Source organism: Dermacentor albipictus, chromosome 1 (assembly GCF_038994185.2).
Source record: "Dermacentor albipictus isolate Rhodes 1998 colony chromosome 1, USDA_Dalb.pri_finalv2, whole genome shotgun sequence".
NCBI classification, from domain to species: domain Eukaryota; kingdom Metazoa; phylum Arthropoda; class Arachnida; order Ixodida; family Ixodidae; genus Dermacentor; species Dermacentor albipictus.
The window spans coordinates 237,941,849-238,086,027 of record NC_091821.1 but is presented as its reverse complement, the minus strand read 5'-3'; the positions used below and the strand labels follow the sequence as shown (position 1 = coordinate 238,086,027).

The following is a 144,179-nucleotide window of genomic DNA, read 5'->3' as shown; positions in this document are numbered from 1 at the left end:
TACGAGACTAAAGCTACTAAGCATTCAACAAAAATGGCGGTGATTGTAGCGGCCTTATGGTGGCTAGAGGGCCTAGAGACTAGAGACTATGGCTAGAGACTATGGTGGCCCTCTAGCCACCATAGCGGCGTCGTGCAGGAAGGAAATGGTAGGAGCAGCGGTCATTGCAGCCTGATAACTGCTGAAGGTGCCGCATGATAAGGCTCTTTTTTGTTACGGAAGCAATTGCTATGCTCTAAACACTAGCCGTTTGCGAGACGGCTCATCATGCCCAATGGGGCAATCTTTCCTTGCTCGAGGACGTCAATAGCGTAGCAAGATGATAACACAGTGTCGATCAGGAGCGCGTCGCGTTTGTCTACTGCAAATACGGTTCAATAAAAGTGGCGGGTTTTCCTGGCGATATTTTTCTTTTTTGGCAACTCGATCACACAGCGCAGTTTCGATTGCAATGGATCCCGATCGGGCCCGATGGCGAGCAAAGGTACCTTGAGTGACGATCATTTCCAGGCGGTTCGTGCAATGAATTGCAATTGTTGTCACAACCCAAACGAAGAAAAAAAAGTTTTTTTTGCTTCTGCTGCAAGAGTTTTAAAAGCTCTTCGTTCTGATAAAAACGCCAACTATGGCTAAATATCGGCATGTTGCAGATATAAAAAAAATGTCGAAATGAAAATGGGAAGCTTCCGCTATTATACGCCTCCTACTTTCCAGTCAGTTGATTCTACTTACGGCTGGAAAATGCTGTATCCAGTTGTTTCCAGCTGGAGCTGGAAGTGCTGCTTCCAGCTGGAAGACCAGCTGAGGTGAATCCCACTTCCAGCTGGAAAGTGCCTTTTCCATCTGGAAGGGCTAATTCCAGTTGGAAACCTGGCTGGGAAGACCATTTCCAGCTGGAAATTCAGAGCCCATTTTCATGTGGGGGGTAGGTGCAAAGGTGTAATGGTTCCAGGACTTACTCTTCGAAATGCGATTCTTTGCTTGAAATCAAGGGCACAATCAGGACTCGATCGCAACCAAACGTCAATGGGACGCCTCGCATTGGGCGCTCACAGTAAAAGTACAAATGAAGCTGTGCAGGGTGATATGAACTGGATAAGGTTTCAGGTGAGAGAAGCCTACAGTAAAATTGATTATGAAGTGTGGCTAAGGAATATGTAAGAAAGCTGGGAGAGTTTTCAAGTATTTGTACAGGAATAACATTGATTCACAGTAGAGGAAAAGAACTCGCAAGCTTACCAGCAAGTGTGCGGCCTGTAGGACGAGCAACAAAGCAACAAATAACGTCAAGCGGAAAGTCAGACAGGCTGAAATAATCTCGTGGGTGGCGGTTATGGAAAAGAAACCTGCCATGAGTAACTACTTAAGAGGAAAAACTAAACCATGAAAGAAATAATTCATAATTCAAAGAGAATCTCATTATTTTCGAAGCGAGATCAGGATGCCTTGAACACGCAACTATAAAGCGAGATATAAGAATGAAGAAGAAACATGTGCTTGGCTGCGTTAAAGCTAGGGAAACCATGGAGCATGTTTTATTAGAAAATGAATTGCCATTGCCCAGCGGTCCATTTAGGCACCACTGGCCTCCTTGGAACCCTTGGGTTCAGCGAGAGCAGGGGCAAAGGGACGCCGAAGAAGTCGTCTCTTTCTTCAAAGAACATCAGCTGATGCTTCTACAGGCGGACAAGGAGGGAGGATTTGCCGTGCTACCAAAGGGGATGTTTCATGACAAAGCCGTTGAGGCCGTCGGAAGGAACTTTGTCACCAAAAACCTGAAGACTTCCAAGGTAAAGGCTCAAGCCATAGAACTGTGCAAGGACTTGGCTTTAGATAGACTTTCAAGAGCTATTAACAACTGTAAGCGCAATAGCCTAGAACTGTTTTTTACCGTGAAGACGCACAAAGATGACAAGCCGTTCCAGTGTATTGTGAGTGAAAGGGATACGTGGCAACGAGAGATTAGCTCTTTTCTCCAAAAGTGTTTAAGGAATTTAGTTATACAAGACCCTTTTGTAGTGAAGAATTCAGGTGATGTGGTTTCTTTCCTACAGGGTTCCTCATCTTTAGGCTACGCTGTCTCTTTTGACATAGAAAACCTGTTCTTTTCTATACCGCATGATGACCTATTTTGTCCAGTTAGGTCTTGCATCGACGAAAATGGTGTAGTAGAATTTCAGAATACTAGCGGCCTAACCGTGGACAATTTCATGAAGCTACTAGAATTTTATCTTGAGTCCACTTTTGTAACTTTTGACAACCATTTTCATGTTCAACGTCAGGGCATTTGCATCGGGTCTTGTGTGGCGCCGGTACTGGCTAATATTTTCCTGGCCAGCATTGATCGTGATCTGGTGTGTTATTTGGACGACAAGATGGTTCTTAAAGTTTTTAGATACGTGGACGATTATTTGGTGATTTTTAAGAAGAAACCCGGTTTGACACACACGGTTACTGTGCAAGAGACCTTATCTGTCTTTAAACGACACGGGAGGGGTCTAACCTTCACCCACGAATTACCTGAACAAGATAGATTGCAGTTTTTAGATATTAACATCACTTTAACACCAGATCACACGTGTTGGATGTACTCACCACGAGCCCGGAAAGACCTGTTGCCTTTTGAGTCCGCTCATTCTAAGACGGTAAAACGCGCCATTGTTATGCTGTGCCTGAAGGAAGCCCTGCAGAAATCATGTGTTCACCTGGTAAATGACAGCCTCAACAATCAGATTGGCAGGTTGCAGAAGGCTGGTTTTCCCGTTTCCGTCGTGGCTGCTGTGGCAGAGAAGCTTCTGCAAAGCTTGAAACCTAGAACACCTCAAGATGGTGGCGGTCAACCGAAGACCAGACCGGCGGTTCTCCCCTATATTCATAGGGTCTCCCACAACCTGAAGAATGTAGCCAATCGCTACGGTGTGCCGGTGGTATTTTCTGCCCCGCGCAAGTTGGCCTCTTTGTGCCCCCGGATTGTCTCCGGCGAGGAATGCGTGCGAGACTGCACCAAACGTCACGCCACCCAGTTTGTCAGGTGTTCGGTCGGGGTTGTCTAGGAAATTCCCCTGACATGCGGAAAAGTTTACATTGGCCAGACCGGCCGTTGTATAAATCAAAGACTAAGGGAACACAAGCTCTCTATGATTAACGAAAAAGGGTCAAATTTGCCCTTACATTGCGGCGCATGCCCTCTGGCTACGCCTGATAAAGCATGCCAGCCTTTGCTGGCTAGAACCAAAATCTTAAGGCGCAGTCGTAACCAGGTCGCACGTGAACTCGCAGAGGCTTTTTACATTGATAAGTCAGGTGATGATTGTGTAAGTGATTCCAGTATAAATTTGTATAAAAAAGAAAAAACGTTCTTGGCATGTGCGCTTAGGCAATGATTAAGCAATAAGGATCTAGGTATATATATTTGTGTTTTTTCTGAATAAAATCAGTCGCGAGTTTGCGCCCGTCCATGTCCTTACTCGTCCGTGTCTTTTTTTAGCGCAATTCCCTTCTTTAAGCAAAGTTAACATATCCGCAATAGAGATTAGTAAGAGGCAATTGGAAGATTGGATGTACAAAAACAAAGCTCACTAGAGGGAATAAAAAAATTTGGTTATGGAGATTCATCGTGTTTTTTTTTCTTTTATAACCAATATGTAGGACATTATGCATTACAATAGCAAGAGCTCGGTGGCGCGAATTAACCAGCAGCCCCGTACCAAAGGGGACGCTCATAACATCCATCCATCCATGGAGTAGGCTCCCGTATGCTCCCGCAGGGTGCTGCAGGATTATATATACAGGAACACTAGCACATCGCTGACGTGGCGCTGCAGCGCCTTACGACGGCCGCCCGATGCACATAGCCTGGCAAAGGAACGAGCGTTCAGGATCGCCAGTCATTCTCTAGAGTCTGTAAAGGAGTACGGCTATCGAGGTCAATTACTCACAGGGGACGCTGATGATGAGAACGAAATTCACAGAAGAATAAAAATGGCTTGAAGTGCATTCCGCAGGCATTGCCAGATCGTGACTGGGAGCTTACCCATATTATTGAAAAGTGTACAATCATTGCATTCTACCAGTGCTAGCATATCTGCATGGGACAGAAACTTGGAGGTTAACAAGGAAGTTCAACAACATGTTAAGGACCACGCAAAGAGCGACGGAACGAAAAACGTAAGGCGTAGCTCTAAGAGGCAGAAATAGAGCAGTGTGGATCAGGGAGCAAACGGGGATAACCGATATTTTAATTGACATTAAGAGAAAAAAAATGGAGCTATGCAGGCCATGTTATGCGTAGGATGAATAAACAGTGGACCATTAGAGTTACAGAATGGGTGGCAAGAGAAGGGAAGCGCAGTCGAGGACGGTAGAAAACTAGATGCGGTGATGAAATTAGAAATTTTGCAGGCGCAAGTTGCAATCAGTTGGCGCAGGGAAGGGGGAATTGTAGATCACAAGGAGAGGCCTTCGTCCTGCAGTGGGCATAAAGATAGGCTGATGATGAATCTGCAGTTGCCGGGTAGCGGAAATTGTAGCATACGAAGCGTGGAGTGACGTAATTACCACTTCCGTATGTAAAAGAAAAAAACACCTATCAACTGATTTGTGTTGTGACAGCGCTATGGGAAGGCCACGTACAGTGAGGACTCCTGAAGAACAGCGTTCATATGAGACGCGGCGAAGGCGTGGCTAACTGTATTTCCCTTCTCTCTGGTCCACCCTTTGTAGGTAGTTGTTGAACGTCTTCGGCTGATAATTAAGGAAAGTGCATGTGAATGTCGGCTTGTGAGTAATTTCACGCTACGTCGCCATGAGTCATCGTTCCACTGGTTGTTTACAGCTTCGCTGTCCAACCACATTCAACGCGTGAAATTGGAGACCATTTTTATGCGAAGCATATTACGAGAGCTCAACCCAGCTCCTCAGGCGCGGCGGTGTCGCCTTCAATGCCACGTGACACCGTGACGTCACGACAGAGGAGAAACGGGGCTCCAACTCGCGCCGTCGCTCACGGCGTCGCCTTCAAGGCTGACCATGTGACACCGTGACGTCACTACAGAAGAGAAACGGGGCTCCAACTCGCGCCGTCGATCGCGGCGTCGCTGCGCTTGCCTCTGCTAGACACTCACGAGCTGAGATGCCTCCTGGAGACAGAGCTGCTCGTTGGAATGAGAAGCGAAGGTTGCGGCGTGCTACAGAGACTGTTTCTAAGTGGCTTTGCTACGGCGCAGCGACTACGCGCCCCGCATCGGACGCGGTGAGCGTCGAGCAACGCAGCGTTCGGCGCGACAACGAAATGTGCGCCTGAGCAAGCGCCGCACGCCTGAGCCGACGCCGACGACACCGGCTTTTCTGCGACACGAGCTCCTTAACGCTGTCGCGTTAAAATAAAGGCTAGTATGCTTCGCATCCTGGGCTTAACCTTAGCTAAGCCACAGCCATTTTTTTTCGTCCACTGCTCTGTCTGCACCACTCTATATGTAGAGTTACTTGCACTTTCGCCTCCAATGCCAAGGCTCTCAAAGTCCAGCGCTGCTTCCAGGGTTACCCCTTCAACAACCGATGTACCAATGCCCTCACACAGGAAGTCCACATGCTTAAAAGTTGCGTTCTCTTTGCCACACGCCAGACAGAGCACGACAGTCACAGCAACGTTACCAACGAGCGAGCGCGTTTACGAAGCCCACCGGCCCCTGCCTCGAAAGAGCAGCCCCAAGGTACTGTCATATTTGCAATACTCGTGCTGCCATCTCGCAGATCTATGCAAAACTATAAGGGTATAGCATCGCCAGCCTCTGAGATTAGCATACGCGTGGTCGATTGTTTGAAATGAGCGCTAATTTCAAAGCCCTTGCGAACTCTCCAACATAGGTCGAAAAAATGAGCGGATACTCACTCACTAATATTTTTGTAAACTATGCACTAACTCATTCTTATGCGCAATCACTCGTCGGCACTCATTTGCGTTCCTACTCATGCAGGAAGGATTTTTCCTTCCTCTATGCTCCTCCTACTCATGTTCTCCACACCCTCTCACGTTCATAGTGGCCTACATGCGCACTTACCGGCACCAACTCGGTCACTCACTCGCTCACTCATTCGCATACTAACGTCCCTTCAAACTTGCCGGCAATCACTCCCGTTCATACCCACGTACATCCACACGCTTCGTCACTCGCTAACGCTCTGGTATATCGCGCCTGTGTAGTGAGTGTGGGGCGAGTATGAGACCACTCGGTCACCGCACTCGTGAGCGAGTGTGGTGACCTATGCTCTCGAACTCTTGGTTATTTGTAAGAAGGAGCAGAGGATAAATTCAGTGAAATATTAGACGGTGACTGAGGCACACAAATTCTGAATGGTGAGGCAAAAATAATACTTTCGCATTAAACGCTGAAGAAGTGACGGTGCAAGATTCAATTATAACACATACGGCGTTACGGTCCGAACGCTATAGCTTTTGGAATTGTATCTTGCTTCATGATTATTTAAACTTTTCTGATGAACAGCCTGGCTAACGCTAGCTGTGACACGCGATAGCTAGGCTTGCTAAGCCATCCTGGATGCCAAAGCGAAACGCAGGTGGCGACGGCGCCCTCACCTTCCTCCAGAAACTAGCCGTGACGTCACGGATTTTGATCGCGTTTACTCGCGGTCTAGTCACTGTTTATCGGAAAGAAGGAATACGCACTGCATTCCACAGAAACTAATTCTACTGAAAATGGCCAGTTTCTATAACTTTTTCTGCGCTCATGCAGCTCTAGTAGTACAAAATACTTTGAAATTTGTGACGTCGCGGTGACGTATGCACGTGCGCTAGCGAGACCCGCACTTTGGTTTCGGCACTAAATAAACATAGGGATGTTTGCCATTAATTTTCCCCCAAGAATAGCCGATTATTTCCTGCTAAATGAATGAAAATAGATTCGTAAAATAAATGTTTACTGATTCATCGGATCAAAAAATGCAGTAGATCGAATTGATTTGGAGTCTATAGACAGCGAAGCTTTGTGTGAGTGCATAGAGTCGACACTCGAGTACACGTACGGTGTTGCAGAAGTTCTGATTGGCTGGGCCGGTGTGTACGTGAGAAGGAGACAGGCGCCCCGAGACATTCAGGACTTGAACATTAGACGAAATTAACATACCACTATAGGTGGACCCTCAAGGCTCATTCACGCTAGGCCAAGCCGACGGCCGGCGACAGCGTTTTTTACCTTCGCGTCGGTGCCTCTGTCACACTGTACCGACGCCGACGTATCCGCCGACCGTCGGCAGATTGTCGGCGTCGGTACAGTGTGACAGAGGCGCCGACGCGAAGGTAAAAAACGCTGTAGCCGACAGTAGGCAGAACGAAATCGGTGTCGTGTTGGCATCGTGTGAATGAGCCCTTACACAATACCCTTCCCTGGCGTCAGTTCCGCCGCCAAAGAATGCATCGTTGCCCTATCATTTTCTCATCGGCAGCGCGATTTTGACTGTTCATGCGCGCTGTTTCGCGCCGGTCGATCTTGCAAGCGATCACGCTATCTTGGGAGGAGCCTCACCTGCATTCTTGTCACCGAGAAACATAATAAATCCACAAATCATGCAAAACTCTATTTACGCTAGTCAAACCAGTAAAATGGTGGTCATCAAAATAGACGTTGATTGAAAATTGAGTTCGTCCAGTCACAGATAACTGAGACGGAAAAAAATATTCGTCTTGGCTTAACACTTACTGTTTTTGGTAAGTTCAGCGCATTAGCCGGACGGCGGATGCCGGCACCAAGCACAGAATTTCCACTGAAGCGCCATAGTGAGCACAGAAATGCCGACGACCGGCCGTGGTTGCTTAGCGGCTCTTGTGTTGCGCTGCTAAGCACGCGGTCGCGGGTTCAAATCCGGGCCATGGTGGCCGCATTTCGATGGGGGCACAACTCAACAACACCCGATTTAGGTACAAGTTAATGAAGCCCAGGTGGTCAAAATTATTCCGGAGTCCCCCCCTCCCCACCATACTGCGTGCCTCATAATCAGATTGTGGCTTTGGCGCGTAAAACCCCATAATTTATTATAAATGCTGAGGGATAAGACATTGCTGCAGACGGCGCGCGTCTTTGTTGCAGAGCAGCTAAGACACATTATACACGTGTGGCTTTCCGGCGCCGTCATTGTGAAACTAGCCTTCCGAGGCCTGGGCGTTTATCAAGCGCGGCGCTCGTTGTGAGATCGCTAGGATGATGGAGTTCCCAAGATTTCTACAAAAGTTTCTACCAGAAGCGTGTAAAACGGTATCGCTCGACATCTGCAAGCAGCCCATGCAAACCGACCGCCACGAAGAGCCAGCTAGGTATACTTGCGCAGAGAAGATTGGTGCAAAGGAGGAGCCGCTCCTCCTGGCGAATCTGAATTGTGCCGCTACCCCCCTTCATTCGCACCACTGGGACACTCAGTTTTGTGTTCCCGCTGTATCTATTTCCACTTTGCGAGCATGCATGCACCAAGGTGCGTGTGTTGTTGCACTGTTTCGCCATGAAGGTGGAGCCAACGGCGTAGGCGGACCACCTACTTGAACGCAGATAACGTCATTGGCTTTGTTGCTATCGGCATCTGGGGAAAACAGATTATTTTTAAGCAGGAATCTTGTGGTAGAGGTGTGCACAGATAATCACGTGGATGTGTACTCCAATATCAGGGGCAGGGGGTATATTTGCCAAGGTTGACGACTGGACGTGTTGGTATAGCATATTAGAGGTTGGATTGCGCAACATTTTGACGAGACACACAGAAGAGACACACACCACAGAGCGCTACTTGCAACTATCGTTTTATTCCCTTGTCAGTGGAATAAATACAGGAAGATACTCAGGTGGGAAGGCGGTAGCGACAAAAAAACAAACAAAAACAAAAATAGTTTTGACAAACATTGCCATCTACCAATATTGGTAGAAAACAATCACATGATAAAGCCGGCTTGGCCAAGCCGGCTTTGTCATGTGATCGTTTTTGCTGCACTCGACATCACAAAAAAAAAAAACCCAGGACACGAAATTTCCGATTAGCGCGTGAGGAAATCTAATTCCTTTCCACTAAGGTATACTGAGGGCGTGCTCACGCACATACTTCCCAAACGCGCAATCTCAGCGGCTTCGATTATCTCCCGCGTTATTTGGCTGCCATCTTTGCTCACAATCTTACAATTCTTGAATAATGGCAGACATCCGCTATCTCTACAATGTATCCCAAGGTGTCCGGCGACTGTTCTTGTAACGTTATAATCATGTTCCTTTAATCTTTCGTTTAAACATCGTCCAGTCTGTCCGATGTACTTTCTGCCGCACTGAAGTGGAATGGAATATACCACTTCCTCAGTGCAGTCGACGAACTTCTTTCTGTGTTGTGTTTCACAGCCTCGTTTCTGCGTGGCACCTGGGTTAACCTTTGCACACATGCTCAGCAATTTCTTCGGTGCGGAAAACACCACTTTTACCTCGCATCTTTTACCAATTTTGTTTACTCGGTGCGCGATCGAATGAATGTACGGCATCACCACTATTTTTTGTCGTGTGCTTGGACCGCACGGCTCCTTCCCAGATAACGGTGCCCTGGTTCCGATTTCCTTGAACAAACATTGTGCCACAGATACTAATAGATGTAAAGGATAACTTGCCTCCGTGAGCCTGCGCGTTTGCTCCCCAAAGCTGTCAGCAATGCTATGACGTGAAGAGCCAGACGGTGGAGCAATTAGGTTTCTTCACTTAAAACTAAGTCTGGGCTCCAGTCATTGTTGTTGGCAATACGAACCACGTGCAAATAAGCCTCTTTTGCCCTTCGAATCTGTGCATTCCAAAATCGTAAAACGAGGCATAGTTAAGTCATGGTACAGAAACGCGTTGCAAAAATCGTGCCATATATATATATATATATATATATATATATATATATATATATACACACACACACACACACACACACACACACACACACACACACAGTTACAAGGTTCTAGCTCAGCAGTGAGGGTAACACATCTACCGATGGTCCCGACACCTAGACCTCTTCACCTCCCAACGTCCTTTTGTCCACAGCGGCACAGACTCATACGTGACAATATGCAATAGAGTTTTACGACGAGATCATGTTTTTTTTATGATGGGACAGAGCGGATATTGGCATTTGATTGTGTGCTATCTCCATTTAGGTTACGTATGTTGTGCATCTATCGACCTGCGCAACCCACTAAATCCCATTATTTTTTCGTTACCTGGACGTCTACATCCTGGCCGGTCATCACGCGGTGCTTGTTGGGGATTTTAATTGCGTTTTAGACACGCGAGCACATGTGCAAGGTCCGGGCTGGGGTCGCTCTGATTGGAATGCGCGGGAGTAGCGTCGCCTCGTCCAGCACTTTTCGTTGCTGGATACATATCGACTTTTTCATGGTTCTTCATATGTCTGGACATGGCGATGCGGTGCGTCGTCAAGCAGGTTACGTTACGTTGGTTAGGCTATGTGCCAAGCAATTTAGCTCAGTATGGCTCCCAATCTGATGTGATAAATTTACTTTCATCTCCTGTTTATATTTCCGATCAAGGCCAGCTTTGCTTAAAGTTTGCTTCCCCCCTTCGTCATCAGCAAAACCTTGGCGTCTCGACTTTTGCGTTCTCACGACGCGCACTCGCGCTCTTGTTTGCAAGAGTCTTGCAGGCCTCTCTTTCTAGATCTGACCCGGAGTCATGGGACGCGCTCAAGGTGCAGTGGCGTCTGCATTGTTCAATTGAAGGTCATGCACTCGGATGACGCACGTCAGACGAACTGGCGTATACTGCCACGAAACCCCGTATTGCCCTTCGGGTCAATCAACTGGCTCCGCTGATGCGGTAATGGTAGTGTGTGATACGGAGGCGCTTCCAACGCTTTCTCGCAGCGTCGTTTTTGTCAGAGGCTCCTTGTCGATGCAGACGTAATCCGAGTGCACACCCTGAAGTTCTGCGCTTTTCAAGAAACTCTCTTTTTAGAGAGCCAAAAGCATTCGGTTCTGCGAACACAAGGGTACTTCCTGTTATGTCGCCTGCCACGCCTGATTATTTGCTCTTTTTATTGCACTTGGAAAACGTGGCGCGTACGGATATGCGAATAAATCATGATAATGTCGAAATGCTTAGTGAGCTGCCTCAGGTTCCACCTGAGGTCGCTGAACGTCTATGTGCACGACCGTCAGCTGACGAGCTGAAAGCAGCATTATCTTCCATGAAGCGTGGGGCGGCTCCAGAGTCGGATGGACCCGTAGACGTTGTGGGGTTCTCCTCCCGTGCTCTTGGGACAAAAGAACGACAAAACCGTAGTGCAAGCAATCACTAGGGCATTTATTGCACCTTTCACAGATCAGTGCCTGCTAACGGACTTGCTATCCACAAACCATGCTGATGGGCGCGCGACAAATCTAGAAGTCCGACTCACTGCGACCGGATAGCGAGCGACTATGTTCGCCCCGTGCTGGAGTCCAACGCCTGGTCGTTCGCGCGTACGGTCACGCGAACGGTGGCTCGTTCGTAGAGGCCCCGCGAGACGGTCTCGCAGAAGTATGGATCGGCGCACGCGCGGCACGCCCGCGCTGCTTGCCGTCCCCGACCTAAAGAGGAAGCGCCCTGTCTTTCCCGCACCCAAGTAACCCCGCCGTAAGGCGGCGCTAGCAGCGCAACACTCGCGCCTACTCTCGCACTGCGCTTCAACCACTCCGACCGCCGCGGGCGCCAGGCCGCGCGGCGAAGCCGCACTGCAGGTGACGGAAGCTAGGCGGGAAAACAAGATATCAGGGCACGCGTGAGAGTCACGCATCCCTACAACTTTTATCTAACATTAAGGGAAGATATTAGTGCCACTTCCGCCTCTGCTAATGATCATGCCGCTGCTTTGAGAACTTCGAATTCCCGTCGAGTTTTGGCGACTATCGTATTGTGCTGATACCTAAGCGCTATCCATCATCAGTTAGTCCAGAGGAATTGAGGGGAATTACGCCTCTGAACGTTGACTACAATACCTTCACAGCTGTTCTCACCCGATGCTTGGGAAGCTTGATGCCTTCCTTAATAGGACACCATCAGACATACTCACCATCAGACATACTCATCATACATACAGCTCTCTCCTACGTTACGCGTGACATAATGACACACACGCTGACCTGGTCAGCACGTGGTCCCTTAGTTTCACTAGATCAAGAAAAGGCATTCGATCACCTTGAACATAACTGCACATTTAATGTACTGATCTCGTTTGGCTTTTCGTCAAATTTTGTTGACCTTACTAGGACTATAGTGCCTATTTAAATATCCCAAGTACATTATTTCTTGGCGGTCGTGAAGGTGACCCATTTCCCGTTACTGGTGGTGTTTGTCAAGGGTTCCCTCTATCCCCAGTACTCTTTGTGCTCATCATTGAGCCATTTCTGCGCTCAGTACTGAGAGACCCTTACGTGCGCAGTCTCCTACTGCCTGGTAGCGGTGTTGATAAAGTGGCAGCCTTCGCCGATGACATCAAATTGTATGTCAGGAATGAAGGCAGCTTATTCCGTAGCCTTCGAATTTTCACTGAGTACCGAAATATTTCAGGTGCTGCGCTAAATTTTTGAAAATGTCGTTTTGTTCATTGGTTCACCACAGACACGCCTAAGACCCCTTTTCCATCTTCAGAAGAGCGATTCTCTTCGTATTTCAGGCCTAGATTACACCTATGATGGCATCATAGGGGTTGGAGTACTCGTGCGTTATTTGGGACCCGTTTACCAAAATCAACATTTACGCGAAAGGATACAGAGAAGAGCCATACGTTTTATTTTTTCCAAATACGGCCGAGAAGAGTCTGTTTCTGAATTACTGCGGTCAAATGGCTTTCACACCCTTCAAACGAGGCGAAAAATAATACGCCTGCAGTTCCTTTACTCCTTGATAAACCGTAAGCTTTCTTTAGATCCTAGTCCATACATAACACTTTCCGCATCCAGGAAAACCCGTCACTCCCACCCCCTCGCTCTCTCCCCTTACTTTACCAGGACAAACCTTTTTAAATTTTCATTCTTTCCTCGAACCATAGCAGAATGGAACCTCATCCCTTTTCATCATCTGAACTCACCTGAATCAATTCAAACTCATATTAGCATTTCGTAACTAACATTGCTGTTTAGTGTTATATTGTTTCATTTCTTGAATTTCATATTTTGCAATTCTGCCTTTTATACATGTACTCTTATTTGTTACCATGCCCCTCCTGCTTAGGCCACACGGCCTGCAGTATGCTGTAAATAAATAAACAAATAAATAAATAAATAAATAAATAAATAAATAAATACCAGACTCGCTGTGGCTCTCAGTTCTTGAAAATATATGAAAAGCGAAATACTTGAGACGCTCAAGGGTATGACTTATCCCTATTAGAAAGAATGTTCTCAGCACAGTCTCTATTTTTAGCCCGAGTGTGATACGTTTGTCACGTTGTACTGCCACCATTACGGGTTACTAGGTCCTTGCAGTCCCTTCTTGGTTCCTTTTCTTTGCTGGTCGGGCAGCACAGAACTGGTCCGTCGCGCGGCGCTTGGGCAACCACGCTTTCGCAGTGGATTCGCGTTCCTGTCCGTGTCTGTGCGCTGCCGGCTGCTTGCTCTGCGATTTCGGCTTCGTCTGTTGCAGGGTGATCAGTGTCCTGCGCGTGAACTGGACTGCTATTTCCTTGGCACAAAAATTCGTTACATGTTACCGGGCGCGCAAAAATCGCCGACCACAAGTGTTAAATTAACATTTAATCTATTCTACAGCGGCGGCATTTTATCGTCATATACAACAGGTATGTCCTCATGTAGACGTCCTCGAAAACCGTGTTGTAGATACTATGTCACCGTTACTGCTCCCTCCAGTTTCCCCAGCGCGCCGCGCACGTTCTCATAATGTGTCGTGGGATGCGATAGCAGCGTCATTTCTGCCTGACCACCTGCGTGACTTCATCTGCCGTCTAGGGTGGCAAGTGCTTCCAACTCGTGACTGGTTAATAGAGCGGTGGAGCGTAGTCCCATCTTCGCTTTGTCCCAATTGCCCCCTTTAAGAATCCAATAAGCATGGGCTGCTGCAATGCGTCGTCACCAGAGCATTTTGGAGGGTCGTGCGTGCTGGATTCCGAGGCTTTGGAGTTAACCGTTGTATTACATCTGGTCGCTGCTCACGTGGCCCCTTTGCGGCACTTTCAATTGCTGAGGGGGCTTTTTGTCCATGGCGCAACTGGTGCGAGGCAGTTACCGCAGGACATCGTCGCCGCGCTCTGTTTCCACCTGTGGAGAGGCTCTACATTCAGCTACAGCTGTCGTTTCTGTCAGAGGAGTTGTTCTTTCTCGGGGAAGAAGACTTCCTTCGACAGCGGTAATGCCGTTTCCTGTCGGCGCTTGATCGACCCGTATGGTTTAATTTTTTGGCCAGCCTGGTTCTTGTAGCCAGGCCACAAAAAGTGTTAATTGAATTTGCATAGAATGTAGACGCCCGTGATTTCTGCGTGTGCGTGCTCTCTTATACATGATCATTTGTGTGTATCTTGTAGCATCACTTCAAAATTATGTAAGGTGTCTCTGTCACATCATCATTGTACATAACCATTGTGTACACTGTATATATTTAACATCATTTTATACATATGATAATTAGTTTATGTGTAACTGTGCCTTTCCATGGGTCTCTGTGGTTATATTTTAGTGAGTGAGGACTCGAACACTACTTTGTAAACGTGCTGGGTGTACAATGCTTCGTGCTTTGTATGTGTTATCGTCCTGATGGAATTGTGCCACGATTCTAACTCAGTGTTCGTATTTCCCCTTGTTGAAATAAACTTTTTCTAAACACATAGAACCCCTGACACCACCGGCACAGCAGCGCGACTGTTTAAACCACACGCATGCTTCTCTAATGCCGACGCCAACTACAGTTCAGCACCTTTACGACGAAAGCCACTAGAACGGCATTCTTGGTTATACAGGTCACTTCATTGTAAAGGTCGCGCAGCGCACAGTTCACACAAGAGGGAGAGACATATTCTATCGTTATATAGGTCATTCCTTTTTTGTCGCGTTTGTTGTAGAGGTGCTGAACTGTAGTCGTCGGCATGCAAGCATGCTTGCGGTTTTAACAGTCGCACTGCTGTGCCTGTGGCTCGATGTGTTTAGAAGTTGATTTCAACAAGAGACGATACGAACACGTAGTCACAATCACGCCACAATTCTACCAGCACGATCACATATACAAATTACGAAGTATTGTACGCCTGGCACGTTTTGAAAGAAGTGTTCTAGTCTACACTCACCAACATACAACCACATACACCCACGGAAACGCACAGTTACACATGAACTAATCGTCACAGTAGACAAAAAGATGTTCGATATATGCAGTGTACACAATGGACACGTACAATGAGGTGATTTCCCATAGCTGTGTAGTGATGCTATGAGAAGCGTATATAGAGTTTTTAGAAAAAGTTTATTTCGACAAGAGACGATACGAACACCGAGTCATAATCATGGCACAAATCCACCAGGACAATAACATGTAAGAAACGAAACACAGCATGTTTTCAACGTAACTAGTCTCCGAGTCCTCACGCACCAACATATTAACACGTATATCCACGGAAAGGCACAGTTATTAAACGCCAACGTCAATCCAAGCGTTCTTAATTCAAGCCGAAAAACAAGCGGGCAGGCCTACGTGTTACCACTCACAACCACACCAGTCACTCTGGCAAGTTTTACGGTCTGCTGACAAATCATTCGTCTTCGTATGACTACCGTGAAACAAGCAAACAGTTTTCGAGAACAACTTCGGTAGCAGCGAAAGCCTTTTAGCTTAACAGCTCTCAATGATAGCTCACAAAGAGCAAAGACGCGATGTTTATGGTCATATTTGGCAAGAACGCGTTTTTTGAGAGGTGAAAAAAAAAACACGTTGACGTCGACTCTCATTCGCAGAAAAATCGCGTTACGTGAATGTCGCCACGTAGGTGTGATGCTGCTCTGATACTTGCAGTGATCCAAGAATTTACGTCCAAAAGGGTTCATTAAAGGGTGGCAGGTGCCCGCTTGCCCCTGGTGCATATACCCAGTGGCGCAACACTGTGCGGCCCCACGGGTACATACCAGTGGTACGTCTTTTAGACATCTTTTATATATCGCCGGTGTTTTTTTTTTTTGCTGTTCCCCTCTTTACATGATTAGGTACGCGACAATGTTAACGTGCACAGCTATAGATAACATCTGGAATATAAATACTGGAGCTCCACGTCTTAGTTTACCGCGTTGAGCTCTGTTGGCGGGGTGCATTTGTATCACATTTTGCCCTAGTTTTCTACTTTATATATTACCTGGTGCCATAAATGGCGCCTGCCTCGCACAAGTGGAGACACACGAGAATGCGTTTCCCGGTAAGTCAGGCTTTAAAACCCGCAATGCGAAGTCACTGGAAGCATCATGATCGCCCTCGTCCCGTCCTCTGCTTCTCATGCCAGCACTAGAAGCACATATATGGAAATGCAGGAAAAAACTAACAGTAAAGGGGAAAAGAAATGCAGTCATAATAAAACACAGAGCGCTATTGGGATACAACAGGTACGAGGTGCTCCGGGGTATGTGCAAAGGTATAATGGTTGCAGGACTTACTTTTAGAAATGGGATATTTTGCTTGAAATCAGGGGTACAATCAGGCCTCCATGGCAACGAAAGGTCAGTGGGACGCCTCGCATTGGACGTTCACGGGAAGACAACAAATGAAGCTGTGCAAGGTGATATGGCCTCGACAAGTTTTCAAGTGAGAGAAGCGCACAGTAAAATTGATTATGAGGTGCGCCTAAGGGATATGGAAGAAAGTAAATGGGCTGGGAGAGTTTTCAAGTATTTGTGCAGGAATAACACTGATTCACAGTGGAGGAAAAGAACTAGCAAGCTTACGAGCAAGCGTACGGCCTGTAGGGTGAGCAACACAGCAACAAAGAACGTCAAGCGGAAAGTCAGAGAGGCTGAAGTAATCTCATGGGTTGCGGCAATGGAAAAGAAACCTGCGATTAGTAACTACCTAAGAGGAAAAAACGAAATCACGAAAGAAATGATCCATAATTCAAAGGGAGTCTCATCATTTTCGAATCGAGATCAGGATGCCTAGAACACGGAAGTGTAAAGCGAGATATGAGAGGGAAGAATGAGCATGTGCTTGGCTGCGGTAGAGGTAGGGAAACCGTGGAGCATGTTTTATTAGAATGTGAATATGTATGCCCAGCGGTCGATTTAGGCACCACCGACCTCCTTGAAGCCCTTGGGTTCAGCGAGAGCAGGGAGAAAGTAAACATGTCCGAAACAGAGATTAGTAAGAGGCGATTGGAAGATTGGTGGAAGAAACGTAGGGAAATATAAAAAAACGGAGACGTGCATAAACAAAGTTCACTATCGGGAGTCAGAAAATGTGGTTAACGGAATTCATCGTGATTTCCTCTTCTTTTTTAACCTTATAAGTAGTAAATTAGGCAAATAATAGCAAGAGCTTGATGGCGCAACGCATAGCCCCGTTCCAAAGGGGACGCTCATAACATCCATCCATACATGGAGTATGCTGCCGTATACTCCCGCAAGGAGCTGCAGGATTATATATACAGGAACAGCAGCACGTCGCTGACGTGCGCTTTACGACGGCCGCCCGATGCACAAAGCCTGGCAAAGGAATGAAAGTTCAGGATCGCCAGTCATCCTCTAGAGTCTGTAAAGGAGTATGGCTATCGAGGGCAATTACTTACAGGAGACGCTGATGATGAGAAGGAAATTCACAGAAGAAAAAAGTGCTTAAAGTGCATACGGCAGGCATTGCCAGATCCTGAGCTGGAGCTTACCACTATCATTGAAAAGAAAAGTGTACAATCATTGCATTCTACCAGTGCTAACATATCTGGGATATAATTATACTTGGAGGTTACCAAAGAAGCTCAAGAACAAGTTAAGGACTACGCAAAGAGCGATGGAACGAAAAATGTTAGGCGTACCGCTAAGAGACAGGAATAGAGCAGTGTAGATCAGGGAGCAAACAGGGATAACGGATGTTCTAATTGACATGAAGAGGAAAAAATAGAGCTACGCAGGCCATGTAATGCGTAGGATGGATAAATAGTGGACCATTAGAATTACAGAATGGGTGCCAAGAAAAGGGAAGCGCAGTCGACGACGGTAGAAAACTAGATGGAGTGATGAAATTAGAATATTTGCAGGCACAAGTGGGAATCAGTTGGCGCAGGACAGGGGTAACTGTAGATCACAAGGAGAGGCCTTCGTCCTGCAGTGGGCATAAAGATAGGCTGATGATGAATCTGCAGTTGCCGGGAAGCGGCAAATGTAGCATACGAAGCTGTGAATTACGTAAGTACACTTCCGTATGTAAAAAAAAAACACCTAGCAACTGATTTGTGTTGTGACAGCGCTATGGGAAGGCCACGTACAGTGAGGACTCCTGAAGAGCAGCGTGCATATGAGGCGCGGCGAAAGTGTGGCTAACTGTATTTCTCTCCTCTCTGGTCCACCCTTTGTAGGTAGTTGTTGAATGTCTTCGTCTTATAATTAGGGAAAGTGCATGTGAGTGTCGGCTTGTGAGTAATTTCACGCTACGTCGCAACGAATAATCGTTCTAGTTGTCGGTCACAGCTTCGCTGTCCAACCACATTGAAAGCGTGAAATCGGAGACCATTTTTTCGTCCACTGCTCTGTCTGCACCGGACTTACTTGCACTTTCACCTCCAATGTCAAGGCTCTCAAAGCCCAGCGCTGCTTCCGGGGTTTTCCTTCAACAACCGGTGTACCAATCTTCTCACACCGGAGGACAACATGCTTAACAGCTGCGTCCTCTTTGCCGCACGCCTGGCAGCTCGTCAGCTACACAGTACCGTTAAGCCACGCGAGCGAGCGCGTGGACGAAACCAACCAGCTCCACGAGATGTTCATTTGAGGGATCGCCAGCCGTTTGTGCGCAGGCGCGAGTAAGAACATACTCGAGAGGGAAAATCGGGGCGCTTTTGCTCCTTGAGTATATGACTCTGCTTAGGCACTACGGAGGGGGTTTCTCAGCGCGTGTATACACCAGAACACCGTGAATTCAAAGGGCGCCGCCATAATGATGAGCGCCGGTCGCGCCATCTATCCCAAGCGCCGCGAAGTAGCAGGCCTGGGCTGCCACGCCGGGAGATGCGACCCGGCGCGAAAGCGAAACTTGGGCTTTTTAGCTGGGCGGAAGGCGTGTTTCGCGTTTTTTCTAACCTGTCATTTCCGCTGTCTGGATTCAATCAAACTTCAAGACCTCATGCAAGTCCGCAATGGCCACACTGAGTGCTGTGCAGACTGCAGAAGCGAATACATCGGGTAGGTACGCTATTACGTTTGTACAAACCGCGCGCTATATGCTAGAACACGTGTGAGCTTTTTGGCACGTAACCTGTGAAGGAATTTACAGCACTGTGTTGGTGCCATATATTATCATAGCACGCAGAACACTGTCATCTGCATTTTCAGTTTGGTCTTGTTTGTCATGGTCTCTACTGGGTTGGCCGCGTTTGGCAACCAACTGGTGAGGTCGTTTGACTGCCTGGTTAGCAGACGCCTGCCCTTCACCACCTGCACATTGAAAACAAAATAGATGTTATAGTAAGAGGGGCTGTAGTTCTTTCCCATGCCATCACTGTTGCGAAGATATAAAGTCCTCTCAAAATGAAATAGAAAATACACCAGGCCAATTGTATCGTGCCACCACTTAAGAGTACAACATTCAGAACAAAAGCCTACAGCACTCGAACAAGCAGCATATTCTAAACCTGCACTCATTGGAAAATGAGGTACTAGAGTAGTTATAATGTTAAACTACATGTGCAGTCAAAGCCCGTATAAGAGGGCGACCATGACAGATGCAGGTGTTGTACAGTTGCACAAACCATGACAGGGCACGTAAAAATACCATCCCTACTTAAAGCTGCATCACCAGGACCCCTTTGGTACAAGACAACAACCGCACCTGCATTCCAAGAAATTAGCCCCACCATCTGCAGCTACCTGGTACCAGACCTGTTTCGCTTGTGCGAGGCCATCGGATTGTTGGCGCTCCCTTAGAAAAGAAGGCAGTAAAGAAAAAACTAGTGAGAACGATCAAAATTTTGTTACAAAATACAAGAATAATTAAGCACCTTATTTTCCTCGCCATATGAACGGAAATATTTTGCGCTTTGCCCCGCATAACAAACAGCCCGCACGCAGTTTAGAGCTCAGGAGGCTCAAATGAATTCGTTACGAATGACACCTGCAACACCAGCTCGTAAAGGTAGGTGCGCTGCAAGAACACCTTCGGCGACGAGTAGTCGTCCTTGACGTTTTTGTGGACGCATGCTACGTGACGAGCAGACTTCGGTTTACTTTCATTAGCAATAACGCTCACCAGCAAGGCCTACAACTTGTCGTTCACGCTTAATGGTCATTCCGTGCACCAGCTGCAAGTATCGCTAACCGCAAACTCAACTGTTCCGCTTAACCGTCGGGAGTTCTGCCTGAATGAAAACACGAAAAGGCTTGCCTTTTTGTTATAGCCAAGGCGAAGCACCGGCGCGGGATTCTGCTCTGTAGGCTTGTTGCCCAGCAAGTGAGCGGAGCAAACCTGCGTGTTACACGTATTACGTTTGTAGGGCGCAAAGTTGAACGTGGCACCAAAATATACACAGATCGAATACTCACTCGTGCATTTTCACTGGGTTGGTCGTTCTTCCTATTCACTGCAGCTATCCACCGGTGGCGCAGCTTGGCATTCTTCGTTGCGGATGGAAATCGGCGCAGGCTGAAAACACCGCACCGGCACGATTCCCTACGTGTGTTGTGCTCTTCGCAAACAGCGCTAAGCAACCTGCTCCTTTTCCGCTGGTTGTTTTGGCATCCAAACACGACGCAATGATGCCCAGATGACTTCTTCTACTTTGGATCCGTGTGAACGGGCACATTTCCGCACTTTGGAGCCCTATAGCTGGCGCTTGCCATGTCTACTGGTCGCCGGCGAACACACTTTGGCAGCCCAGTACAAAATGGCGCCGGTCGACCGGGCAACCCGGGTGCGAGAGTATGCGTTCGGTTAGTCTGGGTGGGAGACTAGCGTGTTCTGGTCTATAGACGTTTGTCCCAAGGCGTGCCGTATTGCGGAGTGGGGTCGAGTTTGTTTACATTCGGACGCTGGCTGCTGGCGCGTTGAAATAGGTGAAGCAGTTTGCACTGGGACGCCAGATTTGGCGACTGCTATGTCGGACAGACTGTCTCGCACTTGCAGCGCTCGTGCTAAGCCAGTCGTGGCAGATCATAGCTTTCTCGCGCCTTACGGCGATGTAACCTTGTAAATACATCACAGATGTTTCTGTGCGAGCAGTAGCGACCGTAGTAGAGCCCGGGGCGCTTATATTGAAAATCTAGAAGGCAGAGTGCCTTAGCAGCCGCGGTTGAACGCAGGTGGCTGAAAGGCTGCCGGTGACGATGACTGACTCAGCACCAGCGCCGCAAGCGCGAAAAAGTGTTTCCGACGTACCTTCAGAGGCAAAGTTCTTACTGGCGTTGCAGAAGTCGCGGGCCGTGGTAAAGCTAGAACCCGGACTGCTTTGTGGGTTAGGGCTAGCCGAGGCCTGCGCGTGCCAGGGATGTATAACATAGGCTGTGCCAATTTTTTATGCGAGGACCCCCTGGCACGCTTCGGCCTCTGCGGCCCCAACCCACGGGCCGCCCTGCTTCCAGCTTTGATCCCCCCGCTCCCCTTTGGGTGTCCTTGAGATCCTGGGCCACCTGCTGTATTTATTAGGACCTCAGGTGCTCTCCTGAGGTCTCCGTTTGCCGGTTACATGTGCCCTCCTGGAGCAGTGCTTGCTAAAATCCAATCTATCGTCGCGAAGAAAAAGCAACCCGCAACTTATACAACATCATTCAGAATCTTGCCCCTTCAGACCCACTGCCCCCTGCCTCACCGCGCGGGCAGCCAGCGGCGGAGCGTAAACAAACTCGACTGCGCATGTCTAGGGGACAAACGCATGCAACACGCGCTAAGAAACCTTCTCTGTAGTGCCTAGGCAGAGTCATATATTGAAGGAGCAAAAGCCTCCAGATTTTCTTTCTCACGCCCGCTCTTACTCGCGCCCGCGCACAAACGGCTGGAGTACCGTCAAATGAACGTCTCGTACCAGCCCCTGCCTCAAAAGAGCAGTCGCAGGGTACTGTCACATTCGCAATACGTCCTGCCATCTCGCTGACGCATGCAAACTACAAGGGTATAGTCATGCCGGCATCTGAGAATACCGTACGCGCAGTCCAATGATAGAAAGCGCTATTTTCAAAACCCTTGCGAACTCTCGAACATAGGTCGAAAAAATGAGCGGATACTCGCTTATACTCATTCTCATAAGCAATCACTCCTAGGCACTCACTTGCACTCCTACTCCTGCAGGATAGAATTTTACCTTCATCTGTGCTCCTCCTACTCATGTTCTCCACACTCTCTCGCTTTCATAGTGGCTTACATTGGCAATTACCGGCACCAAATTACTCCCTCACTCACATACTAACGTCCATTCAAACTCGCCGGCACTAACTACCTTTCATACCCACGTACACCCACAGGTTTCGTCACTCACTAACACTCTTGTATATCACGCTTGTGGTGAGTGCGGGATCGAGTATGAGATGGTGTGCTACTGAGTGAGTATGCCGAACTATGTTCTCGAACTCTTGGTTATTCGTAAGAAGTAGCAGTGAACACATTTAGTAAAATATTAGACGATGACTGAGGTACACAAATTCTGAGTGATGAGGCATAAATAATGCTTTCGCATTAAACGCTTAAGTGACGGTGCAAACATTCAATAGAGAGTTTTAGTTCAGGGGGCGCAAGCAGCTTGCGTACGCAAGAACTAGGGGCGACGGTACTGCAAATGCGCAGACACCGACGTATGGGTGTGCGCATGCGCAGTACCGTGTACTCTAGTTCTTGCGTACGCAAGCCGCTTGCGTCCCCTAAGCTAAAACTCTCTAATTATAACACCTACGGCGTTAGGTAGTCCGAATGCCGTAGCTTTTGTAATTGTACCTTGCTTCATGATTATTTAATCTTTTCTGATGAAAAGCCTGGCTAACGCTAGCTGTGACACGCGATAGCTAGGCTTGCTAAGCGTTCCTGGATGCAAAAGCGAAACGCAGGTGGCGACGGCGCCCTCACCTTCCTCCAGAAACTAGCCGTGACGTCATGGATTTTGACTGCGTTTACTCGCGGGTCTAGTCACTGTTCATCGGAAAGAAGGAATACGCACTGCGTTAATTCCACAGAAACTGATTCTAGTGAAAATGGCCAGTTTCTGTAACTATTTCTATGCTCATGCAGCTCAAGTAGTACAAAATACTTGGAAATTTGTGACGTCGCGGTGACGTATGCACCGGCGCTATCGAGACCCACACGTTGGTTTTGGCGCTAAATAAACATAGGGATGTTCGCCATTAATATTCCCCCAAGAGTAGCCGACTCTTATTTCCTGCTAAATGAATGAAAATAGATTCCTGAAATAAATGTTTACGGATTCATCGGATCAAAAAATGCAGCAGATCGAACTGATTTGGAGTCTATACACAGCGAACTTTTGTGTGAGTGCATAGAGTCGACACTCGAGTACACGTACAGTGTTGCAGAAATTCTGATTGGCTGGGCCGGTGTGTACGTGAGGACACAGACGCCCCGAGACCATCAAGCACTTGAGCCTCAGACGAAATTGACATACCACTATAGATGGACACTCAAGGCTCACTCACATTATGCCAAGCCGACAGTCGGCAGACCCAAATCGGTGTCGTGTGTGCCTCGTGTGAATGAGCCCTTACAGAATACCCCACACTGCCGCCAGTTTCGCCCCCAAAGAATGAATCGTTGCCCTATCATTTTCTCATCGGCAGCGTGATTTTGACTGTTCTTCGCGCCGGTCGATCTTGGAAGCGATCACGCTTCTTGGGAGGATCCTCTCTTGCATTCTAGTCGCCGACTAACATCATAAATCCACAAATCATGCAAAACTCTATTTACGCTAGTCCAACCTGTAGAATGGTGGTGATCAAAATAAACGTTGATTGAAAATTAAGTTAATCCAATAACAGATAACTGAGCCGGAATAAATATTCATCTTAGCCTAACATTTACTGTTTTAGGAAAGTTCTACGCATTAGCCATATGGCGGATGCCGGCATTCCACTGAAGCGCCATAGTGAGCACAGAATAGCTGACGACCGGCCGTGGTTGCTTAGCGCTGCTAAGCACGAGGTCACGGGATCAAATCCGGGCCACGGCGGCCGCAATTGGATGGGGGCACAACGCAACAACACCCGATTTAGGTACACGTTAATGAAGCCCAGGGGGTCAAAATTAATCCGAAGTCTTCCCCTACGGCGTGCCTCATCATCAAATCGTGGCTTTGGTACGTAAAACCCCATAATTGATTATAAATGCTGACACTGCTGCAGTGGGTGCGAGTCTTTGTTGCAGAGCAGTTAAGACACATTACACACAAGCGGCTCTTCCGCACCATCATTGCGAAAATTGTCTTCCGAGGCCTACGCGTTTATCAAGCTCTGGTTAACTTGCGGCGCTCGTTGTGAGATCACAACAATGATGGAGTTCCCACGAGTTCCACGAAAGCTCCCCCCAAAGGCGTGTAAAAGAAGGATCGCTCGAAATCTGCAAGCAGCCCATGCGAACCCACCGCCACGAAGAGCCAGCTAGGTATAATTGCCGCCAAGAAGTTTGGTGCAAAGGAGGAGCCGCTCCTCCTGGCGAATCTGCCCCCCCTTTATTCGCATCACTGGGACACTCAGTTTTGTGTTCCCGCTGTATCTATTTCCACTTTGCGAGTATGCATGCACCAAGGTGCGTGTGTTGTTGCTCTGTTTCGCCATGAAGGTGGAGCCAACGGCTTATTCGGACCACCTATACTTGAACGCACATAATGTCATTCGTTTTCTTGCTATCGGCATCTGGGGAAAACACATTATATTTAAGCAGGAATGTTGTGGTAGAGGTGTGCACAGATAATCACGTGGATGTGTACTCGAATATCAGGGGCAGGGGGTATACATTGGGCACGTGCCCCCGCCTCCCCTTCCCCCTCCCGAAATTTCTTCGTTAAGTTTCTGCGAAATTTTTGCGCCAACGAGGCAGCTACGGGAGAAGGCGCCGACGAACGCGCGCAGTGGCACGAGCGCGTTTGCGCGGTTACGCCGAGGGACGGCGACGCTCAATGCAGGAACGGATGCCTAAGCGCTGCGCTGTAAAATGAAAATCTCGGGCCGAACTATTAGAATGGTGGCGGATTGGCCAGCGAAGCTGTCGGTCGCAGAGTGAGCAAATATGGCCCAATTCCGCGTCCAGAAACATTATCGTGAATTTGAAATTCTTCCCACTTTTCTCATTTTTGCTGGAGTTGCAGCTGCTGTAATGGTCTACCTCTGTAATGCACAATCTGGTTCTTACACACCCCCGTGTTTTCCCGCAAAAACTGACGCGTCGTTGTATTGAGGCCGGACGACAGCGGAAGCAGCCGGCGGCAACGGCGACCAGCGTGGTTGCATTCCCCCACTACGCAGGTGCGGCGCGTGGTGAAATCACGCGTCTTACTTTCTTCTGCGCCCTACTGTCGTTTCTTATCTTTTTGTTTACTTTACGTACGTTAGCCAGCCCAGGTAGTACGAGTCCACTGATGCATGTCTTGCATACTTGCTCCATGCACACTGTCAATTTTTCCGCGTAAGCCCGTTGTTTTGATGATGGTTATATGTGATGCGCCCAACCCTTTGTTGTGTGTCTTTTCGTATCGCATGGTGTTACGTCTCAATGCCGCGAAGGGTGTAAAATGAGCGCTTGCCAAGTGTAAAACCACCTCACATCCTAGCCAGATGTTAGCCTGACGTGGACAACGACTCAAATCAAATCAAATGAGTGTTTATTTCAAATACATTTTGACAGATGATATTTGCTGGTCAATCTAAGCACATGGTGCTTAGATTGCGCTCACCCCACTATTATCTAGAAACCGGAGAAAAGGATGAACGGGAGGAAACCACAACAACGAATGGATAAGCGCAGTTAATTAGACGAGTCCAGCCACCACAAGAAACGACCCCACGCCTCACCTTGCAGGCTGAGCGAAGAAAGACAGATTGTAAATGGGCTGTCGCAGGATTCCACGAAAGGCCCTCATTCCGCGCCTCAAACTACACGACTGAGCGAAGGAACCAGCTGTCGTGACGAAGGAACTAGCTGCCGCCGGATGATTTCTTTTTGCCACAAATTCCAAACCAATTTCTTCGAGGCGGAGTTACTGCGGGTTATGGGTAGCATGGGCGTGGTATCGCAACAGAGTCGACGATGGTGATTTGCTGCTGGACAGTCTTTAGATTCCCTAGTCGACTCGCCTAGGGAAGACGAGAGGATTAAATGCAGATATTTTTCGAGAGGGAGGACAGAGGGTCCTGATTCGAACTGAGACGTTTAAGTTGCTCCTGCATGGAGTGGGCTTCCGCACTGGAGCCATGTGACTAAGCTAATAAACCCTTTTTCGTTCATTTTGTACAAGTTGACGTCGTAGCTAGTCGACGGGCTTGGTGGATTCCATGCCCTGAACGCCACACTAGCCGACACAACGAACATAGTTACCCCACCCAAAACAAAATAACACTTTACTACCTACCATTTGTTTGATTATTATTATTATTACTATTATTATTATTATTATTATTATTATTACTATTACTATTATTACTATTACTATTATTACTATTACTATTATTATTATTATTATTATTATTATTATTATTATTATTATTATTATTATTATTATTATTATTATTATTATTATTATTATTATTATTATTATTATTATTATTATTATTATTATTATTATTATTATTATTACTCCAACCCTTAGCTCAGTTTTTTCGCTCAGTTACCGCGATTTGGCCAGCGCTTATATCAAAACTGGTGCTCCTTTGAAATCTAGGTTTCTTTCCGAGCGTGCTGCAGAGCAGGGGGAAAAGCGTTTTGCATTGTGTCCGCGGAAAGAGAGCTCTTGTTGTTCGCTTTTGGAACTGTGTCTGCGCGCCTGGTTCGGTGCTTGCTTTCTGCGCTTCATGCATTCTGTTATCGACCGAAAGATTGTGTTGGTTGATGGTTTGTAACGGGCGTTCTTTCATCGCTCTCTTTGGCTTGTATATTTTGTTGCCTCGCTGTTTTGCTGCTTGCTTCTTTGCTTCTTTGGCCGCGAGGCTGCGTTAATTGTTTGAGTGTTTCATTATATCGTAAATTAAAGCGGTTTTTGTTCTTTGCGCCACTGGTCCTCTGTCGTGCTGGTAGCGGCTCGCGGACCCCCTGAGCGAAGGCGAGGGGTCTTGTGAAATCACAAGCTTCAATTTGTATATTACAATACGTGAGCTGAAAATTTCATTAGACAATTATGCATTTTGATTTACACTAAGTAATGCTGCTCAATGACTATAGTTCTTTGTTGTTACTCTTTTAAAATCCTGCTTACACTAACATAAACCGAGGACACCAAGGCACTTATGAGTTGTGTATCATTAATGTCCAATTGAACGGCGCTGAGCGGTCCTTCGAGTGATGAACTCCTCGTGGGCAAGCGAGCGCGTTGAGACGCTTGGCGCGTTTGATTTGGCTTTACCGAGGTGCAGTTATAAGGCGGGCGAGGGCTAGCGCGGCCAAGGAACGCACGGACAGCACAGGCTGCCCTCGGCCCTCTCGAAATACCGCGGCAGCAGGTGTTTCGTTTTAGCCCGCTCTGCTCCGTCGATGCCCGAGACAGCAAGCGCGAGCCAGCGTCACGAGCGCGCGCTCGTAACGTGCATGGTGTCGCAGCCATAACTTTCGTTTGCTACAGGCACCACCGGATTTGTCGCCCAACGAGCCATTTAACACTTTCGCATCAAAAAAGAAAGAAAACGCTGGAACAAATGATGAAACTGCACTGAAATTTCAAGTTCACATGCTGAAGTTTCTGGAGCCGAGTGGGAGACCGATCTAGGACGACGGCGGACCGAGGTGAGCGGATCACAGCAAACGCCAGTCATTAGCGTCGTACCAGAATTGCCGCTGTCCAGGGCACGTATTCTAGCACGATCACTTTCGGCGATACTATCGCCTCGACAATCAGGTTACGCGCTGATGGCTGTTTGAGCAAAACCGGATGAGCTGATCGGCTGGTTGAGCACTATATACGTCACGCGAAGGCGTTAGCGTCACCGAAAGTGATCTTCCGAGACTACGTCCCCAGCACTCGAGGCGCGTTTGCAGCGAAGCAGTATAGCTGTACCTCCCAATGGGTCTGTCGTGACCGTAGACAATAGCTCAGGAAGCGCGCGACGTGTGCGCCGCAGGGTTCCTGGCAGCACCAGCAGATGACGCACGTATCCACGGCAGCGGCAGAGCCGGCCCGTGCGGGGGAACGAAAACAAAAGAACCAGAAAGCTCACCTTCACGCACAGAGTTCGCCGCAATAGTTTCCTAGTAAATATTACGGTTGCACAAGCGGCAGTTGCAGAAGACAAGAATACTGTTCAATAGGCACCGGGCGCGACATGGGTATGGACCAGTGACGCCTTCATGCGGCGGCGCCACGGATGTAATGGCGTGTGACGATCAGACCGGGCTCAGGATGCGCTGCCGCCAGCTACGTTGATTTAACAAGTTCCGTCCTCTTTTTCCGTTTGCGTCGCCGAAATACCACATGGAACCAAATCTGATCAAACATGCTGCGCTTTTGGGTGCACGAACAGTTACTGAGACGTGTCTGAAGCTGCCTCGGCCATTCACTTCAATTGTTTTTCATCGCGGCCTCACCAAATGGAACGGCGGAAACACTGGATACCTATGATTTGAGCAGGAACGTACCCAAAAGGGGGGCTGGGGGGGGGGCACGTACCTCCGAAACTATGTGGCATACCCCCCCCCCCTACCCCACCTACCCGCACCACCATTCCTCATGCACATTCCTAAAGCGCCGCCAACTCATTGTTGAGACTTGAACGCTATTCGGCGGTCATCATTTTGATGCCTTTTTCACTCCTTTTGGATGGCGGTAGTTATCGGCATCACTTTGGGTGTGAAGACCAGTTTTTTCATCGATTCGGTGCCAGCGCGATTAACTCTATATGCGTTCAGTTGTCACCATCTATTGCAACAGTCACGCGCATAGCTGGTGCTTCTTTAGTTCAATCTTCTTTGTTTAGACGGATACAGTGACCAGGAAAGGGATTCAGTTCGTAGTCAGCTGGTCCGTATGCTCGTGGAACGAGTTGCGGCCGGAGACAGGCAGCTTTAGTTTAGCGTTTGCAGCCAAACGCAAACGCATTACATACGTAAATAAATAGCGTTGTCATCATTGCGCATGCTCTGAACGTTATTGGGTGTCTGCAGTTTACCTGCACTATGATAACGTACGTTATTTGGCGAGTTTAACGTTCGGTTGTTTACGTACGCAAAGAAATAGCGTTGTCGAACATAGCGGTACCCGTGGCTCCCGCTTCAGCGTGAATTCTCGTGATGGCTGCGCTGTGACTCGCGTTGATCGCCAGTAAGTATTGAAATGAGCTTCCCATTTCTCTGAACTGACCTGAAACGCCAGTTATGAGCGCATAGCGCATCCAATTTCTAAGATCGTTCAGCGATTCCGGGGCCCGCACGCAACGAGACGCGTCGGCATATTAACAACAGGATGATTGCTAGTAGATTGTCTTGGCTTGGATACGTTTGGCACAAGACACCAGACGGCGCCCTGTTTTATAGCGTCTTCCTTATGCTTGCGTTCCCGTACGGTAAACTAAACGTCTTGAAAGGACACGGACCCTAACGTCCCGAAAAGGTGATTACGTTTACCGTACGTAAGTCGACAAACACTATTCTAAAATTGGCTAATGCCATTTGCGTTTAACTTCTCCTTTTGCTTCATTACTTCCTCGAGTGACGGCTCGCCGCGACGCAGGCGTATCCTCGGAACCATATAACCGTGATAGAGGTTAGATAAGCTGGAAAATAAAATCATACGAAACAGCGTCCATGATCAAACTCTGCAATAACCGTTAAACCCATAAGCAATATGGATGTCACCCGTTACCTCAACTGGTTTTCCCCTAATTGTACAGCACTTTTCATGCAAAATTGTCAACTAGAAACAAGAGTCGCAAGCCGTTTAGAAATTAAGCGATCTACTAAAGGAGAGAGTCGATCGAGGCAAGACATAAACAGCAAGGAAAAACGAAAAATAACAAATATAACCGTTGCTTGTGAAACTATGGATCAGCACCTTTTTATTTTAGAAGGAAAAAGCGAAAACGCCGCCAGAAATGGAAAAGGATTCCGTGTGTTTTGAATGACGCTTCTGCCGTTATCAGTCTAACCGCCTGACATAGCCACTTCTCTGCTATGCTTATGTGTGCGTTTTTCTCACATTCCGTGGTGGGCGGAGTAGGTGTAGAACCGGAGCGTCCTGCTCTCTGCGCGGCGGTATACGTGACTGGCAGCCACGCATCGTTAGGCAACTTCCCAAATAGCAATACGAGTCGGTTTTGGCACTTAACTTGGTAAGCAGTAAACGAGGGATGCAAAAGGACTATGATTGTTCCGCAAATATATATTTCTCTGTATTTCTTCCAGAGCTAATTAAAGAGAAACGCTACTAGAAATTGAAAGCGAAGGACTATGCCGCCACCTCATCCGGGCTTGACCCGTAAGGAGGCGGTTTTATATCGACAACTTCAAACGGGGTCCTTATTCACCCCGGTACTGATGAGGCACGTGTGTCCAAGTGTTTATGAAAGTGATCTGTGTTGTGTGTGCCGGAAGGAAAGAGCCACTGCAGCTCACATCCTTTGGAACTGTGCTAAGAATCCGCACGAAGCTGCAACGATAACGACGATCCCGCCGCGGCTCGAGGCCGTAACGAGGTGCTATGACCAAGATGTCCAAACCCAGGCCGTCCAGCAGATCTCGGCGGCCCTCGAAAGGCAACGACCGAGCGAAACCGGAGGGAGGCTGCCACCCCAAAAGAGGGGCAGGCGCGGTCGACAAAAGGGAATAGTGCGGCCGCGGCCGAAGTAGAGGCGCCACACGCCGCGAAGACGTCATGGCCGCGTCACGGTAACGCCTCCCTAACAGTGGAGGGCTTACCGTTCTGCAGGCATTCACAACACAGTTTCTTCACTCACTCACTCACTAGAAATCATTATTTTAAACTTTCGCTTGTTTACTTGTTGTTGGCGGTGTTCTTCCTGCGCTGCTTTCCTGCGCGACTCCATTTGATGTGGTTCCTTGTTTGTCAAGCAAAGGAGAGTACGTTCTACCTTATTTTAGTTCTCTTTTGCCTGATTAGGCGTTTTTGTGGTCAAAATTCCCCCCCACCCACACCCTTATTTGCACAGAAAAGTTATATTGGGGTGCCCCCCCCCCCCCGCCCCGAAAATAAGCCCTCCATACGTGCCTGGGTTTGAGGCAATAGTGCTCAGCAACTGAAGCGCGATACTCCAAGCGCATGGTCGCCGGCGCTTATCGCACCCACTGTAAGCGCTAGGAACACCGAGCTGATGCATCGTGGTATACAATGAAAGCGAGAACGTTAGTGACGCATTGTGACTTGATTTAGTTGCACGGTGATCACCTTCGTCTCACTTGTGGCGCAAAAAAAAAAGAATGAGAAAGAAGGTGGCAGGCGCGTGCTCCGAGTATTGTGTTTTAATCGCTGTGCACTGAACATTTCCGACGCGCTTTGGTATGGTCCAGTAGTTCTAACGTTAATAAAGGAGCCGTTCATACGCAAAAGTTTCGTGTCCCATGGGAATTGCCTGTGTTCGCCTCCGCAGCTGTAACGGCTCCAGAGCTTGGGCTACAAAGGTGAACACTCAGATTTGTAGTCGACATTTTACCGTCTTATCAGTGCATCGGTCTTCCTTTTAGGCTACATTTTCCTTCCTCGCACTTACCAACTTTGGTTGCGTCCGACACGTGACTTCTGTGCACCGACGGCGATCGCCTATAGTCACCGGCGTGTTCACACTTGCCGTCAGCGACGGCTAAGCTTTGTGAAATTGACAATGACTGGAGATTATGTTAGGTTATAAGACATTAAGAATGACGAAACATTACAACGATAAATTTAATTACAATGGTCTGAGAAGGGAAGCTTACTGACACATGTGTTATCGGCGAAGCAGCTTGAGAAACAGAAGGAAGACGTGCGTCTCCATTTTTTTTGTCCATATTCTTCAAGAGCTTTGCATGGGAGATATTAAGCTAAAAGACTTTCGCTGCTGCCGAAGCGGCTTAAGAAAATAGTTCTGATTTTCTCGTTAATCAAACAATGACGAACTATTTGCCACAAGACTACAAAGCTAACCAGAGTAAGTGCGGTGGCTATGAACGATAACTACTATAGGCGTGTGCGTGCATCATTGGCTCAAGCAGCGGATTAACCGTACTCCTAGTTCTATCAGAATTGTAGTTGACCTGCTTTCGTGGTTCATTTAGTTGCATAAATATAAGGTCTCTCTTCACGATGGAGAAGATTTTCTGTTGACGCATCTGCGTTTTCCGCGTCAGGGGCGTTCACCTCTCAGGCCATGACACTACACAGTGCCGTGGAGGCCGTCATCGACGCGAATGCCTCAATAGTTGGCCTCTCTGAGGTCAAGTGCATTCAGCACATGGGAGGCTTCAACTTCTAAGTCACCGTCAAGAGCATGTATTTCATGGCTCTACTCGTCGACGCTGGCTGCCTTGTCATCGGTGGCGAGCGCTGTCCTGTCGGCCCGCAGGTCACCAACCTAACCTGCCTCTTCTTGCCATCCTTCGTTCCGAGCGAAGTTCTCGTCCAATCGCTAGCATCGTACGGCAAGGTTCTGTCTGGCGACGCCGGTCTTATGAGCGGACGACGTAGCGCGCTCACGGGCACCCACTTCGTTCGGATGGAAATGAGCACCACAGCCACTGTCCCCAATTACCTGCGAGTCCCTGGTCATCGTGTGACGTCTGACTACCGGGGCTTGCAACGCATGTGCCGTCGGTGTGGCTCAAGCGACCACTACCCTGCACAGTGCACCGCAGCGTTCTTTGGTCGTTGTGGTATCCATGGCGACGAAGGCGACGGATGCGACCGTCTTCGTCGGCGTTGCGGGAATGGTCACCCTACAGTCGTGTGCCCTGTGCGGCCTTCATACTCAGAAGCTGCTGCTGGAGCCTTTCCCCCCTTACCGCCGGCGTCAACTGCGGCCGCGACTGCGCGTGACGCCGTAACCAAAGAGACTGCCTTGACACCGCATCAACCAGCGTCGGCTAATAAGAAAGAAGCATGCAGCTCGAGCAGTCACAACATGCCATGTTCGCCAGCCGCGTCGACCGAAAAAGAAGACTGTGCTATTGATGACGTGGCCGATCGCAACACGCCATATTCGCTGGTCTCCGAAGTTGCGAAGGACACGCATGCTGCGGCCGATAACACCTCCACTTCGGCTGCTACTATCAGTCCTGATCGCATCGAAGATAGAAACACGGCTAAAACACCTGGCCCTGCGATTTCTACGCTGTATATACCAATGAAATCCGCCTCAGCTGTGTCGCTAACAATGCCACATCCAATTTGTGGCTCTTCTGCAAAAGCCACTGCGACGTTGCATCTAAATAAGCCTCCGGCTGCCGACGTTCTCGGTGGCGACGACACCGATCCCGTAGCCCTACCGCTACCAACATCATCAGCATCTGAAAATAGCTTCAGCCTCGGAGTTTATAGTAGCGTTGGATTCTCACCAAGCCTAGATGGACTCGACGTATAAATGGCAGTCCCACGAGACGTAAAGCGTGCCCACGCATCAGCATCCGGCTCCGAGGGCGCTCCGGATCGCCGAGTTACAGCGACCAAAGAAATCTCGGCGCCTTCGAGAGGGTCGAAGAAGTGACGTGTGCACTGCATGTCCCCTGGATTTGTTCCCGGGGCGCTGACTTGAACTACCCGACCAGGTCAGTTCGGTGACACCTTTAATTAAATATGGCTGACACCCTGAATATTATTTCATTAAACGCCCAGGCGTTCTGAAGTCCTATGAAACAAGCCGAAATTATCAGCGTGGCCCGCGCTAAAAGTTGTGACATTCTGTGTTTGCAAGAAACAACTTTTTTTTTCGTAATTGGACATGTTCTTGCTTTCAAACGTACTTTCAAGCTAGATTGCTTTTTCACTTTCGCGACATCACACTCTAGTGGAGTCGGCATTATTATATTGTTACGGGGAGAAAATGTATGTATTTACAATATATAAAGTTACAAGGTTGTAGCTCAATAGTCAGGGTAACACCATCTACCGATCGTCGAGACACTTCAACCTCCTCTTCACCTCCCAACGTCATTTTGTCCACTACGGCACAAACTCGTACGTGACACTAAGCCCCGGTGGCAGAAGCATCGTCTCGATGCTTCCTATAGGGTGTCGAATCAGTGTGCGAGTTATGGGCTTTAGTCGCGAAACGTGCACGATATGAGTTCTTGGTGGGGTAGAAGACGTCGAAGTCACAGGTAATATCTCATATGTGAGGCTGGTGACTTGGCGAAGAACTCGGTACGGCCCGACGTAACGCGGTAGCAGTTTTTCGTAAAGGCCGACGCGACGGGAGGGTAGCCAAAGCAAGACAGGTGACCCAGGGCTGAAACGAACGCCCCGACGACGACTGTCGTAACGGTGCTTTCGGATAGTCTGCGACGCCAGAAGGCGGTCACGGGCAATGCGACGTGCTGTGGCCGCGCGAACATTGGCGTCGTGAGCATAGAACGTGGTAGTGGTGGCACCGGGAGGGAGCAGCGAATCAAGAGGCAGGAGTAGGTCACAGCCATATTGTAGATAGAAGGGATAATAGCCAGTAATATCGTAACGCGTCGAATTGTATGCAAACCTCACGAAGGGCAAAGTGCAGTCGCAATCCCGGTGATCATCAGACACGTACATGGAAAGCATGTCCGTGAGTGTACGGTTGAGACGCTCGGTAAGTCACTTTGTCTGTGGGTGGTAAGCCATCGTGGACTTGTGGGACGTGGAGCAAGAGCGAAGAAGGTCGTCAACAACCTCAGAAAGAAAGCTGCGGCCTCTATCAGTGAGTAGCTGGCGTGGGGCACCATGATGGAGAATCACTTCATGAAGGAGCAAATCAGCCACAACAGTTGCGCAGCTCGTAGGGAGGGCCCGCGTTATGGCATAACGCGTGGTATAGTCCGTCGCAACGGCCACCCACTTGTTGCCCGAGGATCAAGTTGGAAATGGGCCTAGGAGGTGCAGGCCGACACGGTAAAATGGCTCACTGGGGATATCCGTAGAATGAGGGTGCCCAACGGGAGACAATAGAGGCTTCTTGCGACGTTAATTGCCACAGTTCGCAGGCTGCGACGTAACTTCTCACAGAGCGATATAGCCCAGGGCAGAAAAATCGCCTGCGCACACGGTCGTAGGTACGGGAGACACCCAAATGACCAGCGGTGGGCACATCGCGTTCATCATCATCATCATCATCATCATCATCATCATCATCATCCTGGCTACGTCCAGTGAAGGGCAAAGGCCTCTCCCATACTTCTCCAACTACCCCGCTCATGCACTAATTGTGGCCATGTCGTCCCTGCAAGCCATCGTGCCATCAAACCGTCGTGCAAACATCGTGTTACTGTGAGACAATTGTCAAGTGCAGATGCCGGGGAACGACGAGAAGCAGTTTAGCACAATGGGGATTCATATGGCGTCGGTGTATAGGTCGCGTCCTGGAGAACAAGCATACGTTTGGAAACGTCCTGTACCTCAGCGGTAAGGTGTTCGATGATGGATAGCGAATATAGGTCACGACGCTGCTTGTCGGCAATCCGTGAGAAGTCGGAGATCGACTAAACGCAGGTATCTGTGTCAGTTTCGGTACCATCGGGAGGATCGACAGGATAGCGGGCGAGGCAGTCGGCGTCCTTATGCAGCCGCACAGATTTGTAGGACACGGGAAAGGTGTATTCTTGCCCGCGTAATGTCCAGCGGCCAAGACGGCCTGTCGGGTCTCTGAGTGAGGATAGCCAACGTAAGGCATGGTGATCTGTCACGACGGTGAAATGCCGACTGAACAGGTAAGAGCGGAACTTAGCAATGGACCAAACAAGCGCCAAGCATTGACGTTCTGTTATGAAGTAGTTGCGCTCTTGTGCTGAAAGAAGACGGCTAGCATACGCGATAACGCGGTTGGTATCCCGCTGTCGTTGGGACAAGATAGCGCCAATGCCATGGCCACTGGTATATCAGTGCGAACTTCTGTGTAGGCATACGGATCAAAATGACCCAACACGGGTGGACTGATAAGGCGACTGACAAGCGTTGAAGATGCTGCAGCCTGGTTGGGTCCCCAACGAAAAGCGGTGTCCTTTTTGAGGAGATCTGCGAGAGGACAGGCGATTTCGGCAAAGCTCTGGATAAATCACCGCAAATATGAACACAGCCCTATAGGAAACTTCGGACATCGGTAGAAGATCGTGGAAGTGCAAACTCACCAACGGCACGAACTTTATCAGGATCAGGCTGGACGCCAACAGCGTCAGCCAAGTGACCAAGTACTCGTATTTGGCGGTGGCCGAAATGGCATTTTGCAGAATTGAGTTGTAGGCCAGCTCTACGAAAAACAGCAAGGATAGCCGAGAGTCTGTGGAGGTGGCTCTCAAACCTCGGTGAAAAAACAATGACGTCATCAAGGTAGCAGAGGCATGTGGTCCATTTGAATCCGTGCAGAAGAGAGTCAATAATGAGCTCGAAGGTAGCAGCGGCATTGCATAGTCCGAAAGGCATCGCTTTAATTTGGTAGAGACAATCTGGGGTGACGAAGGTGGTCTTTTCGCGATCTAGTTTGTCCACTTCGATCTGCCAGTAGCCAGTGCGCAAATCAATCGACGAAAAATAACTAGCACCGTGTAAGCAAGTCCAGCGCTTCATCAATACGCAGAAGCGGATACGCGTCCTTTTTGGTAATCTTATTTAGGTGACGGTAATCGATACAAAATCTCCATTTATTGTCCTTACATTCTTTTTAACCAAAACGACGGTGACGCCCACGGGCTGCAGGAAGGCTCGATAATATCTTTGGATCGATAGCATTTTGTCCACCTCCGTTTGGATCACCTGGCGTTCAGCCGCAGACACACGGTAGGGCCGCCGGTGTATAGGAGGAGCATCACCAGTGTGGATTTGATGGGTGACGACATGGGTTCGACTTAGCGGGCGATTGCCAAAATCAAAGATGTCGAAGATTGGACATCAGAATGCGGCGAAGGGCGTCGGCGTAAGCAGGTTGTAAATCAGTAGTTATCATTGGTGTAAATTTGTCGTTGCGTGAAATAGAAAGGGCAGAAGCTGCAGCTATGTCAAATCATGGTTCGGGCGTAAGAGCAGCTACTCCACAGTCTTCCAAAGGGGACAACACAGCGAGAGATACACCCTGATGAAGCACTTTCAGACACGAACCAAAGTTCACAAGAGGAAGCCACGCTTGATTGCAGACAAGAGTTACAATTAATTGAGCTTGGTAGTGCTATTTGACGGACCAGGAGGACGTCGCAAAGTGGGGACACCATGTTAAGGCTATCTCGAAGTGGTAGAGAAGGCGACATGAGGAACGTAAGTCGCAGCATTAGGTTGCAGTCGAACAAATTCAGTAGAACGAAGTCGAGACTTGTGGTCGTCGGTCTGGGTTGGCAAAGTAATGGGGCAGTTCAAAGCGAAGGGCGCAGGTCGCACAGTCAATAAGTGCTGAAATGGCAGTCAGAAAGTCGAATCACTTTGTAGGGACACTCGGCCAGTACAACGAACAGGACTAACACTTGACGGCCGGCAATGTTAGCACGGGCCGCGCGCATTCCCATCGCGGCTGTTGTACTGCCATTAGCTACTGGGACGGCTGGCGACTCGACATTTGTCAGGACTTTGCGGAGACGGCTACGAAGGTCTGATCGCATAACCGACACCTGAGCACCAGTATCGATAAGGGCTTGAACAGGTACATATCACCAGCAAAAATTTCAACAAGGTTCGGTCGAGCAGCAGCGGTCAGCAGAGGTTTTGCAGTCCGAGTCGTCAATGCAGCCTCACCTCTGTAGGCTGCATTTCTTAGTTTACCAAGAAGCGGCCCGCGTAGGACGGGGTCGAGGGACGTCGAGGTGTAGGCGAACGGGACTGCACGCGTTGCGGTGAGGGCGAGCGCGGGTATAGTGGTGTGTCCTCGAGAGGGAAGGCCGGCCTGACGCGACGGTCGTTCGCGTAACAGCATGGTTCAGAGAGGGGCAACAGAGGCCGAGGGTCTCGGTCGAAGCGGCGATGAGCATATGGTCGAGGCGAGGAGTACCAGCGGCTACTACGGCAGTGGCAGGAGAGGTGACCGACCCATCATACGACCTGTCACCTGTGTGGCCGGCCTGTCATCTGCTGTTCGCCACTCGCAGGGGTTCCGATAATATCGATCCGGGAACGACTGTCGAGGTGCAGCAGAGGCAATGACAGGAGCGGTATGGGTGGGACGTAGGTGGACGGAAGACTGGATGTCCATGTTTGCGATTTCTTGGCGGACAACAGCTTGAATGAGCGAGATGGTCATGTTGTCATGCGTATGAGGGCAGTGAGAACTTGGAGCCATAGCCTCAAGATCGTGACGGATGACCTTTGTTAAGTTTGGCGTTGTAGGTGGATTTGACGCCGGAGGGTCGTTGCAGGAGGAAGTGGCAGCCGTATTCGGAAGCCGGTCGAAGCGTTGTACGATGTGTTTGCTCTTCGCTTGCTCTAAATTCCGGCATTCCTAATGATGGACTCAACCGTTGAGCAGTTCCTGCAAAGCAGGAGGTTGAACGCATCGTCCGCGATGCCCTTCAAGATGTGACCAACCTTATCGACCTCCAGCGTGTCCGTGTCCGCTTTACGGCAGAGAGCCTGAACGTCTTGAATATACGCGTCGTACGATTCGGTTGATGTCTGGGCACGAAACGCTAACTCTTGCTTGGCCTCCATTTGACGTCCCACAGGCCTTCCGAAAAAATCGCGTAGCTTTTTTTTGCAGGAGTCCCAGCTTCTAATGTCGGCTTCATGCGTCTCGAACCATACCTTCGCGGTTACTCCCAAATAAAGGATCACGTTGACCAGCGAAAGTGTGGCATCCCACTTGTGCTTACCGACGCTTTAATACGACGTCAGCCAGTCTTCGACATCGACCTTGCCAGTGCCGATGAAGATTCCCGGGTGGCGTAGCTGGGTTGGCACTACTTCCGCTGGTGTCTGAATGGCGGAGGCAGCGTCAGTAGCCATAACAGCGGACCGGTGTGACACCCACTGCGAAGATGCAGGGCCGGCTTGTAGCGAGAGTACCCCGGCCGCACCTCCACCAAAGTGTTCCGCTGACTCCGTTGATGCGGTAGTGGCAGTGTGAGCTACGGAGGCGTTTCCAACGCTTCATCGCAGCATCGTTTTTGTCAGAGGCTGCTTGGCGATGCAGGCGTAATCCGTGTGCACACTCTGAAGTTCTGCGCTTTTCAAGAAACCCGCTTTTTAGACAGCCGATTCAATTCGGTTCTGCGGCCCCAAGAACACTTCCTGTTATGTCGCCTCCCACGCCTGATTATTTGCTCTTTGTATCGCATTTTGAAAACATGGCGTGTACGAATATGCGTATGGATCATGGTATTGTCGAAATGGTTAGTGAGCTGCCTCAGGTTCCACCTGCGGTCTCTGAACGTCTTCGTGCACCACCGTCGGCTGACGAGCTGAAAGCAGCGTTATTTTCCATGAAGCGTGGTCCGGCTCCGCTCCAGCGTAGGACGGACCCGTAGTGTTTTATCTAACATTATCAGAAGATATGGGTGCCACTTTCGTCTTTGTTAATGATCAGCCGCTGCTTTGAGAACTTCGAATTCATGTCGAATTTTGGCGACGATCGTATTGTGCTGATACCTAAGCGCGATCCATCATCAGTTCGTCCAGAGGAATGGAGGTAAATCACGCTTCTCAACGTTGACTACAAAACCTTCACAACTATTCTCACTCGACGCTTGGGAAGCCTGATGCCTTCCTTAATAGGACACCATCAGACATGTTCAGTTCCTAGCAGAGAGATCCAGCTCTCTCGTTCGTTACGCGTGACGTAATGACATACACGCTGACCAGGTCAGGACGTTGTCCCTTAGTTTCACTAGATCAAGAAAAGGCATTTGATCGCCTTGAACATAACTAGACATTTATTGTACTGACCTCGTTCGGCTTTTCGTCAATGTTTGTTGACCTTATTAGGACTATAGTGCCTATTTAAATATCCGAAGTGCATTGTTTCTTGGCGGTCGTGAAGGTGACCCATTTCCCGTTACTGGTGGTGTTTGTCAAGGGTTCCTTCTATCCCCAGTACTCTTTGTGCTCATCATTGGGCCATTTCTGCGCTCAGTACTGAGATACCCTTACGTGCGCAGTCCCCTACTGCCTGGTAGCGGTGTTGTGAAAGTGGCAGCCTTCGCCGATGACATCACATTGTATCTCAGGAATGACGGTAGCTTATCGCGTGGCCTTCGAATTTTCGCTGAGTACGGAAATATTTCAGGTGCTGCGCTAAATTTTTGAAAGTGTCGTTTTGTTCATTGGTTCACTACAGACGCGCCTAAGACCCCTTTTTCGTCTTCAGAATAGCGATTCTCTTCGTATGTTAGGCCGTGATTACACCTATGATGGTATACCAGACTCTCTGTGGCTCTCAGTTCTTGAAAATATATGAAAAGCGAAATACTTGAGATGCTCAAGGGTATGACTTATCCCTATTAGAAAGAAGGTTCTCAGCACAGTCTCTATTTTTAGCCCGAGTGTGTCACGTTGTACTGCCACCATCACGGGTTACTGGGTCCTTGGATTCCCTTCTCGGTTCCTTCTTCTGGTCGGGCCGTACAGAACTTGTCTGTCGCGCGGCGCTTTTGGCAACCACGCTCTCGCGGTGGATTCGCTTTCCTGTCCGTGTCTGTGCGCTGCCGGCTGCTTGCTGTGCGATTTCTGCTTCCTCTGTTGCAGCGTGATCAGTGTCCTGCGCGTGAACTGGACTGCTATTTCCTTGGCACAAAAATTCGTTACATGTTACCGGGCGTGCAAAAATCGCCGACCACAAGTGTTAAATTGACCTTTAATTTATTCTACAGCAGTGGCATTTCATCGCCACATACAACAGGTATGACCTGATGTCGACGTTCTCGAAAACCGTGTTGTAGATACTCTTTCACCGTTACTGCTTCCTCCAGTTTCCCCAGCGCGCCGCGCACGTTCTCATAATGTGTCGTGGGATGCGATAGCAGCGTCATTTCTGCCTGACCACCTGCGTGACTTCATGTGCCGTCTAGGGTCGCAAGTGCTTCCAACTCGTGACGGGTTAATAGAGCGGTGGAGCGTAGTCCCATCTTCGCTTTGTCCCAATTGCCCCCTTTAAGAATCCAATAAGCATGTGCTGCTGCAATGCGTCGTCACCAGAGCATTTTGGAGGGTCGTGCGTGCTGGATTCCGAGGCTTTGGAGTTAACCGTTTTATTACATCTGGTCGCTGCTCACGTGGCCCCTTTGCGGCACTTTCAATTGCTGAGGGGGCTTTTTGTCCATGGCGCAACCGGTGCGAGGCAGTTACCGCAGGCCATCGTCGCCGCGCTCTGTTTCCACCTGTGGAGAGGCTCTACATTCAGCTACAGCTGTCGTTTCTGTCAGAGGAGTTGTTCTTTCTCGGGGAAGAAGACTTCCTTCGACAGCGGTAATGCCGTTTCCTGTCGGCGCTTGATCGACCCGTATGGTTTAATTTTTTGGCCAGCCTGGTTCTTGTAGCCAGGCCACAAAAAGTGTTAATTGAATTTGCATAGAATGTAGACGCCCGTGATTTCTGTGTGTGCGTGCTCTCTTATACATGATCATTTGTGTGTATCTTGTAGCATCACTTCAAAATTATGTAAGGTGTCTCTGTCACACCATCATTGTACATAACCATTGTGTACACTGTATATATTTAACATCATTTTATACATATGATAATTAGTTTATGTGTAACTGTGCCTTTCCATGGGTCTCTGTGGTTATATTTTAGTGAGTGAGGACTCGAACACTACTTTGTAATTGTGCTGGGTGTACAACGCTTCGTGCTTTGTATGTGTTATCGTCCTGATGGAATTGTGCCACGATTCTAACTCAGTGTTCGTATTTCCCCTTGTTGAAATAAACTTTTTCTAAACACATAGAACCCCTGACACCACCGGCACAGCAGCGCGACTGTTTAAACCACACACGTGCTTCTCTAATGCCGACGCCAACTACAGTTCAGCACCTTTACGACGAACGCCACTAGAACGGCATTCTTGGTTATACAGGTCACTTCATTGTAAAGGTCGCGCAGCGCACAGTTCACACAAGAGGGAGAGACGTATTCTATCGTTATATAGGTCATTCCTTTTTAGTCCCGTTTGTTGTAGAGGTGCTGAACTGTAGTCGTCGGCATGCAAGCATGCTTGCGGTTTTAACAGTCGCACTGCTGTGCCTGTGGTTCGAAGTGTTTAGAAGTTTATTTCAACAAGAGACGATACGAACTCGTAGTCACAATCACGCCACAATTCTACCAGGACGATCACATATACAAATGACGAAGTATTGTACGCCTGGCACGTTTTGAAAGAAGTGTTCTAGTCTACACTCACCAACATACAACCACATACACCCACGGAAACGCACAGTTACACATGAACTAATCGTCACAGTAGACAAAAAGATGTTCGATATATGCAGTGTACACAATGGACACGTACAATGAGGTGATTTCCCATAGCTGTGTAGTGATGCTATGATGAGCGTATATAGAGTTTTTAGAAAAAGTTTATTTCGACAAGAGACGATACGAACACCGAGTCATAATCATGGCACAAATCCACTGGGACGATAACATGTAAGAAACGAAACAGAGCATGTTTTCAACGTAAGTAGTGTCCGAGCCCTCACGCACCAACATATTAACACGTATATCCACGGAAAGGCACAGTTACTAAACGCCAACGTCAATCCAAGCGTTCCTAATTGAAGCCGTGATACAAGCGCGCAGGCCTACGTGTTACCACTCACAACCACACCAGTCACTCTGGCAAGTTTTACGCTCTGCTGACAAATCATTCGTCTTTGTATGACTACCGTGAAACAAGCAAACAGTTTTCGTGAACAACTTCGGTAGCAGCAAAAGCCTTTTAGCTTAATAGCTCTCACTGAAAGCTCACAAAGAGCACAGAAGCGATGTTTATGTTCATATTTGGCAAGAACGCGTTTTTTGAGAGGCGAAAAAAAAAACACGTTGACGTCGACTCTCATTCGCAGAAAAATCGCGTTACGTGAATGTCGCCACGTAGGTGTGATGCTGCTCTGATACTTGCAGTGATCCAAGAATTTACGTCAAAAAAGGTTCATTAAAGGGTGGCAGGTGCGCGCTTGCCCCTGGTGCATATACCCAGTGGCGCAACACTGTGCGGCCCCACGGGTACATACCAGTGGTACGTCTTTTAGACATCTTTTATATATCGCCGGTGTTCTTTTTTTTTTTGCTGTTCCCCTGTTTACATGATTAGGTACGCGACAATGTTAACGTGCACAGCTATAGATAACATCTGGAATATAAATACTGGAGCTCCACGTCTTAGTTTACCGCGTTGAGCTCTGTTGGCGGGGTGCATTTGTATCACATTTTGCACTAGGTTTCTACTTTATATATTACCTGGTGCCATAAATGGCGCCTGCCTCGTACAAGTGGAGACACACGAAAATGCGTTTCCCGGTAAGTCAGGCTTTAAAACCCGCAATGCGAAGTCACTGGAAGCATCATGATCGCCCTCGTCCCGTCCTCTGCTTCTCATGCCAGCACTAGAAGCACATATATGGAAATGCAGGAAACAACACTAACAGTAAAGGGGAAAAGAAATGCAGTCATAATAAAACACAGAGCGCTATTGGGATACAATAGGTACGAGGTGCTCCGGGGTATGTGCAAAGGTATAATGGTTGCAGGACTTACTTTTAGAAATGGGATATTTTGCTTGAAATCAGGGGTACAATCAGGCCTCCATGGCAACCAAAGGTCAGTGGGACGCCTCGCATTGGGTGTTCACGGGAAGACAACAAATGAAGCTGTGCAAGGTGATATGGACTCGACAAGTTTTCAAGTGAATGAAGCGCACAGTAAAATTGATTATGAAGTGCGCTTAAGGGATATGGAAGAAAGTAAATGAGCTGGGAGAGTTTTCAAGTATTTGTGCAGGAATAACACTGATTCACAGTGGAGGAAAAGAACTAGCAAGCTTACGGGCAAGCGTACGGCCTGTAGGGTGAGCAACACAGCAACAAAGAACGTCAAGCGCAAAGTCAGAGAGGCTGAAGTAATCTCATGGGTTGCGGCAATGGAAAAGAAACCTGCGATTAGTAACTACCTAAGAGGAAAAACGAAATCACGAAAGAAATGATCCATAATTCAAAGGGAGTCTCATCATTTTCGAATCGAGATCAGGATGCCTAGAACACGGAAGTGTAAAGCGAGATATGAGAGGGAAGAATGAGCATGTGCTTGGCTGCGGTAGAGGTAGGGAAACCGTGGAGCATGTTTTATTAGAATGTGAATATGTATGCCCAGCGGTCGATTTAGGCACCACCGGCCTCCTTGAAGCCCTTAGGTTCAGCGAGAGCAGGGAGAAAGTAAACATGTCCGAACAGAGATTAGTAAGAGGCGATTGGAAGATTGGTGGAAGAAACGTAGGGAAATATAAAATAAACGGAGACATGCATAAACAAAGTTCACTATCGGGAGTCAGAAAATGTGGTTAACGGAATTCATCGTGATTTCCTCTTATTCTTTTTTAACCCTATAAGTAGTACATTAGGCAAATAATAGCAAGAGCTTGATGGCGCAACGCATAGCCCCGTTCCAAAGGGGACGCTCATAATATCCATCCATACATGGAGTATGCTCCCGTATACTCCCGCAAGGAGCTGCAGGATTATATACACAGGAACAGCAGCACGTCGCTGACGTGCGCTTTACGACGGCCGCCCGATGCACATAGCCTGGCAAAGGAACGAAAGTTCAGGATCGCCAGACATCCTCTAGAGTCTGTAAAGGAGTACGGCTATAGAGGTCAATTACTCACAGGGGACGCTGATGATGAGAAAGAAATTCACAGAAGAATAAAAAAGGCTTAAAGTACATACGGCAGGCATTGCCAGATCCTGAGTGGGAGCTTACCACTATCATTGAAAAGAAAAGTCTACAATCATTGCATTCTACCTGTGCTAACATATCTGGGATATAATTATACTTGGAGGTTACCAAAGAAGCTCAAGAACAAGTTAAGGACCACGCAAAGAGCGATGGAACGAAAAATGTTAGGCGTTGCGCTAAGAGACAGGAATAGAGCAGTGTGGATCAGGGAGCAAACGAGGATAACGAATATTCTAATTGACATGAAGAGAAAAAAAATGGAGCTACGCAGGCCATGTAATGCGTAGGATGGATAAGCAGTGGACCATTAGAATTACAGAATGGGTGCCAAGAGAAGGGAAGCGCAGTCGAGGACGGTAGAAAACTAGATGGGGTGATGAAATTAGAATATTTGCAGGCACAAGTGGGAATCAGTTGGCGCAGGGCAGGGGTAACTGTAGATCACAAGGAGGGGCCTTCGTCCTGCAGTGGGCATAAAGATAGGCTGATGATGAATCTGCAGTTGCCGGGAAGCGGCAAATGTAGCATACGAAGCTAGGAATTACGAAACTGCACTTCCGTCTGGCAGCCCGTCAGCTACTTCCGTCTGGCACACGCCTGGCAGCTCGTCAGCTACACAGTACCTTTAAGCCACGCGAGCGAGCGCGTGGACGAAGCCAACCAGCTCCACGAGATGTTCATTTGAGGGATCGCCAGCCGTTTGTGCGCAGGCGCGAGTAAGAACATGCTCGAGAGGGAAAATCGGGGCACTACGGAGGGGGGTTTGTCCCAAAGCGTGCCGTCATTGCGGAGTGGGGTCGAGTTTGTTTACATTCGGACGCTGGCTGCTGGCGCCTTGAAATAGGTGAAGCAGTTTGCACTGGGACGGCCGATTTGGCGACTGCTGTGTCGGACAGACTGTCTCGAACTTGCAGCGCTCGTGCTAAGCCAGTCGTGGCAGATCATAGCTTTCTCGCGCTTTACGGCGATGTACCTTGTAAATACATCACAGATGTTTCTGTGGGAGCAGTAGCGACCGTAGTAGAGCCCGGGGAGCTTATATTGAAAATCTAGAAGGCAGAGTGCCTTAGCAGCCGCGGTTGAACGCAGGTGGCTGAAAGGCTTCCGGTGACGATGACTGACTCAGCACCAGCGCTGGAAGCGCGAAAAGCTGTGTTTCCGACGTACCTTCAGAGGCAAAGTTCTGACTGGCGTTGCAGAAGTTGCGGGCCGTGGTAAAGCTAGAACCCGGACTGCTTTGTGGGTTAGCAGGGTGTCTACCAACCGGGAAAACCGGGAATTCTCAGGGATTTTTAGTAGTCTGGAAAAAGTCAGGGAAAACTCAGGGAATTTGGGCCTCTATCAGGGAAAATTAGCGGCAATTTTACTGAAAGGGTCGAAAGTCGCGGTAATGCTGGCTCGAGTAACACACAGGAATCGTAATGAATCGTCTTTGACGCCCTGTCGTCAGCTGGAGGAGTTGCTAGTGTACAGTCAAGGACTGACTTTCCGGATTCCCGATAATTTGGACGGCTTCGCGGCACCGTCACGTACCCGATAGAGTCAACGTATCAGAACGTGTGAAATTTCCGACGCAAGAACTGTTCGCCGTCCGATTTTCCGGACATTTTGCCGTGACGGCAGGTCCGAAACGGCAATAATCAAAGGCACCACGGCTGCCGTTTTTATTACTTCGCCACCCCGAACCGGCGATCTCGAACGCAGATCCGCTGGCAGCCGTTGCCACCACTGCGGCGACGCTAGGCCTAGCTGCTTCGACGTTCGCCATGAAACTTCTTGCCGTTGGGTGCCGAGCTTTTATTGAAAGAATTAGCTGCTGTCAGCAATGGCATGGACTCCGCCTTTGTGATCCTCGCGATTGACATAGCAAATGCCAGCTCCTGAAAATCAGCTTTGACTCTGTAAAGAAATGTTACTTGGTGAAGCATACACAAAAGTATTGCAGTGAAGCATAACAAGCGTGGGAAGGGACTATTGCCACGGAACACAGTATGTATTCCTTAATTATACACGCGTGCAGCCGGTATTTCCTGTCACATTACGTGCACCGATATGTCTAATATGTGTAGCGACAGGCCTTCAGAGCGTTTTCGAACGTGCCTGTGGCGGTTTGAGTCCCTAAGGGCAGTAAATGACACGCATTTATTTTTATGCGAAGCATATTAACGTAGGTTTCGGGCCTTCGCGCGACGCCCGACGGTGGCCACCATTGACCCCGAAGTGGGGTCAAGTGACATGACGTCACGTGATGACGTCACACAGGCTGCAGATGGGGCCTCATATCACGCCGTCGGTCGCCTCCCGGCGGTGGCCACCATTGACCTTCAAGTGACCTTCAAGTCGGTCACGTGGCATGACGTCACGTGATGACGTCACACTGGCTGCAGATGGGGACTCATATCGCGCCGTCGGACGTCGCCCGGCGGAGGCCTCCACGCTTCGGTTCGCGCCGTCGCGCGCGACGCGGCGGCGGCGCCACCATCGCTGCATCACGTGATATGTGACGTCACGCGAGGGATGAAGCGGCGCGCCCCCGCCGTCGCGTCAGTATCTGTGCCCGCAACCGCGCCAGCGTCTTTGCGCCGGGCGTGTATGCGGTCAACATGCCTCCAAACGCTAAGGACGTTAATAATAGGAATGCAAAACGAAGGCTGCAGCGTGCTACGGAAACCGATGAAGAACGCGAAGAACGCCTAGCCAGCTTCGCATCCACTGGGCTTAACCTTGATAAGCCTCCAACTTTTTTTGCAACTGGCCGATTTTACGGACGTTTTCGCGGCCCCTAGGGAGTTCGAAAAAACCGGTCGTGGACTGTGCAACTGACCAAGATGCTTCAAATGGTCCTTGGGGCAAACGAGTGGCGGAAGGAGGACAAAACAGAAATGAACTACTCATTGAGGAACAAACGGGAAAGGAAGCTTGCTGCCGCCATTTTGAAGGAGCTTGAGCTCAAAACTTAAAGTTTTGGCTGATGCCGAGGTGCAGGTGTCCCTCATCCAAACCAAAATAAACTCTTTAAAGCAGTGAAACAAAACACTCGGGTGTCGTGCGCGGGCTGAGAGTATGTTAGAACAGTTGAGGTTGACTTACGAGCTGTTTAGAGAGAATCTCAATTGTTACAAAGTTCGGGCCTCATGCCACTGAGCTTGCGATCAGTTGATAGAAATCGCTCATATTCAAAAATATTTGCGTCTATATGCATCTCCTTTTGATTCATATTTGAGAATGTCCGACTCCATTGCAATGCTTTTCGAAGACACTTTATTTGCTGTGCATTTTACTAACCACTGCCTTCTATTCTCTTTTTGAATAACATTAACACTACTCGTTAGTATTCAAATTGGATTAAGTCGCTTTTGAAATTTTTTTCATGTGCCTACTAGGGTGTGATAGCATCAGGCGACATGTTTTCAGCCCGTCTTGACATAAAACATAGTTCTGCATCACTCAGGGAAATTTGCAATGCCACTCAGGGAAAACCTGGAAAACTCAGGGAATTTGGAAATGTCAACTTGGTAGACACCCTGGTTAGGGCTAGCCGAGGCCTGCGCGTGCCAGGGATGTATAACATAGGCTGTGCCAATTTTTTATGCGAGGACCCCCTGGCACGCTTCGGCCTCTGCGGCCCCAACCCACGGGCCGCCCTGCTTCCAGCTTTGATCCCCCCGCTCCCCCTTGGGTGTCCTGGAGATCCTGGGCCACCTGCTTTATTTATTAGAACCTCAGGTGCTCTCCTGAGGCCTCCGTTTGCCGGTTACATGTGCCCTCCTGGGGCAGTGCTTGCTAAAAATCCAATCTATCGTCGCGAAGAAAAAGCAACCCGCAACTTATACAACATCAGTCAGAATCTTGCCCCTTCAGACCCACTGCCTCACCGCGCGGGCAGCCAGCGGCGGAGCGTAAACAAACTCGACCGCGCATGTCTATAGGGGACAAACGCATACAACACGCGCTAAGAAACCTTCTCTGTAGTGCCTAGGCAGAGCCATATATTGAAGGAGCAAAAGCCCCCAGATTTTCTTTCTCACGCCCGCTCTTACTCGCGCCCGCGCACAAACGGCTGGAGTACCGTCAAATGAACGTCTCGTACTAGCCCCTGCCTCAAAAGAGCAGTCCCAGGGTACTGTCACATTCGCAATACGTCCTGCAATCTCGCTGACGCATGCAAACTACAAGGGTATAGTCATGCCGGCATCTGAGAATACCGTACGCGCAGTCCATTGATAGAAAGCGCTATTTTCAAAACCCTTGCGAACTCTCGAACATAGGTCGACAAAATGAGCGGATACTCGCTTATACTCATTGTCATACGCAATCACTCCTAGGCACGCACTTGCGCTCCTACTCCTGCAGGATAGAATTTTACCTTCATCTATGCTCCTCCTACTCATGTTCTCCACACTCTCTCGCTTTCATAGTGGCTTACATTGGCAATTACCGGCACCAAATTACTCACTCACTCACATGCTAACGTCCATTCAAACTCGCCGGCACTAACTCCCGTTCATACCCACGTACACCCACACGCTTCGTCACTCACTAACACTCTTGTATATCACGCTTGTGGTGAGTGCGGGATCGAGTATGAGATGGTGTGCTACTGAGTGAGTATGCCGACCTATGCTCTCGGACTCTTGGTTATTCGTAAGAAGTAGCAGTGAACACATTCAGTAAAATATTAGACGATGACTGAGGTACACAAATTCTGAGTGATGAGGCATAAATAATGCTTTCGCATTAAACGCTTAAGTGACGGTGCAAAAATTCAATAGAGAGCTTTAGTTCAGGGGGCGCAAGCAGCTTGCGTACGCAAGAAAAAGGGGCGACGGTACTGCGCATGCGCAGACACCGACGTATGGGTGTGCGCATGCGCAGTACCGTGTACTCTAGTTCTTGCGTACGCAAGCCGCTTGCGTCCCCTAAACTAGAACTCTCTAATTATAACACCTACGGCGTTAGGTAGTCCGAATGCCGTAGCTTTTGTAATTGTACCTTGCCTCATGATTATTTAATCTTTTCTGATGAAAAGCCTGGCTAACGCTAGCTGTGACACGCGATAGCTAGGCTTGCTAAGCCTTCCTGGATGCAAAAGCGAAACGCAGGTGGCGACGGCGCCCTCACCTTCCTCCAGGAACTAGCCGTGACGTCATGGATTTTGACTGCGTTTACTCGCGGGTCTAGTCACTGTTTATCGGAAAGAAGGAATACGCACTGCATTAATTCCACATAAACTAATTCTAGTGAAAATGGCCAGTTTCTATAGCTTTTTCAATGCTCATGCAGCTGAAGTAGTATACAACATACTTTGAAATTTGTGACGTCGCGGTGACGTATGCACCGGCACTAGCGAGACCCGCACTTTCGTTTCGGCGCTAAATAAACATAAGGATGTTTGCCATTAATTTTCCCCCAAGAATAGCCGATTATTTCCTGCCGAATGAATGAAAATAGATTCGTGAAATAAATGTTTACGGATTCAGCGGATCAAAAAATGCAGCAGATCGAACTGATTTGCAATCTATATACAGCGAAGCTTTGTGCATAGAGTCGACACTCGAGTACACGTACGGTGTTGCAGAAATTCTGATTGGCTGGGCCGGTGTGTACGTGAGAAGGAGACAGGCGCCCCGAGACCATCAAGCACTTGAGCCTCAGACGAAATTGACATACCACTATAGATGGACACTCAAGGCTCACTCACACTATGCCAAGCCGACAGTCGGCAGACCGAAATCGGTGTCGTGTGTGCCTCGTGTGAATGAGCCCTTACAGAATACCCCACACTGCCGCCAGTTTTGCCCCCAAAGAATGAATCGTTGCCCTATCATTTTCTCATCAGCAGCGCGATTTTGACTGTTCGTACGCGCTTCTTCGCGCCGGTCGATCTTGGAAGCGATCACGCTATCTTGGGAGGATCCTCTCTTGCATTCTAGTCACCGACTAACATCATAAAACCACAAATCATGCAAAACTCTACTTACGCTAGTCAAACCTGTAAAATGGTGGTGATCAAAATAAACGTTGATTGAAAATTGAGTTAATCCAATAACAGATAACTGAGCCGGAATAAATATTCATCTTAGCCTAACATTTACTGTTTTAGGTAAGTTCTACGCATTAGCCATATGGCGGATGCCGACATTCCACTGAAGCGCCATAGTGAGCACAGAATAGCTGACGACCGGCCGTGGTTGCTTAGCGCTGCTAAGCACGAGGTCACGGGATCAAATCCGGGCCACGGCGGCCGCATTTGGATGGGGGCACAACGCAACAACACGCGATTTAGGTACACGTTAAAGAAGCACAGGGGGTCAAAATTAATCCGGAGTCTTCCCCTACGGCGTGCCTCATCATCAAATCGTGGCTTTGGTACGTAAAACCCCATTATTGATTATAAATGCTGACACTGCTGCAGAGGGTGCGAATCTCTGTTGCAGAGCAGTTAAGACACATTATACACAAGCGGCTCTCCCGCACCATCATTGCGAAAATTGTCTTCCGAGGCCTACGCGTTTATCAAGCCCTAGTTAACTTGCGGCGCTCGTTGTGAGATCACAACAATGATGGAGTTCCCACGAGTTCCACAAAAGCTCCCCCCAAAAGCGTGTAACAGAAGGATCGCTCGAAATCTGCAAGCAGCCCATGCGAACCGACCGCCACGAAGAGCCAGCTAGGTATAATTGCCGCCAAGAAGATTGGTGCAAAGGAGGAGCCGCTCCTCCTGGCGAATCTGCCCCCCCTTTATTCGCATCACTGGGACACTCAGTTTTGTGTTCCCGCTGCATCTATTTCCACTTTGCGAGCATGCATGCACGAAGATGCGTGTGTTGTTGCACTGTTTCGCCATGAAGGTGGAGCCAACGGCTTATTCGGACCACCTATACTTGAACGCACATAACGTCATTCGTTCTCTTGCCATCGGCATCTGGGGAAAACAGATTATATTTAAGCAGGAATGTTGTGGTAGAGGTGTGCACAGATAATCACGTGGATGTGTACTCGAATATCAGGGGCAGGGGGTATACATTGGGCACGTGCCCCCGCCTCCCCTTCCCCCTCCCGAAATTTCTTCGTTATGTTTCTGCGAAATTTTTGCGCCAACGAGGCAGCTACGGGAGAAGGCGCCGACGAACGCGCGCAGTGGCACGAGCGCGTTTGAGCGGTTACGCCGAGGGACGGCGACGCTCAATGCAGGAACGGATGCCTAAGCGCTGCGCTGTAAAATGAAAATCTCGGGCCGAAGTATTAGAATGGTGGCGGATTGGCCAGCGAAGCTGTCGGTCGCAGAGTGAGCAAATATGGCCCAATTCCGCGTCCAGAAACATTATCGTGAATTTGAAATTCTTCCCACTTTTCTCATTTTTGCTGGAGTTGCAGCTGCTGTAATGGTCTACCTCTGTAATGCACAATCTGGTTCTTACACAACCCCGTGTTTTCCCGCAAAAACTGACGCGTCGTTGTATTGAGGCCAGACGACAGCGGAAGCAGCCGGCGGCAACGGCGACCAGCGTGGTTGCATTCCCCCACTACGCAGGTGCGGTGCGTGGTGAAATCACGCGTCTTACTTTCTTCTGCGCCCTACTGTCGTTCGTGATCTTTTTGTTCACATTACGGACGTTAGCCAGCCCAGGTAGTACGAGTCCACTGATGCATATCTTGCATACTTGCTCCATTCACACTGTCAATTTTTCCGCGCAAGGCCGTTGTTTTGATGATGGTGATTTGATGCGCCCAAACCTTTGGTGTGTGTCTTTTCGTATCGCATGCTGTTACGTCTCAACGCCACCAAGGGTGTAAAATGAGCGTTTGCCACGTGTCAAACCACCCCACATCCTTAGCCAGACGTCAGCGCGACGTGGACAACGACTCAAATCAAATCAATTGAGTGTTTATTTCAAATAAATTTTGACAGATCATATTTGCTGGTCAATCTGAGCACATCATGCTTAGATTGCGCTCACCCCACTATTACCTAGGAACCGGAGAAAAGGATGAACGGGAGGAAACCACAACAACGAATGGATAAGCGCAGTTAATTAGACGAGTCAAGCCACCACAAGAAAGGACCCCACGCCTCACCTTGCAGGCTGAGCGAAGAAAGACAGATTGTAAATCCGCTGTTGCAGGATTCCACGAAAGGCCCTCATCCCGCGCCTCAAACTACACTACTGAGCGAAGTACACGGGGCCGGCAACGACGAATGAACCAGCTGTCGCCGGATGATTTCTTTTTGCCACAAATTCCAAACCAATTTCTTCGAGGCGGAGTTACTGCGGGTTATGGGTAGCATGGACGTGGTATCGCAACGTAGTCGACAATGGTGATTTGCTACTGGACAGTCTTTAGATTCCCTAGTCGACTCGCCTAGGGAAGACGAGGGGATTAAATGCAAATACTTTTCGAGAGGGAGGACGGAGGGTCCTGATGCGAACTGAGACGTTTAACTTGCTCCTGCATGGAATGGGCTTCCGCACTGGAGCCATGTGACTAAGCTAATAAACCCTTTTTCCTTCATTTTGTACAAGTTGACGTCGTAGCTAGTCGACGGGCTTGGTGGATTCCATGCCCTGAACGCCGCACTAGCCCCAACAACGAACGTGGTTACCACACCCAAAACAATATGACACTTTACTACCTACCATTTGTTTGATTATTATTATTATTATTATTATTATTATTATTAGTCCAAGCCTTAGCTCAGTGTCCCTTAGTATCGCATGGACATGGTTACCACGCCCGAGCCGAAATGACGCTCTACTACCTACAAAAACAAACTAGAAGAGGTAGGCTTGAAAAAAGTGAGTAAAACAGTGCATTTTTACCGCGATTTGGGCAGCGCTTATATGAAAACTGGTGCTCCTTTGAAATTTAGCTCTAAGTAAATGTACGTTGTGAAATCACAAGCTTCAATTAGTATATTACGATACGTGAGCTGAAAATTTCGTTAGAGAATTATGCATTTTGATTTACACTAACTTACAGTAACTAATCCTGATGCTCAATAACTAGTTCTTTGTTGTTACTCTTTTAAAATCCTGCTTACACTAACATAAACCGAGGACACCAAGGCACTTATGAGTTGTGTATCATTAATGTCCAATTGAACGGCGCTGAGCGGTCCTTCGAGTAATGAACTCCTCGCGGGCAAGCGAGCGCGTTGAGACGCTTGGCGCGTTTTGATTTGGCCTTACCGAGGTGCAGTTATGAGGCGGGCGAGGGCTTGCGCGGCCAAGGAACGCACGGACAGCACAGGCTGCCCTCGGTCCTCTCTAAATACCGCGGCAGCAGGTGTTTCGTTTAGGGCCGATTTACGCTCGAGCCGCCCATCGCCGCAAGCCGCACCGCACGCTTGCGGTCGCGCGAAAAATTGCACGTATCCAGCACTTGTGCACAAATTACCGTTTACACTGTGTGCACGGTGTATACGTAACACACTGTAAACCGAAATTTGTGCACAAGTGTTTGATACGTGCAATCTTTCGCGCGACCGCACGCGTGCGGTGCGCCTTGCGGCGATGGGCGGCTCGAGCGTCCCGCTCTGCTCCGTCGATGCATGCCCGAGACACCAAGCGCGAGCCAGCGTCACGAGCGCGCGCTCGTAACGTGGATGGTGTCGCAGCCATAACTTTTGTTTGCTACAGGCACCGCCGCATTTGTCGCCCAACGGGCCATTTCGCATCAAAAAAAGGAAACGCTGGAACAAATGATGACACTGCACTGAAATTTCAAGTTCGCATGCTGAAGTTTCTGGAGCCGCGCGGGAGACCGATCTAGGACGACGGCGGACTGAGGTGAGCGGATCACAGCTCACGCCAGTCATTAGCGTCGTACCAGAATTGCCGCTCTCTAGGGCACGTATTCCAGCACGATCACTTTCGGCGATACTATCGCCTCGACAATCAGGTTGCGCGCTGATTGGCTGTTTGAGCAAAACCGGATGAGCTGATCGGCTGGTTGAGCACTACGTCACGCGAAGGCGATAGCGTCACCGAAAGTGATCGTCCGAGACTACGTCCCCAGCACTCGAGGGGCGTTTGCAGCGAAGCAGTATAGCTGTACCTCCCAATGGGTCTGTCGTGACCGTAGGCAAAAGCTCAGGAAGCGCGCGACGCGTGCGCCGCAGGGTTCCTTGCAGCACCAGCAGATGACGCATGTATCCACGGCAGTGGCAGAGCCGGCCCGTGCGGGGGAACAAAAACAAAAGAACCAGAAAGCTCACCTTCACGCACAGAGTTCGCCGCAATAGTTTCCCAGTAAATATTACGGTTGCACAAGCGGCAGTTGCAGAAGACAAGGATACTGTTCAATAGGCACCGGGCGCGACATGGGTATGGACCAGTGACGCCTTCATGCGGCGGCGCCACGGATGTAATGGCGTGTGACGATCAGGCCGGGCTCAGGATGCGCTGCCGCCAGCTACGTTGATTTAACAAGTTCCGTCCTCTTTTTCCGTTTGCGTCGCCGAAATACCACGTGGAACCAAATCTGATCAAACATGCTGCGCTTTTGGGTGCACGAACAGTTACTGAGACGTGACTGAAGCTGCCTCGGCCATTCACTTCAATTGTTTTTCATCGCGGCCTCACCAAATGGAACGGCGGAAACACTGGATACCTATGATTTGAGCACGCACGTACCAGTGGGGGCGAGGGGGGGGCACGTACCTCTGAATCTATGTAGCATACCCCCCCCCCCTACCCGCACCACCATTCCTCATGCACATTCCTAAAGCACCGCCAACTCATTGTTGAGACTTGACAGCTATTCGGCGGTCATCATTTTGCTGCCTTTTTCACTACTTTTGGATGGCGGTAGTTATCGGCATCTCTTGGGGTGTGAAGACCAGTTTTTTCATCGATTCGGTGCCAGCGCGATTAACTCTAGATGCGTTCAGTTGTCACCATCTATTGCAACAGTCACGCGCATCGCTGGTGCTTCTTTAGTTCACTCTTCTTTGTTTAGACGGATACAGTGACCAGGAAAGGGATCCAGTTCTTTGTCAGCTGGTCCGTATGCTCGTGGAACGAGTTGCGGCCGGAGACAGACAGCTTTAGTTTAGCGTTTGCCGCCAAACGCAAACGCATTACGTACGTAAATAAATAGCGTTGTCATCATTGCGCATGCTCTGAACGTTATTGGGTTTCTGCAGTTTACGTGCGCTATGATAACGTACGTTATTTGGCGAGTTTAACGTTCGAATGTTTACGTACGCAAAGAAATAGCGTTGTCGAACATAGCGGTACCCGTGGCTCCCGCTTCAGCGTGAATTCTCGTGATGGCTGCGCTGTGATTCGCGTTGATCGCCAGTAAATATTGAAATGAGCTTCCGCTTTCTCTGAACTGACCTGAAATGTCAGTTATGAGCGCATAGCGCATCCAATTTCTGAGATTGTTCAGCGATTCCGGGGCCCATACGCAACGAGACGTGCAGGCATATTAACAACAGGATGATTGCTAATAGATTGTCTTGGCTTGGATACGTTTGGCACGAGACACCAGACGGCGCCCTGTTTTATAACGTATTCCTTATGTTTGCGTTCCCGTACGGTAAACTCAAGTCTTGAAAGGACGCGCACCCTAACGTCCCTAAGAGGTGATTACGTTTACCGTACGTAAGTCAACAAACACTATTCTAAAACTGTCTAATGCCAGTTGCGTTTAACTTCTCCTTTTGCTTCATTATTTCCTCGATGACGGCTCGCCGCGACGCTGGCATATCCTCGGAACCATATACCCGTGATAGAGGTTTGACAAGGTGGAAAATAAAATCACACGAAACAGCGTCCATGATCAAACCCTGCAATAACCGTTAAACCCATAAGCAATATGGATGTCACCCGTTACCTCGTCTGGTTTTCCCCTAATTGTACAGCACTTTTCATGCAAAATTGACAGCTAGAAACAAGAGTCGCAAGCAGTTGAGAAATTAAGCGATCTACTAAAGGAGAGAGTCGAGGCAACACATAAACAGCAAGGAAAGACGAAAAATAACAAATATAACCTTTGCTTGTGAAACTATGGATCAACACCTTTTTATTTTAAAAGGAAGTAGCGAAAACGCCGCCAGAAATGGATAAGGATTCCGTGTGTTTTGAATGACGCTTCTACCGTTATCCGTCTAACCGCCTGACGTAGCCACTTCTCTGCTATCCTTATGTGTGTGTGTTTTTCTCACATTCCCTGGTGGGCGGAATAGGTGTAGAACCACAGCGTCCTGCTCTCTGCGTGGCTGTACGGCACTGGCAGCTACGCATCGTTAGGCAACTTCCCAAATAGCAATACGAGTCGGTTTTGGCACTTAACTTGGTAAGCAGTAAACGGGGGATGCAAAAGGACTATGATTGTTCCGCAAATATATATTTCTCTGCTAATTAAAAAGAAAACGCTACTAGAAATCAAAAGCGAAGAAGCGAAGCTACTAGAAGAAAGCGAAGGACTATGCCGCCACCTCATCCGGGCTTGACCCGTAAGGAGGCGGTTTTATATCGACAACTTCAAACGGGGTCGTTATTCACCCCGGTACTGATGAGGCACGCGTGTCCAAGTGTTTATGAAAGTGATCTGTGTTGTGTGTGCCGGAAGGAAAGAGCCACTGCAGCTCACATCCTTTGGGACTGTGCTAAGAATCCGCACGAAGTTGCAACGATAACAACGATCCCGCCGCCGCTCGAGGCCGCAACGAGGTGCTATGACCAAGATGTCCAAACCCAGGCCGTCCAGCAGATCTCGGCGGCCCTCGAAAGGCAACGACCGAGCGAAACCGGAGGGAGGCTGCCTCCCCAAAAGAGGGGCAGGCGCGGTCGACCAAAGGGAATAGTGCGGCCGCGGCCGACGTAGAGGCGCCACACGCCACGAAGACGTTATGGCCGCGTCACGGTAACGCCTCCCTAACAGTGGAGGGCTAACCGTTCTTGCAGGCATTCACAACAAAGTTTCTTCACTCACACACTCACTCACTAGAAATCGTTATTTCATACTTTTTAAAAAGGCGAGTTCTACCTTATTTTAGTTCTCTTTTGCGTGATTAGGCGTTTTTGTGCCGAACGGTGGGCATTATTTATTCACATTTACACTAGCCAAGATTCCCTCCCACCCTTACTTGCACAGAAACGTTATCTTGAGTTGTCCCCCCCCCCCTCCCGAAAATAAGCCCTCCATACGTGCCTGGGTTTGAGGCAATAGTGCTCAGCAACTGAAGCGCGATACTCCAAGCGCATGGTCGCCGGCGCTTATTGCACCCACTGTAAGCGCTAGGAACACCGAGCTGATGCATCGTGGTATACAGCGAAAGCCAGAATGTTTGTGATGCATTGTGACTGCATTTAGTCCCACGGTCATCACATTCAGCTCACCTGTGTGGCGAAAAAAAAGAAAGAATGAATGAAAAAGAAGATGGCAGTCGCGTGCTCCGAGTATTGTGTTTTAATCGCTGTGCACTGTACATTTCCCACGCTGCTTTGGTATGGTCCAGTAGTTCTAACGTTAATAAAGGAGCCGTTCATACGCAAAAGTTTCGTGTCCCATGGGAATTGCCTGTGTTCGCATCCGCAGCTGTAACGGCTCCAGAGCTTGGGCTACAAAGGTAAACACACAGATTTTTAGTCGACATTTTACCGTCTTATCAGTGCGTCGGTCTTCCTTTTAGGCTATATTTTCCTTCCTCGCACTTACCAACTTTGGTTGCGTCCGACACATGACTGCTGTGCATCGACGGCGATCGCCTATAGTCACCTGCGTGTTCACACTTGCCGTCAGCGACGGCTAAGCTTTGTGAAATTGACAATGACTGTAGATTATGTTAGTTTATAAGACATTAAGAATGACGAAACATTACAACGATAAATTTAATTACAATGGACTGAGAAGGGAAGCTTACCGACACATGTGTTATCGGCGAAGCAGCTTGAGAAACAGAAGGAAGACGTGCGTCTCCATTTTTTATTTGTCCATACTCTTCAAGAGCTTTGCATGAGATATTAAGCTAAAAGACTTTCGTTGCTAACGAAGCGTTCCAAGAAAATAGTTCTGATTTTCTCGTTAATCGAACAATGACGAAGAATTTGCCACAAGGACTACAAAGAGTGCCAGAGTAAGTGTGGTGGCCGTGAACGATAACTAGTATAGGCGTGCGCGTGCATTATTTGGCTCCAACAGCGGACGAACGGTAGTTGACCCGCTTTCGTGGTTCATTTGCTTACATATATATAAGTTCTCTCTTGACGATGGAGAATATTTTCTGTTGACGAATCTGCGTCTTTCGCGTCAGGGGCGTTCGCCTCTCAGGCCAGGACACCATACAGTGCCGTGGAGGCCGTCATCGACGCGACGGCCTCAATAGTTGGCCTCTCTTATGTCTGGGGCATTCAGCACATGGGAGGCTTCAACTTCCAAGTCACCGTCAAGAGCATGTATTTCATGGCTCTAATCGTCGACGCTGGCTGCCTTGTCATCAGTGGCGAGCGTTGTCCTGTCGGCCCGCATGTCACCAACGTAACCTGCCTCTTCTTGCCGTCCTTCGTTCCGAACGAAGTCCTCGTCCAGTCACTATCATCGTACGGCAAGGTTCTGACTGGCGACGCCGGTCTTATGAGCGGACGACGTAGCGCGCTCAAGGGCACCCACTTCGTTCGGATGGAAATGAGCACCACAACCCCTGTCCCCAATTACCTGCGAGTCCCTGGTCATCGTGTGACGTCTGACTACCGTGGCTTGCAACGCATGTGCCGTCGGTGTGGCTCACGCGACCACTACCCTGCACAGTGTACCGCAGCGTTCTTTGGTCGTTGTGGTATCCATGGCGACGAATGCGACGGATGCGACCGTCTTCGTCGGCGTTGCGGGGATGGTCACCCTACAGTCGTGTGCCCTGTGCGGCGTTCATACTCAGAAGCTACTGCTGGAGCCTTTCCCCCCCTTACCGCCGACGTCAACTGCGGCCGCGACTGCGCGTGACGCTGTAACCAAAGAGACTGCCCAGACACCGCATCAACCAGCGTCGGCAAATAACAAAGAAGCATGCAGCTCGAGCAGTCACAACATGCCATGTTCGCCAGCCGCGTCGACCGAAATAGAAGACCGTGCTATCGATGACGTGGCCGATCGCAACACTCCATAATCGCTGGCCTCCCAAGTTGCGAAGGACACGCATGCTGCGGCCGATAGCACCCCCACTTCGGCTGCTACTATTAGTCCTGATCGCGTCGAAGATAGAAACAGGGCTAAAACACCTGGCCCTGCGATTTCTACGCTCTATACACCAATGAAATATACGGCGGCTTCATCCGCTTCAGTTGTGTCGCTAACAATGCCACATCCAATTTGTGGCTCTTCTGCAAAAGCCACTGCGCCGTTGCATCTGAATAAGCCTCCGGCTGCCGAAGTTCTCGGCGGCGACGACACCGATCCCGCAGCCCTACCGCTACCAACATCATCATCTGAAAATAGCTTCAGCCTCGTAGTTGATAGTAGCGTTGGACTCTCACCAAGCCTAGATGGACTCGACGTAGAAATGGCAGTCCCACGAGACGTAAAGCGTGCCCACGCGTCAGCATCCGGCTCGGAGTGCGCTCCGGATCACCGAGTTACAGCGACCAAAGAAATCTCGGCGCCTTCGAGAGGGTCGAAGAAGTGACGTGTGTACTGCATGTCCCCTGGATTTGTTCCCGGGGCGCTTACTTGAACAACCCGACCAGGTCAGTTCGGTGACACTTTTGATTAAATATGGCTGACACCCTGAATATTATTTCATTAAACGCCCAGGGGTTCTGAAGTCCTATGAAACAAGCCGAAATTATCAACGTGGCCCGCGCTAAAAGTTGTGACATTCTGTGTTTGCAAGAAACATTTTTTTTTTCATCATTGGACATGTTCTTGCTTTCAAACGTACTTTCAAGATAGATTGCTTTTTCACTTTCGCGACATCACACTCTAGTGGAGTCGGCATTATTATATTGTTACGGGGAGAAAATGTATGTATTTACAATATATACAGTTACAAGGTTGTAGCTCAATAGTCGGGGTAACACCATCTACCGATCGTCGAGACACTTCAACCTCCTCTTCACCTGCCAGCGTCCTTTTGTCCACAGCGGCACAAACTCGTACGTGACACTAAACCCCGCCGGCAGAAGCATCGTCTCGATGCTTCCTATAGGGTGTCGAATCAGTGTGCGAGTTAAGGGCTTTAGTCGCGAAAGGTGCACGATACGAGTTCTTGGTGGGGTAGAAGACGTCGAAGTCACAGGTGATATCTCATATGTGAGGCTGGTTACTTGGCGAAGAACTCGGTACGGCCCAACGTAAAGCGGTAGCAGTTTTTCGCAAAGGCCGACGCGACGGGAAGGTAGCCAAAGCAAGACAGGTGACCCAGGGCTGAAACGAACGCCCCGACGACGACTGTCGTGACGGTGCTTTCGGATAGTCTTGGGATTTGGTGCCGACGCCGCGCGAACATTGGCGTCGTGAGCGTAGAACGTGGTAGTGATGGCACCGGAAGGGAGCAGCGAATCAAGAGACAGGAGTATGTCACAGCCATATTGTAGATAGAACGGAGAATAGCCAGTAATATCGTAACGCGACGAATTGTATGCAAACCTCACGAAGGGCAAAGTGCAGTCGCAATCCCGGTGATCATCAGACACGTACATGGAAAGCATGTCCGTGAGTGTACTGTTGAGACGCTCGGTAAGTAACTTTGTCTGTGGGTGGTAAGCCGTCGTGGACTTGTGGCACGTGGAGGAAGAGCGAAGAAGGTAGTCGACAACCTTAGAAAGAAAACAGCGGCCTCTATCAGTGAGTAGCTGGCGTGGGGCACCATGTAGGAGGATCACTTCATGAAGGAGCAAACCAGCCACATCAGTTGCGCAGCTCGTAGGGAGGGCCCGCGTTATGGCATAACGCGTGGTATAGTCCGTCGCAACAGCCACCCACTTGTTGCCCGAGGATGAAGTTGGAAATGGGCCTAGAAGGTGCAGGCCGACACGGTAAAATGGCTCACTGGGGATATCTGTAGGATGAGGGTGCCCAACGGGAGACAATAGAGGCTTCTAGCGACGTTAATTGGCGCAGTTCGCAGGCAGCGACGTAACTTCGAACAGAGCGATATAGCCCAGGCCAGAAAAATCGCCTGCGCACACGGTCGTAGGTACGGGAGACACCCAAATGACCAGCGGTGGGCACATCGCGTTCATCATCATCATCATCATCATCATCATCATCATCCTGGCTACGCCCAGTGCAGGGCAAAGGCCTCTCCCATACTTCTCCAACTACCCCGGTCATGCACTAATTGTGGCCATGTCGTCCCTGCAAGCCATCGTGCCATCAAACCATCGAGCAAACATCGTGTTACTGCGAGATAATTGTCAAGTGCAGATGCTGGGGAACGACGAGAAGCAGTTTAGCACAATGGGGATTCACATAGCGTCGGTATATAGGTCGCGTCCTCAGAGGTCAGGTGTTCGATGATGCATAGCGCATATAGGTCACGACGCTGCTTGTAGGCAATCCGTGAGAAGTCGGAGATTGACAAAACGCAGGTATCTGTATCAGTTTCGGTACCATCGGGAGGGTCGACAGGATAGCGGGCGAGGCAGTCGGCGCCCTTATGTAGCCGCACAGATTTGTAGGACACGGAAAAGGTGTATTCTTGCACGCGTAATGCCCCGCGGCCAAGACGGCCTGTCGGGTCTCTGAGTGAGAATAGCCAACGTAAGGCATGGTGATCTGTCACGACGGTGAAATGCCGACTGAACAGGTAAGGGCGGAACTTAGCAATGGACCAAACAAGCGCCAAGCATTGACGTTCTGTTATGAAGTCGTTGCGCTCTTGTGCTCAAAGAAGACGGCTAGCATACGCGATCACGCGAATGGTATCCCGCTGTCGTTGGGACAAGATAGCGCCAATGCCATGGCCGCTGGTATATCAGTGCGAACTTCTGTGTAGGCATGCGGATCAAAATGACCCAACACGGGTGGACTGATAAGGCGACTGACAAGCGTTGAAGATGCTGCAGCCTGGTTGGGTCCCCAACGAAAAGCGGTGTCCTTTTTGAGGAAATCTGCGAGAGGACAGGCGATTTCGGCTAAGTTCTGCATAAATTACCGCAAATAGGAACACAGCCCTAGGAAACTTCGGACATCGGTAGAAGATCGTGGAAGTGCAAACTCACCAACGGCACGAACTTTATCAGGATCAGGCTGGACGCCAACAGCGTCAGCCAAGTAACCAAGTACTCGTATTTGGCGGTGGCCGAAACGGCATTTTACAGAATTGAGTTGTAGGCCAGCTCGTCGAAAAACAGCAAGGATAGCCGAGAGTCTGTGGAGGTGGCTCTCAAACCTCGGTGAAAAAACAATGACGTCATCAAGGTAGCAGAGGCATGTGGTCCATTTGAATCCGTGCAGAAGAGAGTCAATAATGCGCTCGAAGGTAGCAGCGGCATTGCATAGTCCCAAAGGCATCGCTTTAATTTGGTAGAGACAATCTGGGGTGACGAAGGCGGTCTTTTCGCGATCTCGTTTGTCCACTTCGATTTGCCAGTAGCCAGTCCGCAAATCAATCGACGAAAAATAACTAGCACCGTGTAAACAGTCCAGCGTCATCAATACGAAGAAACGGATACGCGTCCTTTTTGGTAATCTTATTTAGGTGACGGTAATCGATACGAAATCTCCATTTATTATCTTTCTTTTTAACCAAAACGACGTTGACGCCCACGGGCTGCAGGAAGGCTCGATAATATCTTTGGATCGAGAGCATTTTGTTCACCTCCGTTTGGATCACCTGGCGTTCAGCCGCAGACACACGGTAAGGCCGCCGGTGTATAGGAGGAGCATCACCAGCGTGGATTTGATGGGTGACGACATGGGTTCGACTTAGCGGGCGATTGCCAAAATCAAAGATGTAAAAGATTGGACATCAGAATGCGGCGAAGGGCGTCGGCGTAAGCAGGTTGTAAATCAGTAGTTATCATTGGTGTAAATTTGTCGTTGCGTGAAGTAGGAAGGGCAGAAGCTGCAGCTGTGTCAAATCGTGGTTCCGGCGTAAGAGCAGCTACTCCACAGTCTTCCAAAGGGGACAACACAGCGAGAGATGCACCCTCATGAAGCACTTTCATACGCGAACCAAAGTTCAGAAGAGGAAGCCACGCTTGACTGTTGACAAGAGTTACAATTAATTGAGCTTGGTAGTGATATTTGACGGACCAGGAGGACGTCGCAAAGTGGGGACACCACGTTAGGACTATATCGAAGTAGTAGAGAAGGCGACATGAAGAACGTAAGTCGCAGCATAAGGTTGCAGTCGAACAAATTCAGTAGAACGAAGTCGAGACTTGTGGTCGTCGGTCGGGGTTGGCAAAGTAATGGGGCAGTTCAAAGCGAAGGGCGCAGGTCGCACAGTCAATAAGTGCTGAATGGGCAGTCAGAAAGTCGAATCACTTTGTAGGGACACTCGGCCAGTACAATGAACAGGACTAACACTTTACGGCCGGCAATGGTAGCACGGGCGGTGCGCATTCCCATCACGGCTGTTGTACTGCCATTAGCTACATGGACGGCAGGCGACTCGGCATTTGTCAGGACTTCGCGGAGACGGCTACGAAGATCTGATTGCATAACCGACACCTGAGCACCAGTATCGATAAGGGCTTGAACAGGTACATCACCAACAAAAATTTCAACAAGGTTCGGTCGAGCCGCAGCGGTCAGCAGAGGTTTTGCAGTCTGAGTCGCCAATGCAGCCTCACCTCTGGAGGCTGCATTTCTTAGTTTACCAAGAAGCGGCCCGCGTAGGACGGGGCCGAGGGACGTCGAGGTGTAGGCGAACGGGACTGCGCGCGTTGCGGCGAGGGCGAGCGCGGGTAGTGGTGTGTCCTCGAGAGGGAAGGCCGGCATGACGCGACGGTCGTTCGTGTAACAATATGGTTCAGAGAGGGGCGACAGACGCCGAGGGTCTCGGTCGAAGCGGTGATCAGCATATGGTCGAGGCAAGGAGTACCAGCGGCTACTACGGCAGTGGGGGGAGGTGTGACCGACCCATCATACGACCTGCCACCTGTGTGGCCGGCCTGTCATCTGGTGTTCGCCACTCGCAGGGGTTCCGAGATCCGGGAACGACTGTCGAGGTGCAGCAGAGGCAATGAAAGGAGCGGTATGGGTGGGACGTAGGCGGACGGCAGACTGGATGTCCATGTTTGCGATTTCTTGGAGGACAACAGCTTGAATGAGCGAGATGGTCAAGTTGTCATGCGTATGAGGGCAGTGAGAACTTGGAGCCATAGCCTCAAGTTCGTGACGGATGACCTGTGTCAAGTTTGGCGTTGTAGGTGGATGTGACCCTGGAGGGTCGTTGCAGGAGGAAGTGGCAGCCGTATTCGGAAGCCGGTCGAAGCGTTGTACGATGTGTTTGCTCTTCGCTTGCTCAAAATTCCGGCATTCCTTAATGATGGACTCAACCGTTGAGCAGTTCCTGCAAAGCAGGAGGTTGAACGCATCGTCCGCGATGCCCTTCGCGATGTGACCAACCTTATCGACCTCCAGCGTGTCCGTGTCCGCTTTACGGCAGAGAGCCTGAACGTCTTGAATATACGCGTTGTACGATTCGGTTGATGTCTGGGCACAAGACACTAGCTCTTTCTTGGCCTCCATTTGGCGTCCCACAGGTCTTCCGAAAAAATCGCGTAGCTTTTCCTTGCAGGAGTCGCAGCTTCTAATGTCGGCTTCATGCGTCTCGAACCATACCTTCGCGGTTACTCCCAAATAAAAGATCACGTTGACCAGCAAAAGTGTGGCATCCCACTTGTGCTTACCGACGCTTTAATACACGTCAGCCAGTCTTCGACATCGACCTTGCCAGTGCCGATGAAGATTCCCGGGTGGCGTAGCTGGGTTAGCACTACTTCCGCTGGTGCCTGAATGGCGGAGGCAGCGTCAGTAGACATAGCAGCGGACCGGTGTGACGCCCGCTGCGAAGATGCTGGGCCGGCTTGTAGCGAGAGTATACCCCGGCCGCACCTCCACCAAAATGTTCCGCTGACTCCGCTGATGCGGTAGTGGCAGTGTGAGCTACGGAGGCGTTTCCAACGCTTCATCGCAGCGTCGTTTCTCTCAGAGGCTGCTTGGGGGTCAGGTGTAATCCGTGTGCACACTCTGAAGTTCTGCGCTTTTCAAGAAACCCGCTCTTTAAACAGCCGATTCAATTCGGTTCTGCGGCCCCAAGAACACTTCCTGGTATGTCGCCTCCCACGCCAGATTATTTGCTCTTTGTATCGCATTTTGAAAACATAGCGCGTACGAATATGCGTATGGATCATGGCAATGTCGAAATGGTTAGTGAGCTGCCTCAGGTTCCACCTGCGGTCTCTGAACGTCTTCGTGCACCACTGTCGGCTGACGAGCTGAAAGCAGCATTATCTTCCATGAAGCGTGGTCCGGCTCAGCTCCAGCGTAGGAGGGACCCGTAGTGTTTTATCTAACTTTGTGAGAATATATGGGTGCCACTTTCGTCTTTGTTAATGATCAGCCGCTGCTTTGAGAACTTCGAATTCATGTCGAATTTTGGCGACGATCGTATTGTGCTGATACCTAAGCGCGATCCATCATAAGTTCGTCCAGAGGAATGGAGGTAAATCACGCTTCTCAACGTTGACTACAAAACCTTCACAACTATTCTCACTCGACGCTTGGGAAGCCTGATGCCTTCCTTAATAGGACACCATCAGACATGTTCTGTTCCTGGCAGAGAGATCGAGCTCTCTCGTTCGTTACGCGTGACGTAATGACATACACGCTGACCAGGTCAGGACGTTGTCCCTTAGTTTCACTAGATCAAGAAAAGGCATTTGATCGCCTTGAACATAACTACACATTTAATGTACTGACCTCGTTCGGCTTTTCGTCAAATTTTGTTGACCTTACTAGGACTATAGTGCCTATTTAAATATCCGAAGTACATTGTTTCTTGGCGGTCGTGACGGTGAACCATTTCCCGTTACTGGTGGTGTTTGTCAAGGTTCCCTCTATCCCCAGTACTCTTGGTGCTCATCGTTGAGCCATTTCTGCGCTCAGTACTGAGAGACCCTTGCGTGCGCAGTCTCCTACTGCCTGGTAGCAGTGTTGTGAAAGTGCCAGCCTTCGCCGATGACATCACATTGTATCTCAGGAATGAAGGTGGCTTATCCCGTAGCCTTCGAATTTTCACTGAGTACCGAAATATTTCAGGTGCTGCGCTAAATTTTTGAAAATGTCGTTTTGTTCATTGGTTCACCACAGACACGCCTAACACCCCTTTTCCGTCTTCAGAAGAGCGATTCTCTTCGTATTTCCGGCCTAGATTACACCTATATGATGGCAGACCAGACTCTCTGTGGCTCTCAGTTCTTGAAAATATGTGAAAAGCGAAATACTTCAGATGCTCAAGGGTATGACTTATCCCTATTAGAAAGAAGGTTCTCAGCACAGTCTCTATTTTTTGCCCGAGTGTGATACGTTTGTCACGTTGTACTGCCACCATTACGGGTTACTAGGTCCTTGCATTCCCTTCTCGGTTCCTTCTTCTGGTCGGGCCGTACAGAACTTGTCTGTCGCGCGGCGCATGGGCAACCACGCTCTCGAGGTGGACTGGCGTTCCTGTCCGTGTCTGTGCGCTGCCGGCTGCTTGCTATGCGATTTCTGCTTCGTCTGTTGCAGCGTGCTCAGTGTCCTGCGCATGAACTGGACTGCTATTTCCTTGGCACCAAAAATTGGTTACATGTTACCGGGCGTGCACTTTTAAATCGCCGACCACAAGTATTACACGGACCTTTATTTTATTCCACAGCCGTGGCATTTTATCGCCACATACAACAGGTATGTCCTGATGTAGACGTTTTGGAAAACCGTGTTGTAGATACTATGTCACCCTTACTGCTCCCTCCAGTTCCCCCAGCGCGCCGCGCACGTTCCCATAATGTGTCGTGGGATGCGATAGCAGCGTCATTTCTGCCTGGCCCCCTGCGCGACTTCATGTGGCGTCTAGGGTGGCAAGTGCTTCCAACTCCTGACAGGCTAGAGCGGTGGAGCGTAGTCCCATCTTCGCTGTGTCCCAATTGCCCTCTTCAAGAATCCAATAAACATGTGCTGCTGCAATGCGTCGTTGCCAGGGTATTTTGGAGGGCCGTGCATACTGGTTTCCGTGACCTTGGAGTTAACCGCTTTATTACATCTGGTCGCTGCTCACGTGGCCGCTTTGCGCGACTTTTAATTGCTGCGGGGGCCTTTTGTCCATAGCGCAACCGGTGCGAGGCAGTTGCCGCGGGGCATCGTCGCCGTGCTCTGTTTCCACCTGTGGAGAGGCTCTACTCTGAGCTACTGTCTCTTCTGTCAGAGGAGTTCTTCTCCCTTGTGAAAGAAGAGTTCATTCGACAGTGGTCATGCCGTTTTCTGTCGGTGGCTGATCAACGCGTATGGCTTAATTTCCGACCAGCCTGGTTCTTGTAACCATTGTGTACACTGTATATATTGAACATCATTTTACACATGTCACAGTTAGTTTATGTGTAACTGTGCGTTTCCGTTGGTCTGTGTGGTTATAAGTTCGAAAGTAAGGTCTCGGACACTGAAAACGTGCCGGGTATGCAATGCTTCGTAATTTGTATATGTTATCATTCTTATTTAATTTTGCCGTGATTGTGACTCAGTGGTCGTATCGTCTCTTGTTCAAATAAACTTCTAAACACACTGAACCCCTGCCACCACAGGCACAGCAGCGCGACTGTTCAAACCGCAAGCATGCTTCTCTCATGCCGACGCCAACTACAGTTCAGCAACTCTACAAAAACTCTACTATAGAACGGAATGACCTATATAACGATAGAATAACTCTCTCCCTGTTCTTGTGTGAGCTGTACGCTGCGCTACCTTTACAATGAATTGACCTGTATAACCAAGGATTTCTGAAGCCCCAAGCACTAGGTTATAAAGGCGGTTGACTGTACTCCACTTTTTTGACATGATGGGCACGTATACGTCACGTCCCACATAGCACGAGCTAGAGCACTTGTGTGCGCTCTAGCTTCCGCACCATCAAGACACCGATATCTCTCGGATTATATAAACTGGACCCCACGCTACGGCTACAAGTGCCATCTAGCCTTTCCCGCGGTGAAGCAGCCTAGCTGTACCGCTTGTGGCTGGGAGTAGCATTCACAAACTCATATTCCTTTCGTTTGGGAATGGCCGAGAGCCCGATGTGCGCTTCCTGTGGGTGCGAGGAGACCATCGAGCACCTATTGTGTACCTGCCCCCGCTACGATGCACAACGCCTCTCTCTGCAGGAAACTTGACACCGACTAGACTTACGACCTTTCATCGAGTCAAAGATACTCGGACCGTGGCCACACCCATCACTGGCACGAAAAGCGAATCGTGCATTACTGCAATACTTGAGGTACACCGGTTTAAGAGACGGTTTATAGTGTCCCTGTGCATAGTGTCCCTCCCACATGTACTCTGTGCTTACTCTCTCCCTTTCTTCTTCTTTCTATTCCCCTTTCCCCCACCCCCAGTGTAGGGTAGCGAACCGGATACCCTTCTGGTTGACCTCCCTGCCTTTCCTGTCCTTGCTTTCTCTCTCTCTCTCTCTCTCTCTCTCTCGGATGAGCCATGCGACAAGCGAATTCAGTTAAACACGTTAGGGAGATATATGTGCTTTGTGCGTATTAAGCCGCCTTGCTGTAGCTACTAGCTCTTGCCGTATCTGTGAATGACTGTGAGTGGCTGACGCTTACGCGGCCCGCGTGCCGTATATAATTAGTGGTATACATAGGTGGGTGCAATTACAAAAGCCGTGCAGGTATGGCTGCTAATTTCATGCGACGTGTTTTCCTTCCCGGGCTCTTTTCACGCCCCTATAGTGTCTGAGATCGCGTAGTCGCTGACAGGGTAATTCGATATCGCTGACCGAGGTCGTCCTGTATGGCAGACATAAAAATGGGAAGATGGTGGTGATGAACCTAATTTTCGAAGTCGCGGTGAATCGCGCGGCTGTACGAACCGTTCATCCCCGCTGCCGGCATTCTTCACAATGTCAGCGTTATGAAAGCGAGTATAGTTTTCCAGGGCAATATTTAAAGGTTTACATTGTCCGAGCGTTGCACTATGCTTACTATTAAAATAAGTAAGTGAATGGGTACTACAATTTATATGGCCGATATAAATAATATATAGACGCGTGTAAGGGCCGCACTTTCATGTCGCGATTTTGACGAGTCTTAAATGGGGCCGGGACATTTGATTTAATTTTGCCAACTGCGCGAATGAAATCCGCCGTAAACCTCCGCGATCACCTCGTCTCGCCATCTCGTAGCGACGCGCGAAAATTCGCTGTTGTGGGCGATCTAAATCAGGGCACGGAACTCTGTTGCGTTTGGGTTGGATTTTTTTTAAATGTCAGTCAAGTTTGGGGTGAGGCCCTTCTTTGCGTGCGGCCCTTGGTCTGCATGATTTGTATGGTACGGACCTTCTTTAGTGTAATTGTCTTATGCTTCGCTATATGTAAGCCTGCTTCGCCTTTCCGGCGAAACTGGAGCATTCTTCCTTTCTTTCTTTCTTTTTTTTTCTGTGAGTCCAAGTAAAGCGCTGCTGCGCATGACTGCTGTTGATTCTGATTTCGAGTAAAGCCTAATTGGCGTCATTTCGGTTAGTGAGTGAATTAGATGTATTTATCACCTCTGCGTACAAGTGACGATGTTTAATTCCATCCCTAATAAATGTTGTAAATTATTAGAAAAAGTTTTTGGCATGGGATTTTAGCGTTGCCTATATATAGTGTAAAGAGAAGCAATACTCAGGCATATCATTGACGTGCATTTCACGTGCCGTTGATAAAAGACTTTGCCGAAGGGGTCACTGATGTCTGCAGGTTTTTTTCAAGGTCAGAAAAGCACGCAAGGCAATTTGCGGCGAGGTGAAAATACCGCAATATATTCATTCTCCAGGCATAAGCTGTTCATGCCATTAGATATAATTTTTAGTTGGCTACCTCCTTCTTTTTTAAAAATGTAATAAACACTGTAGAGTGTACATACGTAAATATCGTGTCTGTGCATGGTGGTCACAGTGTAAATTTAAGAAAAATACGATAAAAAAAATACGGATGAGGAAGCCGGCGCTGCTGCTTCTAATGCGCTTGTCCTTCTGCTGTCAGGATTTGCAGAAATAAATGGGAAGTATGAATTAAAAGCCGTGCACGTCCCCGCCAACAATGATGCAGTACACATTTAGCCGCAATGAAAGTTTCAGTGAGAATGTAGAGGCAACTTAAACTACAAATGAGGTGCGTTACAGAACTTCGGTAATGACAATCTGGGAGGGGGGGGGGGGGGGGGGGTAGGCATCGGCGTCGCCGGGGTTGGGGGGTGGGGAGCTCTGCCCCTTTGAAATAACTTCGGAGGAGGCTCAGGCTCCGGAACATCCCCCTCCCCCGTAGTCGGCGCCTATGATAAAGGTCATTCGATTCTAGTGGCGTTCGTTTCCGAGGTGCTCGACTGTAGTTAGCGTCGGCACGAGAGAAGCATGCGTGCTGTGTGAACAGTCGCAGTGTTGTGCCTGCGGCGTCAGGGGTTCGATCCAACCATATTTATAGACCGTTTCACTCGCGCGATAACAGCAGCGAGAGGGCGGCCCCGAGAAACATCCGGTCACGGGCCTTATCAATCTACTGCGCCGGGACACAAAGCGCGTTTTGAGGTTGTTTGCCTGTGCGGAAAGTATATTTTAAAGTTCTGAGATAAAAGACGAGTGCACTAATACATATAATTTTTTCGTATATACATAAGACAAACTAGACTTGTAAAATTGTCGTTATGTATAGAGGAAATGTGTTGAAAATCTGCGGGCTTTGATATTAACCCACTCCTGGTACTCGATGTCACCGCCAATGCCTTCTTTTCCTTGCTACGTTTAGCGGGCAAACTCGGTGATTTCTACAAAAAAAAAAGAAACGCTCGGTGAACAAAACCGGAAGCCGTCCAGGGCCTTTGTGTTTAGAAAAAGTTTATTTGAGCAAGGGACGATACGAACACCGAGTCACAATCACGACACAATTCCACCAGGACGATGACATATCCAAAGTAACAAGCATTGTATACATGGCACGTTTTGAAAGAGGTGCCCGTGTCCACGCCCACTAACATATAACCACATAGACCCACGGAAACGCAGTTACACATGAAGTAATGGTCATGGTGCGCAATTTGATGTTCGATATATATGCACAATGATGTCGCTTTACAGAGGTTCGTAGCGATGCTGAGATGTGTATATCCGAGGAAGTGGAGAAATGTGCAGTGCGCAAAATTCCGTCGTACCGCAATGGAGCCTAAAGGCAAACGCGCAAGCCTACTAGTTATTGCTTATAACCACGGCAGTCACTCTGGTAACATTTGCAGTCTGTTGACAAATACTTCGTCTTTGTATGTTTGGCGATAAAATCAAGGCAGCCTTCCTGTACTGCTTCGCTGGAAGCGAAATCCTTTTAGCTTAATATCTCCAATTCAAAGCCCATGAAGAGCATAAACGCAATGTTGATGGTCACATTTGGCAAGAACACGCTTTTTTCACAACCGAAAAAAACCACGTCTACGTCGACCTTCATTTGGAAGAAAAATCATGTTACATGATTGTCGCCGCGTCGGTGTGATGCTGCTGTGATACTTGCAGTGATCCAAGAATTAGATGCCCGCTGGTCCCTGAGGCATGTACCCAGTGGCACACACTGAGCGGCCCCAAGAGTAGATACCAGTGGTACGCCTTTTAGACATTTTTCATACATCGGCGGTGAATTTTTTTTTTTTTGCTGTTCCCCTGTTTACATGATTAAGTACGCGACAATATTAACGTGCACAGCAAGATAACATCTGGAGTATAAATGCTGGAGCTCCACGTCTTAGTTTAGTGCGTGGAGCTTTGTTGGCGGGGTGCATTTGTATCACATTTTGCAGTAGTTTTCTACTTTATATATTACCTGGTGCCATAAATGGCGCCTGCCTCGTACAAGTGGTGGCCTTTATCATAAACAGACACATGAATATGCGTTTCCCGGTAAGTCAGGCCCTAAAACCCGCAATGCGAAGTCACTGGATGCACCGTGATCGCATTCGTCCCGTCCTCTGCTTCCCATGCCAGCACTAGAAACACATATATGGAAATACAGGAAAAAACGCTAACAGTAAAGGGGAAGAGAAATGAAACACATAATGAAACACAGAGCGCTATTGGGATACAATAGGTACGAGGTGCTCCGGAGTATGTGCAAAGGTGTAATGGTTGCAGGACTTACTTTTGGAAATGGGATTGTTTGCTTGAAATCAGGGGTACAATCAGGCCTCGATGGCAACCAAAGGTCAGTGGGACGCCTCGCATTGGGCGTTCACGGGAAGACAACAAATGAAGATGTACGGGGTGATATGAACTCGACAAGTTTTCAAGTGAGAGAAGCGCACAGTAAAACTGATTATGAAGTGCGGCTAAGGGATATGGAAGAAAGTAAATGGGCTGGGAGAGTTTTGAAGTATTTGTACAGGAATAACATTGATTCACAGTGAAGGAAAAGAACTAGCAAGCTTACCAGCAAGCGTACGGCCTGTAGTGTGAGCAACACAGCAACAAAGAACGTCAAGCGGAAAGTCGGAGAGGCTGAAATAATCTTATGGGTGGCGGCAATGGAAAATAAACCTGCCATGAGTAACTACTTAAGAGGAAGAAACTAAATCAGGAAAGAAAGAATTTATGATAACTAAAAGGGAAGCTCATTCATTTTCGAAGCGAGATCAGGATGCCTAGAACACGCAACTATAAAGCGAGATATAAGAAGGAAGAAGAAGCATGTGCTTTCTGCGGTAGAGGTAGGGAAACCATGGAGCATGTTTTATTAGAATGTGAATATCTATGCCCAGCGGTCGATTTAGGCACCACCGGCCTCCTTGAAGCCCTTGGGTTCAGCGAGAGCAGGGGAAAAGTAAACATGTCCGCAACAGAGATTAGTAAGAGGCGATTGGAAGACTGGTGGAAGAAACGTAGGGCAATATAAAAAAACGGAGACGTGCAAAAACAAAGTTCAGTATATGGAGTCAGAAAATTTGGTTATGGGAATTCATCGTGATTTCTTTTTTTTTTCTTTTAACCTATAAGTAGGACATTAGGCAGTATAATAGCAAGAGCTTGGTGGCGCACCGCATAACCCAGTCCCGAAGAGGACGCTCATAACACCCATCCATACATGGAGTATGATCCCGTATACTCCCGCAAGGAGCTGCAGGAGCATATATACAGTAACACTAGCACGTCGCTGATGCGCGCTTTACGACGGCCGCCCGATGCACATAGGGACAAGGACAAGATGCAAAGGAACAAGGGTTCACGATCGCCAGTCATCCTCTAGAGTCTGTATAGGAGTACGTTTATCGAGGTCAATTACTTACAGGGGACGTTGATGATGAGAAGGAAATTCACAGACGAATAAAAATGGCTTGAAGTGCATACGGCAGGCATTGCCAGATCCGGTAGCTCCGGAGCTTACCACTATTATTGAAAAAAAAAGTGTACAATCATTGCATTCCACCAGTGCTAACATATCTGGGACAGAAACTTGGAGGTTAACAAAGAAGCTCAAGAACAAGTTAAGGACCATGCAAAAAGCGATGGAACGAAAAATGTAGCTTTAAGAGACAGGAATAGAGCAGTGTGGATCAGGGAGCAAACCGGGATAACCGATATTCTAATTGACATTAAGAGAAAAAAATATAGAGCTACGCAGGCCATGTAATGCGTAGAATGGATAAACAGTGTATCATCTGTGGGGATGCGTGACTCTCACGCGTCCCCTGATATCTTGTTTTCCCGCATAGCTCCCGTCTCCTGTAGTGCGGCTTCGCCGCGTGTCCTGGCGCCCGCGGCGGGGTTACTTGGGTGCGGGCAAGACAGGGCGCTTCCTCTTTGGGTCGGGGACGGAAAGCAGCGCGGACGTGCCGCGCGTGCGCCGATCCATGCTTCTGCTAGACCGTCTCGCGGGGCCTCCTTCGAACGCGCCACCGTTCGCGTGACCGTACGCGCGAACGACCAGGCATTGGGATCCAGCATGGGGCGAACATATTCGCTCGTTATCCGGTCGCGGTGAGTCGGACTTCTAGATTTGTCGCGCGCCCATCGGCATGTTTTGTGGATAGCAACTCGGCTAGCAGGCATTGATCTATGAAAGGTCCAATAAATGCCCTTGTGATTGTTTGCACTACTGTGTTGTCGTTCCTTTGTCCCAAGATCACGGGTGTCAGAACCCCACACATTAGAGTTACAGAATGGGTGCCAAGAGAAGGGATGCGCAGCCGAGGACGGTAGAAAACAAGATGGGGTGATGAAATTAGCAAATTTACAGGCGCAGGTTGCAGTCAGTTGGGGCAAGGGTAATTGTAGATCGCAAGGAGATGCCTTCCTTCGTCTTGCAGTGAACATAAAGATAGGCTGATGATGAATCTGCAGTTGGCGGGAAGCGGCAAATGTAGCATATGAAGCTGGGAATTACGTAACTACACTTCCGTATGTAAAAAAAAAAAACACCTAGCAACTGATTTGTGTTGTGACAGCGCTATGGGAAGGCCACGTACAGTGAGGACTCCTGAAGAGCAGCGTGCATATGAGGCGCGGCGAAAGTGTGGCTAACTATTTCTCTTCTCTCTGGTCCACCCTTTTTAGGTAGTTGTTGAACGTCTTCGGCTTATAATTAGGGAAAGTGCATGTGAGTGTCGGCTTGTGAGTAATTTCACGCTACGTCGCAATGAATAATCGTTCTAGTTGTCGGTCACAGCTTCGCTGTCCAACCACCTTCACAGCGCGAAATTGGTGATCATTTTTTTCGTCCACGCGACTAATGCGAAGGATGGGTGGATAAAGCTTTGTTGGATCTATTTAAATGTGGTTGGGCCCCTGCACCTCCGGGAGCCCCCTGGCCGACATCTCTAGGCAAGCACGGTCCACCAGCCAGAGCTGGTCATCCGAGCAAGTGGCCCGAAGAGCGGCCTCCCACGAGTACCACCGCTCTGTCTACACTAGAGTTACTTGCACTTTCGGCTCCAATGTCAAGGCTCTCAAAGCCCAGCGTTGCTTCCAGGGTTACCCCTTTAACAACCAGTGTACCAATGTCCACACAACGGAGGACCACATGCTTAATAGTTGCGTCTTCTTTGGCACACGCCTGACTCGGCACATCAGCCACAGCACCCTTCAGCCACGCGAGCGCGCGCGTGGACGAAGCCCACCAGCCCCTGCCTCAAAAGAGCAGCCCCAGGGCACTGTCATATTCGCAACATTTGTGCTGCCATCTCGCCGACGCATGCAAACTATAAAGGTATAGTCATGCCGGCCTCTGAGATTACCGTACGCGCAGTCGATTGATAGAAAGCGCCGTTTTCAAAGCCCTGGCGAATTCTCAGACATAGGTCGACGAAATGAGCGGATACTCACTTATACTCATTCACCAATATTTTTGTAAGCTATGTACTCGCTCATTCTCATACACAATCACTCGTAGGAACTGACTTGCGCTCCTACTCATGGAGGAATGATTTTTCCTTCCGCTATGCTCAGTGGCGTAGCAACAGGGGGGGCCGGGGGGCCGTGGGCCCCGGGTGCAAGGGGCCAGTGGGGGGGGGGGGGGGGGGGGTGTCATATACGTCTGAAGACACCCCTCTTTCAGCCAGCTACACCCGGAGGGGGGGGGTGACAGAAGACCTATGGGCCCCGGGTGCCAGACGACCTAGCTACGCCACTGGCTATGCTCCTGCAGGGTGTCTACCAACCTGGAAAACCGGGAAAACCGGGAATTCTCAGGGAATTTGAACAGTCTGGAAAAACTCAGGGAAAACTCAGGGAATTTGTGCTTCCATCAGGGAAAATTAGCTGTAACTTTATTGAAAGGGAACGAAAGTCGTGTTAATGCTGGCTCCAGTAACAGAGGAATCGCAACGAATCGTCATTGACGCCGTGTCATCGGCACGATGTATTGCCAGAGTAGTTAACGACCGATTTTCTAGACGCCCGATTTTTCGGACATGCCCGATAATTTGCACGGTTTTGCGGCACCACCACGTACTCCATATAGTCAATGTATATTGCCCTGACTGCAGGTCTGAAATGGCATTAATCAAAGCCGCCACCGCCGCTATTTTGATTATCTCGCCGCCTCGAACCGGCACTCTCGCAGGCAGATCCGCTGGCAGCCGTAACCACCACCGCGGCAACGTTAGGCCTAGCTGCTTCTATGTTCGCTATTAAGCTTCTTGCCGTGCGGTGCCGTGTTTTTCATTGAAAGAATTCGCCGCTATCACCAATGGCTCCGACTCCGCCTTTGTAATCCTCGCGATTGGCTTTGAAACTCGCAGAGCACAGCGCGTTGCGTAATGCCAGTCTCCGAAAGTTAGCTTCGCCTCAGTACACTAGTGTTAGGCGGTGAAGCATAACAAGCGTGGGAAGGGGGAATTGTCACGGGACATAGTATGTATTCCTTAATTACACATGCGTGCACCCCGTCTCCTGTCACAGTACAAGCCCTGATATGCCTAATAAGCGTACTGGCACACCTTCAGAGCTTTTTCAGACTTGCCTGTGGTAATTTTAGCCCTTAAAGGCAGTTAAAGACATGCACTAATTTTTTTCAGACTGCCCGTTTCTTTTTCGTTTTTTTTTTTTGCGGCCCCTCGGAAATTCGAAAAATCAAATGTTGACTGTACAACTGACCAAGAGGATGCTTCAGATGACCCATGTGGTGAAAGCGTGGCAGAAGGAGGATTAGAACAGAAAGGACCGACGCACTGAGGCATTAACGGGAAAGGAATTGCCGGCGCCTTTTTGAAGGAGCTTGAGCTAAAAAAACTAAGTTTTGGCTGACGCTGAGACACAGGTGACCCTCATCCAAACCAAAATAAATTGTTTAAGCAATGAAACCCAACACTGAGATGTTGTGTACGGGCTGAGAGTATGTCAGGACAGTTGAGGTTGACTTTCCAGCTGCTGAGAGAGAACCTTAATAATTAGTTGTGACAAAGTTCAGGACCTCATACAGATGAGCTTGCCATCAGTTGATGGAAATAGCTGATATTTAAAAAATATTTACTTATGTATGCATCTCCTTTTCATTCGTATTTGAAAATGTCCGACTCAATTTGGAATGGGCTTTACCATTTCTTTCTCTGTGCATTTTACACCTTCCTTCTGTTTTCTTTTTAAATAAAATAGATATTACTCCTTACTATTCAAACTGGATTAAGTCTTTTTTTTTTTGTTTCAGTAGGCTTACTAGAGAGTGACAGCATCGGGCAACGTGGTGTCGGCCTGTCTTGACATAAAACAAAGTTCTGGGTCATTCAGGGAATTTCGCACAGGTGCTCAGGGAAAACCTGGAAAACTCAGGGAATTTGGAAATGTCAACTTGGTAGACACCCTGTCCTGCTGCTCATGTTCTCCACACTCTCTCGCGTTCATAGTGGCCTACATTCGCAATTACCCGCATCAAATCACTCGCTCATTCACATACATACTAACGTCCATTCAAACTCGCCGGCAATCACTCCCTTTCATACCCACGCTTCGTCGCTCGCTAAAGGCCAAGATATAGTCCGGCGTTCTCGGCGTGCCAGGCCGCGGCAGGCGAAGTCGGATACGCTGCGCCAGCGACGCCAGGGGTGCAAGGATTTTGCTTCCTCTAGAGTTCGGCGTGCGCGCGCAGCTCGAGGCTGGCGCCATCTGTGCGTCCGGGAGCGCAACTTCGCCGCGGCGAACAGCTGTTTACATGGCGCATGCGCGTCGTTCGGGTAGCGCGCGCGCTTCTCGTTCCGCGCGCTGTTTGTGCGCTAAAATGAAAACTTTTGCGGGATGGTGTTAACTTGTCCTGACAGCCAGAAAAAAAAAAACATAAGGTTTTACGTGCGAAAACCACTTTCTTTCTGACCTGGGCTTCTTTAACATGTACCTAAATCTAAGCACACGGGTGTTTTTCGCATTTCGCCCCCATCGAAATGCGGCCGCCGTGCCTGACAACCAGAACATCGTACTCATATTGCTAGTACTTCGGCTACGTCAAAAACGGAAGCGGACCATGTATGTACATGCGAAAGCTATTCGACAAGCGCCCTCAACTCGGCGACTACCACCAGCTAGTACAGGAGCTGCGAAATGCAGCTTACCTGTGGCGAGACCACACTGCTTTCGTATAGCTTCCCACGCGTTGTTCTTGCGCTCTGTGTCGCGGTGGTCCATGCGTTTCACATCGTATACACAAGGAAGGTTGCAAATCGCTTCAAGCAGGCGTCCTCACTCGCGCTGTCATCCCACACGGATGTTCAAAAAACCACAGCCGCCCTGTCAGTACGCGCACCGTAGGCCGCCATTCTGCCTTCTGCTCGCTGCCGCTGCAGCGCGCAGTGCATTCTGGTCTAGCGGCAGCCGCGTGAAATAGAACACGCTCTATCTCCGCGCCGGCGGCGTTGTGCTCGCCAAGCGCGCCTAAGCACGCCGGCTACGCCGGGACGCCGGACTGTAGAGTGCGCGTTTTTTACCGACGTCGCTTAACCGCGACGCGCGTGGCCGCGCGCGCGCGTTACGCCGGACTATATCTTGCCCTTAACGCTCTTGTATATCGCGCCTGTGAACTGAGTGCGGGGCGAGTATGAGACGGTGTGCTCTTGCGTGAGTATGGCGACCTATCCTCTCGGACTCTTGGTTATTTGTAAGAAGGAGCAGAGAAGACTTTCAGTAAAATATTAGACGGTGACTTGAGGCACACAAATTCCGAATGAGAAGGCATATATAATACGCACTGCATTCCACAGAAACTAATTCGACAAAAAATGGTAAATTTTTGTAACTTTTTCTTTGCTCATACGGCTCAAGTAGGACAAAATCCTTTGAAATTTGTGACGTCATGGTGACATATGCACCAGCGCTAGGGAGACACGCCTTTAGGTTTCGGCACTAAATTAAATATTGGGATGTTTATTTTCCCCAACTTAATTAATTTTAATGTTGGGATGTGAATATTAATATAAATACTTAATATTAAATATTGGGATGTTAATTTTCCCCAACTGTAGCCGATTATTCTTTGCTAAATGGATAAAAATAGATTCGTGAAATAAATGTTTACGAATTCATCGGGTAAAAAAACAATAGAGCAGATCCAACGAGCTTGAATCTATATACAACGAAGCTTTGTGTGAGTGCATAGAGTCGATACTCGAGTACAAGTACAGTACTGCAGAAATTCTGATTGGCTGGGTCGGGCTTTGCGTGAGGAGACAGGCGTCCCGATCGAGCCAATCAGCACTTCAGCAGCAGACGAAATTGACATGCCCACTAGGTGGACACTTATTCACACCAGGCCAACACGACACCGATTTTGGTGTGCCCACTGTCAGGGACACCGTTTTTTTTTTTTCCTTCGTGTCGGCGCCTCTGTCACACTCTACCGACGCCGAGCTCCCTTCCGATCGTCGGCAGATTGTCGGCATCGGTAGTGTGAGGCGCCGACACGAAGGAGGAAAACGCTGTAGCCGGCAGTCGGCAGACCGAACCGTTGTCAGATGGGAAGAGGACTTGGCACCTTTCAAGGGGCCGTGTCCACGAGCTTTCGTGTACTCATCAACCCAGACCGAAATCGGTGTCGTGTTGGCCTCGTGTGAATGAGCCCTTACACAATACCCCACACTGCCGTCAGTTTCGTCGCCAAAGGATGCTTCGTTGTCCTATCATTTTCTCATCGGCAGCACGATTTTGACTGTTCGTGCGCGCCTCTTCGCGCCGGTGGATCTTGGAAGCGGTAAAGGGCACGTGCGCATCACGTGGCGCGCGTGGCAAATTTATACTGGCGCTCGATATCAAGAAAGCTTTTGATACAACCTCCCGTAACTCGATCATGGAAGGCCTGGAGCCCATAAACTGCGGCCGCCGCTTATACGCCTACTTTAGGTCCTTCCTGACCAGTGGCGTAGCAATAGGGGGGGGGCCGGGGGGCCGTGGGCCCCGGGTGCAAGGGGCCTGTGGAGGGTGGAGAGGGTGTCATATACGTCTGAAGACACCCCTCTTTCCGCCGGCAACACCCGGGGGGGGGGGGGGGGGGGCGTTACAGAAGACCTATGGGCCCCGGGTGCCAGACGACCTAGCTACGCCACTGTTCCTGACTCACCGAACCGCGTCAACAGGTTTGGGATCGACTAGGTCCGACACTTTCGACCTCCCGAACAGAAGCACCCCGCAAGGAGCTATACTTTCTCTTATCCTCTTCAATGTGGGTATGCGTAAGCTCGCCATTGAACTACAGCAGAACCCAGATTTAGGCGTCGCTATTTATGCGGATGCCATATCCCCTTGGACGCGAAGAGGGTCGTATGCGGAAAAACAGGGCACGCTCGACCAAAGAGCAGTAGACAAGATACTGGCTTTCACTGACGGAGCAGGGATGAAATGTTCACCTGAGAAGATCGAGCTGATCGGAATCAGGGCTAAATACGCGAGAAAGAACGATATTGTACCAATAACGATACATTATGGATGGACGGGTCACGTCAGGGAGGTGGAAACACTGCGCATTCTGGGAATGTGGGTACAACAGCGGAGGCACCACACACACGTATATATACTATCCAAAAGTTGAGAGCAACAACAAGGAACGTATTGTACGAAGGACAGCCAGCAGTAAAGATGGGCTAACTGAAGCAGAAACGATCAGGCTGGTCTACACCTTTATCATTAGCAGGGTGCCATACGCACTCCCGTACCAAGTACTAACAAACCAGGAGATGAAACAAGCTAATACAATCATAAGGAAAGCCTTCAAGGCAGGGCTTAGCATCCCGAAAGTCTAACAACGATAACGTTGAGAAATTAGGCATCTACAACACCTTTGAGGAATACGCGAGTGCGGTCCTCGTAGCTCAAAGAGAGCGTCTCTGCTCAACGAACCAGGGACGTGCAGTTCGCCGCGACCGCTGTACTGCGACGAGGATACAGTGTTACTAGACAGGGACACGAGATCTCATATCACGGTGGCACCGATATCAAAGAATATGCACCCAACATTATTTGGTGTCCGACTCACGAGGGCTAGCCGGTAGGGTAACATTGCGACAGACCGTATAGCTCTAGGAATTGAACAACCGAGCTGCGGCCGAGCCGAGCGCGGGACTTCTTCCAAGCACTCGTGACATTCTTCCACAACAATGCGAGGAACGCAGAGTCTACGGTCATCCAAACACGGCCTTTAACAGACAGCAGAGCAGGGACTGGCGACGCGTCGCCAGTCCCTGCTCATTGCGCATCCCTGCTCAATGCGCATTCAAACAGCTTCCCCAACCTGCATCAACTCAGTAAAATAAACCCAACTAGATTCCTGGACGTCTGTCCATGGTGTTCTAACAAACCCATACTACAACATATCACATTGAACTGTCTAGAAAGGCTATCACATTTTACTAGCCCATACATAAATGCACATCCACTCATGTTAAATAAACAGTGGGAGGCGTGGCTTGCGGACGAGGAAAAGGAGAGCCAAGTAGCTTTCCTGGTCTAGGTCACTCTACTTCGACCAAGCCCAGCGAGCCGCTCGTGCCAGTGGAGCCCTGAACTATAAGGGCCCGACCACGCTCGCCTACTTTTCTTTTTGAAAAAATACAGTTTCTTTCCTTCCTTCTATGGCCTGCAGAGCGGGAACACTAAAATTAACCGCGCGTTTTGACGTGCGATCATGTGTTGGGCCACCAAGTTTGGTTTCAATCGCGTTGCGGTATTCTCCGTCCTATATTTTTTTCTTTCTCTATGGTAACTCTATGGTAAAACAGATGACGATGATCAAGGCAAATAAAGGGTGCACATTAAAAAAAAGTGAATCGCATGAAGACAGATGACAATTAATGTTCGGTGACAAAATGAGCTTCAAGAAGTGCAAGCTTTTCTTATTTTTTAATTTATTAATTTGTATTCATTATTATTATTATTTTTTTTTTCAAGTGCGTTGGTTCAGCCACGTTTGACATTGGCGCTACGGTTTCAGTTTCATTTTCTTCGTCTCCGCAAGGCGGCTGGCCACTGGCGACAGGCGCATTCTTCCGGTTCCGTCTATCTGTCAGGAACGCTGTTCACGATCGAGGAACGTTCTGCATGTTATGGCGAGAAAAATAGGAGGTAAGTCGATGAAGCCGTCATCACAGATTGCTGTTGCAGCTCATTATCGAAACGTTGATTGCCTGTCCCGTTTCTGTTATTGAAGATCTGTTTCGATCTTGCATTCCACTCTGATCCCGATATTGTGAAGACTAGGCCTAGGGATTCTAGTAACTTCGATCCACGTTTTTTCGAGCGAAATTTCGTGCACTTTTTCTTTGCCACACTGGTGATATGTGCGAAGTTGTGCCGCGGTTCTGCGCGCTGTGCATTAGTGGGGTTGCAACGTAGAAGCCTGGCGTTGTTTGACTTCAAGGTTTCGGTTTCGTGGAGTTTACGTTGTAGTGTGGGCGTTGACCTCATGTGCGAAGCAATCACAGAAGGTAAGCGCGCTTGGCGCTGCTCTGGAACTTTCAATTGTCTACTTTCACTAGTGTAGCCGTTCTGACTCTTTTGATGTAACCAATAAAAATAATTAGCGCGATTTCTGCGTTTGCATTCCCGATTATCGTATTTTGGGCGATCGATCATTTAGAACTGTTTGTTTTAGTGATGTCTAAGCAACCTGTTTCTGCACTTGATCCTCGGCTTTCCGCGCTTTGGTTAACATAGCCGTGCGCATCGGTTTGGTGGTCACCGCCTACCGCTCTTTGCCAAGAAAGCTGAGGAAAGCTGCAACCTTACTTTTGTGTATCAGATCATGCCGCGTGAATTTTAACTAAAGGCTAGAAACGGAAGGGGTGTTCACGGAAGATTAGGATTTGCTTTGTTATACGAAAACGCAGAAAAAGATTCTCTGCATTATTTAATTCACGTAGCCGCGTACCTGCTGTGTGTGTGACGCGTCCCTTATCCACGAGTGCCTGCCCGTTTATTTAACATTTAAAAGCGGGGCAGTTATTAATGTGAACCGCATGAGCGAACTTGCTGTCGAGTCATTTGGTTATTCACGCAATGCGCATTTTAACTTCTGAGAGAGCATATTACGCTTCATGCGTGGTGTTGACGTGAAGGTGCTTTCCAAATAAGTTGCGCAGGGCGCCGAAGCTGTCGTCGGACTCATCTCTTCCGTCTCCTTTTCTAAAATCACTTCACACACACACACGCGGGGAACGTTGCATTGCCTGCATGTATTTGTGTGCCCCCCCCCCCTCAATATACTTATGGAAAATTGTTTAGTTATAATAACCTGTGAGCTTCTATCATTTTCTAGTTCAGGGCTAGTTCAGTGCCTTTTTTCCTTCTTTTTAAAAAAATGTTTTGTTCTATTGCCTGGTTAGTTGGTTAGCATGGATTCTGCATAGATGGGCTATCTCTCACTACAAGTTCTCACAGCGCAATAAAATTTAGTAAGGCGGTATTTTTGCGCGCTTTTGGACAAAGCATAAACGTGAATGAATAGAGCTGCGTATGCATTGTAATATAATTGCTTAAATGATGATAAATATGTGTGTGTTGTAGCTTTTTTATATAAGAAGGAAACGTACAGGTTTGTCGTATGAAATGAACAGGTTCGTGCACTAAGTACAATGACATTTGAGTTTCTCTTTGCTGACTAGCTAACCCTGGTAATAAAGTTAACATACTACTGCTTGAGCCAGTGCCTGAATGATGAAAATAATTACTCTGAAATTATTTTTGTCGTAATCATTTTTCTAGCACTCATTCAAGATTTCTCTTGAATGAGTGCTGGATTACCTTCAGTTTTCAGCCTTGCATATCAGCAAGTGTTATTTTTTAATGAAATTATTGAACACCTGAACATACTCGATGCATATTTATGGAGAACTAAATGCAATGAAGATGACCACTTATGAAGCTTTTTGTGTTTGTTACTTATTGTTGACTATGGAGGCAGTGCTTTGATTGCAGATTTTAAGTAGCTGCGTAGAGAATTTAGAAGTTTCAAGATTTTATTTTCGCAGGTTCCAAGTATTTGAAAGGGTGAGAAAAGCTAAGTTGGGCAATTTTTTGCTTTGTATATATTCAGTGACTACGCGCACTTGCCCTTGTCCTTCAAAGGAGGACTAACATGATACTTTTTTTTTGCATGAAATGAAGGTTCTACACCTCTAAACGCTAGAAAAAAATACTTGCAAGCTTCAGAGTACCCTTAATAATTTCACATAGTAGCTTTTCTGCAGCCTGTTTTGGTTTCGTTTCCCAGGAGGTTACTGTGTTGCGGTGTCATGACGCAGAAGGTAGTCACATGGGAGCAGGACATAGTGAGGTTTGGCAGTCTTTATGGTTTGCTCAGTCACCTCCTATGCTGCTACTCGTTGTAAGGTCCTGTTTAACAGCATAGCAGATGGCTGAACATGCTAGATCGAGTGACAAAAAGTTGCAATGTCTTGCACGCATGTAACCATCGACAAGTCCACTTGTCGAAACGTTGGCTCCCGCTTTCACCTTGTTCTTGTTTTGCTCATCTTGAATTTCCATCTCGCGCCTTCCCTCTGTTTCCCCATCTTCTGCACCATGACACCGTAACCGCCCTGGAAATGAAACCCAAACTGGCTCTAGAATGGCTATTATATTAAATTATGAAAGTTGCCTTGAGGTTTGCCATTATATTTCCTAGAGTCTGAAAGTGCCGGACCTGCATTTCAGTGCAAGAAATGAATAGTCAAAAATGTCATGTCAGTACTCCTTTAAAGAAAATGTTCATTTAATGCAAAAAAATGACAGCCACAGTGTGTCATGTCAGTACTCCTTTAAAGGAGTGCTGACATGACACTCTGTGGCTGTCATTTTTTTGCGTTAAATGAACATCCAATGCCTCTAAACCCTCTAAAGAGATACTGTGAAGCATCAGAGTATGCTAAGTAATTTACTGACTGTAATACTTGTTTATACTAACCAGTTTCGGTTTTGGTACCCATTAGGTGGATGTGTCATGTCATAAAACAGTGGCTTACTTCATTCCTGCAATCACACTGGCTGCCACACATGAGTGTAGCTTGAAGAAACATGCAAGGCACATTTCTAAATTTTTTTATGAGCAACGTTATGATACCTATCCTTATTGCTCCACAATGTCAGCAAATCTTGCTCTGCATCATGCAATTATGATAATGTTGTTGACACCAGGTTTGGCAGTTCAAGGCCATTTTAGTATCAGTGGTGCAGTTTCACAGAAGTCGGTGCTTGTCCTCATTAGCATTCATCCCATTGTGATCTTGTTTCTGAACTGTGAATTTATGTCAATAACTAGCCAACTGGCCTGCTTATATAATTTACTTCAGTTTAGTATCAAAATATTTTCCCAGTGCTTCCAAAACCTTCATACTTGCTACTCATTATCCTTTTACATTCAAGGTATATGTGGTGCAGTTTCAAACATGTCCACTCCTTGAAGTAGAAATGTGCCGGTGAATTTGTCTCTGTGCAGGCCATTGGGCACTGATGTGCATTGCACGGCTCTAGAATCTTCGTGGTCACAACTGCTTGAAACTTCAAAAATGTCTTGACGCCTCTTGTCTTGGTTAATGACAGCTTGTGTAGATTACTTCTTTATATGAAGAGTGAAACAACTTGTGTATGGTCGAACTCTTTCTAAGAACTTGCCATAGCCTTGGGTTAGGAGGGTCTTGTTTATAAACTGTTCAGCAAGTCAAGAAGGAAGTGTTTGTACTTTTCACTCATATTCATTGGATGCTAATTTACACATTATTATTTTCTCTATTGCAAGTCCTTTTTTGATTGCTCACATATATATTACTTCTCATAAAACTTGCTCCACCTTTGTTGTTCCTTGAAAATATTGCATTGTTTGTTGAAAATGGTCGTCTAACGTAAGATTTTTGCTTGTGTGGGCACATCCCCTTGGAATTTGATGACTGCAGCTGCGTAAGCTTCACATTATTGCTTTTTTTTTCTTTTCTCTGCAATTGCAGTGCGCTCAATTTATGACACGCACAACAATGTTGCTCTGGCTGATGGTGAACAACATGGTCCCGAAGACCTCAAAGAGAAGGCAAGTGCAATTAATTGTAGTTATGTCCACTGCTGATTTTAAACGATAGGAAATGTATGTAAACAGATACATGCTTTAGATTAAATGTGGGCCACAGTGCTATACAGTGTATTCTGCCTGTTTTGTATGGATGGTTGCCTTGACTGGTGCTATGACTGGTGACTGGTGCCCTTCCTGACTGTTAGCGCTGAAGGTGCCTTAGTATTTTACTAATTGCTTGCAAATGGTGCAGCATGGCCCAATGAACTGACCTCTCATTGATTCAGATTGCACTATGCAGCAATGCACAGTTTGTATGCACTTGTTCTACAATTTAGGGAATGTCACTTAAGGACTGGATCTTTTCACTTGCAGCTCAGCAAAGTCAGGGAGGTGGTGCCAAGCATGAGCAAGGACCAGATATGCATGGCTCTGAGGACTTACGACTATGATGTCAATGCTACTATTACTGCAATATCAGAAAGTAGGTATCTGTCATCAATATAGGTGTTTACTTGCTATCGTAGACTTATCTCGTTGAAAAAAAATCCCGTGTAGACTTGTCAAGAAAACTTCATATCATGCACAGCATGACTTTTGGTTATGTTTTGCATAAAAAGAAGTTTTGTGAAATGGTAAATTTAGTTGGTGCTTCTGAAGTTACCATAACCTAGCAGTCAGATAAAAAGTGGTATCTGACCAGTAATTGACTGGCAAATGGCCTTTTACAATCACCGGTTGGCGCACTTCACTGACTATCTAAAGTCACTAAAGTGGGCTTCAACGAGGACCATAGTGTGTAGAAAGAAATGAGCACTGGAGTCACCGATAAAAAGTCATGACAACATTGTGTTTTAAGTCAGTTTAAAGCTGTACAAAGCTGAGAATGATTAACAGCAAATTGCATACTTCTTAACAATTGCAAACATTACATGCTGCTTTATTCTGTTTCTTGCCATTAACTTGTCTTCAATGGGGGAAATTGCTTAGGTCATTAAAGAGGCTAAAGGGAGGAAGAACAATCCACAGACAAACTAGGCCATGAAGGCACATGCATATGAGGGTTAAGAATGTGTACAGAGTTCACAACTGTTAACAGCATATTGTCATGCAGTAGTGATGGTGAAGAAGGCAGCAAAACTTTGATTAATGAAACTAGCATTTTATTGGGCGAACTTGTGCCCTCAAAGGCAGGCTACACTCAAAGAACGATATTGGCGAATACACTCGGCGATTGCGAACATCTGATGAGCGGGTCAAGTGCGTCGGCTTTTATACATCAGTCGTCGAATGTTCTAGAGTAATCGCTGGGACCTGCGTGCCTTCCACAAAGCTCTACATTATTCGCGTCGTGCACACATGCAATCAGATTACACAAGGTTTAGTCACAGACAGCGGATGGAACCATCGATAACATTCCAGAAACTTCCGATACATGCAGGCGCGTCCTGCGCTGTGCGATAACATTTGTTAGGCGGTGAAACGTGTTGCCCGATAAAGACAAGTACACATGTCAGTATGGATGCGTTGTTAACAGTTATTACATATATATGTGCATTATATGGAAATGCACAGTTGCTCCTTCATTACAAGCTTCTATTTGTGACAATGCCGTGCTTGCACTTCCACCTCTATGTGAGCAGGGCATGGCTTCACTATCACAGCAGACTGCAGGCACTGGGCAGCCATTTAATGGCACCACCTGTGATTTAGTAGACAGCACCACCAGTGGTGCTGTTGTGTAGGGAAATGCCAGCATGCAGGTAGGAAACTGTGAAAAACCATAATGAAGACACAAAGGAGCAGGAAGGGTGCTGCACTAACAACTGGCTTTATTCTGTAGAAATGACATCCCCTAAAACCAAGCAGCATGCACTGCAGGCCTGTAAATCACTTCAGTGTAGTGAGCAAAGGGCCTCAGTTTATAAACATTGTCATGGGCAGTCAAGGTGATTACCTTGAAGCAACTTGCAGTGTGGTCACACATGCTTTGTTTGCTCTTGGGGAACGTCATTTCTACAAAATAAAGTAATTGTTGATCGAGCACCCTTCCTGTTTCTTTGTCTATAGCTTTTCCTAGTTTTCTTGTTTGCTGGCATTCCCCTGGATAATAGAAGTAGTTACTCTTCACTCAAACTTTTTGCTGCCCTGGATCCACATTTTGCTCTCCCAATGATGTAGCACTGCAGTGCCCGATAGCAGCAGAGCATCAGTGTTACGCAGCAGAAGCTGCACACACTTGTTACGAAGTCTGCTCAGCTTGTTCATGGCATCATTGTCATGGTCACAACACTTCTCACGAGAGCATGACAGATTCTGCATTCTTGACATTTTACACTGCATTTATTTGGCAGTGCACTTTGACCGCTACTTTAGCAGTGGGTGAGCTGATGCCTTGACACAATGCCTAGATGAGTAAGCAAATGCTAGAGGCCACAGAAATAGTGTAGGCCAAATCAATTGAAGTATCCTTTATTCCTGTCATTGCATTGAGTGTGTAGATTAAACAGATATTTATAATTTTAGATTAAATTGCACTAACATCCTGAATCTTTCTGCAAGATGGACCTGAAGAGGCTTTGCGGGAATGGAACTGCGCAGGAAGCAAAGTCAAGGTAATAAATTCAAGTTGATTTTGTGTGGTCTCTCAACATGTAATGTTTGGAAAGCCCTGCCATGATTTGTACTGTCCCAAATTTAGCATTGTGACTGCTATATGTACATTTTTGCTCATGCATCATGTTCATGTATTGGTGCAAAAACTAATTTAATGTCAGTCTTGTATGGAAAAACCTTTATTTAGTCTATAGTTAGGTCTAACACTGTACAGGGCAGTATGCAAAATCATGAAAATTCTTTTCTTTCGATTTTAGAACACTGTTTTCATAATGCCATAATTTTAGCGCAATTTCAGTTTCCTTGTTTTCAAGACTGCATAATAATTTTCAAGTTCCAGCTAGAGTATTGAACCAGAAATTTTGTCCAGCTAGATCATTTTTTAGCAGTAATGGACATTTTCGAGATATGATTGAACATTTTTATCCAGCTGGAAGCCATTTACTTCCAGCAGTTCTCATGGAACTTTTCAGTTCCAATAATCTTCATACAAATAATTGAAGCTGAGCTTGTGTGTGGTGACATCCCATTTTCTTGCTTCCGTAATGCACTATGTTACTTTAGGCCTCATCCCTTTCTTTGGTCTCTTCTAAGAAAGAAATGAAGTGGGGGGGGGGGGGGGCTGCTATTGGCCAGGGCTTATTGCACTGGCTCTGAATGGAAACAGAATAAATATCTAAGACTAATATCTTTTTCAAGTTGTATGTGGCAGCAGTACCACAGCTGTCATTTTGTTTTTAGCAGAGCAAAGTGAAGCTGAAAGCATTGTTCTTTTTCTTTGTGAGTGTGTTTAAGCATGCACACATGATGTGTGCGTGCCATATGTATTGTGTGTTTCAGTGAGCCGAGATTTGTATTCAAACTTACATAGGGTGATTTCAGATACTGGCATGGTCAGCATCAGTGGAGCAAGTGCAACTTTCTGAAATGTCCATTCAGAAACATTCTTGTTCCTCCTAGTCTGACACTTGCAAATGGTATTTATGTATTGGTAATGCTCTCGACCTATTGCAGTCATAGAAGATTACCAGTGATGCACAAGGATTTTTCAGTGGCACTGCACATAAGCATTATATCATATAATGCTGTGCAATTTCTTTTAAATTGGATGTACTACCTGCAATTCAGCTGCATCAATATTGAGCTCCATCCTGCATATTAAGCTAAAATTGTATAATGCACAATAAATGTATATACAGAGTATGTCTTGTAGGGTGTAGATCTTAAAAAGTAGACATAAACATGTGCTAACTACTGAAACATTGAATTTCTCTCTCTCTGCAAGCTGGCAAACAAGAACAGAAAGAGGAAGAAGAAGCCCAAGAAAGAACCAGCTGCCGGCTCTGTTGGGGAAAGCCAGGAGGCAAATGCTGGAGGCGATGGTAAGGACGTGGCCTTGGGGAAGCTAGAGGAGGACAAGGAGAAACTGGAAGGACAGCTTACTTCTGCATCCCCTGCAGGTAGGCAGCTAGCTGAGGTTGCATAATCATTTCACTCCGTGCTCTCTTGTCAATTCAAGCTCTAATGAATTGAAACTTCTGCTGAGTGTAGCAATGGTTGTATAAAATACAAATATTTTCTGGAAGTTGGCATTCAGGTCGATGCCATCTATCTCTTTTATGAATTCTACACCTTGTCAATTTTCACAGAACTCGTTTGGTTGCGCCGTGATCCTAAGCTAATGAAGTAGTAGTACGTTAATAAAGTAGTAAAGGTAATTCCTCATCGAAATTGGATTGTTGACCTAAAAACTTGACGGGTGGAGGGGAATTCATGAGTGGCCAGGAGACTCCATTCTAGCTCATTGTTAGAAAAACATAACGGCTCTCCATGGAGCATATATTTATGTCCATCGGTCATGAATGATCTATAATAAGGGTTCGTCTCGGTATATTAAAACAGAAAGTGGAATTATTACTTGCTGCATTGTCTGAGAATTATACTTTGTACAAGGTAACAGCTTAGTAGGAATAGTGTGTTATTGTCTTCAAGTGCACTGTCAGAGTAGTCTGCATGTGTTTTCATTTCTTTCATTCTTCTATATTCTTTGCAGTTATACAAGGCTTTGATTCTAAGGTCTCTTTGTTCATTAGTGTTTAGTAATACAGCCCAGTCAAGGTATGCTAGTTAGCCTATACTTGCATGAGATGGCCACTAACACTGCGAGCTTGATTTGTCAGTAATGTTCTATATTTAAAATGCACTTTTGACAATTGTTTACCTAAGATATTAAAAATTCACTCTTCCTTTTGTGAGCTAACTTTGTTAGTTTTACATACTTGGAGCACTTTTTTAGAGCTTCGTAAAAAGTAACAGGTTCTGTACAGCACAGAACAGACAATGAAGGTGCTTCTAATACATGGTTGTTGTTATGTAAATGGGCAAGTTAGTGCCGGATTTTGTGCTTAACTTCCTTTTAGTGCATGAAATGGTGGCATACTCATGGTTTGTATGACTGCTTGAAATCTTTGAAAACCCTTTAATTTGGAAGAATATATTCAATGTCTCTTAAAAACTCCTTGAGATCAAATGTGCTCCTCAAATAAACTGTTGTTGGGGCAACTTTTGAACACTGAAAAATGAGCTTCGTATAGCACTGAGCCATGGACACTCTTCATCGGGGAACAGTCCTAGGTATCTTCTTTTGAGAGTGTTGCTAAACGATTGCAATGTGGCATATCTGCAGCCACCAACGACAGGCTTGTTTAAATCACTGTTGCAGTTGTTGAGCTAGACAAAGCCAGATGAAGCAACCAAATTGTGCCACCATTTTGTTGTTTTGCTAGTTGGTTCATATCGCAGCTATCACGGCTCGATTTTCGAGCCCTAGTCTCTGGAAATGCCAGGTAAAAAGTGTTTCAGCCATTTGGCTTTAACATGACAAGTATCTTTGGCCGGACTCGGACACTAATAACCATCATGCCAGAAGGCGATGGACATCATTACAATGAGAAAAAAAGCGACCTAAGGAGCGTGGAGTGTCTGTCCAACTCAACAGCTGCATAGCTGTGAAATAGCAGCTGAGAGGAAGCTTTCACTATTCAGTTTCTCGCTCCTTGAATTTTGGCCTTCAGCATCTTTAAATTGTTCTTGAATTTTTTGTCAGTTGTTCCATACAAACCCTGATTATTACATTTCCTTTATTCCAGATGCACCCGTGAGCTCTTACAAGCAGAATGGTAGTGAACTTGAAAAATATCCCGAGGTGTCCTATGGCTGGGGTGATGACCCACCTCCTGAGGAGCCCTCACAGGAAGATGACGATAAACCAGAGGAATTCACAGAGTTTGAAAACAAAAACAGGTGTGTTTGCTGCTGGTGTCCCTCGTTTTTGTTTGCAGCAGATTGTTTTCTTAGTTCATATAAGCTTTAGGTCTGAATTTTTGTGCAGTTTGTTCGGCTTTAGAAACCTGTAATTATCAGATTAGGTTGAGGAGTCTGAGAAGGCATTGGTTTAGAAAAATGCTGTAACAGTATGTGTGCCACATAGTTGCAGGAAGTCTTGTGTATAATAGGTTTATTTGACAAATTACAGGCTGGGTGTATCAAGTCCTTAAATCCATTTTCTTCTTTTTTTTTTTCTTTGAGTACATTAGGTCTATTTGCAGTGCATTCACTTTTGACGTAATCGTTCTGTGGAAACCCGCAAGGTGGAGAGAAGTAATGAATTAAGGGAAAATGATACATCCACCTAATGGAGTGTGTGTAATGGAGGTGGATGTCTCATTGTCCCTGAATTCATGCATTCACTTTTGGTTTATGCATTTGATGATTGCAGACATACTTGAAAACAGCAGCTTCAGGATTTTTGCGCGGTTTTTTTTTCAGCAGCAGACCAATGCATTCACATAGCAGTGGGCGCTCTAAAAGTAGCCCTGATATCAAATGCGCGGACAGTAATGAAGCAAGTTCTCTTCCTTCCAGCAGCAGCAATAGCACCCTTCCTAAAAAAACATGTAAGTAAAACCAATATTACTGGCATTCATGATGCAGTAGGCTTAGGTTCCACAATATGCATCAATAATTCAACATCATTTGTTACATTTCTGGTGTTTGAATACTTTTCAGACTGATATTAACAAAGAAAAAATAAATGGAAAAGGCGGGAGTAACGCCTGAACTTACTCAAATGAACTCCCGACAGAATCTGAATGTATTTGCTTTTGCCCAAGTTCAAACTTGCTGAGCACTGCACACATACTTTAATTGTGAGAAAAGCAGCAGAAAGAAGCACATACTTAGCAATATGTAATGTCCACATTTGTTATATTTCTCTATGGTTGGACAGTGTGTCAGTTCATTCTTTTCTAACTCTGACGTGCAACTGCAGGTAAAGCTGTGTGTGGCAAGTGTGTCATCAAGGCCTCCAGAGAATACTGGCCTTGTGTGAACATGCTTGCCTGACATAGCACTGCAAGGCAACGGCTTTAATTTTACACCACAGAAGTCTTGTGGATTCCAGACCACCTTTATGCCTCCTGGTGTGTTTATTGTTGCTTCTTGACATTTGCATTATAGCAACTTAGTCTAGCAAGTGCATCAGTATTTGCTGTAGCTATTACCACATGTCTGGTGTCTCTTTCTGACCATCTTTTTATTATGAGACATTTGGCAAGTGTGTGGATTACTGCTTTATTTATTTATTTATTTTAGTTCTTTGCTCTGCCCTGCTTCCGTAGACAACAGATCCTAGGTGTCATGCTCAAAACAAAGCATTACTGCCTTGTAAAAATGCAAAGCTGTACATACAATGTATTTGCTTCCCCCCCCCCCCCCCCTCCATGTGCAATAGTGATAAAGGCATGGGAACATTTTCTTTCTTTTGAACCTTTTGATTATAAAAATTGATTCTTCTGATTGTTTGTCTGGATTACTGTGTATAGAGGTGACGGAAACATCCCCTTCTACTACACATGAGTTGTTATACTGTTATGGCAAACGTATGCAGAGCGACAGGAGAAGATGAAATAACAAATGATTTACCCAAAGATGCAGGAGTTATAATGCTTGGAAAACTGGCGGCTCCCTATACGAAGTATCTATCGACTGCAAGGGTCCCAGAAAACTGGAAGAGTGCAAACATTATACTAATCCTCAAGAAGAGAGAGATTAAAGAATTAAAAAATTATAGGTCCATTAGCTTACTCCCAGTATTATATAAAATATTCACCAAGATAATCTTCAATAGAATAAGGGCAACACTGGACTTTCGTCAACCAAGTGAACAGGCAGGTTTCAGGAAGAGATACTCTACAATGGATCACATCCATGTCATCAATAATGTGACATGGATGTTTAGGCCTAATACCGATGAGCTTGCTATCAGTGGATAGAAATAGCTCATATTCAAAAATATTTACTTATGTATGCATCTCCTTTTCATTCGTGTTTGAAAATGTTTGACTCAATTTGCATTGGGCTTTACCATTTTTTTCGCTGTGCATTTTACTAACACCTTCCGTCTGTTTTCTTTTTAAGTAAAATACTAAGGAGATATTACTCTTTACTATTCAGACTGGATTAAGTCATTTTTTTGTTTCAACATGCCTACTAGAGAGTGACAGCGTTGTGCAACATGATGTCAACCTGCCCTCACATAAAACAAAGTTATGCTTCACAAACAAAGTTAGGTGCTCAGGGAAAACCTGCAAAACTCAAGGAATTTGGAAATGTCAGCTTGGTAGACACCCTGAAGAAGGGACTTCTTCCGGAAATGCAGATGCCCGAGGAACTCATCGGCTAGCTTGTTGAGGAATCCCCTTCTTCTGCAGGCTGTCAGTCTACACGTCACGTCTCTTCACTGGCGCGGTCTGATCCCTCACTGATTCCAGCACGGTGTTTTTATCGCCTTTGCCGGTGTATCTCGAACTTTGTGACAGAGTCGTGCTCCCATAGCATGAATAAAGCCTGGGAGTCTTCTAGACTTTTCTTGCGTTTTCCGCCGAGGCCACTGAAACATCTTCGAGGAGGGTGGTGACTCACCTGTTGGCGCACGCTCGGGCCGTCTCCTCCTTTCGCTCTGCTCGCCTTGTGTTGAGGTCTAAGAGGGTGCTTCGGCGCGAGCCCTCTCTCTCTCTCTCTCTCTCTCTCTCTCTCTCTCTCTCGAGATTGTAACCTTTGTCGAAGCTTCTAGTCTTCATTGATTGCATCGGTTGTCTGTGGCATATGTGCTCTCCCCCTCTGTCGAAGCTGCTGCGGGCTCACGTGCTGCTTTGCTGACTTGGCGGATATGCGGCACTTTGATTTGGCAAAAATGCGCTTTGATTATGCGCACTTTTGCGACAGTATTATATTTAGGGTGTACTAGAATCAAGTAAGTGCTGTGAAATTATTCGGCGGTGTGTTTAGACATTTCTTCTGTCTCTATTCTTAATTGACCTGCCTTAGATCAGTTTCATTGGTCCTGTCAAGATTGAATTAACGGAAGTCGACTGTATCATACTCACTTTCTGTTAGAGCACTTTTGCTGTTTAGACCCGTGTTATTGCATGTGGATACTTCTGTGTATAGCCATGCATTTTTTCATGCTTGTTTTGAATATGTCAGCAATACCTTAAACTCCTCAAAAGATTTCACAGCTTTTTTTCACTCCTTGTCCACCACTGAAATGCATATGTGGCATGGCAGCTGGAAGAGCGGCATCCTGTATTAGCCTGAGATATCACTGACTTGTTTAGCGGAAGAGAGAATATAAGCATAGCTGCAAGCACAACAGGATGTGCACATAGTACATCTGTGTCGACAGCTAAAGCTCCCTCTACTAGGTGCAGTGTGTGTCATTTCAGCTGCCACTCAGGTGCCCCACATTATTTTATGATGGTGTGTGCAGTGCTCAGTGAATTTGAGATGCTTTCTTATGTTGTGCGACCACAGTAGAAACAAGTAGCTGTCAATGCTCGTCTTTTCCTTTTTTCTGTGTTGTGCGGTTCATGCTGTCTTCATCTCCCATAAATGCTCAACAAGTTGTCCAGCTTTCTCTCCTCCTTTTCCATACCTTGCAACATAACATTCATCTACAGGTGAATGCTTTGCATAAATGGTTCATGAGCTGATGAGTGTTAACTGTTTTTAGAAAGAATTGATATTTTCTTTCAAGGGGCTGCTAAAATTGTTTGTGTACTTCTAAACTATGAATAGATATGTGGTGTGGCTCTGATAATCAATGCACTCGTGATGCTGCCACTTGTAAAATTGGTAATAATGATGGGCATTGCTTGCTACATCATATACTGAAAGTGCGTATGAACAACATGGCTGTAACGATATATGGTTACAACAGATTTTCCTGCTTTTTCGTCATTGTTATAATTGGATTGAAACCCACTGTGGCTGCTTAGTGGCTATGGTGTCACGTTGCTAAGCGCTAAGTGGATTGCATTGTACCAGTCCTCCTTGTTACATATTGTCAACTTGGTGAGTCAATATGCCTTTTCAGTTATAGCAGTGTAAGAAGGCATCGATTCATTGGATGCTTAGGCGGGTTATGCATTTGCCTGACGGATATTGAAAGTGCTCGTTTTATTGTGCAAAAATGATAGTCTGGGCAGAGAAGCACTCGCTGGCACCTCACAGAGCTTGAAGAGTTGCGTAGGTTATATTTAGCTCTTTACTTTTTCTTTACCAGTTTCATTTGCACAATCTACAACAATGAACTCTTGTCTAGCATCTGCAAAAGGAGACAAAAGTGCCTGTGTAAATTTCCTGCAGTTTCAAGGGCAGCAGAGCATTGACAGAGCTCTTCAGCTGGCACCTTGCTAAATGATCAGGATCACACATTGTCAATCATGAAAATATTGTAATGATTCTCATTGGAATGTCGAAAACGTGAGCTGTTCTCTTGGCATTCGTCTGAGTTCTGCGAAGAAAAAAAAGCTCTTTGTAGTGGGCACTTGCTTGCTAATCAGCGCTTTATGTGCACTGGACATAGTTCATTTGAGGGTTCTTTTTGTATTAATTACTGATACTAAAGTCATCTGAATCTGTAGGAGCTCTGAGACAAATAATTGCTTTGTGAAACTCCTGTAGTTCTGAGCCTGGTTGAGACTTTCTCCTTCGGTGATTTTTCCTGGTCATATGAAAGCAGGCTTTCACAAAGTTGAAACTGCTTTCCTTGAACTGCAAAACAACCGTACCATTGGTTTACAAACATGCTAAAAAAAAAAACAAGTGCCTTCTTTTATGTGTGCTTTGTTGCATATTGTTGGTTAATTGCTGCTTTCTTTGCTTTTGCCACAAGCCATCCAGGATGGACTCGGTAGGACGCTTTTGAGCTTGTGCTTCTCTTGGGTATTCAGGAATGGGTCGGGAATCTAACTCTAGGGCCATTGCCTACGTTCTTTATTGCAGGCCTTGAGAAATCATTAAAGGATCTTTCTCGCCAGACAGTAGCACTTCAGAGGGTGCAAGTTCTTTTGGAAGAGCAACTCACAAAAGCTGAAAAAGCAATCAAAGTTGCTTTCTTGGAAGTACAAAAAGCGTAAGCTTCTCGTTTTGATTATACCCCTCTGCATGTTTCTACATGAGTGTTATGCAATGTCTTCTTGATCCACTTCATCCTCAATCATAGTGGATGCCTATCAGCTTGCTTGTGGGAATTCACACTTCTTGCATGCTTTGTTCAAGCACAGAAGTCTGAAGAGCCTCAAAAACACTCAGTTGAATTCGGTGTCGATTAATTTCCACAAATCAGTGAGTGTTTTTTTTTTTTTTTCTCCCCCATGCATTGTTTGAATTTGTTCATGCTATTTTGGTACGAATGTTGTGCTTATACAAAACAAGCCTGGTCATCTCTAAAGAATGTCTTCACTACCCCTCCCACAAGTTCAGGGGCCATGTCAACTCTGGTTTCATTAAGCCTGCACTCATGTAGAAGTAATGACGTTATGCAGATGGCACCGTGCAGATTTTTAAAAGGTAATGGTAAAGTGCTAGTACAGTGAAACCTCCTTAAATCGTAGTTGGCAAGCGCTTGGAAAAAATATGTACTAAACGGTAGTACTGTTTAACCGAAATAGCATGAGATCACCCACTTACCTGTCGAAAATGGAACACTGAGAGAGTGCGCTGAAAGGGGAAAAAAACATGCCGTGTTTATTCACTTTGCACGACAAAAGTCTTATTTTCATTTGATGCCGTGGTGGCCTAGCACAACGACAGCAGCCTCAAACTTACTGAAGCTGCGTGCCAGCTTTTTAGCCAACCCCTCCTCTCGGCAAACACTTGCATGGCAGATTCCTCGTTGGCGTTACGTATTCTCCGTGCACGCGCGCGCTAGTGCTGCAGAAGTCTCGGGGTTGCCTTTTTCATTGCCGGGTGCTGTTCTCATCGCGACGATTGCACTTATGAAGCTGACGTAATGCGCAGCTTCTGCCACTGTCAAGCCTCAATTGCCTGTGCTGTCACTTTCCGTGTCGTCCTCATCACTGTCACTAGTCGGCACTTTGGCAACAACAGAGGCAACGATAGCGAAAAGTCGAACCTTGTAGCTGACATCTCTTCGCGGTCGCAGCAGCTTCTTCGCATTCGAAATGCCGCACACCGTAGTCAACAACAGACCCTTGTCGCGTGCCAGCACCGACTTCGTGTCACATTCGACAGCAAGAACGATGTCTAATTTTTCGTGTCACATTCGACAGCAAGAACGATGTTTAATTTTTCTTCTATGCTGAGCACCCGACGTCTTTTTTATCCGAGCTTCGGCATGACGCGAGCCCTCGCTTGCACGACGCCACAACGCTCTCTGGCACGGCGCCGAAATGATGTTGATGTTGATGTGGCTTCACACGCAAACGTACAGGGCGCTTAGAGGCTGTTGTTCTGATCTCTGAGGCTTGTTGTTCTGCCGGGCCGCCTGATGGAGACGACGCACCGCTGTGTTTGCGTGACGAAAAGGGGAAACGCTACATTTTAACCGATGTGTACACAATAAGCTGGTACGGTTTATGCGGATAAAAAACACATTATGTTCAATGGCCGCTAAGTCGGGGATTTGACTTTACTAATTTTAAAACGAAACTACTGTTTAAGCGGGTACGGTTTAACGAGGTTTTACTGCACCTTGTTCTAGCATAAGGAATTGTAGGCGAAGCAAATGAACCTGTTGCCGTGCTGTGCGAATCCAGCCTGTGAGCAATGTAAAGTATTCTTTCATTGCTTAATTTATCACATTGTGTAATGTGCTAATTATGTATCACAACTTTAAACTTTGTGAATATGACTAGTTCTGCACCAAAAAAAAAATACAGGCAGATTTAGTGACTCTTTCCAAGTGCACAGTGATTGTCACTTTAGTAGTTCGCTGCTATACAGGAAAAGAAATTCCCATTTAAGTGTCATTTCAAATTGATGGCAGTGTCGATAAGTAAATCGGCTGGCACATTATATACTTGTTATTTTAGACAATATTTACAAAATAATGTTAACACAATCAATCTTCACAAGCGAAGACAAGATAGCATTGCATGTAACACCTAAGGGATATTTTGCTCATTAGAAGTGGAGAAATTGGTGAAGCATTAGCACCTCAGTCAGAAGAATGGCAGTTCTTATGAACAGGGATGATTATGACCTTTAAAAACACACACCCAAACAATTTTTCATAATTATGGCTTACCTCGCATTTAGCCTTTTATTTTACAAGCACTGCTATCGAGGGTATACATTTTGATGCAGTGAAGTGAGTGACAAACAGACTCACCTGCAAGTACATTCTGCAGCAATCTGATGATGGCTGTGTGCGCTAGGCATAGTCAGCCGTCGTCTCCAAAATTTACGGTGCTGTCCGATGCAACTCGCGCAGATCTCGGATGCTGTGAGCCTTGTCTATGCATTGTTGTCAGCACTATCTGCACTGCATTTGCTGGTGCTCAGAGCTGCACTGTTATGGCCCGTCCTTCTTGCAATTTGTTTATAAGTGCTTACTGACAAGATACTATCCACCAGGAGTGCTTTGGGAATTCGTGCTGTTTTTACTGCTCAAACTTTAAAACCTAGAATTAACAACATTCATGATTTAACAAAGTTTTTCGCTAGTACAACTTCATTATATTGAGGTTTGACTGTATACAGGAAAGAAAAGTGTTATATGGAACTGATGGCAGCGTCAATAGGTAAATCATCTGGCACATTGTATATTTGTTATTCGAGGCATCACAGTCGAACCCAGTTATCACAATCCCAGATGTAACGACCTATCAGTTATAATGACCACATTTCACAGCATTTACGATTTTCCGACCCTGCCTATTGAAACTGCGTCCAGATATAATGAACGTTTTCAATAGCGCTGTACTTTTAAACAAACACTTCAAACCCAGTTACTGTAAAAGGAGGGTGCATCCGAAGTTCTGAAGCACGGTTGCATGGAAGCACGACCAAACTTGGCGCACGGCAAAATAATATACAGTCTACGCTCATTACAATGGACCTGCATACAACAAACTTTCGAATATAACGGACGATATTTCAGCCTTTGTTTGTTCTACCCATTTTATTAATGTAACGAAGTTTGCTTTTAAAGGACTGCACTACAACAAACTATCTGCTACAGTGGACAAAATTAGTGGCAATTTTTTTTCAAAATCAGGCGTATAAAACATACTTTTGCCATGTCGACATGGGCTGACAACTTACTTGCGAGTGCTTGCCCGCACAGGCGCTGTATCTTGAAAGTGATTTGCGATTTGGACAAAGTGCGTGCCGTGCAGGTGTCATATCTTGAAAGCGATCTGCGATGTGAACAAAGGGCGTGCCCGCACTGGCCTCATCTTCAAAGCGATCTGCGATGTGGATAAAGTGCGCCCAGTGCCAGTAGCTTCGTATGCGCTATGCTTTCGACATTTAGTTCACGTTGAAGTGAGAGATAGGCACGCTACTGCTGCGGTATTTTGCTTACTTTGCTATCGCAATCGATGCTTCACCTTTCAGGCGAAACTGCACTTTTTTTTTTCTTACTTTCGACGTTCGTCACTCACTCTTTGCAAAAAATCTATTAGACATCGTGACTAAAGTTTATGAAGTTTTTTTTTGTCGGACTATCAGGGTCCATTGTAACAATAGTCGACTGTATTTCTCAAATAACAAAATGATCAGTTAGCACAAGTCAATACAAGACAGCATTCCACCACACACCTGTGCGGCATGCAGTGCATTTGGAAATGAAGAGCTGAGAGTGGCAAAGCATGGGCAGTTTTCATTGGTGGTTTCCATCGCAGATGGCACGGAGATGCTTATGACATTATAGGTTCGAAAAAAGAAAAGAGGTTTCAGACATGGTGCCGACCCTTCATTGAGTATTCCTGTATTTATGTTTGAAGCACTGCTCTTGAGACTAAACACTTCGATGCAGTGAAGTGAGTTTGATGAATGCAGTCTTTGTCGCGTGCGTTCTATTAAGAGTGTCACTAAAATTTTCGTGCGACACTCTGTAAATGACACTAACGTCAAAGTGCACTCACTTGAAGTGGCGCTAAATTTGCCTGTCGGACAAGGGTATCAATCAGCAATATGTAATAAACTTAAGTGAGACCTACCCTGTCAGACGACATTGCAAGAATATCGGAGGTATAACATTTTTTTAGTGCTTTGCATTGTGAAACTGTGAACTCTACCATGGTTAGAGGCTATGAAGACGCTGTACAAATGATGCTGATTGCACTTGTGTTGAATGATGGATAAATTCCTCAGATATTTTTGTGACACTATTGAGAAGCTAGCATTAAGACAGGAAAAACGTAATAACTACTAAGAAGAGGGTTTATTCCAAGGAGTGGGGTCTTTCCTGGTTGAAGCTAGGGTTTGATAATAAATAATTTAATGCAGAATTTAATGAAGATTGCAGATTGTTGTCATAGGTGTGAGCATTTCTCTCATTTCTTTTGTGTTACCAAAATGTTACGCAAACAAAGGATTAGGAACTGGAGACTATTTACAAAGCATATTTACAAGGATAACTGCAGCGCTGGCCAGTTCAGCCGACAGCTCGAGAGGCAGAGAGCGTTCATCGTCTTCGTCGGGGCGCCCGCGTGCATCGTCCACAAGAAACACGCAATATGCATGTATCAATATAGTTCGCAATGTGATGAACTTATTATTTTGTGCATAACAGTCAGTGCTAAATGGATGCAAGAATGTTCTACTGTGCCCTGATGTAATCAAATGCAGCAGTTGTCATAATTTCACTAGTGGAGTAGTGTCAGAAGTGCCATCTTATGCCTACACATATTTGTGCCAGTGGCAAGAAGACCCTGTTTATTGACGACATTCATCTTGTGTGTTTTTATTGGTTTCAATAGACCCTTAAGGGCTTTCTTTTTCTGGAGAACTCATTAGTGTAATACTAACATCTCGGCTAGTCGTTGTCATGTTCTAAGAAGCTATGTTCATGGAAAAAATCACACACATTGTTATGTCATAAAAAAAAAAAGGTTACGGCGCTAAACAGATGAGGACAAAGTGAGACACAAATGACAAATTTAGCTTGTGTTTATCACAAGAGCCAGTAATGCACACTTATACATATTGCTCTAATATAAAGGTGAATTATTTTTAGGCCCTTTAGGTAGCAAATGCTGATGTTTCCTGTTACAAATCTTGTGCAGCTTGAATGACCGTCAGGCTCAGTTAGAAGAGGAAATGGAAAAAGTGAGAACTGATGCTCGTAAGTACTTTGGAGTCTTATTTTTTTCTTTTTTGCACAGACATAACATTTTTCAAATTTACTTGCTTTCCCATCGTGGTTTGAAACTTTCCGCAAATTTCTTGCAGAAAACTGTGAATTCAACAAGCATTTTACTCCTTGTATGCTTTCCACATGTGTGCTTTGGGGTGTTGCTGCTTGTAATTAGTACTCAAAACACTCAAACATCACGCTTCTGACTTTTGAATGCATGTGCCCTTGGAAGAAAGGCAGATCTTTGTGTGGTTGGAGGCTAACGAGGTGGTAGCAATGTATGAGATCTAGTTCAAATGTAGCAGTATGCCTGGTATATCAATGTGGCCCAGCAAAATGGGCAGCACAGAGACTCAATTCAGTGGGCATTACTTTTATTGCGATGTATTAGAAGCAGTGTCCTTGAAAATACACAACAACAGAAAGGCCCATTGTGTGTACTTCTAGATGGGCTCTCCTGTGTGTTCTGATTTAGCTCTGGTTATGCTCAACATTATTTGAAGGTTGCAGGAGTATAACCAAGTTACTGGCCCTCACTGCTCAGGCAAATCCTGCAAATTTTACCTAAAATGTGGTATGCATTAGTATCAGTGATCAGTTGTTAATACACATGCAGACAAGGTACAAGCCAGCAAACAGTAGGAAATGCTGCAGTGGCTCAGCAACTATGACAGTGCTGTTGTGGCTGTGGTTTAATGGGTCTGAATGCAAACACACTTGTGCTTAGACTTAGGTGCATATTGAAGAAACTGAGCCGTTCAATGTATAGTCTGTTGCCCTCCGCTATTGGCAACACCCCTAGCCCCAACACAACTCTGGCATGTAAAGTACTATCGGTTATTCTCGTTGCATTGCCTTGTACGAGAGCCGCACATGGACAAAGGACAGCACAGGGCCACAGCTTTGCAGGGAACATAATGGGGAAGGACACTAAAGTTTATGACAGTATGTTCCTCAACAGTTTTAAAGGGACCCTGAAACGATTTTGGCGATTTTCTACAAACGTACTGAGTCGTTAGAGTAGGCCCTTCTGATCATTAAATGACACATCTAAGTGCTCTGCGTACAGCGTGTAATTTATTATAAGGTTTTAAAAATGCACATCACTGTCGATCGCAGCGCACTGCTCGGCGGAATTTTAAGCCGCCCCTACCCATATGATGCAAATAACCCATATGACGTCACATGGGCGAGCTATCTGATTGGCTGACCAGGGCGCGTGGTCGATAATTTTTCCAACTTTATGGTGAACAAATGATGCTCGTAATAGTTGGAATGTTAGTTACTTTGTTTTTGTAAAAAGAAAATAACTTAAAGAGAATACACAAGAATAGTTTTTTAGTACACTTGAGCACTTCCGGCACACAGCAAGTGTCGTCTGCTTGTGTTACAACGTGCGCAGTCTTTGACGAGAGCTCCGCCGTCAGTGTCGATCAGTCTTTTCGTGAGCACGATGAATCACCCTTGTTGCGTTGTGGGCTGCAAACGTAGCGACTGGAAAGATGTGAAGTTGCGAAATCGTGTCCCTCTGCAAGGCAGCATACGAGCGAACTGGCTGCTGCGCATCGGACTGCGGCTATCCGATAGGCGCCAGGATTTGCGCGTTTGTGGCCGTCACTTTACAGCGGAAGATTACTAACGCAATAGCGTTTCGCAAGTCCGGTATTAGGGCAAACACAAGCGCAAGGGGACAGGGTCTGGCCGCTTGACTGTGCCGGGATGAGCCATGAGATGAGCAGAAAGGTAAATGTGAATGGTCTGCACGGTGCAGCCACCTGGTGGCACAGAGCTCAACCATACACAGTAGCAGCAACGAAGTGCATTCTTCTTTGCTGCTGGTGTGTATTTTTCGCAGGAGTGTAATCATCAACATGTTGTTCTTATAAATGTTTAAAGTGTTTTACACTTGGTTAGAGCAATATTAGCGCTTCGTTTGACTGGTTAAGCGCTGCGCCAACAAGTGTCTGGACCGTGCAGACCGATCAGGCTGCTCACGTACGTCTACTCTGAAGTTCCTTCATCAGCTTGAGTCATTTGAGCCTCCAGTCATTTGCCGAAATGACCAGCTTGCTTGTGGTTACCGGAATACCGGTCACCTTCGGCGCTACGACAGAATGCTCGCAACGCACGCTGCTTCGATGGCTCTAGGTCGACGGCCAAGCGGCCAGCGGAGAGGTCTCGCGCGGGAGGAGGCGTGCTCCAACAACCGGAAGTGGACGATGTGACGTCGCATCGTGACGCAGGACCAGTGAAGGCGGAGCTTAGCGCCGCTCGCTCGGCGAGCGAGTTGAGGAGGAAAGGCATGGCTAGGGAGGAGGGTAACTTCTAATCGCTTGTAACTTCATTAATACGTAACGCTTCACTTAAATTGTGGTGCGAATGTTCTACTTAAGCTGTACCCTATGCGCCTACAAAATTTGTCCGAACCGTTTCAGGGGCCCTTTAAATGGCAGCAACGCTGGTGAGGTAATAGCCAAGATACCTAAATACCAAAAGGTGGTGTCGAGAATTCCTTGCAATTCTTAAAAAAGAACATGTCCTTACAAGACTGACAGCTGCAGGTATCAACAGTTGCAAGGCAACATTCTTTATAAAATATGAGCTTCGTTGGTACCTGTCATCTAGTTGCCATAATGTAACATACTTTGGTGTGCAATTCCTCTAATGAACTGCAATTGATGCACATTCATACTTTTGAAAACACCTTTGACAGCGCCCTATAGTTATATCTATGTAATAGGTGCGAATATGACGCATATGTAAACCAATACACACACCTTGTGTGCGTGTATGTCTGTATGTATGTCGTCGTTTTTGTGGCTATTACATTGATAAACAAAACCAACATGCCCAAATTTATATCCTAATGTCCTATAGATATGTTATGATGATTACAACTGTAGCGTGGATGCAGCTTTATACAAGTCTCATGCACCTGGACACACGTGAAAAAGAAAACTAATTTGTTCAAAAATCATATAGCACATGGACGTAGTGGCTACCAAATTTAAAGCTAAAATTATTAAGCTTGCATTCTGCCAGCTTACTGATGAATAGTGGATGTGGGGCCTATTATAAAAACAGGAATGTAGGACGAGTTTCTTTTTCTAGGAAATTTAGTGAAGAAGTACCCCATCAGTTAAGCGGTCTTTGGCACAATTTCTATCATTGTTTGCCACTATGGGACAAAAAAAGAATGCAGAGAATCGTCACATTTTTTGTTATTGCTGTTGCAAACATGCTTTGCTACTATTTCAGGGCGCAAAGTTAGGTCTCAGCTCGACTTTAGTGCTTTATATGAAAACAATTTGATAGAATACGCGCAAGCAAGAGGGAGCGTGGTGGCGCTGCACCGTTTTAGTGTTCTCAAAAACAGAATATAAAACAGTGCAACTGTCCACTTTCGCTGAAAACTTCATTCCATGGTGGCTACGCTGTTCATAGTAAACTTGAAGACATCATGGTGGAATATCTTTGCAAGCACCGTGCATAAGTTCTCGTGGTAATGGCAGAGTCGGTTCATTGCACAGGTTGTTGAAGTTTTACATAAATGCTTCGCTTCATGAAGCAGGGAAATGCTTGTTTTTTCGCTGGAGGTTGCATCTGCAAAAACAGATAAGCTTTTAGCACTTTTTAATTAGACTGTGGCGAAAAAATACTTGCTGGGGCAAAATGGCAGGTCTGAAGAGAGATCTCGTCATCCACTGCAGTTTATGGTCATAGCGCAAAAATCCTGAAGTTGCTATTGACGAGGGGCAATATCACGTGAATGACTGGCCTCATAAGTACTTAAAGGGGGCCTGAAGTGCTTTTTTATTGAAGTCGAGGAATGCAGTTGAAATTAGACTAAACTTTAGTCGAATCCACTTATAACAATCTCAGATATAACAATCTGTCAGTTATAGTGACCACATTTCAGTGCTTTTGCGATTTTCCGACCTTGCCCATTGAACTTCTTCCAGGTATAACGAATGTTTTTTATATCGCTGTACTGTAACAACGAGCACTTTGAACCCGGCCACGGTATAATGAGGGTGCACACGAAGCACCAAAGCATGGAAGTGTTGCCGAACTTGCCACACGATGGCTCGCACTGACTCCATTCAGACCACTTTGATGATATGAAATGTGATGAGCAAGCCACCACCATGTGCAGATTTCGAAAGCTGCAAAGAAGGCATGAAGAAGGTCACTCTCTTTTAGGCAAGCCTCCAGGGAGGAGGAGGCAGCATAGAGCATAAACAGCGTGATGCGGGCTGTGCACTGGTACCTGCGCTGGTGCGATATCAGACGCCATGACAGTGCACTCTCATTTTTGCACAACTGTCCGTTCAGTACCACGTGTATAACGCCTATTTCAGCAATTTGGAACGACTAGCTATGTCTTTCCACCATGGGAACAACGGTTGCTCAAGCATTCCTGTTGATATTCATGCGGCTCAAGTCTGCACGCTGCCTCCATGCAATGTGGCAAAGGATCGGTGGTTACTATGCCATTATCAGGAGATCATGGTTCAGCGAAGCTTCATTTACGCATTACAATTGCTGATAACAGTGTACCTTTCGAACATCGAATTTTTATTTTTTTCACAGGAAGCAACCCCCAGTCGAAACCCGGGATAACGAAATCCTGCGACTATGAAATTCTCGTGACACGAAATGTTTTCGTATCCCTGGCAAATGCCCATAGCATTCAATTTCATACCTTTCGTCAATGAAACATTGATTTACTACAATTCTGCATCAACGAAATTTGCCGGAATGTGGACCCGCATATTACCTACTTGCGCAAGGCTATCAGTCTCCAAAAAATGTGCTCAAATGCGATTGGGTTGCACTAAAATTGCATAAAATATCATTAAATTACCCTTGTGTGTGCGCTGCCATTTTTGTTTACAAAAACAACCAAGTGCTGGAAGCGATCGCACTGGAAACACGTCATGGCCGCCATCTTGTTTGTTGATTGCCTGTTTGAAGTGGTAGCATGTTGCTACTGACATGTGGCGATGGTTTTTGCATACCTAGTGCAGTGCGTAATTTCTTGGCGAGAAAAATGCAGCAAAAACAAGAAAATCTACATCACACCAACGTGGTATTGTTTATGGCGCTTGAGATGGTGGTCGCAGCATGGAGTTCCACGCATCGGGCCGTGATTGAGCAGTCGTCCGGGAATATGCATTCCTTGCTTCAAGAACAGTGGTTTTGGTGCCGCCCAATGTGCATCGCGTATGGGCTCTGCGCCGGATGTAGATTTGCGTGAAGGAGCTGTAATCTCGATCGACTGCCTTCGAGTATACAAGTTACGATCACTTTCGCGCTCGGCACTGTATGCATCGGCGCCTATGGGTGAGAGCATGTACTGGAGAAATGCTGCTGCATGCATGGAGCGCTGTTGCTCTGTGTCCGGTGCCGTGTTACGCAAAATCTTGCAAAAGTGATTGTATCTCCAACAGCAATTGATCGAGAATACTGCTCCACTGCATTGCTGCCACTGATCGACGCATGCAGCACACTTTGTACTGTCAGCAATGCGGTTCTATATACTCGCAAGCTTGCCAAAGTAGGCTGATGGAATTTTGACTGTAAGGTTTCTTTCTGTGATGCATTACCTATCTGTGCTGTCTCATTTTGCAACAAAGAAATTCTCGCAAAAGTGAATTTTTTGTGTTCCCCTCCGATATCGTTTCTGCAAGGTTCAACTGTAACATAATTTTACAACCCTTATGTGGGTAATGCGCAGTCATAATGTGGCAAACACAGTGTCCGAGGCCTTCGCCGAATGGCGGCATGCCGCAGCAGTTTCCAAAGTTTACGTTCTGGCCAACTAGAATGCTTCAATCTCTTTTGCAAAATACAGTCAAGTACTTCCAGTAGTAAACTATATCACATGCTCTCGAATAAAAAATGGCGGCTGTGCTTGTAGTTTTGAAATTTCAGGTGGTCGGAGCCAGGCATTGTTTCTAAACAGCTGTACGATGCTGCATTTCATACTTAAGGTAGAAGTTTCTAACATAAATTCACTGATGGGCACGGGAACACACCGGGAACAAAAATGACACTGAAAACCTGGTTTTCGGATCAAAGTGCTGCCGAATTGTAACTGCTTACGCAAGCTTCAGTGCAGTTATTTTTTCAGTGTGTTTAAGGGTGAGCCCACATATAACGAACTACTGATATAACGACCACTTTTTGCAAAACTATCTTGTTCGTTGTAAACGGGTCTGATTGTATTTCAGAAGTACTTTGCAGCAAGAAGTACTTGAATGTGTTCAGCAAAAGCAGAGTTATTTGCTATCAAATATCGCTTGTGATCCCCTTCGCGGTGCTCCCACTCCTTCGTCAATGCCTTGCACTGCAAGGGCTACGGCAGAGCGGGGCGTGCCCGGAACACTCCGCCTACTGAATGTCACTGGGATGTGCAGTTCAAATTTGATTTTGGATGGTCATATAGACGGCGCTGTTTCCAAATTTGGTGCCCACAACACGCCCAGTACAGTTGTCCTCAGCGAGCCGTAGTTCACTTAGTGAGCTTGTCACGGCACCTCAAGGCGGCTGTGGTATCTACGCTATGTAGCAAACCGCAGCTACATGCAATTGTAGTGCATATGCACAGCATTTGCTTTGTACACAAGAGGGCTGGACTGCGCGTTTGCGCTCATATCCTTCAATCTAGCTATGTTACGTGCTGCGGACCGGCTTAGTCCTGCACCAGCTTGACCGACAGATGGTAGCTACATTCATTGTGCATTGTGAAGCACTGTCAATAGCTCACTACAAAGCGATGTCAACCAAAGTGTCCAGCCATAACCAGCCAGGAGTCGGCATGTGCTGACAAGCGTATGTCTAGCCTGACCTTAAGTATTGCATGGTTAGAGGTTAGTTGAGTGTTCGAAACTAATAGAAATTAGCGAGACTTGACAGCTGTGACACTGATAAGCAGTGTGGCCAAAGTTTCATTGCTACATGGGCCTGCACGACCGAGCGTTAGCAGACAATAGTCGGCAATGGTATGATAATCAAACATCCAGAAGTATGTAATTCCTATCGAAACTTGAAATATAGATTTTTGCTTACTTCAGCCTATTTATTAAAGTGCGCCAATAAATGTACACCGTAACAGTAGGAACAAGTGCACTGATCCAAACACACTTCTTACTTGATGTCAATTATTGGCCAGTAGCAGCTGCTTATGAGAATCTGCTATATAACGAAATGTAGCAGCTTGAAAAAAGTGAGGGGCAGGCAACTGTTGAAAAGAGAGTCTTTGAGAAAAGGGTGGCATCATGCTTTGCTTGCAAGCTCCATGTGCCGGACAAAACTGCAAAATTGGGCTGAGATATTCACAGCAGTGTATGCTATCTGTAGCCTTTTTTCTCCAAGCCCGAGCATGGCTGGCAGTACGGCTGGGTCAGCTTCTGTGATAGCCACGCCTGCACCTTGGGTTTTCAGTGCATGTCACTCACTGCTCGAAGGATGTTGCACATGCCTTTAAGAAGTGCTGCATAATAAGTGCTTTTGACATCACTGGCAATGATGTGCTGCAGGTTGTCAAAAGTGACTACATAGTGGCTGTCCCCAGGCGAGAGTCCTGATACAGTGGAATCTCGATGATACGATCACGGCTGATACGAATTTCTGGATGATACGAATTTTTCTGTGGTCCCGGCCGAGCCCCATTACTTTGCAACGTGTTAGAGAATGGTTGTTACGAATCAATTTTCGACCCGCGTCGGTTGATACGAAAATTACCGAACACATTGGAAATTTGAAAGTGTGCTTGGCGAAAGCCAGACGCTGCTGCCGTCTGCGCTCCAATTCATTCGCTTTGGTGTTCGGCGATATCGCCTGTCGCTGCTGCCGCTTTCGTTCTGCTTCCCTGCCTTTGATACCCGGCGATCTAATCAGTCGCTGTTGGCGTTTGTTTTCTGCCTCCCTTGCTTTCGCATCTGGTGACATGTTCATTCGTGGCATGCGCATTCGCTCCTTGTTCTTCTGGCGTTTGGTGTTGGGGGAATCCGGCGTCCGCTGGCGCTTCCCCGAACCGCATGGCGCGCAACACGGGCCTCTCACTCGACTGCAACGAAACGGCTGGTGAAGGAGCGGCAGTGCCACCGCCGACGCGCGCGCGCCCGTTCTACCGCTACTGTGTGACGTCACGGTTGCTATGCGCAGCTGCGCCCCTGACCGGCGCGCCGGTTGCTAAGGAGGGGAGGAGGTTGCGCCGCTGCGCGGAGGAGGGACCACAGTTGGCACGATTCCAGCGCACGGATGGACGCGACCGCGAGCATGAGCCCCGCCGATGGCAGCGAAACAGAACAGTGCGCAGTTACGCGATTTCTCCCTCTCTCTTTTGGTGCGGAGGCGCGGATGCGGCGCCGGACAGCGCGGAGGCCGCGACTGGGCGCGAAGAGTTTGAAGCGGTGGCACTTGTGTTGCTTTTGTGCTTTTCTTCATTTTCCGCGTGCCATTGGACGGAGTGGCTGCTGTGCTTCGGGCCGCGTTCTTTGTGTTAGACGTGGGCGACGGCGAAGGACCCACCACCGGCGGCTGAAACGCTGCATGCGCGCTAAGTTCTGAGGCGTGCGCGAACGAAATCAGCGACGACACGTGCGCGCGTTTTTATGGATTTGAACAAAGCCTGCTAATTGTCCTGATAAAGAATAAGAGGCAGAGGACATTAGAGAATTTTCTACAAGAAATAAATCCTTTTTACGTACGTGTGTCTGAGTGAGTTCACCACTGACTCTTTGATTTAGCTAGTTTTAATTGTTTCGATGATACGAATTTCGGCTGATACGAATATTTTTCGTGACCCCGTGAGATTCGTATCATCGAGATTCTACTTAGCTCAGACCAGTCAGTTTGCTATCTTTGGCTCTGATGATGAAGGAGCAAATTGACTGAATAAAGTATATTTTGTAGTTAACTGCATTGCAGATGGGGTCCACTCATATTCTGATTTATACGGTAATTATAGTGATCATATCTCTTTACCTTTTGCAGGTTCAATGCTGCAGCAACGCCAGAAATTAGCTGCTGAGCTGAAGTCACGCAGTGAAACAGCCTCCACTCTCTCTGAACAGAGCTTGACTGAGTTACGAGATGATATTAAGGTATGCACACTGGAATATATGTCATATCTGCGCACAACTGGTTGCACACTATTAAGAGGCATACCATATGATTGCAAGACAAGTTTTTTTTGTGAAATGGCTACATAGGATTGTGTAATTGTACTTTAAATGCGGCCATGAGTGCATATATTTAGAATCGCTTAAACACTTGGTAATAAAACGTTCCCAATATCTGTGTAATGCTGCCGTGAACATGCGAGCCAAATATCATTCCGTTGCATGTGGCGTAGACCATACAATCTCACATAAATGGATTGCTTGATCTCTCCTTCAGCTTTCAACCTTTCCCCTACTTTCTTTTTTTTTTTTTTTTCACCTTGTGCCACGTCAGTGGTGACTTTACCGCCTACATGACTACCCATAGAAGATGCGAGCCATTTGACTATTGTTCATGGCCATGAATTGTTCTTCAGTGAAAGCTTGCATCTATATGTGCGTCCTCCAGATTTTCTGGGAAATTTGGAAGCAGCGGTAAACACATCCTGCCCGTCCTGTCACCGCTGCTTTGTCGCTCACAGGCACCTTTGTCGGATGCCAACCTTGGATGAAAAAGCAAGGAAACTGTAGGCAGGGTATTGTTATAGGCAGTTGACGGGGAAGGGAAAAGCAAACATTGCATTCTTCATGCAGTAGAACCTAGCTGATGTTGAAAAAAAAAAGGAACACAAGGAAAAATGTACTAACCAGGAAAAGTTGTGATTTGAAGTCACAGAAATATTCGGCAAACTGAGCTGTAGTTGACACTTAAGTAATTTGAAGTGTCGCACTAATCATTGCAGCACGAAACTCTTGACATGCTGATCTGGTGGGGCCCGAGTGGCCCTACATGATGATAAATGTTAGCAGCGACGACAAAAAATAGTGCTGTTGTCTTCCGGTAACTGTTTTTCGGCATTTCTGCTGTTTTGACTCACAATCTTGTTGTTTTTTTTTGCCCGCAAAAAATGTTGGCGCTTCGATTAAATTCGCTGCTGTGTGGCCTATTTGTGCTGGTGCTCAGATTTTAAATATGATGGCACTTGGATTAAAAGTCTGGCGCTCAGATTATTTCCGTTGCGCTTAAAGGGGTTGGGACACCAAATTTTGAGGCTATAAAAAGCATGTTGTAGGCTGCTTCCATATGCAAGTACACCCAGAACGAGGTATTGGATGCTGCAAACATTTCAAAATAATTTTAATTCAGGTCCAAAAAGTCATTAAAAACTCCTTCTCGTGGCCGAGACCCATCGCTAGCGCGGCAGTTATGACGTCACAGAGGAGGAACGAAAATATTGACGTCATAGCACACTCACACAAAAACGTGACGTATGATGAGTAGCGATGAAATGCCGATTACGGAGCCTGCTGAGCCGAGCGACCGAGCTTAGCCTTCACTATGACTGAGCTACAGGCATATAAAAATCCTTTCTTAATGCAAAGAAGGGGTAAGGCGTGCAGACACGGACACAAGAAGAAAGAAGTGGACAACACGAACGCCGCACGGCGGCCCGCGAACGGCAAACTGCGTGTAACACTAGCCGGCCGACTCCGAAAGGGACCAGGATATGCGGCGTTCGTGTTGTCCGCTTCTCTCCACGCATAGTCACATAGTTCGGCAGCTCGGAGCGGTCTCTTGTTCGCTTGGCCTTTCTCAATGTGAGGGCCTGTCCATGTTACCGGCACGGAGACTCGCCGCACGCCGTTTGCCGTTCGCGGGCCCTCGTGCGACGGCAGTTTTGCTCGTGAACGGCGAGATTTCCTTGCCGTAGAGAGGACGGGCCCGAGACCCATTTGTGCAGCAGCCGTACGGCGAAGCGGCCAATCAGTGACCGAGGAGTGGTCACTCTGGCACCGACGGCAGCCTCACCGCCTCTGATCGTTCGGCGCCGCCGATATTGCCGCTAGGCCTTTTCCGGTTCACTTCAAAGCCAGGGTGTCTACCAACGGGGAAAACCGGGAATTCTCAGGGATTTTGAGTAATCTGGAAAAACTCAGGGAATTTGTGCCTCAATCAGGGAAAATTAGCTGTAATTTTATTGAAAGGGTCGAAAGTCGTGGTAATGCTAGCTCGAACAAGACAGGAATCGTAATCAATCATCTTTGACGTCCTGTCGTCGGCTGGAGGAGTTGCCAGTCTACAGTCAACGACCGACTTTCCGGATTACCGATAAATCGGACGGCTTCGCGGAACTACCATGTACACCATAGAGTCAATGTATCAGAACGTCAGAAATTTTGGACGCAAGAACTCTTCGCCGTCCAATTTTCCGGACGTTTTGCCGTGACCGCAGGTCCGAAACAGCATTAATCAAAGCCATCAATGCTGCCATTTTGATTACCTTGCTGCCTGAAACCGGCGCTCTCGTACGCAGATCCGCTGGCAGCCTTAGCCACCGCTGCGGCAGCGCTAGGTCTAGCTGCTTCAACGTTCGCTGTGAAGCTTCTTGCTGTTGGGTGCCGTGTTTTTTATTGAAAGAATTCGCTGCTGTCAGTAATGCCGCGGACTCTGTCTTTGCGGTCCTCGTGATTGGCTTAGAAGCTTGGATAGCAGGGTGCGTTGCGTAATGCCAGTTCCTGAAAGTCAGTTTCGCCTCCATACGGAAATGTTATTTGGTGAAGCATACGCAAAAGTATTGCAGTGAAGCGTAACAAGCGTGGGAAGGGGTGGTTGCCACGGGATGCAGTATGTATTCCTTAATTATACACACGTATTTCCAGTCACAGCATGAGCACCGATATGCCTACTACGTGTACCGACAGGCCTTCAGAGCGTTTTCGAATGTGCCTGTGGAGGCTTGAGCCCTTAAGGGCAGCAAATGACATGCATTTATTTTTTTCCAACTGGCCGACTTTTCGGACGTTTTCGCTGCCCCTAAGGAGTTCGAAAACTAGGACGTGCACTGTGCGACTGACCAAGAAGATGCTTCAAATGGTCCGTGGGGCGAACGAGTGACGGAAGGAGTACAAGGATAGAAAGGACCCACGCATTGAGGAATGAAAGGGAAAGGAAGTGTGCTGCCGCTGTTTTGAATTAGCTTGAGCTCTAAAAACAAAGTGTTGGCTGATGCCGAGATGCAAGTGTCCCTCATCCAAACCAAAATGAACTCTTTGAAGCAGTGAAACACAACAATGAGGTGTCATGCGTGGGCTGAGAGTATGTCAGGACAGTTGAGGTTGATTTACGAGCTGTTGAGAGAGAATCTCATTTTGCGACAAAGTTCAAGCCTCATACCACTGAGCTTGATATCAGTTGATAGAAATAGTTCCTGTTCGAAAATATTTGCTTTTGTATGCATCTCCTTTTCTATTCGTATTTGAGACAATATCCGACTCAATTTGCAATTTTTTCGAAGACATTTTACTTTTTGTGCATTTTACTAACCCCTCCCTTTTATTCTCTTCTTGAATAACATGAACACTACTCCTTAGTATTCAAATTGAATTAAGTCGTTCTTTTATTATTTTTTTGATATGCTTACCAGAAAGTGACCGCATCGGGCGATACGGTTTCAGCTCGTCTTGGCATAAAACAGTTTTGTATCACTCAGGGAATTTTGCAAAGGCACTCAGGGAAAACCTGGAAAACTCAGGGAATTTGGAAATGTCAACTTGGTAGACACCCTGAAAGCTAAAGCTTACGGTGCTTCTGAATGAATCACCAACTCTCACAAGCCGCAATATATTCTTACCATTGTTGTCGCTCTTCGCAATAATTATAATAATCACGACATGCATTTCGAATCGCCAGTTGTTTACCTCTGCTGGGAGAGCAAGCGTACGTGCGAGCAGGCGACGCAGCATCATTTTACGTCGCTATTTTTTGTGCTCCAGGTGACCAAGCCATGTTGCGTTTCCTCCTCTGTGACGTCATAGCATCCCCCAGAGCCCAGAAACCGATACCGAAATTGCTCAGTATAATAATGCTATTATTAAATTATTTATCGGATATATATATGAATCCCGCAGTGTGTATCGTGCTCCCTGAAGCATGACGCAACGTTTGGATCAACAAACGCATGAATGAACATTTTGATGTCTCCACCCCTTTAAGATTGGTACAGCTGGCACTTGTATTAAAACGAGCCGGAAAACCTGAAACGCAAGCAGCAGCCCAAATCAGCAACATCGTTCTCAACATTGAAAGTATCTAATAAATAAATTTATAAGCAGTAGGCCAGGTGCAAAAGTCGAAACATATATTTGTTTCTTTGTTGCCGACAAGCAGCCTTCATTATTCATTAAAAACCCAGTTAAAAGGTGCACTTATACTGAAGTGAGGAAGCGTCTGGACACTGCACAAAACATGTTGCTTTGCGTAAGATGCTTGGAATATTCTACCCTTCATAACAGCTGTCTTTGATGTACCCCTATTAAATATGTAACCCACCGTAGTTGTTCAGTGGTTATGGTGTTGGGCTGCTGAGCATGAGGTCGCGGGATCGAATCCCTGCCATGGCGGCCGCATTTCGACGGGGGCGAAATGCGAAAACACCCGTGTTCTTAGATTTAGGTGCATGTTAAAGAACCCCAGGTGGTCCAAATTTACAGAGTCCTCCACTACGGCGTGCCTCATAATCAGAAAGTGGTTTTGGCACGTAAAACCCCATGTTTAAAAAAAAAAATCACGTACACGTTGTTAAATACATCTTCTATAAATTGCATAAAAGAACTTGCAAAGGTGAATTCTATTATTTTTGCTGTACTGCTGTATTTTTCATGTGCCTGCAGTTGCTGGCACTGAGCAGCTCGTTTGGGCAACTATTGGTGCACATGAGATGGTAGAGGGGGTCAGGCAGGGGTTAAACATTACTCCTAATACTTGGTATGCTGTCAGTCTCATTTCATGTTGCAAGATATGTACTCATTTATGACTCAGAAATCACCTAGTGACTCTTAAATGAGCACGAGGAGACTGCTTCTTGTTCTGTTTCCTGAATCTTGGACCTTTCTAGATGTATTCGCCGAGCCACACGTGGTCATGCATACATGCAATTGTTTAAGAAAAAGTGGTGCTCTTTTTATTTATGTGGTTCTTTTTTTACTGCAGTGTCTACTTCCAGCATATTTTTCATCATTGCTGCTATCTTTCCTGTCTCTTTATTTACATTTTTCCAGCACCGTTTTGTAGTATTTTTTAATACTAATATAGTGTATGCATTGTAGTGCACTCAAAGTCTAGCTAAAATTTCTGGATCATGCAGTTTTTGTGGCAGGCTCGAACAGTGTGGTTTATTCTTCACTTTTTTGCATAGAAAATAAACTTGTTGATTTTGTATTTTCTGAATGTTATCATTGTGCAGTTGAATATGCGGTTCATACATATATCCTGTCATCTGAGCAGTATGCTGATGCATCACAAATCTGCTTTCATTGATTCGCATTGCTTTTTCCACATTCTAGCAAGTTTCTTGTGTGAAGTGGTACTGTATTGTAGTGTTCAAGTTGTTCACGAGAAAATTTTCTTTCAGCATTTTGTAGTTGAACGTAAATATGATGAAGAGCTGGGTAAAACTGCAAGGTTTGTCTGCACAAAGGAGAAGATTGAAAAGGTGAGAAAGTATTTCAGCAACTCATCCATCTCAGCCTGTATAGCTCAGTGCCTGTCATACTTGGTCGCCTACTGCATGCGCTTAAGTGAAATTATATGTTGAGCTTGGTTGTGGGGAGTGGTATGTACAACGCAGTCCACTGTTACAGTGAACGCTTCCCAGAGGGTAAAATCTGCATGTGCTCTACACTTGTGTGTTGCCTTAACAGTGGGACAGCACTGTACAATGACTACAAAACTTCATACTCTATGTAAAATCAATTTGACCTAGCAATGTCCTGCACTCAAAACAGAGCATATATGGCAATAATTATTGCTTTTGATTATCATGCAGCAGTCACAGCACTTGCTTTTCTTTGTTGTACCAATTTATTAAGGTTCACATTAAGGTTGGAGTTAGTAGCCAGTATTGCAGCGTCCTTACAAGCAACTGTTCACTTAAGCAAGGTGTCTGTCAGTGGCATTGGAATGCAGAAATTAGGTAATGTTTCAATCTTGTGCACGGATTGTGAAATTTCTGTGGGCACTTACCTGCTCTTAAAGGACCCCTCACCAGGTTTGGGCATTGCAAAGAGCCAAGCACGGTGTGTAGACCAGCAGTAACAATGATTTCAGTGAAGTGTAGCATTATTGTATGCTGCAAAAACAGGTGCAAATTCAAATGGAAGCCTATGCATCCTTCTTTCTGAGGAGCTGCTCTACCTACCAGTAGAGATGTCGCACGCATACCGTCTGTAGCGTGCAAATAGCTATCAGCAACACAAGGATTCCCGTGAAATGCAGAGCACACAAACTTGCCACCAGAAATGTGCCGTGCAGCAAGAAAAAATGAAAGGAAAAAAAGAAGTCATCGTGATATTAACGTCAATTTGGACCCTTGATTCAATATGGGAGCAGGCAAAGGAGAAATGTTGCTTGCACATGCAGGTCGAGGCAATAGGTGGGGTTCAAAAATGACAGCCGTGAAGTGTTCCCGGTAGTGGTGTACAATTATTCGAAACTACTGTTTGATTCGAATCTGTTGGTATTTGATTTGATTCGAAAGACACTTTTACGATTCAAAATATTCGAAAGCCTAAAAATTCTGTCGACGGTGTTTTTATATTTAGCTTCACAGCAGTACAGCCTTCTCATGCGGAGAAGCATACAGGCTGTATTGCTGTGAAACATATTCGCCATGCAGTGAAGCATACCAAATGTAGACCTGGGGCTTATGGCAACCCGACACTATCAGTTCAAGTACCCATCATGTGCTGCCTCTTCATGCATCTGAACAACACCAGCCGCTAGGTGGAAACCTCTGTGTCTGCTACTAATTTGTCGAAGTGCGTAAAAACACAATTTGTGAACTACAAATTTGACCAAGCAACAAGCTTAGCCATGTTTTTAGTCCTTTTGTCTAAAGTAGTTAAGTACCACTGGGATTATTCAATTGCAAACTGGTTAAAAATCTGGCTTTAGTAGAAGCAAGTAAAATTTCAACACCAAGGAACTTAGAGATGTCCTCAACAATGCGAGCTCCTGAAGATGCTCTTTCCACGTCAGTACTGTAGAAAGAACCACAAGCACAGGTTGAAAGATATGTGTATGAATTTTGGGCCATAAAGAGGATCAGTGTGTGTTGTGGTGAAACCATAGTGCCCACTGTTGTCTGTGCTTGCATAGAGATACCTGCTGATATCAGACATTAGTGTGTAGAGTGCGCGGCCCTTTTCAGTGTCTGAAGGAATTATGACATGCAGAAGGGTGTCGCTACTCTCTGAACATATTGAACAGCTTTCCTTCCTTCATGACATCATTAAATAACTGCATTTGTGATACTGTCAAGCAAACTACAGAATTTTGTTGACCACAAGGCATAATTTTCGTGTACATTGTTTGCTGTGCAATAAAGTTGCTTTTTTTTGCGTACCTCTTTTTGTTGAAAAACATTGCATTTTTGCCAAGCCAATAGTAATCATATCCAAAAAATATTCGATTCAGACTTGGTTTTTATTATTAGAATTCGCTTCAAAATCAAAAATTTGATATTTGCACATACCTGGTTTCCGGCCCTTACAATTGCTTCCAGCACTTGCAGTACTCAGAAGGATGGCCTTCGAGGTTTCCTTCCATTACACCAAAGGAGCCATCACTGGTAGTGCGATTTGTGCACTGCCTATGAGGGAAAGCCTCTGATGCAGGGAAAGTAGCTTGCGTCATTGTACCATCGTCTTGCAATATTTTCTTTCCTTCTATCTTCACTATTACCAAACCGTTCTTTTAAAAAAATCTTTCAGTAGAACACTGGATGGCTCCTTATAACTTCCCATGTATAATCTAAACTTTCGACTGGGCCTGGTAAAGGGACCCTTTAAGGTGCACTGCTGCGATTGTGGGTTGGTAACATGGCAGGTAATCGTGAGCTTTTCGTGCCAAGTAGACTAAAGGTCACAATGTGGTCATGCATGATTTGTTATTGCGGGAAAGACTACTTGAGCTTGTGAAATTTTCAGTCCAGTGCTGTGAACAGTGCGATACCATTGTTATAAGGTCAAGTTCGTGAAAATATTCATTTTTGTTCCACTTTCATTAATTTCTTTAGGAAATCAAGGATTTTGGCCAAGGTGAGTTTCTGTTCTACTCCATAAGGCAACGGATGTCCATTTGCATTGGTGCTGTATAACTGCTCTCTCTCCTTCCTTGTGCAGTGGTTCACGTGAGGGATCCGTACACTTCTCGACGACTGTCAATGTCTTCTGTGGCCAGTTCAAGCTACCATGATTCTGGTTACCACCCATCAGCCACATCCAGTCCAGTTTACAGGAGTCAGTATTGTAAGTTTCATTTGAAATTCTTGTAGGGCTCCCAAATCTTATTCACAACCATACCAGGTATCCTGTATATATGTATCCTGAATGTTTAAAGAAGCCAACAATGACACCAAGGACAGCATAGGGGAAATTACTTATAGTTCTTATTTGAATTAAAGAAATGATAAATAAATGGAAATAACAGTGTATGAAAACAACTGGTTGCAGGTGGGATACGAGTCCACGTGTTCGCATTACATGTGCGATAATTAAATTATGAACTACAGTGGAACCTCGTTAAACCGTAGTTGGCCGGAGCTTGAAAAAAGTATGTACTAAACGGTAGTACTGTTTAACCGAAATAGCATGAGATCGCTAACTTACCTGTCGAAAACGGAACATGGAACTTGGAGAGAGCGCGATGAAACGGGGAATAAAACATGCAGTATTTATTCACTTCGCGCGACAAAAGTGTTTTTGTTTGATGCTGCGGCGGCCTAGTACGACGACAGCGGCCTCAATCTTACTGAAGCTGCATGCCAGATTTTCAGCCAGCCCCCTCTTCTCGGCAAACACTCGCATGGCAGATTCCTTGTAGGCGTTACGTATTCTCCGTGCACGCGTGTGGTAGGGCTGCAGAAGTCCCAGCGCGCATTTTTCATTGCCGGGTGCTGTTCTCATCGCGACGATTGCATTCATGAGGCCGACGTAATGTGCAGCTTCTGCCACTGTCGGGCCTGAATCGCCCGTGCTGTCGCTCTCCATGTCGTCCTCATCACTGTCGCTAGTCGGCACTTTGGAATAGCAGAGGCAAAGATGACAAAAAGTGGAGCCTCGTAGTCGACATCTCTTTGCGGTTGCAGCAGCGCTGCCGAGCAATTTCTTCGCATTCCAAATGCCACACACCGTAGTCAACAGCAGATCCCTGTCGCATGCCAGTACCAACTTCTTCCTGTCACGTTCGATAGCATGGACGATGTCAAATTTTTCTTCTATGCTGAGCACCCAGAGTCTTTTTGATCGGAGCTTCGGCATGACGCGAGCCCTTGCTTGCACGACGCCACAACACTCTCTGGCACGGCGCCAAAATGATGTTGATGTTGATGTGGCTTCACACGCAGACGCACAGGGCGCTTGGAGGCTGTTCTGATCTCTGAGGCTTGTTGTTCTGCCGGACCGCCTGATGGAGACGACGCACTGCCGTGTTTGCGCGACGAAAAGTGGAAACGCTACGTTTTAACCGATGCGTACGCAGTAAGCTGATGCGGTTTATGAGGATACAAAACACATTATGTTCAATGGGCGCCGAGTCGGGGATTTGACTTTACGACATTTAAAACGAAAATACTGTTTAAGTGGATATGGTTTAACGAGCTTTTGCTATACATGTAATTTACCCTAAGCTGTCCTTCATGTTATTGTTTGTTGGCTTCTTATGATATGACTAATAAAAATTGGGCCCCTCTGTTTCCTTCCTTACCGTTCATTACATAGCGAGGATCTCAAATCCAGCCTTGAGGTAGCCTATGTGGGTTTATTGACCAGTTGCCCTCACCCAAAAAAAGAGTTCACATGGACATGACGCCTCCAGCAGAAGGGATGTTTCACATCCACCACCAAGATCATGAGTGGTATAAAGACTAACGCTCCGAGGCTTAGTTCTAGTAGATAAATCTAAATATCCCAGAAAGTGGATGGAAATCGGCAATGAAATAGCTCAATTGGTAAGATCAACACAAGCTTAATGCAAAGACATGTGTTCATATCTCATCTGCGGTGTTGTGACTTCGGGGTGGACTACGAAAGACGGACTCCTTCTGCCGACGAAGAAGAAATGAAAAACATAATGCAATATTTACAGATAGTGGACGAAAGTGTACAGGTAGCAGTAAGAGCGCATCAGACCGACTGGGCGGCTGGAAGCGACTCTCTCCTCTCACAATGGGCCGGTTCTTTCATAAATCCCTTCGGCGACTCCTCGTCGGCAGGAACCAGTTTGGCGACTTCTCGTTGACAAGAACCAGGCGGGGCAGGGTGATGACGTCGCCCGCGTCGAATTCTTGATTCGTCGCGAAGATGGCTGGGCGCTTCTTGGAAGTCGCCTCCCGTGTCGAATTCTTGATTCATCGTGGAGAAGTGGGAGCTCCCGTCGCCTTGCTGATATGCACATGGTGCACGTAGTATGGCAGCTCCCGTCACCTCGATGACAGGCATGTGTTATGGCACAACAGCGGCCAGTTTTTTCATCCACTTTCATTTCCCTTTGCAGTCGCCAACCATTTATTCGGACCTCACAGGGACTGAGAAAATGTCCGAATAAACAGGTATCCGAAAAAGCAGGTGAAGAAAAAAAAAAAGAAATCCTTTATGTCCACGTACTTATTTGGGCTCGGCAGTAAGCTTGAAGAAATCGGGAATGCGCCGTTGCACGCTGTTCCGTTTATGTGCAATCAGATAAGCCTGAATCTCGGAGAGGGTCGTACGGTCACTATAGGCGGCTGAAAGCACAGTCACTACTTGTACACGCTCTGCATGCGACGGCAACGTAGCACATGGTGCGTCATCTTCTGACTCGGAGTCATCATCCAGCGGTGCAGCAGAAACCTGACGAATGATCTCGCCGTCGTCGAATTCTGCACATGTCAGTACAGCAGTGTAAGCACCTGTGAAACTGTCAAATGAGGCGGTGTCCAGAATCGCAATGCAATCATTGCGCAGGTCTCAGCAGAACATTTTTGGTGTCGGTAGAGAGCACACCGGAAGCCGACAAATCTAAGGCCTCCTGGCACCCGCTTGCCGGCATTGCCAAGTGCACTCTGCACGGGCACTGTCAGCGCCATTAGACACTTGACACGATGTTTCCGTGTGCCACGTTGGATCACTGCAACCTAAGTGCGTGGAAATAAAATATTCTTTTTTTTTTTTCTTAATCTGCTTTTTCGGACACTTGTTTATTCGGACATTTCCGCAGTCCCCGTGAGGACCGAATAAACGGTTGGCATATATATATATATATATATATAATGAGTAGAAAGGGGGTTTTAGCCAAGGGGCCAGATTTTAATTTGTCATATCATAAAAAGCCAACAAACACTGACACTAAGGACAACATAGGGGAAATTGCTTGTGCTTAATAAAGGAAATAAATAAAGGATAAATTAATGGAAATGAAAGTGGATGAAGAAACAACTTGCCGCAGGTAGGGAACGATCCCACAACTTTCGCATTTCGCGTACGATGCTCTACCAATTGAGCTACTGCGGCGCCGTTTCAACATCCACTTTCTTGGGTATTTGTTTCCTAGCAGAACCCTGGGACTGTTAGCCAGTGCCACCACTCGCAGACCTTGGCGGTGAACGTGGAACGTCCTTTCTGCCGCAGGCGTCACGAGAACGTGATCTTTTTTGGGTGAAGGCAACTGGTCAAGAAACTCACACATGCTACCTGAAGGCATCAATGTTGCCAGATTCGAGACCCTCATTATTTAATAAACGAGAAGAAAGGGGGTTTTAACCAAGGGGCCAGATTTTTATTTGTCATATAAGAAGCCAACAAACACTGACACCAAGGACAACATAGGGGAAAGGATAAATTAATGGAAATGAAAGTGGATGAAAAAACAACTTGCTGCAGGAGGGGAAACTCACCTGCGGTATATATATACACACACACACACACACACACACATGTATTTTTTTTTTTTCACTAGTACTTCATTTTCTTCGGCCGACACTTATGGACATTTTTTTTTATTTATATAGTTAATGGAGGGTGGTGTCATTGTTGGTCATTGTCAATGCATTTAAGTGGTTCCACGTATGCCAGCATGACCTAGAATTATTATAAAAACTGCTCAAGAAAGAAGCCAATTTAATTTGTAGAAACAAAACAGCAATAATCAGAGTCAAGGTTTGTTGGAAACTCATGGTTAAAGACACCAGCAAACATTCCATGTGTTGTACGTATTTTAAAGATTAACCTTGACTGCCCACTCATCAGGATGTACACAGGTGCTTGTGTTTGTTACCATAGTAATTTCGATGTTATCCTCGTAGCCTGACTGGCTTCCCTAACCAAAGGGTGTGTTGGCGAGACATGGTGCTGTTTACTTTGTTTTTTTTTTTTTCAGATTCTTACGATACAATGAAAGAAGAGGAGTACAGAGGAAGAAAGTTCGAGGTATCTTGGATTTTACTTTTACTTCTTTTTGTGTATCACGCATTTCTTTTTTTTAATTAATATATTTTTGGGGTTAACAGACATTACAGAGGGGAGCGTTGGTGAGTTATACAATACAAGGAATAAGTTTTTAGAAGAATCCACAATATTTTTCCAAATTTTAGAATGTTAGGTACAAGTAGATACAGCAGACAAAATAAATTGCACTAAAATTACACCCTGCCATCTGCTAGCCGCCTTGTTAGCTGAGATGGTGGAGCGGCTGCCTCGGAAACGCGGTGGTCCCGGGTTCGAGTTCTGGACCAGGACAAATTTTTCTTCAGCTGCGAGGCTTTTCTTTCGAGGAACCCGCATGGGTTTCCTTTGTAGCAGTTGCTACGATTGGGTGGATGTCTCATTTTTCCTTAAGTAAGATAAGTGTTACATGGTATCAGCTAATGCTAACATAACAAATTTGTTATTATCTCGAATTGTCATAATAGTTCGTGAAGGCACTTCCAATCTTTAGATGTGTGCGGTAAGCTGGACTACAGGAATAAATTGGTTCGACAAATTGTAGTGCTGACCTGTGAAATGTAACAAGCGCTAGATAATCGCACAGATCAGGATGATAAAAACCTTTGTGAAGGCGGTTTAGTGATAAAATTTTACTTTTTGAAACTTGGGAAGGTAGTTCAAGAGACCTTTTCATTAATGTGATGCTTGCAGCTTTGGTTATAATTAGAGATCAAATGGGCCAGGTTATAAATGCATGTCCGAACAGATTGTGCTGTACATATAAAAAAAAAAGTATTTCACGAGCTTTCAGATGCATCAATATCATTACCTTCAAAATACTCCCCATTAGACACAATACACTGGTTCCCGTTCTTCCATTAATGGAAGCAGCCTTTGACGTCTTCTATTAAGTGCTGCAGTGGCAACGCTGCTTCCTTTTGAATCGTCATCACATCCACATACTGAATGCTGCCCCCAGAGCACCAGTTTGCACTTGGGGGAACAAAAAAAATTACCAGGGGTCTAAATCTGGCAAGTAGGGAAGGTGTTCAAGCACAGTGACGAAATTGCCTGCCAAAAACTTGTGCACTATCAATACAGTTAGCAGGAGCATTATTGTGATGCATAATCCACTGCACCTCTTTCGACAAATTTGGTCGCATGCGGCACACGCTATTTTTTGAGTGCTTCATAGCTTCCCTGTTGCGGGCTGTATTGACAGTTTGACCTTCAGGTGTCAATTCGTGGTTCGCAATTCTATGGCAGTCAAAAAACTCAATCAACATGACGGATTATTTTCTTTGTTCATCTGCGCTGTTTTATTTTGCCTTGGCTCATTTGATTTTTTTTTTTCTTTCCACTCCTTCCTCCGCTACTTCAGCTTGATGGTGTATGTGTAAATCCAAGATCGCTGGTGAGGACCCTTTGCAAGAATTCATCGCTGTCATCTCGAGCATTGCAGTCAATGCAACATTCTTTTTGTCAAAACCTTGGCCCCATCTTGACACAAACCCTTTTCATTTCCATATTTTCAGTCAGAATCTGGTGAACGGATGACTTTCCCATACCAAGTGCTTCTGATATCATTCTGTCAGTCGTTCGGCAGTCATTGAGCAAAAGAGGACGCACATGATCAATATTTTCATCCTTACACTACATGTAGGAGGAGGGACATGCTGATCTTGCATCGTCCTTGGGATCTTTACTGGTCTTTACGGCCTTTCCGATAACACTTTGACCCTATGGACACAGTTCTTTCCTTTAGGGCTGCCTTTCCATAGGTTTTCTGCAACAAGACTTAAAATGAGTTGCAAAAAAAGTGCATTCATCAAATTCTGTCTTGTCATTCTGCCATCGGCTGGCTCATACTAGAGGTCAACTGGATCCTTTCGTGTAAGAGAGAGAGGTGCAACAATGCACCCTCTCCTGCTTTTTTGCTGACTCGCTGCATGAACTTTGGAGACAGGCCTCATATTCTAGATCATTTCAAGAGAGTGTACTAAATTAGTGTGACATGAATTTCAGACTTATGCAGCAGATTCTGGATTTGTGCGAACCACTGTTTTGTACACGCTTAATTTAACGGCAAAAGGTGATTTGGCAGAGGCACTGCTGCTGGATTTAAAAAAAGTTTGGGCCGTCGCGTGTGTAGAAAACGGTCATCCACTGCCACGGCGCCACTAGTCGGGACTATTTGTCTCGTATCGGCATAGAAAATAGGTCAGAAACGTGCTTGGAATGCCGTCGCCCGATGCGTCCCAGCTAGGGGTGTGCGAATATTGAAATTTTCGAATACAAATCAAATACGAATAAGGCAAAAAACTGTCTTCAAATATCGAATCGAATATCGAATATGTGTCTAGTATTAAAAAAGTTTAAAACGAGGTTACAAAAGCTTTGATACCCTTTTAAGAATAATATTGCATTTTACAAGGCTGCTTCAGGTTTAAGAGGCACTGATTATAGGTAATGCATTCAGGTAATGCTCTCAGTCAGGTAATGTCCTTGTTACAGTTTATTGTGAAGGAAAATTAACTGCTTAACATATTCAGAAAGTAAGCGCTCTCTATGCATTGTGACAACATTTCCACCTGTAGAAAAGACTCTTTCACTAGGAAGGTGGCAAGGATGGCCAAATACTTCTGGGCGAGCGCACTTAAAAGCGGGTACTTGAAGCCGCCAATGGACTGCCACCACTCACAAGGATCCTTGCCTCTTTCCAGAAGTGGCTTTCCCGCATGGGCTGTCTCTTCCCTCTGAGGGCCAGATGCCGAATGTGTCTTCTCGGTGTTCATCACTAGATTGTCAAAATCATTCCATAAACTCATATTTTACATATATACAAATATATGTACAATACATATTTTCTTGCGTATACTTACAGAACACGAAAGTAAGTCATATATCGTTATGAAAGAGTCCTGGAATAAAGCTTGGTAAAAAAGAAACCGATAGTGATCATGTCTCACGGGCATTATGCAGATAGACTGAAACAGAGCCTACATATAATGAGCGAATCATGCGAAGTTCTTAGTGAACAAACATGTTCTTAGGAGAATGTGTAGCAAGCATATAATTCGTTAATTGCTCAATTACTTGCAGTCTATCTGAATATTCACTGTTTCTACCATTATTCGGCCGTCCTCAAATGTTCGGGAATTTCCGAATATGCATTACTCGAATCAAATACGCTTCGAATAAGGAAAATATTCAATTCGTATTCGAAATTTCGAATATTCGCACACCCCTAGTCCCAGCCCCTGCACCTAGCCCCGTTCGGCCCAGTCAAGCGGCCGAGAATGCAACTACAGCTGTAACGTTTGCTCCCATTGCAGCCTGCCTGACGCAGCAGGCCACACCCTTTTTTTTTATCCAGCGGCCGTGGCAGAGGTATCCTAACATTCGATTAGCATTGTTAACAACATATATGGATATTCCATGTTAGATTATTACTAATGTGAATGCCAAGGTATTTATGGAATTGCGCACTGTCTAATGGGACGTGATTTAGCTTATAGGCACGTAAATTAGTAGACATTGAGTGATTGTTGGAAAACCTTTGTTAGTATGAGAGATGAGCAACAGACAGTGCTTCTTACCAACTTTGAACTTATGTTGTCACAACTTGGTGCCGAGGACGGTATTAGTGACCTAGTAAGATTCACAACACCATCATATTTTGTAAGGACTGGAAGCATTTCAGTGTAGCCGTAAAGTTGTAAATTTGGAGGGAAAGTTTTTTGTTACAGGAAAATGCTTCAAAAAAAATTTCATTCAGTAAAATTGGACACTGGCCTGCAGAAATACTGTTGCCGTTGTCATTAATGAGCGCAATGTGGCTGTTTTAAGAATTGAAAGTGTACCAAAATTTTTATGGTTTTGAGGCATGGATGGAAAATTCCTGTGTAAGAACTTATTTTTGGCAATTTTCAAGACATGCGCGTATTCATCAGCAGCCTGTTGGTATGCTGAGGCTGACCAACAAGCATTACTCTGAGATAGCTTAGCAGCTTTGAATAGGTGCCATTCTTTTATTAGACAAGGCCCTGCATTGAGCCAAGGCATGAAAAGTCCAGCTTCTTTCTCATGGAAAAACACCATTTGCACAGCTGCATGCTTTTATGATTATGTACAGTGAAAGTATACTTCAAATGTATATTGGCCGTGGTAGACACTTCTGAAGGACAGTAAGGATCACATTGCGAAATCACGTTCTGGTTCAGTTACAGTGAGACGCTGTTCATAGATCATAATTATTTCATGGGATGGAACAAAAGGCCCAAATTTAGGTTGAAACACCAAAGAAGACAACAGACCATTGAAATCTATTTACAAATTCTTACTGTGAAAACATACCTTCATTTTCATTTAGTAGATTATAAGCTTTCTTTATTTTTTTCCTGCATGGAACCTGTATAGACACTTCCGTTTTTTCTCAGTCCATGTAATTGATGTGGGGCATTCAGGTAGTTCAGCGCTATACTATGGCATCTTCTCATGCTCTCTTCATTTCAAAAGTGCTTATTCCGATTGAGTGTACCTCCGCTATTTCAGCAGACTTGTCCAGCAACGGCCATGTCATTACTCACAGTGTAGTCAACAAGTTGAACAATACTCAGCAAGACAAATTCAAAGTGGCCTTGATCTTTTTGTTGTTGTCAGTTTCCGTGGTATATCTCTTATCAGTGGTCTTGCACTGTCCAAACAAAAGAACTGATTGCAGCATGGATTACTCCAGATGCATACAAAATACGGTAAACTCTCAGTTGTACAAATGTCGGTTTAATGAATATTTCAGAAGAATGAACGTTTAGAAAATTGCTAGCGATTTTCCTATGTATTCTATGCAAAAATCTTTCAGCTAAACAAATTTCTGAATAGTGAATATTTCAGTTGAGCGAACTTGATCAGTGGACCCGGGCTCATTTTTAAAATCAGTTCAGCGAAGTTTTGCACTCAGCAACGCCAGCGTAGCTGGTGCTCACCACCTCCAAGGTACCCCTACAGCGGCGTAACAGTAACACCGGCTGCAATTAGAAACTGCTGGCATAAATCCTGCCTTCCCCTCTGTGCGGTAAAAGCGAGAGTGCAGAACAGCACAATGTGGTGATAGACCCCGGGATGTGGACAGGTCTGTCACCAGCTGGATATTGACAGCAACACTTCGTTTGAAGACTATGTGCAGTGTGACCGTGAGCTGGTTACCTATGCTGAACTATTAGATCCGGAAATTGTTTCCAGTGTTTGTCCCGAAGAAAAAGAGTGCGACGACGAAGATGCAAGGCAGAGGCAGATTCAAATCCTGTAATTCTAGGCAAGGCTGTAGGATGCCTTGGAAATTTTCGAGACTTCATGTCTCAGCAACAAGCTGTGCCAGAGGAATGCACAGAAACATGGACTCTTTGGACTGCTTTGTTACTTCTTGCACTTTAAGAGCACCAGTGCAAATGAAAATTAGTTTTTTTTTTCCAAAATGATATAGGCAGCAACGTAACTGTTACACACTTCGTATAGATTGATGTACATAACTTCATGAATTGCATTTCACACTTTTGACTTAATGTCTGCTGTGCCCTGTGCTGTTCCATATTCTAGTGACTATTCAGCTTAGTGAACTTTCAGTTAAGTGCACTATTTCCTTGGGTCCTTTGAAGTTCACTGTATTAACAAAAGGCATGCCATCAATCTTTTCAGTTTATCATATCAATGTATACCTGTCTACTTCTCTATTTAATATTTATTAAATGCTAGCACTGCTTTTAATATACTTATTTCCTACCACCATTGTTAACTTGCTTGTGACAATATATGCTGTAGAGCTTCCACAATGTGGTGCCAAATGCATGTAAATTAATGAACATAGAGTTATGTACACACCTTGCTGTGTGTGGCTAATCTTCCAGCTTAATTATTACTTTTTCAAATGAATTAGCCTTTCCTGCCGTCCATTGTTTAATTAATAGTCACCCGGTGGCATTAAAAGAAAAAAAATAAAGAGCAGCTATGTTAAAGGGCCCCTCACCAAGCAAACTTCGGTTATATACTGGAAGTTGTTACATGTCCTCAATGGAGCGTTCTGCCACAAAAAATGTTCAAATCAGCTCATTAATAGCCGAGATGGAAATATTTCAGTGCCGTGAGCCCATGATTTCAAGAGGCAAGCTTCACTGACAAATTAGACACTCTCTCCACTTGCTCCGTCTAGCTTCCGCAAGCGAAATTCCTTTCCTGCGTTCTCCCATACCGGACCTCGAAGATCGCGTGAGCCAGGTCATGGGGGCCCTGCCTTCTTCTTCTCCTCCCCCCCACCCCCCCACCTCTCTCTCTCTCTCTCTTTTCCGGCGTTGCGCACCAGCTGTTGTGATTGTCTCGTTTCATGCAGCACACGATTTTGTGCGCTGTGCGCAAGGACACATGACTAGCAGTATACTTCAGTGCTACACGAATAGTGAGGCAGAACAAGCGGATCGCAGAGCATGATCACACGCTGGAACACGGTAGAACATGGCATAGTTACGGAACCTGCGCACATGACTGCATGACTGTGGGAATAAGCAGACGAAGCAGAAGTGCTTCTCTCTTGCTTTGGTGCGAAGTAAAACAAAAAACACACAGACATTCCATTTGTGCATTTTATTATTTCTCCAAATTTCAATTCATCAACTCAAGCAACAGATCACACAAATAATAGATGTTGCCCTGAATAACTCTCGGAAGTTACGTGTCGCCACGACCGAGTTCACAGCACAAACACGTGTACGCAGGTGCATCAGCACGTGTATGTCATTCTCCAGCTTGGAGTGCGGTTTCCGTGAGGAGAAAAGAAAATGGCATTCGGTTTGAATTTTCAGACCTTTTCGCTGTGCATAAAGATATAATACTTTGTAGACGCGATCATTATCACACATTGTGTGCTCTACGCTTGTCAACTCAAAATGGCCAGACCTGGTGAGGCACCCTTTAAAGAACTCTGGAGAAAAGTGGCATGATTGTTCAGTTTCATTGGAATTATTTGATTACCAAAGTGCACCATGTGCAACTGTTTCTCAGTCTACTTGTGTATTGCTTTTCATTTTTCGAAACAGGCTTAAGTTTTGTCATTGCCTCTAGCAGCCGAGTATGATGTTCATCAACACCAGTGTATGACACATAAGTCTCTTTGCACTGATGACAAATGCTTCAGTAAGGTGCCAACTGAATTTTCTTGAGCTTCCTGCTGAAAAAGACTTTACTGACAATTGTTTACGTCTGGCATTTGTCACCAAAAATTAGATAAAATGGTGAATTATTATAAATCAAGACACGCACAATGAAAGGAATTTCCCCTTGGCATCTTTCATGACATTCATCAGACTTCTGCAATTTCCATCCATTCTAGCACTTCTTGTGTATGTGGAGTAAGACATAAGATATGGCAATACTGTTCCATCCTTCCTTCCTTCTTTTTTTATCTGTACTTCTTCACTTGATAACCTTATATATAAAAACTCGTGTGCAGCAGCTTATTTTGCTCCATAACTGAAGTGTGGTCCAAGTAGTACTAACTTTTTAAGTAGCTGTTGGCTCTGTAATCATGATATAAAGTCTCAATTTCTCGAAACTGACATGAATAATTAATTGCAGCATTTTTTATTTGATCTGATCAATATGCATGGCAAGCGCAGCATGGCTTCAGACATAAAAAAGGAGACTTCATGTCACCGAAAGAGGTGGTGGCAGTCGCATGCAAGCCTACCAACTCTCCCGATTTGACCAGGAGACTCCCGAATTCCAACCAATCCTTTCAATTGTGCGCGGATGGCCATAAATATCTTGAAAAACTGCCCCAACCCCACTGTGAAAAAGAACACACACAAGGCATCTGCATTATGCATCACAGCCACATTGTAATTGCCATTATATGCTAATTAGCTAGCCCAAGCCAGATTGAAAACCAAGCCATTTGTGTTTAGGGCAATGTCGGCCTGAGTTCACTTCAAGTCGAGACATGCGGTGAATAATGCATGTGAGGCATAGGTCTAATATGTGTTTTATTATGGCCGGTTCTCCTAAGTCAGCTTAAGTATGCTTCTTATAGCCCTTTATTGACGAGTGTTGCCTACAGGCAACACACTAGACTACTAGACTAGACTACTAGACTAGACTACAACATACTAGACAACAAATTTTTTTTCATGCCGAGTTTCAGTATTGAGCATAAAGTTTCTTTCTAAATGTCTTTGGCCAACACTGAATGACCAGCAGCAAGTGTCCTTTGTTGACGTTGAGCAGGAACACAGGATTTGAAAGCATGGTTAGAGGAGACAGACTGATGCAAGATCTCTGGGTGCAGTAGTGTCATGCACATGATGTAAAGCAATATAAATGTATACTTATGGTTCACATGTGATGAGAGCTGTCGGTACAAATTCCAAACAAAGCCACAGGTGGCTTGGGGTGAAGCCCATTTCGTTTTCAGTTTGTTGTTTCCCCCCTATGCTGAAAAAGTTATGGCAAAGTATTTTTTTCTTTTCAATGATTAAGCTTATTCTCGGTGTTTTGCCCATTGTGATAAAAAATTTTTTTTAGGTATTTATATGTGTCGTCATTAAAAAAAATGTGCTTCACCGCATAACGAAGCTGTATGGCGGCGAAGCTGACTTAAAAAGGAAGCTTTAACTCTGGGGTATCAATATAAATAAATGGAAACTGAGAAATCTTTCTTTCTCAGCAACCAATGCACCAAATTTGATGAGGCTTGTTGCATTTAAAAGAAGTTTAAATCTAGTGGCCGTTGCATGTAAAATTTTGATTTAAGCCATTAACCTTTTTATAAAAATTGTTGGAAATTTCACATTTTTATTAAACAAACGTGAAGTTTACGACTGTGTAAATCAGAACTGTCACAATTCTGTAAACTGCATCTAATAATACATCTAAAGTGGACAAAAGTGATGTATTATGCATCTCTCTCAAATAAACCACTAATATGCGAGTAGGACTCTTGAAAAACCCTCGTAAACGTTACAATGGATTCACACAGCATATAAATTGCTAAATCAAATTATTCCGCTTAAGATGCTCTAATGGATGCAGTTTACAGAGTTGCAATATCTGTTTTTGGTACAATTAGATTTGTAAGCCTTGTGCTTCTTTTTCAAATTTTTTTTAACCTTGCCAATTTTTCGAAATTTGCAAAAATTCAGGGCCTGAATCAAAATTCTGCATCCTACAGTCATTAAAGTTTAACTTTCTCTCTTAAATGCAACAAGTGTCACTGAAATCGGTCCGGAGGTTGCGTCATAAAAGCACTTCTGCATTTTAGATGTATATGAATAGGTGGTGTCAGAGTTGCCCCGGAGCTAAAGCTTCCCGTGAGTCCATTATGCACACTCCTCAATGCATGTCTCGATCAAGCGAATCGAGTTTGGCCTGCAGTGCCTACACACAAATGGCTTGGATTTAAATCTAGCTGCAGCTATTACTACGTAGTGCATAATTGCAATGACGATACAACTGGGCTGCATGATTTTATGGTGAGGTTGGGGCAGTTTTGGTGGAGATTTATGGCTATATCTGTACATTCTGGAGGATTGTTCGGAATTTGGGAGTCTCCCAGACAAATTGGGAGAGTAGGCAGGTATGGCACTGGCATCTGACCACTGGCAACTGACCTCCAACAGAGCACATAATTCTTTCCTTCCCATCTCGTCATCTTGGCCCCTTCCACCAAAAAGGGAACCTACAGTGACACATCAACCGGCTAACACACGACACTACCTCACATTCCTCCTTTGACATTGAATAGCACACCTCTCTTTTTAATTCTACACCCTCGTCACTAACACACTCGTTTGTTTCCTCGCTCACCTGCCTTATCCCTCTTTCCTCTTTAGAAGAACCGTACCTATATATGCTGTGCCGAGGAAAGCATATGTCGCCTTGAAAGAGACAACTCCACTTGTGGAAACGTTGGCTCCAGCTTTCACTTTGTTCTCCTTTTGCTTATCGTCTTGAATTTTCATCTCCCGCCTTCCCCATGTTTTCCCTGGCATCATAGCGGTAAGTCTGAGCTCAAGACAGCTGGGAATAGGATAACACTAAACGCAGTGGTCTTGATGCTAAAAAACTAGCATTTGGTGCAGCAAACAAACAACGTACACACACCACCTTTTTGAAATGAGACATGGGAGTGCATGTCCTGTGATCTGCAGCAGCAGCTTACGGTGCCGCTTCTGAGTAGCTGCAACAAGTTTTACTTGTGCTAGAGGCAACTACTGGTACCATTTTGAGCTTTTTTGTACTCTACCTTGGCCGTGGCTTGGAATTCGTCGTTCTTCCGGCTGTCGGAAGATGCCTCTAGCAGGTTAGAGCCTTTCCCAGCCACCTGCAGGCAGCACCAGCATGAAGCACAGACTTGCGCGCTTGTGTGTTTCCTTTCATGAAGGCATGGTGCGTAGCTGACAAGTAGAAAGGTTGGCATGGTGTTTGGCAAAAACCTAAATTTTGTGGCATACTGCCTTGAAACTGCCATTACATTGTGCTTGCTATTGCTGAAGAAAGCATGTTGCATGACAGCATTGCTGTCCCAGTGTTGGTACATGCAAATACAAAAGTTGTTCACAGGCACAGCCTTTTGAAAGTACATTGTATTGCAAGTGCCGTTGCTAAGCAAAGCATGTAGTATTCTGGTCAGCAGCATAATATGATGGCAATGTCCTGCTGCCCTATAAAAAAAAATGTTTTGAATTATGGGTATATTATGTGATTATTTGATACGAAAGTTAAGGGGCTTCTTTTGTTAAAGTGAGCACTAGACTGCAAGGTTTATTCGCAATAATAGCAGCTTGCATTTAATTTAAATTGGGGTGGAAATGCAAGGCACATAGGCACTTTGTTGCAACTAAAGAACACCATGTCAAATTTTGTCTTGAGCCCTCTCTATAGACCTCCCCCTGTTTGCAAGCAGCGTGAGGCCACTGCAATCGCCCTGCCCATCTGTCACGCTAGAGGAGCGGACTCAAACTGGCAAAAAATTTTCAGCCGGCCAGATCTCCTTGCATAAGAGTGGTGCTTGTCTAAATTCCTGTGACCAGAATTTCTGGTATTGCAATTTTCGAAAGTGTCAGCACTTACAAACAGTGCTTAGAAAATATGGCACAATAACGCATTGTTTTTACCATGTGCATGGTTCCTTTAAGCCAGCATATGGTGATTTCATAAGAATGTCACGTCTGTAGATAATAGAGCAAGTTTTATTGCTCTTCAAAAGCGAATGTTTACCGCAGATTTGCGCAGTTTCATGGTGCAAAGGCAAAAATAACTGGTCTTTGAAGAAACATTTGCATTGCATCAACGTGAATCTACCTTGTCTCCCATTACACAAGGTCATCTTAATCAATATGCAAGATAAACATCGTCTAGAACTATCAGCCATCGTCATGCAAACAAACAAAATGTGCTTTTGTACAGAATTCGTTGCATGGTAATGTCACTGTGCCCAATGTTTGCTGCCTCCCATTGCTGCTTTCAACTTGAGAAGGGCAATATTTCTTGTTAATATGTGTTGTCAGAGCACTGAATTGATGTCGTTAAGGGCATCAACAATATATACAACAGAAAATTCAAATTGTTTTTTCAGGATCCGTGTGATGTGTGGTAAAACGTGATAACTTGAGGGGATTCCCTTTTGTGTAGCACTGGTGAATATATTATAGTAACATATGCACATCTTTGTGGCAAAGCGCTTGCGCTTCCAAATACCTAAAAACATGCCAGTAGCTCATGCATCAGCCTATTCGCAACTCCACCTAAATGCTCGCCACCTAGCGGCCATACGAGAACCAGCCAATCTAGGCTCAGCTGCAGGTTTTCACATTACAGCGTGCGCTGTAACATTGCCTCGTAGTTCTCAAATTGTCGTGATGCAGCCACACAAAAGCCTGAAACAGAAAAAAAGAAACAGATATAGAATTTTGCTGTGTACAATTATGTGTGTCATTGCAGTGGAAGGACAGCGTTTAGTTGTTTCCCGAAAGTAGCCGACGACACTCAACAGAGAGCAACATGGATAAGAAACTTGCGCATTTGGGGAAAAGGTGACTGACGTTGAGGTGGTTTGTTTGAAAACACTTCTCTCGAGATGACTCCTGTATTCCCAGCGAATAGACCATTGCTTTCATTTTGTATATTTTAAATATGTTGCTGGCATTTCAAATCGCGGAGTGTACTTCGTTTAGGCATGTGCTTTAATAAATTAGTGGTGCACATTTAAGTCTTGTTTAGTTTGGTTAGTTTAGTTTTCTGCCCCAGCATTACTGTTACTAATGCCTTAAGCAGCAGGAATATTCTCACTAACATACTTGTCTGCAGGCACTGGTAACAGTAACAATAACTAGCTCAGAAAGTCTGAAGGTGATCATGACACATGTTATGCCGCGAGGCAACATATCATTTTGATTGCATGCTAAGCAGAAAATGCTGTTTTGTCTTTCAATGTGGTGAGTTGTCACCTTATTTTCTCGCGAGAAATTTAGAAGCAACTGCAAACAGCGCTTGTTTCATATTGGGAGCATTTGGCCTGGGCGCAGCGCCGCTAGTTTGCTTTCAGACGCTGTGCACGCTACCAAATTCGATTATAATTGGTTCAGTTTGTTTCCAAGTCATGCATTTACACTAATAAAAGCGACCTTTCTCAAACGAAAACCCTCACCATATTTTGGAAACCTATTCGAAGAAACGCGATTTGGTCCAATTGGTTGTTATTTACTTCTCACATTTTACCGAGCACGAACAAGTTCCAGTCAGACGCAGACTACCTTATCACACGGATCAGCTAACTATAAAGAGAAGGGTGCACCCCGACTCGCAAACGGATGCTCAGTTGTTTTTATCCGAAGACATACTGACCAGGTAACTTAACAGTTTTTAGCTTTGTTATATCAGTGCACAGTATCCGTATTTACCTTGTGAAAGCAGAACAGACGCTAGTGCCTATATGTTGTGGGATGCTATGTGATATAGTGCATCATGAGTCACAGTTCAGAGTTGGCTATGAAGCTCGAAAATGGTCAAGTATAGTATCTGTAGCAGTGGAACAACACCGCGAACAAGTTCTTGCACCTTTCATCGGCAAATACTTCCCTTCGTTCACCTCCGGCTTGCTTGAAAGGCTCCTTGGCTTTAAAAAAAAGACTGATGTGGTGCGCTAGACAGGCCAGACGTTTGCATGCGCAGCGCAATGATTGCCGCGGTTTCATCGCTGAAATACGCAAGACCGATCAGACTAAGGTGATCGGCAGCAAGGACTCCTTTCGGCTTCGACAAAACACCTCGACTCTACGCCACAGACTAGAAACTTTAGCACAGCACCAAGCGAAAGAGCTGTCGTAAACCTGGATGGATATCGTAGCCATCTTCGTTTATTACAGGTAACGGATCCTGGAGTTATGCTTCTGAAAACTTGTTTCAGCACATGGCACAGACAGCACTGATGGCACATAGATATATGTGCCCATTGATTGTCACATCTTGTTCATTTTTACTTGTGCATATACACTCGAACACATTTATAACTAGCTCAACAGAGCTGTGAAAAGTGGTTCTTATATCAGTAATTCGTTACACACTCGCCCTTAATAACGCTCAAAAATTAGCCACATTGAAGATGGCATCATTAGTTGCAATTCTGAAGCACTTTGGTCCGAAAACTAGATTTTCATTGTCATTTTTCTTCCTGCTGCATTCCCGCACCTAGCTGCAAACTTCCATTAGGAACGTCCATCTAAAGAATGAAATACATGCAGTGTCATGTAGTTCTTTCAAAACTGCGCCTAGTTCCGATCATCTGTCATTTTGAGACTGCAAGCGCAGCCACTATATTTTATTAGAGAGCTTGTGATATATTTTACTGCCAGCAAGACATGACTGTATTCGGTACAAAAGAGCGAAATATTCTAGTTGGCAGGAAGCATAAACATTCGAAACTACTGCAGCATGCTGCCATTTTGCAAAGGTCTCTGACATCATGGTCTCGGCATTACGACTGCGTGTAAGCCACACAGGAGCCGTGAAATTACATAATCTATGTCGCTTCAGGCGGGAAAAAACATGCTGTGTTCATGAGGGAAAATGTCACCACGAGCCATTATCAGCAATCAGCAATGAGTAAAAGCTGATTTAGGTTCGAGCCGCCCCGCACAGCAAGCCGCACCGCACGCGTGCGGTCATGCGAAAAAATTGCGCATGTTGGAACACTTGTGCACAAATTTCGGTTTACACTGTGTACACAGTACACACACCGTGTATAACGCACACCGAAAATTCAAGAAATTTGACAGTAAAGTCGGGGTGCAGGTTATATAAGAATTTTTATTATAAGATTGTGGAGGTTCACAGAAAAAAAGAAGGTACATGCATCCATGTGGTGACACTAGCACCAAGCATTGCACTGTGCAACTTCACCACGCCAAGGCCTGACGGTGGCTGTGTTTTTACAACCAGGGCCCTACTGCACGTTTGCCACTGACATTCACAGCGTTACTGGCACTCTTTGCATGCACTGGGAGAAGTCTGTTAACTCGGGTGTAGCTTCAGAATGCAATGCCCCATTGTTAAATGTAGAAGGAAATTGAACATTTCGGTGTTGATGATTGGGCCTCTTGATAAAGTGCTTGTCTCTCTCGCAGGGCACTGGCGGCTATAGTCGTCCCTCAGATGGCCGTTCCGCCAAGGTGTACACCAATAGCCACCGCAGTACCTACACTGGCTCTTCCCCTGGTGGCTCTCGTTCAGGCAACTACTCGCGTGGTGGCCGTGGCCGCCGGCCAGATGACACACGCTATGGAGGTTCAGATCGTGGCGGTGGCCGGGGTGGATATGGGGGTGGAGGCCGGCCTCACCGTTTCAACACAAGTGGCACAGGCCGTGGCCGCTACACAGCTGAGTTGGGTCGCCACACGGCTGAGCTGGGCCGCCACACAACTGAGTTGGGCCGCCACTCATGGGATGAGGACAGCACTAGGAAGCCTTCACCGGATGGATTGAATGGCCAACTTTAGGCCCTTAATCTTTCGTTTTTTCCCTTGGAGCACCATTGTCCCGGGACGTTTCCCCATTCTGGGTGTCCCCTTCCCCCTTTATTTCCTTTTCTTTTTTTCTTTCTGTGGCAGTGCAATATCATGTCCAGGCACCAGGAAATGTACATGTGTGCTCCCCCCTCCCCTCTTGCACTTGTTTGTGCCTGGTTCTCTATGGCTTGTGCCAAATGACAAAAAGGCATAACCTTGGGTTTCTTGTAGTGTGTGCCTTAACACAGTTTGATGTGGGACCTCCTGGGAGTGCTGTAAGGGCATGAAGTGTGCTGGCATTCTTGTGGTTCATCAGCACATTGACACAGTCATAGGTTTGCATGTGTGCCCAGTCTTTTTTTTTTTTTTTTATAAGTGCACAGTAGTTCCCACCAATCCTTCCTGTTCCTGCCCAGAGCCCCTACTGCAGATTCTGAATAGTGCTATCCCATTTGATGAAAGCTGTTTCCTTCACTTACAAGAGCTGCACAGTAACCCTGCCTCCATTGGCTCATGTGCTCTGTTAGGTGGCGACAGGAACCTGAGTTGCCATGTTTTGTGCAGAGGTTTTTCCTGATAGGTCAGCGTCTCAAGGAACTCTTTCTGCACTTTGTTGTTTCACCTATGTTTTTGCATGCACAGATAAAATTGCTGAGTTTGGTTGCTGGCCTCTCTCGAGTGTTATTTTTATATATATATACATATATATATATATATATATATATTTTTACTGTGTTCTGTAGTAGGTCTACAAGTCTTCCTTTGTTAGAAATATTTAATTTTTTCTGGCATGTACATCTGTATATACATAAATATTATATAAAGGTTGTGTACATAATTAAAATTGGGGATGAATTGTGTGCACGTTACAAGTGTAACGCTAACCCTTTATACCCAACACCTAAACTTTTCAGAATGTGCGTATTTTACTAAGCCTAAGTTGTAGCAAGCGTTATGTTACAGAGCTTTTGTATATTCAGCAATGTGTGGTGCAGACTATGTTGTTATAGTTGAGTAGACTAACTGCTTTTTATGTCACTTGTTTTATGTCTTGAGCCACTGAACAGGACACTAGTTACGACTTTATACACTATGGAGTGCCTTTAGCAGCTTTTTTTGTGTTTTTATGTACTTTACATCCATTCCTGGATATGGCTGGCGATACTCATTTAGGTTACAAGAAGGGTTAAGCTGCCCTGTCTTATCTCTGTGTTACAAATGTTTTGAGCAATCATTTCCACGTATACTTCCTGTGAATGCACACTATTGTCCAAGTTTTATTTAATACACTTTTACCTAGAATGTTATGTGTCTGTATATTGACATGGAAGCAGTCTCTTCTTTGCAAGCACTTTCGTTCTTGCATTGCAAGGCAGTTAACTCTGCCTAGTAAACAAAGTAAAGTGTTGCATTTTGGTACTCTGTCCACTGAACAAAATAAAAGTTGCTTGGTGCCTGAATCCGCCTAGTTTACCGTGTTTTTTTTTTTTTTTTACATGCAAGTCTGCAGTGCGATTGACAGTAGGGAAAAATTACCTGCAAAGGAACAATGTAAGCAATGTACCTAATAGCCTTTCAGTGCTCATTAAAAAATAACATTAAAATCCCATTTTCTTAACATTGCATGAATGAATATAAAGCTTGTTGCACATTACAGATGTTTGTGGGATAGCTAGTGACATCTAAAGTAAGAGAACATCATTCTTGCATGCGAAATTAATAGAAGTAGCAGCAATCAGAAAATGGGTGAAGATTGCCAGTAAGCCCTGCATGGTTAGCCGAGTTTCGCTAGGTAAACATCGCTTTCAAATAACTTTAGCACATATGTTGCAATTGCATGTGGTATTAAGTTGGTCAGTGTACCTGGCCATGTTCATTTGCAGGAATTTGTGGAAGTACTTTCAGAAAAGCAGTACTAGAACCTCGTTCATACGTTTTTTGGGAAAACATTCTAACTAGGAAAACGTACAATCCGAGATCCAAGATTTTACAGACTCTATTATGGTTGACATCTACAAAATGTGAAGCGTTGCATGAAATGTTGCGGCACAAGATACTGGCGCGTGTGGCTTCGACACGCTGACGTTTGCACTTCTCGCATTCGGCCTGAGCCAGCAGCTTCTTCATGGCCACAGCAAACGAAATCGAGCTTGTGGGCGATGCTGGTGTACGATGCTGCCACAGCGAAACATGACTCTCGCTTTGCGCATTCTTCAGCAGCTGGAACGATGGTGCATTTGGATTTGTGCGTTGTGAAACAGATGGGTGTAAAGGCTTATCACAATAGAGTGCATGCCACAACCCGCGAGATTTGCTAGTACCAGAAGAGGAAACTGAGTGTGTGCCAGCATTTTAAAGTGACGGGAGCCAGCGAATACTGGCCAGCTGCAGAAAAGCTGTGCATGGGCACCTACTGCTCTCAAACATAGGTGCCTTGCGTCTTGTTCACTTGTGACCTGGCAGCCGGAAAACATATCATATGACCGCAGTTTGGCGATGTACTGAACGTTGGTGCCGAAAAATTGTGTTTTCGGGGAGCATATTAACCGTTAAAAAGCATAATTGTATTGGGTCTCCTTTTTTTTTTTTTGTCTATCACGATTGCTAGTGCTGGGAAATTGTACGAAACAGTATCATATCAACGATGTACTGTAGTCGCTTATGGTTACAGTAATCAATGCCTACATGTACGGAATTTTGTAGAATTGGCTAAATTAGTATAGCAAAAAAAGTCTTCTAGGTGAACCCTCCTAGACTCTGGCAACTATGGCTGTTGGGTGTTGCTGCTACTGTCCTGCCGAATAGCTCACCCACAGAAAGTGAAGGAAATGCATGCCCAAAGATGGAATTGCCAAACTTCTACCTTAATTCCTGCTCAACAGCCTAGTGCTAACCATTAGGCCACAACCACACGCATACTTCTCTCATGCCAACACCAGTAGCTCTTTTGGATGATTGCCACATGCATCACGCTACGCAGCATGTGTACATGAGAGTATATTTACTCAAAAGCACATGTGGGCATGCCAGTTTACATTTGGCCACAGAAGCTGGAATGAAATAGGCAAATAATAGTCAAGTACTAACTGCTTTTTATGTCACTTGTTTTAATTATGCACGAGATCAACATCGTACTTCTCTCTGGGAATACCTCTCCTCACCATTATTCCCTCGACAAACAAAGCATCGCCTTAATCCTTGTGACATCACCGCATTGATGTATGGTAGTGTTTATTTGCATGAACTGCTGCCTGCATTTTGGCATAGCTTGTGAACAATTTATAGTTCTTAAACATAAACATTGCATAGCATTAAAGGTGTGTCCTGTACGTGTCATGTACAAACATACCCATTGTATGAGATTACACATTGCAATGTAGGATCACAATAAAGACAGTTATGCTCAGTGCATATTTTAGTTTTGCTTATAGCATTTAATTAACTGCTTTTAGTAGATACCAACATGTGCATCGGATCTGCATAACTTTAAATATAAAGATTACATGGAACTTTAGTATAGGTGCAGTACCAAAAAACAAAAAGCATGTGGAGGGTGAATAAAAAAAATTAAGGATTAAAAACATAACAAATAAATTGGTCACAATTTAGCATAAAATATTGAATTTAGCCCTAAAATTGCACAGAGCCTAAAAAAAAAATTCCTGAATGGTTGAGCAAACATTTCCGTCAGTGTGCTGAAGAGTGGCACCCAA

The 144,179-nt window shown here is 46.4% G+C and overlaps 1 protein-coding gene and 1 long non-coding RNA gene across 11 annotated transcripts; one reads left to right on the top strand and one right to left on the bottom strand.

Annotated features, from left to right (window-relative positions):
• Positions 1 to 19,605: 19,605 nt before the first annotated feature.
• Positions 19,606 to 21,059, bottom strand: LOC135901274 (uncharacterized). Its single transcript, XR_010564077.2, has 3 exons — positions 20,750 to 21,059; positions 20,592 to 20,672; positions 19,606 to 19,645 (listed from the first exon to the last, which is right to left on the bottom strand). It is a non-coding gene; the product is annotated as an uncharacterized lncRNA (long non-coding RNA).
• A 62,381-nt stretch (positions 21,060 to 83,440) lies between these two features.
• Positions 83,441 to 141,136, top strand: LOC135901223 (spermatogenesis-associated serine-rich protein 2-like). Of its 10 annotated transcripts, none has more exons than XM_065430907.2 (16): positions 83,441 to 83,571; positions 87,447 to 87,526; positions 87,881 to 87,989; positions 90,068 to 90,120; positions 91,407 to 91,581; positions 93,271 to 93,424; positions 93,950 to 94,077; positions 98,358 to 98,375; positions 98,468 to 98,597; positions 103,720 to 103,778; positions 112,794 to 112,903; positions 118,372 to 118,452; positions 121,036 to 121,057; positions 121,142 to 121,267; positions 125,373 to 125,422; positions 140,086 to 141,136. In XM_065430907.2, exons 1-16 carry the CDS (start codon positions 83,553 to 83,555, stop codon positions 140,455 to 140,457), a joined length of 1,686 nt encoding a protein of 561 aa, XP_065286979.1. In that variant the 5' UTR covers positions 83,441 to 83,552; the 3' UTR covers positions 140,458 to 141,136. The 10 variants fall into 10 exon arrangements, with proteins under 10 accessions (XP_065286979.1, XP_065286982.1, XP_065286986.1 ...); XM_065430914.1 differs by lacking the exon at positions 83,441 to 83,571 and adding an exon at positions 83,897 to 83,933 and having other exon boundaries at positions 94,049 to 94,077; XM_065430912.1 differs by lacking the exon at positions 83,441 to 83,571 and adding an exon at positions 83,897 to 83,933 and having other exon boundaries at positions 94,046 to 94,077.
• Positions 141,137 to 144,179: the final 3,043 nt, after the last annotated feature.

Bases quoted from the DNA above. Each gene is read 5' to 3' on its own strand.
- LOC135901223 (XM_070531098.1), top strand. From the start codon at position 83,912: ATGTGCGAAGCAATCACAGAAG. The intron at 90,121-91,406 runs GTAATAAATTCA...TCTCTCTGCAAG, and splicing joins GCGCAGGAAGCAAAGTCAAG to CTGGCAAACAAGAACAGAAA. The intron at 121,058-121,141 runs GTGAGTTTCTGT...TTCCTTGTGCAG, and splicing joins AATCAAGGATTTTGGCCAAG to TGGTTCACGTGAGGGATCCG.